The sequence below is a fragment of the Lissotriton helveticus genome, chromosome 11 (assembly GCF_964261635.1).
Source record: "Lissotriton helveticus chromosome 11, aLisHel1.1, whole genome shotgun sequence".
Lineage (NCBI taxonomy): Eukaryota > Metazoa > Chordata > Amphibia > Caudata > Salamandridae > Lissotriton > Lissotriton helveticus.
The window spans coordinates 227792832-227937010 of NC_136072.1; positions in this window are offsets into that span (position 1 = coordinate 227792832).

Sequence of the window (144179 nt, forward strand, 5' to 3'; positions counted from 1 at the left end):
CATTACCACGTGGGAGGCCTGCTCGCTAGGCATATTCCTACGTTGGCAACATTGCAAGGTCAAGAAGTGGTTTACAACCCTGGCCCTCCTTTTAGCTAAGTGAGAGATCACAATGCATTGGCATGCACCCAAATAGCAGCAGTCTGTAAGCGGGGTGCAGCTGAGGAGGAAGCAATCCAACACTTGGATGTACAGGGATTGCACCGATGGCGCATCTCCCCTGAATGGGCTATGCTCCTTCAGAGCATCTGACAAACGACTGAGAATGCCCTGACTTCCACACGCTTCCCCGGTGTTTCTAAGTGGCCCTCCCTCGCCGAAGTCCCCTACACAGCATGCATGAGCACTTAACACCGATAGCCTCCTATGGGACTAACGGCAGCCACTCCCCGGCCAGGATCACAACCCCAACCATATAGCCACAACCAACAAGAACCAACCCCCCCACCTCTATCTCTACCCCTGTTACCCATCCTTGATTGGTCCCCAAGTTTGCAGTTAGCTATCTCTCCCCATTTTTCCTTACCAGGTACACGCATAGGAGGACAACCCCCCTTCTATGGGAAGGACTAACTCCTTTAAGGCATCACTCGAATTATATGCATTGTCAGTTCCTATATCTTCCTCCAGTAACCATGATTCTGTATCCGTGATATGTCTTTAACATTATGCCTGTAACTACAATGAAAAGCAATGTGTATTGATCCTAGCTGTGAATAAAGAAAACAACAGCAACCCTTTGGGATGACTCCTGGTGGCCCCCAGACCTGGGACCCGCAACGGCACCCTCATCCTCACCCTCACCCTTAAACCACGCCAGAAACCTCACAATCATCCTTGATAACAAGTTCACCACCAGAAATCACAGAACAACACAGTCTCCTCTGCCTGCCTCCTCACTCTACTTATGCTGCATAAGAAAATCAAGTGGCTACCCAGCATAGAAGGCTCACTGTGAGACAGGCGCTCATCACCATCTGACTGGTCTATAGCAACGCTCTCCACGTCGGAATCACCGAACACCTCCTACGCAGACTCCAAACCATTCTGAACACCACAGCCAGACTCATTTTTCTCCTCCCCGATGAACCCACTTCACACCCTGCCTCAGGCAACTCCACTGGCTCCCCGTACATAGGAGATGCCAATTTAAGATGCTCACCCTTGCACAAAAGCATCTATACAAACAAGGATCCACCTACATCGGCCGCCGCCTGAACGTCCACCAACCATCGAGAGGACTATGCTCCTCCTCCCTATCACTGGCCCACACTCCCAGCATCCGCAGAAGCAGAAGTGGAAGATCCTCTTCTGGTACATTTTGACAAAGACCTAGAACAGCTTTCCCACGCAGCACCGGACGATCACCTCACTTCAGGAATTCCAAAGGGCCCTCAAGACCTGGTTGTTCGAACACGCCACGGGACAGGTTAACACCTGGATACCCTATTGGTTGATTAGCAGTACTTTATAAAACATGACTGATTGATTGATAGTTCTGAGCTCCTCACTACACCAAGGTACTGGGAATGCAGCAGATAAGAAAATATAGATTTAATTTGTTTTATAGAATCCAGGACATCCAAAAATACAGATGTTTAAAATCGTATTCTGGTCAAAACCAAAAAGAATTAAGAAAGGCATAAAATAAGAATAATATTTATTTTGTGGGCTGACAATTTGCAGATTGAAGTATTTGAGATATTCTGGAGGCTAGGATGGAAACAGAGACAAATAAAGGATCTGAAGAAGAGACAGGCGACACACTTAACCCTTTCGCTGCACGGCTATCCCGCCGCAGTGCTAAGGCACGGGGGGGCGGCGGCGCTCCGACACTGGTGATGGAACCGCTCCGTCACGGCCCTTGGGTGAGCTGTGCTTGTGACGGAACAGTTCCGTTACGGCCCCGCCCGCTCAATAGAACGCGCCGCGCAGGCACGAAATCAGCGCCGCGCAGACGCGGCGAGCGGGCCGTGACGGAACCGTTCCGTCACCAGCACAGCCCACCCGAGGGGCGTGACAGAGCTGTTCCGTTACCAACGTGGGAGGGGTTAAATCAGCAATGTCAGATGAGGTAAAAATAAGATCCAGAATGCGGATTGCACTGTGGAGCCAATGATAACAATGATAACCCATAACTCCAACTAATTCTGAGAGGCAAGAGGGCCAGAAGCATCTACCTAAGCACTGAAGTCCCTCAAAGGTTGGGTGTTAGAATATCATATATCCGTAAATGGTTGTAAAAAGGAATATTGCTGACAAAATTGTTGCCATTCAAAGTATTGCCCAAAAAATTATGATTAAAAAAATATTGACTTTACATACTTTGTATGTAAAGTACAAAATATTGACTACACAAAAGGGTAGTGCCCTGAAGAAAATGTTTGTCCCTGATCCATCACAATGAGCATTCAACTGTGTGCCCACGAACAATCACCTTTTAGTGGAGTGCAGCATAGATTGACTTAACAGGCCTTCCTCTGCTGTCTAATGTGGCCTGTGGTCATGAAGCTAATGCTCCTGCCAAAGGAATTCCTATGCCCTGACCTGATTTTGGAAGCTGACTACAAACTAACTACTAAGTTCCCTATGGCACTTTTGCTGCAAATGTGGTTTGAGATTGGAAAACTAATGCTCCTGCCAAAATTTAAATTCTATGCCTCCCGCCACCAGCCCGATTTTGGAAGCCGACTGCAGCCTAAGCCCCCAATAGCCCTATCCTGCCCTGCACATAAGGTTAATTAAGGTTGCTAAGTTGGAATATTGTGGGGCTTGCCTCTAAATTGCAAATGAATAACTGGTTTGAGTTTATTACATCTTATGACATTATCTGTTTTCAGGAGACTTGGGCTCCTAGGGATTTAGTTAGTGATGTTTGTATTTGTTTCCCCACCCCAGCTTTATCTTCTGAAATGAGAATAGCCTGTGATGGGCTAGCTTGCACCGTGTTGCCCATTCCTACCAACAACAGATAGATCCAGGCATTTCAAGCAAACTGGGTCAAAACATCTAGGGGGTCATTATGATGGTGGGAGGACTTTGTCCGCCCACCATCCATCCATGAAATGGGACCACCCGCCATTGCTGTGAGGGGTCCCGTTGTTGACATCAGGATGCACCCGCCACACTGGTGGGAGCACCCTGCATTCCTGGCATTGCGGTGGGCGGTGTTCTCAGCTCCGCCCGCCGTAATGCCAGGAAGGCATGTAGTGCACTTCCATGCACAATGTGGCAGGCATCGCGCAGTGCCTGCCATGTTGTGCATGGAACTGCAGGGGGTACCATAGGTACCCTCATGTGCATCCCCGCCCCCCAGGGTGCCTGGGGTCCCACTACTGGACTCCAATTGCTGGAACCCCCTGCCTTTCCCCACAGACATGCTAATATGGTTGGCAGTGTCTCCCAGACACCGCCACCATGTTAGCAGCTTTTCCGCCCGGTTGAGTCTGCGACTGGGCGTAAAACCGGCGGACGGTCTTTCCGTCTGCTGGTGTGACCCCCGCCATGGAAATGTGGCAGGGAGGATTTGTAAGCGGGCGATGGTTTATGGCGGGCGGATCGCCACCGCCATACGGGCGGTGGCGATCCGCCCGCCATACTAATGACCCCCTTAGTTTTGTGCTCATCAATTTTTTTATGATAATTCATCATCCAATGTTAATCCTAATTTTGTTTCACTTTTTGAATTTCTTGGCAATTTGGAATATAGGATTACATGTCCAAATAATAACCTTAACGTTGTCCTTGCTGGGGATTTGAATGCAAAAATCATCTTTGAGGAGAAGGGCCTTGTATGTCCAGAACTAAACACTTTCAAACTTTTTTCCACATCAGCCCTTGCCAGCTATAGAGAGTGTAGAGGCTTAATGTTACTTCCTTATTTGTTTAAAAATGAATTATGTAATGTGTTGGAATAGGCTTTCCCACACTGTCTTTAAATGCCTACCTTTATTGGGGGTGCTGGTAGATTGATTATAGATTATATTCTTGCCATTTAAAATGTTCTTGATTATATTGGGAATGGTCCAGTCATCCCTTGCACATATAGGGGTCGAGTCCGATTCGGGGAAAAAACCGTCCGTATGATTTGTATCCGGGGCCCTCTCCGTACAAATCGTACCCGTCCGTCAGAGTTGCGTAGTACGATCCGTATTCTGTGAATCCGTCCGAATCGTCGCGATCCGTATGTATTGCAAGGCTGAAACCGTGAACCGTACGACTCGTACACATGCCGTATGACTCGTATACATGCCGTACGACCCGACGAGTACGATCCAGACCGGGGCAAGAGGACGTGATTCATACAGTCCGCATCAGGTAAGGGCGAGTCGTACGGAAAAGCACACAAACACATACACACCATACGGTCCGTACCCCCCATGATCGCATGTACATGTGGTACGGTGCGTACACCCATCATACATGGGGTACGGTGCATACACCCATCGTACATGGGGTACGGTGTGTACACCCCATGATCGCAGGGGTACGCACCATACCCCTGCGATCATGGGGGTTACGCATCGTGATCGTAATCCTCTTTCTATTGCACAGGCTTGCCAGAAGCCTATTTCTCAGGCTACCGGTGTGGAGGGCTTTAATGTCCTTCCAAGGACCGACTGGCCCAGGAGAATCTGGAAAACTGGCAACATGAATGTTGTTCTTTGCAGGCTCTGTGCAGACCATCAGAGCACACTCTACGCCTGTCTCAGCCTGATTCAGGATTCCTATAGTTTGGATCATTTTGTGACATTTGGAAACATTATTAAATCATACTTGCTCAAGCCTATTGTACATACTATGCTGCCCGTTGCCTCCTAGTTTGATAAGGCTTGCGGGGAGGCATGCTCGGTGAGACTGGTACTGACAATACCACAGACTCTATTGCAGGCATTCTCCTGGTGGCTTCCCCCACATGCCCTATGGGATGTAGCATCCTGGGAGGAAATACGCACTACTATTGCAGACTACTTTGCAAACAATGTGGGATTGGTCAAGTTGCCATCCATATTCTGAGAGGCTTTCAAGGTGGTAATGCCCAGGAAATGTACCGCGAAGCAGGCCGGAGTGCTAAAGGTGATCAAGAGTACCTTGAATAGATTGGAGAGAGATATTAGTAGACTGGAGCTGGTGCAGGCTGCTGGTTCCAGACAGAAAATATTGGCAGAAATAAGAGAAAAGATTTCTGAATACCCTGAGAAAGCAGAATAGGGGTGACTTACTTAGGGAAAGAGGCAGCGGCAAGACGATATGGGGAGGGAGACCGACCCAGCAACACCCTGGCGGGGTTACTGCACAAGCTACGGTAAACACCCAAAATATTGAATAAAAAATATCGAGAGGACACAATATCCAATCAAAAATTTAGAGAGGACAGAATATAGAATAGATATAATATAGTTGAAAAAAATACAGACATATAGGTAAGTAATCTCGAATGTCATTATATAGAATGTCATTGTATAGAATGTCATTTTATCCAATGTTTTTTAAATTGTATTATATGTTATTATATCTGTTAAAAGTATATAATATACTTTTAATGTATGTTACAATTGTTTTAAGATAATGAATTTTATGTTAATTTTTGCGCATATTAATTCCGTAGCGGGTTGTGGGTTTATAGGGGAATATGGTGTGAAGTAATTTAATTGAAATTAAAAAAAATTATAATTTATCAACTAATAACTTTATGGTAAATAATTAATATTGGTTATTGTTAATTAATGTATTAGATATTTAAAACATTATTAATACAAGTTTTTAATTAATTGATAAATATGCAAATGGTGTAAATGTATATTAATTAGAAATTAATTCAATATTATTATTAATAATTATTGTATCAATATGTTAAGTATGTTCATTTTTTTAGGAATGTGTTGAGTGTTTAGTGTTTATAGGGGAGTATAATGTGTATTAAATTCATTGAAAATTAATTTTTATTAATATTTATATAATATTTAATCAACGTTATTTTATACTGGTAATTGTGTTAATTAATTTAGATTGTTAATTGTGATTAGCTCATTAATTAAATGTGAATTAAATATGTTAATTTATTAATATTTAGACTATTGGAGGTGACGTTTTTAGTGGAAAATAGTGGGAGGTCAATTAAATTTACATAATGATTTTTTTTAAATGAATTTTAATTAAATTGTAGGACTGGGTCTACTAAATTATTCCTCTATGCTATCCAACACTTTCCCTACTGTTACACTCACTGGAGTGGGAATAGTGATTTTTACCCCTGCGCTGTCCAATGCTTTCCCTACTGTTGCACTCTCTGGAGTGGGAAACGGTAATTTTTACCCCTACGCTTTCCAACACTTTTCCTACTGTTGCACTCACTGGAGTGGGAATGGTAATTTTTACCCCTACGCTATGCAACACTTTCCCTACTGTTGCCCTCACTGTAGTGGGAATAGTAATTGTTACCCTCCCAGTATCCAACACTTTCCCTACTGTTCCACTCACTGGAGTCGGAATCGTAATTTGTACCTACAAGCTATCCAACATTTTCCCTACTGTTTCACTCACTGGAGTGGGAATAGTAATTTTTACCCCTACGCTATCCAACACTTTACCCTACTGTTGCACTCACTGGAGTGGGAATAGTAATTTTTGCCCCAATGCTATCCAACACTTTCCCTACTGTTGCAATCTCTGGAGTGGGAATAGTAATTTTTACCCCTGCACTATGCAACACTTTCCCTACTGTTACACTCACTGGAGTGGGAATAGTAATTTTTACCCTCCTGCTATCCAACACTTTCCCTACTGTTCCACTCGCTGGCGTCAGAATAGTAATTTTTACCTACTCGCTATCCAACACTTCACCTACTGTTCCACTCATTATTGGAGGTGACGTTTATAGAGGAAAATAGTGGGAGGTAAATTAAATTTAAATAGTTAATAATTTTTTAATTAGTTATAATTAAATTGTAGGACTGGGTCTACTAAATTATTCCTCTATGCTATTCAACACTTTCCCTACTGTTGCACTCACTGGAGTGGGAATAGTAATTTTTACCCCTATGCTATCCAACACTTTCCCTACTGTTGCACTCAAAGGAGTGGGAATAGTAATTTTTACCCCTACACTATCCAACACTTTCCCTACTGTTGCACTCTCTGGAGTGGGAATAGTAATTTTTACCCCTGCGCTATCCAACACTTTCCGTACTGTTGCACTCACTGGAGTCGGAATAGTCATTTCTACCCGTAAGCTATCCAACACTTTCCCTACTGTTGCACTCACTTACTGTTCCACTCGCTGGAGAAAGAATAGTAATTTTTACCTACACGCTATCCAAAACTTTCCCTACTGTTCCGCTCACTGGAGTGGGAATAGTAATGTTTACCCACCCACTATCCAACACTTTCCCTACTGTTCCACTCACTGGAGTGGGAATAGTAATTTTTACATTCCCACTATCCAACACTTTCCCTACAATTAAACTAGATGGAGTGGGAATACTAATTGTATAGCCTATGCTTTGCAACGTTTTCACTATTTTTATTTTTAAGTAGCGTAAAATAATATTTAAAAAAGAGTTAATTTTAATATTTTAATTTATTACATCTGAAATATTTTTATTTATATATATGTAATTATATTTTAAATTATGTGTTTAACATTTTATAATTTAAAATAAATAAGTATCCTTAATATTATTAAGTTAATACATATAAAAAAATGTATGTTTAATTTTTTGGGGGGGTTAAATATATTTCCTTTTAATTTAATTATTTTTTAATGAACTTTAAGTATGTTTTACCTAATTATATTTATTATTTAATTAATTTAATATTAATTTTAGGACATTTTAAAAATTCAATATTTTAGTAAACTATATTTTTAACAACTGTATTTTGGAATCAATATTTTGGCCCTTACCTGTTTGTAGATAGGTAGACTATATTTTGTCTGTCGATATTCTGGCGTCGATATTGTGTGCAGTCGATATTATGTCCCTCGATATTCTGTCACTGATCCGCAATCCACATGCTTCTGTTTAAGTAGTAGAACTGAAAGATAGTGAAGAAATGCTGATCACCTCCCCAGCTGCACTTCCCGAGGTTATGTCCTCCTACTATGCCAAACTATACACTGCTAGCACAACTACAGATCGGCAGGCCCTACTAGAATACTTTGACACTATAGAGTTGCTCTGGCTGGGATCGGGGCATAGGGAATTTCTGGACGCTCCGATCACCCTGGAGGAAATAGCTCTGGTCATCGCTGACCTTCTGGCTGGAAGGGCTCCTGACTCAGATGGGCTTACGCCTGCCTTCTATAAGGAATACGCAGATCTGTTAATCCTGCATCCCATTGAGATGTACCATCAGTCGCTGTCGGTGGGACAGCTCCCTTTGTCCCTGCGTGGAGCTATGATAGTCACAATTCTTAAGCCGGACAAGCCAAGTATGCTGTGTGACTCCTACCGCCCCTTGCCCTTAATAAACATCAACGTTAAAATCTACGCAAAGATCCTGGCTATTTGCCTGCTGCCACTCATGCCCTTAACCATCCGGCAGGATCAGTTGGGCTTTGTGCCCGGACGTGAGATGTTGCATAACTTACGGACCATCTTCTCCGTCATGCACCACATCCCACCCTTCGGTGCGGCAGTGGCGGCCCTACTTGGTGCCACATAGGGGTTTGATATTCTGGAATGGCTGTTTTTTTTCACATTGATGTCGAGATTAGGGTTTAGTACAGGCTTCATCCAGAAAGTTAAATTTGTATACGCCCAGCCTATGGCCCCTATGCGATTAAGTGGGCAAGTATCCAAATGATTTGAGATAACCTGTGGTACCAGACAGGGCTGCCCCCTGTCCCCCTGTCATATGGCCTATAGAGACATTGTCGACATTGCTAAATTAACATGAATAACAAGGGGCATTTTTTATCAACCTTGTTCGCTGTCTTCAGACAAAATGCCGGGAACAGGCAGGTAACACACAAAGCAGTCAGTTCTCATGTGAAAGGCACAAACAGAGTCTTGCAAAAATAAAGTCATGTAGTAACGTGTGCGAAAGTGGCATCATGGCAGCACAGCTCATGCTAACTTAGCGATGTCAACAATGTCCCTATGGGCCATATAACATCCCCTTCTTTTTGCAATCCCCATGGAACCATTGGCCGCGAGACTGCGACAGTATTAAGCGGAGTCGGTATTGGATTCACCACCCAAAGATTGGTGGTATCAATGTATGCAGATGACAACACTTTCTATGTCTGTTAACCAAGCACCAACCAAGCACCTCTGGCGCATGAGGTAAAATACGATTCGGGGGACACTCAGGTATCCAGATCAACTGGGGAAAGTCAGTACACTTCCCACTCACCGAGGCCGCCATTCCTTGCCAAACGGAATATCCATTTAGATGGGCCACAGAGCCATTCAAATATTTGGGCATATGGCAAAGCCGTAATGTGGATGAGATCATGAGGGCAAATTATGGCTGTGATATGAACTGGTTTAAATGGAGCATTCCAATCTGGACTTGCCAGTCATATTGCAATTGCAAATTTGGTGGTACTTCCTAAGTTTTTATACCTCTTTGCCAACATTCCGATGCCCCTTACAAGACGCTTTTTCAAGAGGCTATTATCTAATTTAATCATGCTTCCCTGGGCAGGGCGTCAGTCAAGAGTGAGGTACGAATTGTTGACGCAGCCACTGGCGCACAGTGGGTTGGGTGCACTGGGCTTGCAGATATATGCCCTATGTGCGCAGGTGAGTTTCCTGCATCACTGGCTGTATCCTACTCCATTTCGGCCACATGTGGCAGTGGAGCAAGATCGGGCATCGCCTTGGCCACTGGCAACAGCTTTGTTCCAGAAATACAAAGCACCCCAAGGTGAAATATACCTGGTAGATTGTATGAAGTGGGCTTTGAAGGGTCTCCGTCGCTGGGCTGGACTCACTGTATTACACGCCCCATTATCTCAGCTGGCAAAAAACTCATTATTCCTCCCAATGCAAGACAAAGGTTTGCCTAGTAAGGCCGCTGAGCTGGGAGAAAAAACTATCGCTTATTTGTTCCCTGGGGGAAAGTTTCTTGTATCACTGACCAGCCCCTCTGTGTAGGAGGCCAGCGGTTGGACACGCTGCTAAACTACCAATTAAGAGTGACTTGCTAGATAGTCTATGCTACCTTCCCTGACCTCCGGCCCTCCACGGCACTAGAGCACCTGTATGACGCTACGTCCCCATGAAGACTTGTCTCTAGGCTATGCACTCTCACAATGAAGGCCTCCCAATTGGACATCTCTCCGGCGAGGGAGGAGAGGGAGCGGGAGTTGGGATATTAGGTCCCATGGGATCAGTTTATATAATGTTGTGGGCAAATGGGTGCCTATCTCCCAATTAGGGGCTACGATTGATTCACTTCAAATATCTCTATACATTATACCGTACACCACTGCAGTTGCATAAAATGGAACAGCGGATGACCCCAAATTGCAGCCGCTAATCCGCGGCCGGAGCCACATTTCTCCATTTGGCCTGGGGATGCCCGGGGCGGCAGAATACTAGGGGATGGTGTGCAATAAAATCAGCTGCATCACTGAGGCCCAAATACCACGGCACCCTGTGACATGCCTTCTGGGCTATGTCAGGGAGATACCCCTTGCACACTGTCGGCTGGTGGCGAAACGCAGGGTCGCAATACATTGGGGCCGAAAGCCATTGCCCACATATGCTGCATGTATGTCGGATCCTACCCACTGCCAGGACCAACTCAACACATATTGGGAGCTCATGGTGGTGAAATCCAGGCCACTAGATATTTGGGAACCCTGTGCCACATACTTCAGAAACAGAACTGCTGAAATGACAGATGAGCCAGAGCAGGGGAGTAATATTAGAAATGGCTAGCCGGGCTGGGAGGGGAAGGGATAGACAGGGGAATTGATAACCATCTGAATTGAGTTGCAATGTTAAGTGATTGTTGGGAGGGGGGTGTTGCTTGGGCTTTCTCTCCTTCTCTCCTCAATAATTTACCGTTATGCTGTGATGGTGACATATTTGAGCTGTTAACTTGCCATTTAAGCTCTTGATTGGTATGCAATCAAGTTTCGTTGATTTTTTTTAAAAATGATAACAAACTTTTAAAAACTGACGCTAATCTAAATCTAATAGGATGCCTGGGTGGACCACATCAAGCAAGTGCATCACACCTCCAATATCATTAGCCTGGAGCCAGAATCGGGTTTGCCCAATTTCCCACTCAATATTGAATTCATGACTGAAGCCATTTATGAAAGTCCCATACACAAAGTTGTGTGGCCAGATGGGGTTCCTATGCATCTATATAAGCTAAAGGTGGACCTGCAGGCACATTTTATTACTAGCTGCACCAATATATCTACCACGACTGGCTTCCCCGAGTCTTAGCATTCTTCTATTATTGTACCCATTTTCAAAAAAGGGAACAGAGCATTTCCCTGTTGGTATAGACCCATTTCCCAACTGGACTCCGTGAAAAGTGTTGGCATGGTCATCCTCAACAGAATTATGACATGGATCACTGATAGCCATAATATGTCTGTCATTCAATATGTTTTTAGTCTTGGACTAGGCACCCAGGAAGAATGTCTTGATCTATATTTATTAATGAATAAATGCACCTTGGCCAAAGGGGGCCCCTTCCACATTGCTTTCATGGACCTGGCTTGTACCTTTCACAGCGTGGCTTGATCCAGACTGTGGACAGTGTTGGAGCCACTGGTGCTCAGCCTTCTTCTGTGCCCTGCACTTTGATCCTAATGCATCTACTAGATTTGAGCCAAATGTCAATTGCATTAAGAGCATTTGTGTGAACATTTGTGTCCAGCAGGGCTGCATCTTGGCATAATCCTATTTCCTCCTTTACATCAATGACTTGGCTTCAGCTCTAGTTGCCACGATGAAGGACATGCCAGCCATAAATGGCGGATCATCCCTGTCCTATATGCAGACGATGCTGTGTTGATGTCAAGGACATCTAATGGCCTCCAGCTTCTGCTTGATACATTTGTTAGTGTTATGAATGGCCTAGGCCTGGTTACAAACCTAGCCAAAAGTTTTGTTATGACCTGTGGCCCCAAAAATCAGAGGTTGTGCTGCCTCACTCTCCGGGGAACTCTAATTTGTAGAATTCAAGAATTCTCATACCTGGGGGTTACCTTTGACTCTTCGGGTTCTTGGGGCCCTTGCCTGAAACAGAGAAGTTTAAAATTCTGTGAATGGATCTTTTCAGCCTGGCATCTAAATTAGGCAACAAGCCCTTTGCCCCCCTTATTGAGATTTACAAAAAGAACTGTGTACCCATCCCAACCAATGCTTGTGGTCTGTGGGAGTATAAATCAGCCAAACATTTGCGGGACGAGGAAAACAGAGTCTGTAGGTGTATTCAACATTGAAGCTCGCACTTCACAGTTAAATACTTTTAATTTGCAAAATGAAGATTTTCGCTCTATCAGTGGCCTGGGAAAACCTAAAACTGCCGCCATGAAGCAAACAGCCAAGAAATTTTAAATATTATCTTTATTCTCAAGAGAACTATCTTGTGCTAAATTTAACCTGGAAAACATAATCTAATGCATTTAAAGAGAAACACTCAGTCAATAAATTGTCTACCCATTTCTTTGATGCCATGTGAATGCACATCACTGCTACTTACACAACTCAGTTCTGCCATTCCCAACTGCAGCTCCATTTTGACTCCATGTTCTGCATGACAATTATGAAGGCATCATCCAAGTGTGATGTAACTGCCAAGAATAACTGTGGTTAAAAGACAACAAAATAGCTGAATCTGGCCATTTGTATAAAATAATTACTCATATTTGCAGCTGCCACCACCAAGCTTATGTTTTCTTTTACAGATATTCGAAAATAATATTTAGGTAGCTCATACTCTTGAAGGAGGAGCACCATGTGAAATCACTATGACAAATGTGAGGAGTACCTGAGGAATGAGTTATCCTCAACCAGAGCTTTAAAAAAACTAGAACATATTCACAAATGTTTAGGGCAAACCAGCTAATCCAGGATGGCTTGGTTTCCCAATCATAGACAATAAGGAGCTTATTTACGAGCCCCTTGCGCCCGAAGTGCATCACTTTTCCCCATATTGAAAGTCACGCACTGGTGGCACAATAGGCTTGTTAATATGCCCCTAAGTATTTACCATCAAGATCTGGTCCACACAAAAAGGACTTTAGACCATAATCTCACTAAATTGTTATTATGCTTGTATTACTTGGCCTCACTCAATTGTCATCAATACCTAATCCATTCCTTTTAGATGATGATGAGACTAGTACAAAATGATGACCAGCAGTAGTATGAAGTTTATTTTCAGAACCAAATACATATTCATATATTCATGAAGATTAAAAGTGAGTTAAAATGTTACTGTGCATGTTACATATTAATCAAACGATTTGTTGGTCTAACATGCATAATTGGAAACTCATAGAAAGTTAACAATACAAGGTGTATGCATTGACCAGAGGAAGGAGGATTTGCCCCAGTCTTTTAATTTAAATCCGCCACATTCCCATAGTTGATCACATCAGTGAAGCTGCTTAAGAAAAATCAATACAAAGTCAATCGTCACTTAAATTTTTGGGGTTATCATTGCAAGTGGATACCAATAATGAAAGGTGATCTGTATAGCAGAGTAAAGTAATAAACCCTTAAAATTGTAATCAATAATGAACACATTTAGTTGTACCATGACTATAGATTTTTTCTTGAAAAAAAGGACTCCAATGCACTTTTAAAGACAATCATATTTGAAGTGGTGACTCCTCCGTTAGAGTGGAGGAGCATCGCCTCACCACCTAAATTGCCCCCAAAAGCCCCAGATATTAGAAATAAAACAGTCATAAAGTAAATGTATTACTATTTTATTTTTCATCCCCGTCCCGAACCGAGGGACAGGGTGCAGTGGGCAGGGCTTTTCGAGTCAGCAGCAGGGAGAATGGGGAGCTGCCCGGGTACTTTTAAAAGTGCGCATGTCCCTGTGGCCAGTCGTCTTGTCATAGCCAGCCAGACATGCACACTTTGAAAGCTTTAACCCAGCTACCTTAAGACATCAGGTTTGAGAGCAAGTGCAGGGCTCCAGTATCCTTGAGAACAGTGAGAGAGGATACTCCCTCCAATCCTGGTGCTCCTCTCATGCTGGTGAGAGCAGCGCCAGGATTGGTTAAGGCATTTGGCTGGGGAACGTGTTGGATGGTAGAAGGTCTTGCAGCGAGGAGGAGTCTGTGTTCAAGGTGTTTTTTATTTTGTATCCATCACCCATTTGCTCACCCCTCCAAACCCCAGATATACCTGCCACGACTTCATATTTGGGTAGTTTGCCTCTGTCCTCTGCTCTGTAGCATAGTAAGTAAATAAGAAAATTGTGTGTGCATTATTCCTTGCTTACCCCAAGAAGACAAATCAATAACATCCTATAATAAAAGAAAAAACCTTTAAGATGTTTGCAGTGCTTAAATTGTAAAGGAATGACTGCTGGTGCCCTAAGTACTGCTTAGAGACCAGCGGCCAGCACTGTATACCAAGAATGCGTAGTCTTAAATCCATCTCATGCTTATACATTGTAAATTGCGTCACAATTTACACTGGTCATACATCTGGCCATGGATGTTTATAACAATCCCAACATAATCTGCTGCGTGCCACTCAATACCATCCATGGTGCATGCCAGGAAGAGGCCCTCTGCACTCATGCTTCTGGAATTTGCATTCTCAGGTATGGTAAGGTCTTCCAAACTACTCTCTCTCTGGTGTTTTCTGTCACCACATCAAGTTCATGGTGCTGTTTATGCAGTTGCCACCACTAACCTGTTGATGCTTCCCATCACACACTGCTGCCGCATTACAAGGATTACTGGCAATCCCTGCAGCTGCCTCACATCTTCACGATTAGTGATGCCGCCTCTGGAGTGGGCTGTCCCAGGCCTCTTGAAGCTGCTGAAACTAAAGCTTTTTGCTAGTACACCACTCACAGTTCAGGCATTAGCATATTCACCTAGAGTCCTTGCTTTGGCCACCTCGCTTGCTCCATCTACCAACACAGAGCTCAGGCTTCATACTGGAGATTACTGGGGAATACACTCCTCTTTATGCAGCCATCATCCCAATGCACTCCTGCCCATCTGACCTACCTTCTGAGTCCTCTGAGGCCCCTGAGTCGGGAGTGAGGAGGGGTTTCACCACAGGGTACAAGTGTCTGAATCCTAAGTTTCATTCACATACAAACATCATGCAGGGAAAACATTGCATGGCCAATGAATGCAAGCCATTCAGACATCAAAAGAAAATCTTGGGAGGAAAATCTGAACCAGGTCCAGGAAGTACAGCAGGGATCATTGAGACATAGTAGTGGGTTTGACTGGTACAAAATAGGCCTTCTTTTTGTCAGGCTATTCAGTTTTTCTGTCTCCCTTGTAGGGTAAATTATACTGAGTTACAGGGCCGGACTGGGAATCACAACCAGCCATGGCAAAGTTCTCGGCCGGCCCCACCCTCCCCACTCGGGGGGGGTTGGAGGTGCCGCCGAGCTCTTTGCCGGGGCCGGTTTTCGGCCGATTTTGGTACTCTGCAAAAATGGCCCAGTAACAAAAACGGCCCCCAGGGGCCCAAAACCAGCCCCCACCCGTGCGGCGCACCGGGGGATTGCCCGGTGCCTGCTATGGCCAGTCCGGCCCTGCTGAGTTATGATGGCACAAGAAAGGAGACATGGCCTAAAGCTATTTGGAAACCAATAGGTAAATAAAAGGACATCAAACTTCTGATATAGAAACATTTCTTCCAACATTTACCTTTATATTTTAGGCAATGACCTTCATAAGATTTACCTACCTCGTCTTCCCTGACCTTGATTCATCGTGCTCTACAACACATCTATCACAGTGTCTCACTGCGATTCTAGGTCATCAGACATTAAGACGAAACAAGAAGCATATCTGCCAAAATCGATAGTCAGGATGATGATGCAGTGTATTGAAAAGTAATGGAAAGGATCATTTACTTAGCGACACCAAAGCATACAATACACGGATCTCACTCTATACATTTTAAGTGTAAGATTTATCCCACCCCCTCCAAACCCTGCCTTTAGATCAGGATGTACTGAGACACGAATGGACTTTTTGTAACAACAATAATGAATACTACATTTGTATATATAGAGGACTCTGATGTATGCCAGGCCGAGCATTAGGCTACCGAGATCAACACACATTCTGACAGCCAATAAATGATCATTGCCATGTATTTCTTTATGGGGCAGTGTGCATTCCACTACTATTTCATATCTATTAATGGAGTTTGAATGATGTGAGAGTGTTTAGAAGTCTCTCACCCCGTGGGAAGAGAAAACTCCTTATGTGTGCAGAGAAAATATCTGGACGGTCTTCTCGGGTTTCTATAGACAGAGCCCATACCCTTTTGTCATTTTTCTGTTTGCCTTTTCGGAAAACTACATCTATTGATTACTTTCCTCAGTTAGGGGCTTTAGCACAACATTTACTGTTGTGTAGCCATTGATTTTATGAGCTTTACTCACTAAGGGCCTGATTCACAAAGGTAAACTTACAAGTTTGTGTAAGTTTACTTTTTTTGGTGTTCACAAAATTGCATTTTAATAGTAAGCTTACGACAGCAAAGAGTCCACAGTGGGGGCTGAGAACTTCTCACATAGACAGATGGGAAATGCCTATCAAAGGTTCTCAAAGCTATTACACGCAGCATTCCATCTTGAACCAAGGCAATTCTTTACATTACAATTAAAAAGCTAGCTATAGGTGAAGGTGAGAATACCTTTGTTAGCTATTACAGTCAGGTGGTCACTCTGCCACTGCTTAATTAAGATTCTCAATTCCTTTGTATGTCCACAACCTGAGTAATGTTAAAGCTTATATATGATGAGTTTAAAACAGAAGTAACTGCTAGTGGTTATGAATCTGTGGGATTTTAAATCAATGTTACCCTTGCTGCTAATAGCAAGTCAAGAGCTACTCTGTCTTTTTACAATGTTTATCATTTTAACTCAATCATATTTGTACACTATTTTCTCATTGCACATGCCACTACTTAACTGAACCATACAGAAATATGTCCAATGTGCCTCACATTTTCTGAACTGAGCATGAAAACAATATTTTACGGGTCTGATTATGAGGTCGCTTTTAATTCTGATGCTGCCACTAAAAGCAGCTACAAACCCTATCAAGATAAAGAGGTCCACAAGCTGTACATCTGCGGGGGCATATTTACAAGAAAGTGACTCAGTGCGTTTCGCAAGCCAATTGGCTGCACTGCACTGAGTCACTTTCAAAGCACAGAGATGCAACATATTTATAACAATATGTTGCATCTCTGTGCTTCCCCCTGCGCTGGCGCATACTGCTGCCATGCACCGGCGCAGGCACCCTTGCACCATGGTGCAAGGATGCCTGCATTGTGAGGAGTTAGTTTTTGTTCAGGAAGGGTTCCCTTCCTGCACAAAAACAATCTGAAATGCCGTTTTTCAACTTCTATGTATGCTGCATTAGCACACATAGAAGTTGAAAAATTTCATTGTTTCAATGATTGTTTATGTGCAGGAAGCTAACACTTCCTGAACAAAAACAATCATTAGAGGTAATATCCTCTTTCTATGTGTTCTGTAGTATGCAGCAGGCATAGAATGAGGAAAAGAAAACGAGGAGAAATGAATACATTTCTCCTCGTTGCGCCTCCATACACCTCCCCTGGGGAGGCGGAGCATTCATACTCATTTCCAGATTTATGATTCCTCGTAAATCTGGAAATGTATCTGGTTCCATGGGTGTTGCGTGGGAACACCCACAGCGTCACCCATGGAACACCCCTTTCACGCAAAGTAGCCATATTTACAAGGACAGGAAAAGTCAGGCAGGGTGGCTTTTCCTGTTCTTGTAAATATGGAGCAGTAAAATGTACCCCGGTACTACATAAAAAGTGACGAACCGGTGGCGCAAGGGGCTTGTAAATCTGCCCTGTGGTGTTTAATCTGTAAATTGTAGCTGCTGGAAGCAGCAAAAATTGCTGGGTGAATCATTGCAGCAAAATGACAAATACCAGTGTGATTCAAACCTGAAATTAATGAATACCCCCAGAAATTCCTCATTAAATCAGAATGGCCTCACAGTTTCTCTTTTATACGCCTACTTCCCCCTTAGCCCTCCCACAGTTTACCTGCATTGCCAGTATTGATAAGTGTGGGGGTGACTTAACATTAATAAAATTGGGGAGCTCTTAATCCAGGCTTAGTATGTGGAGAAATGTAGTTCGCTTCATCCCGTACTTAAAAAAATGATAACGTTAAATCTGATAATTTGCACACATATTTAGAGTATATTAACAGTATTTCTACATAATTAGCTGCAGGCTCATTGTTATGTGAGAGGGGCACTTTCAATAGTTTTTCTTAATAGATATGGATGAGTGCATCGAAAGTGGACCAATTGATTTGTATCGGTCAAGAAAGTAAAGTGTAGCTGCTATAAGTCTGGTCACGTCGCAAGTATTTGAATTTTCAGACAGGTCAGTTAGATCCAAATACTCAAAACTCTACCCCTCTTCATTGGGGGTTTAAACGATTCGATCATTCAATTGTTTTAGGTCATGAGGTTATCATCAGGCCTGAAAGGCTACACTGGTGTAGTGCGATGTGGATGGCATTTGAATTAATGTATATATGTCTGTAAAAGTCCCCAAATTACATTTAATGTCCTACAATAATAGATATGGGTCAAGTTTCATTCCATTGTTTTTGCTGTCTGTCATGGGTTTGTATTTCTTTACATCATGCTTGTCAGGGCAGGCTAGGGTGTTTTGGGTACATATGTTAGGTCTGCACAACTTTCTTTGGTCAATATTTAGCATTATGCCTTTTTATTGGTGTATATGCTTCATGTATGATTGAATGTGATTACATTAAAATGACTGTGCAACTTTCATGGCGTTTCTGGAGGGTGGAATTTCAACGAATGTATGACGTTACAATGCATACATTCACAATGCACTACCATTACAATGAAACTTTTACAACGCAGGATCCATTACAAGGCATGCCATTACAACGTATGCCATTACAACGCAGATGCTATTACAACGCATGCCAATACAACGTAAGTATGGGTAAGTATTTTTTTTAATTTTTATTAATGGGAATGTAATAGTAGTGTAAATGTTGGATAGTGTAGGGGTTAAAATTGCTCTTCTAACTCCAGGGGGGTGTAATAGTAGGGTAAGTGTTGGATAGTGTAGTGGTTAAAATTACTATTCTAACTCCAGGGGGTGTAATAGTAGGGTAAGTGTTGGATGGTGTAGGTGTTAAAATTTAATTAAATACTTACCCATACTTACGTTGTAATGGCATGCGTTGTAATAGCATCTGCGTTGTAATGGCATGCGTTCTAATGGCATGCGTTGTAATGGATCCTGCGTTGTAAAAGTTTCGTTGTAATGGTAGTGCATTGTGAAAGTTGCGTTGTAATGGCTGTTTCCCATTTCGACAGAGGTTGGCACTTCAGTTTGGATCTCACTTGTCCTATAAGCAACTTAAGTTATGTGTTTTTAATATAAATCCAGGGACGTGTTGGGGCAGTTATGGTGAGGCATGGCCTTACATATTTTGTGCGCCTTTGCTAAAACCAGATAATTTCATGAGCCACTCAGCCAGATTTCCACATCTCATTGTTACGTCTCATTGTTACAAGAGATTGCCGCAGCCGAGGAAGGCTGTGGCATTTGTTTTAGTGTGGGGGGGAATAGGGGGGGGGCAAAAGAAGGAAGAAGTTTGCCTGCTTGTTTTAGAGGTCAGTCTTTGGGTGGCCATACCCTTAATATCTGGGTATTGAGGATATGTTGATTATTCTGATTACAGAGGGAAACAACAACAGTGTGCAAAATTGGAGACTGTCCATCGAGGTTGGAGATTCCAATCAACGTGTGCAAGGGGCAAGGTAAGCAAAATTATCATTGGGGGCCCTAACTATTGCAAAGGCTTTAAATGAGAGAGGCGAGCAGGTGGGAAAGAGGTGCGCCTTGAGGATAGCCATTTCTTCGGGAAGCAACCCCCATTAAAAAAAACCAAAGTCAAACCTCCAGACAGGAAGATACGGCCTTGGGGGGTAGGCATTCCCAGAGTCCAGTTGCTAAGGCTCCTCTAGTAGCAGGCTTACAAGTGGAGCAGATATGAGCAGGGAGACACCTAAAGCAAGGTAAAAGTGAGAAAGTCACTCCGTCCCTTAGGTCAAATTTCAGGCTTAAATCTGGGGGCATTTCAAATACACCTCTCCTTTGCCAACTGAAGAGAGGTCCTTCCCAGAGGATAGACATAAGGGAAGGTAGAAACAGAGGAGAAAGGATGGAGGGGTTTGAAGTGTCCAATTTGAGAGGGGGTGGTTGATGTGGCTTGACGAAGATTGCTATAACAAACTGTTTTACCCCCATTATGCAAGGTGAGGGTAACAGAACAGGGTGGTGAACCATTGAGTCCTAGTGATCGTGCCAGAGCAGTGAGGAGTGATGAGGAAGGGGCCTGCCAGGATTTGAGAAATCAGGAAAAGTGTGCTCAAGAGTCATCAATGGGAGAGAGAGTGGGAGGACAGCAGACCGTACAGGAGATGATTGCTGTATTAAAGGCAGAGTTTAAGGAGCGGTTAACAGTCTGAGAAGTCAACCGAAAAGACATTCAGGTTCCTTGCTCAAAGTTGGAAGAGAAGATCGATTAGTTAGCAAGGTGTACAGAAGTATTAGAGAAGACTGAACAGAATCTTAGCTTGGAAAGTGAGGTGAATGCGAGGCGATTCAAGATTTGAAATGAAGGTGGAAAGTCTTGGAAGAGAAATTGGAAAGATTAGAGAACAATCCTCGGAGAAATACAATCAGAATCTTGAATGTTCCTGAAGAGCTAGAAGGGAATGATCTGAAACCCTTTGTGGTTAAGTTACTTAGGAGTGCACTATGCAAGTTACTAAAGCAGTCGATCTTGAGTCTCAAATACAGAGGATACACAGAGACCCCTTTAAGCTGAACTCTGGGAGGGCGAAACCCCATAAAATCCTGCTTAATTATTTTATCCTACACACTTAAAGTGAGAACTTTAGCATCTGCAATAGGGGAGAAACTCCTTAGGGTACAGGATACTTCATTCTCCATTAGGTCAGATCTCTCACATTCTACTTTAGACAGGCAGTGGGAACTGGACAAGCAAATGGAGGAACTTAAGAACATTGGTGTGAGTGTTCAGCTCAGTTTCCAGGTGCTGTTGAGTTATGAAAAATAACAAAATGTGCAATGTTAGTAATCCCGAGGATGTAGATAAGTTTATGCAAAACTTGAATTCAGTCAAGGAAGTAACTGTCTAGGTGTGATATTATGACGGCTGGTGGAAGTGGAGCTCAATTAGGTATTCCTTATGCCTTAGCCTTTCGAAGGGAGGGTTCTCATGGGTGGGTTGTGTGGTGCTGCACCGGGGGGGGAGCATGGGGTGAAAAATAAAAAGATTTGAGTCCTCTTTTTAAAAGTCATGATGAGTGTCCAATGTTAAAATTTTACTTTCAGTTTAACTGGTTAGGATGGGCGTAGGTGAAGGGAAAGGGGACTCCAGGGACCAGCACTACAGATACTGTGCTGGCATGTGAATGGCCTTAAGATTAGAAGGAAGCAAACTCAGATCTTAAGTTATTTGAAAGCTTGTGGGGGCTATGATTTGCTTTCACAAGAGACCCACTTATTGAGATCAGAGTAAAGGGAACTGTTGAAGCAGAGTTGGGTTAATCTGGGGGTGGTACAGACCAGCCGCATTGTACAAAGGAAGGTTGCAGTTGTTATAGGGGTGAATGTGGAGATTGAGGTGTTGGGAAAAACAGCGGATGAAGGAGGACAATGGGCTATCATTGAGATTAGGTTGCAGAAGGAGCGATTTACAGTAGCTAGCTACTATGGACTTAATATAGATGAGACATTTCCCCTGCAGCAGCTGCTTGCCGCTCTTCTCGATTTTCCCTTCCCATTATGCTTTGGGGGAGATTTTAATATTGTTTTGGACAATGTATTGGATAGGTCATCAATGCCGTCTAAGATACACTCTCCCAGAATGTGTCCCCTGCTCTGCTCATTGATTTAAGATCTGAATCTCTGTGATGCATGAAGAAAAAGGGTGGGGAAGTGTAGAGAAGGCTATGAGATGCACACTTGACATGAAAGTTTTGTTTCATACAGACTTTCTTTTGGAACTTTTGTCGAGAGTTTTGTGATTTCAAAAAGGGAACAGCAAGATTAGAGGTGGTTTGGGTTGCATACAAATCCTACCTGTCTAGGAATAGAGATGAGAGAAGAAAGTTGCAGGAACTGGAGGAAGAAAAAAGTTGATATCTACTGGTTTGGATGTAAGTAAAAGAGTAGAACAAGAGCTATTCCGGTGTCAGCCATAGTTTAAGGCAAGGATTGAGAGCGGGGAGAGAGAGTGGTGGGAGGTCAAAGAGCAAAGACATTTGAATATGGAGAGTGCTGTGGGAAGCTGCTTGCAGGGTTTGCCAAAAAAGATATAGGCAAGAACTTTAATATAGTGATACAAGAGGAAGAATCAAAAGTTTTTGTAGAGGATGATATAGGGATTGAAGGGGCTTTTGTGAGTTTTTTTCCCAAATGCTATACTCTGAACCCAACAAGTCAAATGTAGATAATGCTAAAGTATGGCTCAAGACAAGAAAGTTTTACTTTCCATTCCACTAGAAACCCAGAAGTTCTTGAAAAAAGGGATTAGCGGGTCTGAGATATTAGCTGCTATTAAGTGTATGTAAAGAAGGAAGGCAGGTGGCCCGGATGGGTTCTTGAATGAGGTTTATATCTCTCTTGCAGACAAGATAGCCACATTCTGGGCAATGCTGTTTAATTCAGTCTTGTTGGAGGGCTCTCCCATTCCCTTGTCATGAAACGAGGCAACTGTTTCTCTGATTCTTAAAACCAGGAAAGGACGGGAGAGTCAGTCATATTGACCCACATCTCTGTTAAACTGTGACTATAACGTTTTTGCAAATATCTTGGCTAAATGTTTGAGAAAAGTAATTGGGAGGGTTATTCATCAAGATCAAAAGGGTTTCTTGACAGGGAGCCATTTGAAGGAATCAACACATAGATTAGTTGGTACGATTGATATTGCCATTGAACGATCTTTACCCTTGGCCCTTCTTACCTTTGACGCCGCCAAAGCTGTTGACCAAGTTAACTGGGAGTACCTAATGCTGGTACTTTGCCACCTAGGAGTCAGAGGTGTCATGGGGGAGGCAATACGGAAAATCTTTTCCTCTTCTATGGTGTGGGTTCTGGTTAATGGTTCCCTATGTGCTTCAATTAATATCAGGAGAGGAAGCAGGCAGGGGTGTCCTCTATCCCCATTGTTTACAATATATATAGAACCATTGGTGCAAAATTTAAGGTTAAACACAAGAATAGTTCCTTTTACGTACAGGGGAGTGACTAGGATGATAGCGTTGTGTGCAGATGATTTGACGTTGGACAGGTCAGACATCACCCAGTCATTATCACACATAGAACAGGAGTTGCCCTTTATAGGGATTTTTCTGGATACCAAGTTAACAAAGCTAAGACCTCTACCTAGATAATGTGTGAAACTTGGGAGGGTGATAAGGTCAAGGAAGTTATCAGGCATTTGGGAGTAAGTAAAGAGCATTACCTTGATAGTCTTGTTGTGATTAACATGGAGAGATCGAGGAAAGAAGTGGGCAATTTGTTGGTCAAGTGGTAGTTTTTACCCCTTATGATTTATGGGCGGGTTAATCTTGTGAAGATGACAATCTTGCCCAAGCTTCCCTTTCTTATATGACAATATCCCACTCACTTTTGGGAGAACTATATACTAAGTAAGATACAGGAGAGCATATCATCCTTTGTCTGGGCTTCAAAAGGTGTCAGGTTTTCCTGGTAAAAGCTGAGGGAAACTAGAGGAAATTAGTCTTGCAGTTCATTATATACTGCTGTATTGCTAGGCTTTTCAGCTAAAACACGGTAGAATGTTGTTTTTTCTGCATATGAGTCTTGCACGGGGATTCTCTATAAGGCAATATTTTGGGAGGGCAGGAATGGAGGGTTCCTCCATACGTTTGGGCCCCCAAATACTTCAAGAAAGTAAAAATTAAGTGTCTGAGGTCAGCAGCCAGACTATGGTCCGATATGAGAGTATCCCGTACTCTAATACATTATTGCCAATCTGGAACTCTCTGGGGACCCCAGAATGTTTAAAGGACTTCTCAGTGGTGATTTTGCAGAAGGCAGGGATTATGAGTTGGGGGCAGATAAATGTGGGAGATATGTTGTTGCCTTGGGATGAGCGGTCAAGGCTTGTACGAATGGGTATGACAAGATTTAAGTATTATCAGCTGGCTAATTGGTTTAGAACAAAAGTCTGGACAAACTGTAAACTCCATGACAATGTGGATATGAAGGTGCTGGACACTAAGTCTTTGAAGAAGTAAGTAGCTGAGGGGTATTTACACCTGACCAAGGCAGCTGTGAAGAGCATGAAACCGGTGTATAGCCTTCGGGAAGACTTCTTGTCGCAAGAGGAACTACGGGATCTTCAGCAAGTATCTTTTAACTTACTCTGTTCTACAGTGAAATATGCCCCTCTCAAGAAAAAAATCTTGTTCACTCTCCACCAGATTTATTGGTCACCCAAGAAACTGGTAAAGATTAGCGATACTAGAGACCCGAGATGTAGAAGATGTGGAAGTCTGGATGTTGATGATCGCCATATATTTTAACTATCTGTCCGACTTTGACTCATCATTTTTGGTCCCTGGTGGGTAAAACGTATGCAAGTATTGTTGGTCAGGCGATGAGGTAAACCCAAAGTTGATAATATTGGAACACAGGATGACACTTGTAGAGCAGGGCCTGGCTGCTGTGGATTCTAGTAAATTATGTTTTCTTTCATCCTTTTGGCAAGGGGAGAGATTTGTAAGAGGTGGTCTCACCCTGAGCCTCCTAGCTGGACAGACTGGTGGCGCTCAGTGGTCTATGTGTTTGAGATCAAAAAGAAAGTAGCAGAAGGGGGTCACTCCTGCAGGCGCTGTATATGTGGCCCTGTAGGTGGACTGGTGGATACCAGTAGGGTCCTGTGGTTATACTTCTTTGGCTAAAGTTAAGTCAGGGCCCTGGGTACCATTTCTAAACTGCTGGCATTGGATTGAATACTGGTGAGCATTGGAGGTGGTTGCCTGTCCGCATGTTCTTATGAGGTTGTATGAGGACTAAAAAAAAAACTATTACAATAGATCACATTTTCAGCCAAGCTAACTCCCATTATAGTCAGTCAGAAACTCTGCCCTTAATACAGAAGCCAATGAGTAAGCACAGTAGGACCCCAATAAAAATACATATAATTAACAGGGCAACATTGGAGGCCTGGGACATAGTGAACTGAGCAGACGACAATATACTTTCCCCTCAGCTCTCACACCCATCCTAGGGAACCCAGTATTTATACCGGCATGTGGGAAAGGGCAATAATAGCGTGTCTCAAAGCAGGATACAAATAAGTGGGTGGGAGATCTCTATCATGATAATGGGCTTTAGTTATTTGAACGAGATAAAAAGGAATTTGGGATTCCGGAGATGGAAAGGTTACATTACCATTAAATTCTAAATAAGGGTTTCACAAGGGGAAATCAAGGAGAATGCAGTGAGGCCATTAATCGGATTTGAAAGATGGTTACTAGCCAAGTAGGGTAAGAACCTGGTCCTCTCTGAGGTTTATCACTTCCTTAGGACAGAGATGGCCTCTGGCAAGACAGAAAAGTTGAGAAGTAGACTTAGGGTACCAGTTTGACCAGCACAGAATTGAAAGATGTTTTTGCCAGATCTCGGACTAGTGCACCCAGTGCAGTGATAAAAGAAACTCTTGTAAAAGTTGAAGTACACTGGCATTTTACTCCGGATGGGATTCATCTGTGGAGCAGGGGTCATAGCGATGCCTGTTGGAGAGGGTGTGGGAATGCAGGCTCCCTCTTCTGTCTATTGTGGAATTGTCTAAAACTTGGAAGATATTGGACAGATGTATTGGGTAAAACAGATCTTATGTGCCGCACAACATTGATTTGACTGCCAGCCTACATTATTCTAAGGCTTTCAGACAGATTAGCATATTTATCACACTCTCCCAGAGGATGCCTTATTACTCTACTGCTATATGCAGCTAACAGGGCATACTGATTAGATGCGTGAATGTGGAAACAACCAGGTATGTGGCATGGCTTTATAACATCTGAGAGCAATGGCGATGGTAGCTGTGTGATTGATAGGGAACAAGGAACAATTTGTAAAAATGTGGAGATTACAAGTTTCAGGTATTTGAGGGAGAAGATGCCTGAGAAATGCAAGTGTGTGTGATAGGCTAAGAGCAGGAGAGCAGCTATGGCCTGCATGATATAGAGATAAATAATGAGATAAGTGGGTAGTTCAAGATGTTGTAAGTTACAGTACTTGAAAATAGAACAAATGATCACCTGGGCTACTGTAAATGGAAAGGGGCATAAAAGGAAATATCTTCTTGAAAGTCTTCTTGAAATCGGAACAGACCACACATATTTTACTTTATTGATCAGAGGGGCCACATTATGATCTTGATTGAATATGAATGCAATGGTTTGTTAGACTGAAGTTACTCAGAGGGCAAGATTTTATAGGACACTGTCAGCTAGACAAAATGTTAGGAGGTCTTCCAAAAGTTAGACCCTCTTTCACAACCCCATTCAGCTTTACAGAGCAAGTTGTATTCTACCAAGCAGCTGCAGCCATGTAGGAATGTTCAACTGGGCAGTCAGAGTATTACCATCTAGGACCGTAGTACGCATTGTCATTATTTGCACCTGGCACACCTTTTAAAAGGTGCGCCGGGAACAAACAATGACAATTAGCCCTATTACCATGTATGCACTGCCCCCAGGGAAGCACATTCATATGAAAACTTGGAAAGGTTGCTCCGTGCTTTCCCAGTGCAGGCGGCAGCTGCCTGCACTTTAACAGGGAAATAGATATCCCCTTGCAGATGGGTGCCATCAGCGACTGCACCCACCTACATGGGGTCCATAGAACCCCTTTTCTCCCCTCCAGAGAGCTGCTCTCAGGGGGAAAACTTACGGTGCACCACTGAGAATTTGGTGCACTGTGAGTGCACCCTCTGGCCCCTATCTGTCCTATCTGTAATATGGCGTGGGCGCAGATGCACAGGAATTCACTCATTTGCATATGGCACACCCCTATGCAAATGAGGGAATACCCTCTGAAGATAGCGCTGATGCTCTAGGTGTGCCAGCGCTATCAATATTACTGAAGGGGACGCACAAGCGTCTTTTCCCCCTTCTGTAATACCAAACTGTCCCAGGGCACTCATTGTAATATGGCCCTGATCTCAAGGTTAACTGCATTAAAAGCGATAGTTCAAAATTTGTTATGATTGGTAGGACCAACATTAGGCTTTTTATGTAGGGTGATATTAGTAATTCCAGTAAAAGAGGCTGGAAATCAGTACAGGAGGGAGAACAGACATAGAAAGAAGCAATTGCAGATGCATGAACCATCATGGGGATTTATCATAGGAAATGAGCTTGGAATTAATCTGATGTTTTCAGAAGCTAAATGAGTAGAACAATTAAATGTTTCAGAGAATAAAATATGGACAACACAGAATCCTCTGCCAGAATTTCTATTAATAGAATATGAAACACTGTATCAGCTAAATTGTTTGTAAGATTTCATTTCAGGTGAAAACATTACTTTGGCATTGATTGATAAATCAACACATGCTGCACCCTCTAGTGATTTAAAAGTGTATTTTGCAGTAGATACGACACACCTGGACACCACCTCCTTCATGAAAATCATCCACTCGGTAGGTCCCACAGGCCCATGGCCGCTGCACATCTTTGACCTCATCAGCCAAAGAATAGGCCAGGAACTCAACACCCTGCTTAACACGTCAATCACCACCTCAACTTTTTAGGACACTTGGAAACTCACTGAAGTCATACCACTACTTAAAAAATCCTCTGCCGACCTCAGCGAGGGCAAGAACAACTCACTGCACACCTGGAGCAGAACCAGCTACTGGACTCTTCCAAATCCAGCTTCCGCAGCAATCAAAGCACAGAAACCGCCTTGATCGCAGCCACTGATGACATCCAAACCCTCCTTGACCAGCCTTCGAGACAGTATCCCAACACGCGCTGATTGAAAGACTCCATCACACAGGCATCCAAGGGGATGCACTCAGATGGATCACCTCCTTCCTCACCAGAAGAACTCAGAGGATTCGCCTCCCACCCTTCTTCTTTGAGCCCTAGTGCATCATCTGTGCAGTCCCTCAGGGATCATCCTTCAGCCCTACGCTCTTCAATGTATACATGACTCCACTGGCTAGCTATGTCAGATCCCATGGTCTCAACATAATATCCTATGCAGATAACACCCAACTCATCCTCTCTCTCACTGATGACCTCACCACCACGAGGACCAACTTCCACAGATGCATGACACCAACTGGATGGAAAACAACTGCCTGAAGCTAAACACGGACAAGATTGAAGTACTGATCTTCGGCAACAACAGCAACCCTGGGGGGCGAACCAGCCAAGATGGCAGACGTGCTTGCCTGAAGCTTTGTGTGCAAGCCAGACAATTGATCAGCATCTGCACCGGTGGGGCCATCCAGAGATGGTGCCAACCAGAGGGGCAAGTCCCGGATCGAGTCCCACACTGGCTGAGATCTGGGAACAGCAAGGCGGAAGAGAGAATGAATCTGGCAGTGTACAGCCGCAACCAACATGGCAGCGCCAAGCGCCTGGTGAGCCTACTGGCGGAGTAGCTGTGGTGCACGTTATTCTGACCTGTGGGGCATGGGCCCTAAGATGGAGCGGGGTCCCGCTGGTGGCCATTGAGAGGCACTGGGCTCGGCGGTGGGACACGGTCTGGTGAAAACAAACCAGTGTATGGAGCTGGATTGACACGTCCTGTCGCACTTGTAACTGACGAGGGGTGGCAGCATGGCCTGGTGCAGAGAACCCTGGCCGGCTGGACACCCAGCTCGGGGTACAGTCGTGAAAATGTGGTCTACAGCATGGACAGAGGGTGAGGGTGGCTACACTTGGCCCTCCCATAACATCTCATTCACCCACGAGGTGTGAAAATGGTGCAGCCTGGACTGTGCCCTGGCATGGTGGCGACACAGACCTCCCCTCCTGAGGCAGGATCTCTGACCCTGCACAACAGGCTTAGGAGGAAGCAACTCCCAAGCGGTGGAGCAGAAGGGCCTGGTGATGAAAGCGCCAAGTACCGCGGCTCAGACTGTACCCATGCAGCAAATTTTGTGGTGAACCCTAAAACCGCGCCGCACAGCTCGGCACCATAGTAGAGGTGCAGAGAGCGGGTCAGACTGCTGGGTGATGTGGGCAGGGGTGCGGGGTCTCTGCTGGGGGGTTCCAGACATGAATTCCCCCTGCCGTCTGTACCAGCGCCACTGCCAGGCAGTAGTAGCCTCCACCCCCAGCTCCAATTCAGTGTCACCATCATGACTCAGAGAGAGGAGGCTCCCACAGAATAATACGGGACCTGAAGTTCCCCTACGCCAGTTTGTTTCATGATGCCAGACTTCCTGTGGGACCACAGAGGCATGTTGTAGCCTTCCATAGGTCGGGCTGGGGAAGGTATAAACACCCTGAGATCGGCGCCACCACCAGGATGCACCCACTGTGAGACCTCACCTCTGGGGCCCAGCCGCCACGTACCAGCTCCTTTTCCCCCGACCCTGCCTACAGGTAGGAGCCTAATCACCCTCATCCCCCCTGGGCTCTGAGTCACCACTGTCATCGAGGTGTGGATCGGGGACCCCCCCACAGACCAAACTGGACCTTGTGCCCCCCGATGCTTGTCTACTTCCTTGGGGTCCAAACCCCACGAGATGAGACGGGTATTAAGAAACTCCATACATGGAATGGACATTAAAGGTAATTGAGCCCTGAGGCTGGTGCCGGGGCTCACCTGATAAGAGAGCCCCCCTCCAGGATACCAGCTGCTACTTGTCGACTCCATCACCCTCGACCCTGCCTGCATGTAGAGGACCAGCGAACGTACAAGAGACAACCTCTCATGACTTCTGCTCTGTGATACACAAGGGGTGGCTTCACACCCCATTTGTGGATGGGCTCCCTACGGACCCGGTATCCAAGAGCACAGAGCACAGAGACAGGATATAGCCTGCCGTAGTGGGGGGGACCCTAAAAGTTAACACTAAGGAGCACAGGAGAGCCGGCCACCCCGCCCCCCCCAAGCCATGGGAAGGCTCAGCTCGAATTTCAGGCTGCAGGCGTCTGCCCAAACATAAGCTCTCTCCCTGGCTGACAATAACCAGCAAGTAGACATGGAGGCCGGGTCACCTTCTCCATGTCAGAAAAATTGGACAAGGTGCTAGCTGCCATCGAGCACTCCAGGGTCGTCACTAAGGATGAATTTGGGGCCCTAGCCTCAACCTTCTATGAGATGATCACCACACGTTGAGAACCCTCACTGCCCTGCAACCCATGGAAAAGGAACAACAAGAGACCCTGAGTGAACGTCAAAGCCGGGTCACACAGATGAAGGAAAGAGTGGATGACCTAGAGGGATGGTCACAGAGAAGCAATGTCTGGGTCTTAGGTTTACCGGAGGGAGTTCAGTCATCGAACCCCATCAGCTACATGGTGACCTGGTTCAGATCCTTCACCCCAGCCTCAGAATTAACAACCTTCTTTTCCGTGGAGAGTGCGCACCGGGTTGCAGCATGTCACCTGCCTCCAGGCTCCCCCCTCGGCCACTGCTGGTGAAACGTCTCCACTTCCGTAATAGAGACGCAGTGCTGAATTCTGCCAGGCAAAATGGACCCATTCAAGTGGCGAAAAAACATGTCATGCTATTTCACGACTAAACTCGAGCAGTACAGCACCAATTGTCATCCTTTCTAGAGGTAAAAGGCGCCTTCACCAGAGGGGGATTCAGTACGTACTGCTGCTCCCAGCACGCCTCAAAATAATACATGATGAGGTTACCTCCTTCTTCACAGACCCAGCTTAGGTGTCAGACTGGATTGATCCCCACCCTCTACGCCCGGAGATTGGCTGAATTTTAAGACCCCCGGGGTAGAGGTCGTTGTGGGAAGAAAACCCAGTCGCGCTCAAAATCCCTGCCCCATGGCTTCATATCAGGCTCCCCCTATTTAAAACAAATTATTGCAGGAGGCCCCAAGAGGTGGCAATGGACCTGGGGCATGCCTCTCAAACCTCACGTGAGGAGAGGGTCGCCTACATCTTCCTCTCCAAGGAATACCCCTGCAACACAAGCAACTCTCAAGCAGAGTCAGTGACTCCGCTCTTATTGACTCCTCTAATAGCAGACACGCTCCTTTAAATGACTATTGCTGTAACTCCTGTTTCCCCTTTGCATTTTGGACTGTATCATAACCCGTACACCAACAATACGCTGGCAGTGCAGCTTCCTCAAGATCCTGGTCTCACCTGATTTCCTTGTTTCTTATGGGCAGCCCATGCCAATTGCTTTGGATATACACATGGCTTGCCCCAGCGATACATTAGTGCATGTTTAGTTTGGACATCCTGCTAGCTGTGGTAGGTGCAATGAGCAAGGGACTCACATCTGAGTATACCCTTCCACGCTTATGGTGGACAAAATGATTCAGAAAAGGGGGGTGGTGATGAACAGAGTGCCTGAATTAAGCAGACCACTCTTACCCAGTCCAAAGATCAGGGCTTGATCCATCACCGTTTTTTAGCTCACTGCACCATCCCAGCTCAGAACTTGGCTATATGCAAATTAGTCTGTTCCTGTCCCAGTGCATGATGGGAACAGGGCAAACCAAACTACCAAGCCAATTCTTGTACTGGGAAGGAAACAAGCTTCCGGGGACCGGTTTCTGCCATTTCAGGCGTCGTCGGCCCGGCTTGCTTGAATCCTGATGGTGCAATGAGCAAGGGACTCACATCTGAGTATACCCTTCCACGCTTATGGTGGACAAAATGATTCAGAAAAGGGGGGTGGTGATGAACAGAGTGCCTGAATTAAGCAGACCACTCTTACCCAGTCCAAAGATCAGGGCTTGATCCATCACCGTTTTTTAGCTCACTGCACCATCCCAGCTCAGAACTTGGCTATATGCAAATTAGTCTGTTCCTGTCCCAGTGCATGATGGGAACAGGGCAAACCAAACTACCAAGCCAATTCTTGTACTGGGAAGGAAACAAGCTTCCGGGGACCGGTTTCTGCCATTTCAGGCGTCGTCGGCCCGGCTTACTTGAATCCTGGTGGTGCAATGAGCAAGGGACTCACATCTGAGTATACCCTTCCACGCTTATGGTGGACAAAATGATTCAGAAAAGGGGGGTGGTGATGAACAGAGTGCCTGAATTAAGCAGACCACTCTTACCCAGTCCAATGATCAGGGCTTGATCCATCACCGTTTTTTAGCTCACTGCACCATCCCAGCTCAGAACTTGGCTATATGCAAATTAGTCTGTTCCTGTCCCAGTGCATGATGGGAACAGGGCAAACCAAACTACCAAGCCAATTCTTGTACTGGGAAGGAAACAAGCTTCCGGGGACCGGTTTCTGCCATTTCAGGCGTCGTCGGCCCGGCTTGCTTGAATCCTGATGGTGCAATGAGCAAGGGACTCACATCTGAGTATACCCTTCCACGCTTATGGTGGACAAAATGATTCAGAAAAGGGGGGTGGTGATGAACAGAGTGCCTGAATTAAGCAGACCACTCTTACCCAGTCCAAAGATCAGGGCTTGATCCATCACCGTTTTTTAGCTCACTACACCATCCCAGCTCAGAACTTGGCTATATGCAAATTAGTCTGTTCCTGTCCCAGTGCATGATGGGAACAGGGCAAACCAAACTACCAAGCCAATTCTTGTACTGGGAAGGAAACAAGCTTCCGGGGACTGGTTTCTGCCATTTCAGGCGTCGTCGGTCCGGCTTGCTTGAATCCTGATGGTGCAATGAGCAAGGGACTCACATCTGAGTATACCCTTCCACGCTTATGGTGGACAAAATGATTCAGAAAAGGGGGGTGGTGATGAACAGAGTGCCTGAATTAAGCAGACCACTCTTACCCAGTCCAAAGATCAGGGCTTGATCCATCACCGTTTTTTAGCTCACTGCACCATCCCAGCTCAGAACTTGGCTATATGCAAATTAGTCTGTTCCTGTCCCAGTGCATGATGGGAACAGGGCAAACCAAACTACCAAGCCAATTCTTGTACTGGGAAGGAAACAAGCTTCCGGGGACCGGTTTCTGCCATTTCAGGCGTCGTCGGCCCGGCTTGCTTGAATCCTGATGGTGCAATGAGCAAGGGACTCACATCTGAGTATACCCTTCCACGCTTATGGTGGACAAAATGATTCAGAAAAGGGGGGTGGTGATGAACAGAGTGCCTGAATTAAGCAGACCACTCTTACCCAGTCCAAAGATCAGGGCTTGATCCATCACCGTTTTTTAGCTCACTGCACCATCCCAGCTCAGAACTTGGCTATATGCAAATTAGTCTGTTCCTGTCCCAGTGCATGATGGGAACAGGGCAAACCAAACTACCAAGCCAATTCTTGTACTGGGAAGGAAACAAGCTTCCGGGGACCGGTTTCTGCCATTTCAGGCGTCGTCGGCCCGGCTTACTTGAATCCTGGTGGTGCAATGAGCAAGGGACTCACATCTGAGTATACCCTTCCACGCTTATGGTGGACAAAATGATTCAGAAAAGGGGGGTGGTGATGAACAGAGTGCCTGAATTAAGCAGACCACTCTTACCCAGTCCAATGATCAGGGCTTGATCCATCACCGTTTTTTAGCTCACTGCACCATCCCAGCTCAGAACTTGGCTATATGCAAATTAGTCTGTTCCTGTCCCAGTGCATGATGGGAACAGGGCAAACCAAACTACCAAGCCAATTCTTGTACTGGGAAGGAAACAAGCTTCCGGGGACCGGTTTCTGCCATTTCAGGCGTCGTCGGCCCGGCTTGCTTGAATCCTGATGGTGCAATGAGCAAGGGACTCACATCTGAGTATACCCTTCCACGCTTATGGTGGACAAAATGATTCAGAAAAGGGGGGTGGTGATGAACAGAGTGCCTGAATTAAGCAGACCACTCTTACCCAGTCCAAAGATCAGGGCTTGATCCATCACCGTTTTTTAGCTCACTACACCATCCCAGCTCAGAACTTGGCTATATGCAAATTAGTCTGTTCCTGTCCCAGTGCATGATGGGAACAGGGCAAACCAAACTACCAAGCCAATTCTTGTACTGGGAAGGAAACAAGCTTCCGGGGACTGGTTTCTGCCATTTCAGGCGTCGTCGGTCCGGCTTGCTTGAATCCTGATGGTGCAATGAGCAAGGGACTCACATCTGAGTATACCCTTCCACGCTTATGGTGGACAAAATGATTCAGAAAAGGGGGGTGGTGATGAACAGAGTGCCTGAATTAAGCAGACCACTCTTACCCAGTCCAAAGATCAGGGCTTGATCCATCACCGTTTTTTAGCTCACTGCACCATCCCAGCTCAGAACTTGGCTATATGCAAATTAGTCTGTTCCTGTCCCAGTGCATGATGGGAACAGGGCAAACCAAACTACCAAGCCAATTCTTGTACTGGGAAGGAAACAAGCTTCCGGGGACCGGTTTCTGCCATTTCAGGCGTCGTCGGCCCGGCTTGCTTGAATCCTGATGGTGCAATGAGCAAGGGACTCACATCTGAGTATACCCTTCCACGCTTATGGTGGACAAAATGATTCAGAAAAGGGGGGTGGTGATGAACAGAGTGCCTGAATTAAGCAGACCACTCTTACCCAGTCCAAAGATCAGGGCTTGATCCATCACCGTTTTTTAGCTCACTGCACCATCCCAGCTCAGAACTTGGCTATATGCAAATTAGTCTGTTCCTGTCCCAGTGCATGATGGGAACAGGGCAAACCAAACTACCAAGCCAATTCTTGTACTGGGAAGGAAACAAGCTTCCGGGGACCGGTTTCTGCCATTTCAGGCGTCGTCGGCCCGGCTTGCTTGAATCCTGATGGTGCAATGAGCAAGGGACTCACATCTGAGTATACCCTTCCACGCTTATGGTGGACAAAATGATTCAGAAAAGGGGGGTGGTGATGAACAGAGTGCCTGAATTAAGCAGACCACTCTTACCCAGTCCAAAGATCAGGGCTTGATCCATCACCGTTTTTTAGCTCACTGCACCATCCCAGCTCAGAACTTGGCTATATGCAAATTAGTCTGTTCCTGTCCCAGTGCATGATGGGAACAGGGCAAACCAAACTACCAAGCCAATTCTTGTACTGGGAAGGAAACAAGCTTCCGGGGACCGGTTTCTGCCATTTCAGGCGTCGTCGGCCCGGCTTGCTTGAATCCTGATGGTGCAATGAGCAAGGGACTCACATCTGAGTATACCCTTCCACGCTTATGGTGGACAAAATGAATCAGAAAAGGGGGGTGGTGATGAACAGAGTGCCTGAATTAAGCAGACCACTCTTACCCAGTCCAAAGATCAGGGCTTGATCCATCACCGTTTTTTAGCTCACTGCACCATCCCAGCTCAGAACTTGGCTATATGCAAATTAGTCTGTTCCTGTCCCAGTGCATGATGGGAACAGGGCAAACCAAACTACCAAGCCAATTCTTGTACTGGGAAGGAAACAAGCTTCCGGGGACCGGTTTCTGCCATTTCAGGCGTCGTCGGCCCGGCTTGCTTGAATCCTGATGGTGCAATGAGCAAGGGACTCACATCTGAGTATACCCTTCCACGCTTATGGTGGACAAAATGATTCAGAAAAGGGGGGTGGTGATGAACAGAGTGCCTGAATTAAGCAGACCACTCTTACCCAGTCCAAAGATCAGGGCTTGATCCATCACCGTTTTTTAGCTCACTGCACCATCCCAGCTCAGAACTTGGCTATATGCAAATTAGTCTGTTCCTGTCCCAGTGCATGATGGGAACAGGGCAAACCAAACTACCAAGCCAATTCTTGTACTGGGAAGGAAACAAGCTTCCGGGGACCGGTTTCTGCAATTTCAGGCATCGTCGGCCCGGCTTGCTTGAATCCTGATGGTGCAATGAGCAAGGGACTCACATCTGAGTATACCCTTCCACGCTTATGGTGGACAAAATGATTCAGAAAAGGGGGGTGGTGATGAACAGAGTGCCTGAATTAAGCAGACCACTCTTACCCAGTCCAAAGATCAGGGCTTGATCCATCACCGTTTTTTAGCTCACTGCACCATCCCAGCTCAGAACTTGGCTATATGCAAATTAGTCTGTTCCTGTCCCAGTGCATGATGGGAACAGGGCAAACCAAACTACCAAGCCAATTCTTGTACTGGGAAGGAAACAAGCTTCCGGGGACCGGTTTCTGCCATTTCAGGCGTCGTCGGCCCGGCTTGCTTGAATCCTGATGGTGCAATGAGCAAGGGACTCACATCTGAGTATACCCTTCCACGCTTATGGTGGACAAAATGATTCAGAAAAGGGGGGTGGTGATGAACAGAGTGCCTGAATTAAGCAGACCACTCTTACCCAGTCCAAAGATCAGGGCTTGATCCATCACCATTTTTTAGCTCACTGCACCATCCCAGCTCAGAACTTGGCTATATGCAAATTAGTCTGTTCCTGTCCCAGTGCATGATGGGAACAGGGCAAACCAAACTACCAAGCCAATTCTTGTACTGGGAAGGAAACAAGCTTCCGGGGACCGGTTTCTGCCATTTCAGGGGTCGTCGGCCCGGCTTGCTTGAATCCTGATGGTGCAATGAGCAAGGGACTCACATCTGAGTATACCCTTCCACGCTTATGGTGGACAAAATGATTCAGAAAAGGGGGGTGGTGATGAACAGAGTGCCTGAATTAAGCAGACCACTCTTACCCAGTCCAAAGATCAGGGCTTGATCCATCACCGTTTTTTAGCTCACTGCACCATCCCAGCTCACAACTTGGCTATATGCAAATTAGTCTGTTCCTGTCCCAGTGCATGATGGGAACAGGGCAAACCAAACTACCAAGCCAATTCTTGTACTGGGAAGGAAACAAGCTTCCGGGGACCGGTTTCTGCAATTTCAGGCATCGTCGGCCCGGCTTGCTTGAATCCTGATGGTGCAATGAGCAAGGGACTCACATCTGAGTATACCCTTCCACGCTTATGGTGGACAAAATGATTCAGAAAAGGGGGGTGGTGATGAACAGAGTGCCTGAATTAAGCAGACCACTCTTACCCAGTCCAAAGATCAGGGCTTGATCCATCACCGTTTTTTAGCTCACTGCACCATCCCAGCTCAGAACTTGGCTATATGCAAATTAGTCTGTTCCTGTCCCAGTGCATGATGGGAACAGGGCAAACCAAACTACCAAGCCAATTCTTGTACTGGGAAGGAAACAAGCTTCCGGGGACCGGTTTCTGCCATTTCAGGGGTCGTCGGCCCGGCTTGCTTGAATCCTGATGGTGCAATGAGCAAGGGACTCACATCTGAGTATACCCTTCCACGCTTATGGTGGACAAAATGATTCAGAAAAGGGGGGTGGTGATGAACAGAGTGCCTGAATTAAGCAGACCACTCTTACCCAGTCCAAAGATCAGGGCTTGATCCATCACCATTTTTTAGCTCACTGCACCATCCCAGCTCAGAACTTGGCTATATGCAAATTAGTCTGTTCCTGTCCCAGTGCATGATGGGAACAGGGCAAACCAAACTACCAAGCCAATTCTTGTACTGGGAAGGAAACAAGCTTCCGGGGACCGGTTTCTGCCATTTCAGGGGTCGTCGGCCCGGCTTGCTTGAATCCTGATGGTGCAATGAGCAAGGGACTCACATCTGAGTATACCCTTCCACGCTTATGGTGGACAAAATGATTCAGAAAAGGGGGGTGGTGATGAACAGAGTGCCTGAATTAAGCAGACCACTCTTTCCCAGTCCAAAGATCAGGGCTTGATCCATCACCGTTTTTTAGCTCACTGCACCATCCCAGCTCAGAACTTGCCAAATATGCAAATTAGTCTGTTCCTGTCCAGTGCATGATGGGAACAGGGCAAACCAAACTACCAAGCCAATTCTTGTACTGGGAAGGAAACAAGCTTCCGGGGACCGGTTTCTGCAATTTCAGGCATCGTCGGCCCGGCTTGCTTGAATCCTGATGGTGCAATGAGCAAGGGACTCACATCTGAGTATACCCTTCCACGCTTATGGTGGACAAAATGATTCAGAAAAGGGGGGTGGTGATGAACAGAGTGCCTGAATTAAGCAGACCACTCTTACCCAGTCCAAAGATCAGGGCTTGATCCATCACCGTTTTTTAGCTCACTGCACCATCCCAGCTCAGAACTTGGCTATATGCAAATTAGTCTGTTCCTGTCCCAGTGCATGATGGGAACAGGGCAAACCAAACTACCAAGCCAATTCTTGTACTGAGAAGGAAACAAGCTTCCGGGGACCGGTTTCTGCCATTTCAGGCGTCGTCGGCCCGGCTTCCTTGAATCCTGATGGTGCAATGAGCAAGGGACTCACATCTGAGTATACCCTTCCACGCTTATGGTGGACAAAATGATTCAGAAAAGGGGGGTGGTGATGAACAGAGTGCCTGAATTAAGCAGACCACTCTTACCCAGTCCAAAGATCAGGGCTTGATCCATCACCATTTTTTAGCTCACTGCACCATCCCAGCTCAGAACTTGGCTATATGCAAATTAGTCTGTTCCTGTCCCAGTGCATGATGGGAACAGGGCAAACCAAACTACCAAGCCAATTCTTGTACTGGGAAGGAAACAAGCTTCCGGGGACCGGTTTCTGCCATTTCAGGGGTCTTCGGCCCGGCTTGCTTGAATCCTGATGGTGCAATGAGCAAGGGACTCACATCTGAGTATACCCTTCCACGCTTATGGTGGACAAAATGATTCAGAAAAGGGGGGTGGTGATGAACAGAGTGCCTGAATTAAGCAGACCACTCTTACCCAGTCCAAAGATCAGGGCTTGATCCATCACCGTTTTTTAGCTCACTGCACCATCCCAGCTCAGAACTTGGCTATATGCAAATTAGTCTGTTCCTGTCCCAGTGCATGATGGGAACAGGGCAAACCAAACTACCAAGCTAATTCTTGTACTGGGAAGGAAACAAGCTTCCGGGGACCGGTTTCTGCCATTTCAGGCGTCGTCGGCCCGGCTTGCTTGAATCCTGATGGTGCAATGAGCAAGGGACTCACATCTGAGTATACCCTTCCACGCTTATGGTGGACAAAATGATTCAGAAAAGGGGGGTGGTGATGAACAGAGTGCCTGAATTAAGCAGACCACTCTTACCCAGTCCAAAGATCAGGGCTTGATCCATCACCGTTTTTTAGCTCACTGCACCATCCCAGCTCAGAACTTGGCTATATGCAAATTAGTCTGTTCCTGTCCCAGTGCATGATGGGAACAGGGCAAACCAAACTACCAAGCCAATTCTTGTACTGGGAAGGAAACAAGCTTCCGGGGACCGGTTTCTGCCATTTCAGGGGTCGTCGGCCCGGCTTGCTTGAATCCTGATGGTGCAATGAGCAAGGGACTCACATCTGAGTATACCCTTCCACGCTTATGGTGGACAAAATGATTCAGAAAAGGGGGGTGGTGATGAACAGAGTGCCTGAATTAAGCAGACCACTCTTACCCAGTCCAAAGATCAGGGCTTGATCCATCACCGTTTTTTAGCTCACTGCACCATCCCAGCTCAGAACTTGGCTATATGCAAATTAGTCTGTTCCTGTCCCAGTGCATGATGGGAACAGGGCAAACCAAACTACCAAGCCAATTCTTGTACTGGGAAGGAAACAAGCTTCCGGGGACCGGTTTCTGCCATTTCAGGCGTCGTCGGCCCGGCTTGCTTGAATCCTGATGGTGCAATGAGCAAGGGACTCACATCTGAGAATACCCTTCCACGCTTATGGTGGACAAAATGATTCAGAAAAGGGGGGTGGTGATGAACAGAGTGCCTGAATTAAGCAGACCACTCTTACCCAGTCCAAAGATCAGGGCTTGATCCATCACCGTTTTTTAGCTCACTGCACCATCCCAGCTCAGAACTTGGCTATATGCAAATTAGTCTGTTCCTGTCCCAGTGCATGATGGGAACAGGGCAAACCAAACTACCAAGCCAATTCTTGTACTGGGAAGGAAACAAGCTTCCGGGGACCGGTTTCTGCCATTTCAGGCGTCGTCGGCCCGGCTTGCTTGAATCCTGATGGTGCAATGAGCAAGGGACTCACATCTGAGTATACCCTTCCACGCTTATGGTGGACAAAATGATTCAGAAAAGGGGGGCTCGTGATGAACAGAGTGCCTGAATTAAGCAGACCACTCCTACCCAGTCCAAAGATCAGGGCTTGATCAATCACCGTTTTTTAGCTCACTGCACCATCCCAGCTCAGAACTTGGCTATATGCAAATTAGTCTGTTCCTGTCCCAGTGCATGATGGGAACAGGGCAAACCAAACTACCAAGCCAATTCTTGTACTGGGAAGGAAACAAGCTACCGGGGACCGGTTTCTGCCATTTCAGGCGTCGTCGGCCCGGCTTGCTTGAATCCTGATGGTGCAATGAGCTAGGGACTCACATCTGAGTATACCCTTCCACGCCTATGGTGGACAAAATGATTCAGAAAAGGGGGGTGGTGATGAACAGAGTGCCTGAATTAAGCAGACCACTCTTACCCAGTCCAAAGATCAGGGCTTGATCCATCACCGTTTTTTAGCTCACTGCACCATCCCAGCTCAGAACTTGGCTATATGCAAATTAGTCTGTTCCTGTCCCAGTGCATGATGGGAACAGGGCAAACCAAACTACCAAGCCAATTCTTGTACTGGGAAGGAAACAAGCTTCCGGGGACCGGTTTCTGCCATTTCAGGCGTCGTCGGCCCGGCTTGCTTGAATCCTGATGGTGCAATGAGCAAGAGACTCACATCTGAGTATACCCTTCCACGCTTATGGTGGACAAAATGATTCAGAAAAGGGGGGTGGTGATGAACAGAGGGCCTGAATTAAGCAGACCACTCTTACCCAGTCCAAAGATCAGGGCTTGATACATCACCGTTTTTTAGCTCACTGCACCATCCCAGCTCAGAACTTGGCTATATGCAAATTAGTCTGTTCCTGTTCCAGTGCATGATGGGAACAGGGCAAACCAAACTACCAAGCCAATTCTTGTACTGGGAAGGAAACAAGCTTCCGGGGACCGGTTTCTGCCATTTCAGGCGTCGTCGGCCCGGCTTGCTTGAATCCTGATGGTGCAATGAGCAAGGGACTCACATCTGAGTATACCCTTCCACGCTTATGGTGGACAAAATGATTCAGAAAAGGGGGGTGGTGATGAACAGAGTGCCTGAATTAAGCAGACCACTCTTACCCAGTCCAAAGATCAGGGCTTGATCCATCACCGTTTTTTAGCTCACTGCACCATCCCAGCTCAGAACTTGGCTATATGCAAATTAGTCTGCCCTGATCTTTGGACTGGGTAAGAGTGGTCTGCTTAATTCAGACACTCTGTTCATCACCACCCCCTTTTCTCGACCATTCCCTGGGCAGAACCCACCCTCCCCTCCCCTGCTCCGCAACTAGCATGCAGGCAGAATGTTACCAAACCTGGGTGAACCACTGCTTGCTCATAGAAGTCTGGAGATGCCAGCATCCAGGGGTCAAACAATATACATTTCACTCCAGCCGACATAACCTCCATGTGCGCCCACTATCTGGGCCAGGTTATATCTGACCACAATGCACACAACATAACCATTTGATGGCGGTCTCCCCCACCCTGATTCCTACCTGGCGGCTGCCATGCAACTGCTTAGAGGATCCAGTATTTTGCCATGAACAAGAAAATAACATTCAGTGCTACTTTTGCTTGAAAGGGATGCCTTTATAGTTGTTACTAGGGGGTCATGCATTCGAAAGATAATGAGATTCCGCACAACACTAGACCAAAATCTACAATCAGCGGAGCACAAACTGGCGGCTGTTACCATGGCTGCGGATGCCATAATGGCATCACGACTCAGATCCCGTAGGCAAAGAAACTCACACGCAGAATATTGGTGGACTTTCGGTAGTACAACTTTAGGGCGCACGCTGCCAGAGCGCATTGAGGGTGGGATAGACCGGGAGCAATGCTGGCCTGGCTTATCCGTCAAGACACTGAAATAGGTTAAACAGTGCCACCCCAGCCACCATTTTGTGGTAACAAATCAGCCCCCCTGCCCCCCAGCAACAGGGATATTCTACATCAGAGGGTGCTTCTGTGTGCTGTTTAAACAGTGTTTCATAGGGACTGTCCACTATGGATTTTGGCCAGGAGAGGGAGTAAAATTATATTCAAACAGTATTGTTAGATTTCAAGTTTGTGAGGCCTTTACCTGCAGAAGTCCAGAGTGTAGATTGAGCCTGTCTGTCTCCTAGGAGATTCGGAATAGGAGAAGCAGCTCCCCAGCCCCACCCCCGGTCCTGCAGGCCTAGGACTGGGGATTGACTATTCAGCTACCAGGCAACTCTGAGCCCTCCTCTGACACATACCCAGGCCCCTTAAGGTTTTGCTGGGTGCACCCCAAATCATTCTCCTCCATCTTGTGAGTTGCAGCCTACCTGTGCCCCAGATTACAGTGAGCAGAGTCCAGGAAGTGGTAAGGAGGCAGATTAGTGCTGTCTCTCCCCCCCCTCAAAAAAAATCATTAAAAAAATGAAGTTCCCTTTCTGTGATTACTGTCTTTGCCTTTGGTTGTTACAGTTTAAAATTGTAGTCTTAACCTGCCTGTGATTGCATATTTTATCACCTGCTTTGTGTTTTAAACTTGTGGTTTTCCTGCACATGATTGCTTCCATTTAACATGTTGAATTGTGGGATTTGCAGGCCAAACTCTGTAGTTTTTCCCTCTCATTCCTGGTGACTTTTCAGTTTTCCCTCCAAATGTCTCCTTTGCTCTGTGCTAAGACCTGTATGTTAACAGTGCACCCCAGCCACCATTTTGTTTTAACAAGCAAGTGCAACCAGCCCCCCTGCCTCCCCCCATAGCAACAGGGATATTCTACATCAGAGGATGCTTCTGTGTGCTGTTTAAACAGTGTTCAATCGGGACTGTGCACTTTGTTTTTTGGCCAGGAGAGGGAGTAAAGTTTTATTCAAACACTATTGTTAGATTTCAAGTTTGTGAGGCCTTTACCTGAAGAAGTCGAGAGTGTAGATTGAGCCTGTCTATCTCCTAGGAGATTCTGAACAGGAGAAGCAACTCCCAGCCCCCACCCCCAGGCCAGCAGGCCTAGGAGTGGGGATTGGCTATTCAGCTAACAGGCAAGTCTGAGCCCTCCACTCACACCTGCCCAGGCCCCTTAAGGCTTTGCTGGGTGAACCACAAATCATTCTCCTCCATCTTGTGAGATGCAGCCTACCTGTGCCCCAGATTACAGTGAGCAGAGTCCAGGAAGCGGTAAGGAGGCAGACTAGTTCTGTTTCTTCCCCCCACCCCCAAAATTAAAAAATATATATATATATTTTCCCTTTCTGTGATTACTGTCTTTGCCTGTGGTTGTTACAGTTTAAAATTGTAGTTTTAACCTGCCTATGATTGCATATGTTATCACCTGTTTTGTGTGGTTTTCCTGCTCATTATTGCTTCAATTTATTGTGTTGAATTGTGGGATTTGCAGTCCAAACTCTGTAGTACTTCCCTCTCATTCCGGGTGACTATTCAGTTTTCCCTCCGAATTTCTCCGTTGCTCTGTGCTAAGACCTGTATGTTAAACAGTGCAACCCCAGCCGCCATTTTGTGTTAACAAGCCAGTGAAACCAACCCCCTCTGCCTCCCCCCCAGCAACAGGGATATTCTACATCAGAGGGTGCTTCTGGGTGCTCTTTAAAAGATGTTTAATAGGGACTGTGCACTTCATTTTTTGGCCAGGAGAGGGAGTAAAGTTTTATTTAAACTGTATTGTTAGATTTCAAGTTTGTGAGGCCTTTACCTGCAGAAGTCCAGAGTGTGGATTGAGCCTATCTGTCTCCTAGGAGATTCTGAAAAGGAGAAGCAGCTCTCCAGCCCCACCCCCAGGCCAGCAGGCCTAGGACTTGGGATTGGCTATTCAGCTACAAGACAACTCTGAGCCCTCCCCTCACACCTGCCCAGGCCCCTTAAGGCTTTGCTGGGTGCACCCCAAATCATTCTCCTCCGTCTTGTGAGCTGCAGCCTACCTGTGCCCCAGATTACAGTGAGCAGAGTCCAGGAAGTGGTAAGGAGGCAGACTAGTGCTGCCTCTCCCCCCCCCCAAAAATACAAAGTTTAAAAAAAGGCAATTTTCCCTTTCTGTGATTACTGTCTTTGCCTGTGGTTGTTACAGCTTAAAATTGGAGTTTTAACCTGCCTGTGATTGCATATTTTATCACCTGTTTTGTGTTTTAAACTTGTGGTTTTCCTGCCCATGATTGCTTCCATTTAACGTATTGAATTGTGGGATTTGCAGTCAAAACTCTGTAGTTTTTCCCTCTCATTCCTCGTGACTATTATGTTTTTTCTCCAAATTTCTCCTTTGCTCTGTGCTAAGACCTGTATGTTAAACAGTGCACCCCCAGCCACCATTTTGTGTTAACAAGCCAGTGAAACAGCCCCCCCGCACCCCCCCCAGCAACAGGGATAGACTTCATGAGAGAGTGCTTCGCTATGCTGTTTAAACAGTGTTTAATAGGGACTGTGCACTTCGTTTTTTGGCCAAGAGAGGGAGTCAATCAATCAATCAGTCATTTGTTAAGCGCACTACATACCCGCGATGGTCTCAAGACGCTGGGGGGGGGGGAGATGGGAGCCACTACTGTTCGAATAACCCGGTCTTTAGTGTCTTCCTGAAGGTTAGCAGGTCTTGGGTCTTCTGTCGTAGGCTCAGTGGGAGGGAGTAAAGTTTTATTCAAACAGTATTGTTAGATTTCAAGTTTGTGAGGCCTTTACCTGCAGAAGTCCAGAGTGTGGATTGAGCCTGTCTGTCTCCTAGGAGATTCTGAACAGGAGAAGCAGCTTCCAACTCCCTGGCCTGCAAACCTTCTCTGAGGTTGCTGGGACCTTATATAGTCTGCTAGTGGTTGGTACATGTATACACTGATTGGTGGTTGTATCGCATGTTTCTATTGGATTGGGTTAGTGTCCTCATTGGTTGGGTATTTGAGTGTTCTGATTGGTTTCAGGGTCTGTGATTCAATCAATGTAGGGTTGGGACGAGGGCTAGGGTTATGATTTCTATTTGAAGTAGGGACTATGGCTTCCTGTGTTATTGGTTGTTGGGACTAGGGTGGAACTAGGGCTGGGGTTAGGCCTTTAATTGGAAGTAGTGATTAGGGCTTGTGGTGTGATTGGTTGCTGGACTATGTGTGGGACTAAGAGTAGGGTTAGGCTTTCTAGTGGAAGTAGGAACTAGGGCTTGGATTTGGACTACTGGTAGGGCTTGGGCCTCTATTGGACGTATCGGGTGCTTGAACTAGGGCTAAAATTTGGCTGTAAGGTCCTGGTCTACTATTGGTTCTAGATTTTTAATGCTAGTGTTGTGATTGGATAATGTTTGGGCTAGGGTTCCCATTGGCTGACGGGGTCACCTGATTACTAGGGGTATAAAAGGCCAGGGTTACGGCATCTCAGTCCGGGCGCCGACGATAAGGGCGGAGAGGACAAGGGAAGTTGCCTGTTTGAGTCTGTTAAGGGTGGAGAGGACAAGGGCAGTTGCCTATTTGAGCCTGTTCGAGACTGACCAGGGCCAGAAATGCTGCTCATTTTTCCATTTAGCAATACCCAGCCCGCACCATCCCCATCCACAAACATAGCAACACACTCACACCAAATGTACACCACGCACAACACTATGCACAGATTAATGTACCAGCATGCAGTACAAACCCAACCACACCACATCTATACACCCTACTATCCCAACTACCACACATATCCACCATCGCCTACAAACAGTACACAACTTTATCCTATACCACTAACCAATACACTCATCACTAACAGAACGCCAATGGACACCATACATAACTACACCCCATCCAGACACACGCTGCCTGCTGTATTTACACCTAACAGACCGCCACCTTTTATCACTAACAAACATATAATCATCCTTCCATCATTTGTCCAACAAACACTCTCCTCTCCCTTATACCATAATAACACTAACACACAACACACACACTGCAGACCACCACACTTTTTAACTCTTGCAACAAACCTGTCTAAGACAAACACTCTTAACTCTACTTCATTCCCGCCTACACACATCATACACTCTAGTCATAAACACATCACCACACCCTCTACCGTACAACCTCCTCTCACAAACAATGCTATACAACCAAATCCATTGCATGAAACATGTACACCAGCACCCCTTTTCACTACTCCTCAAAAACAAAACATATCACACCTACCAGCCCAAGATCTTCAAAGCACAACACCTCATAATAATTACCATCACAAAATACAAACATACATCCACCTTTCAAACCACACACAGGAACCAACTCCAATGTCAAGCTTTCTCTCTTCCACTACACCTAACACAGATACAGCAACACAGCAACTCTCTTGTAACCGCCTCTCATCCATTGGACAATTTAGAACCTTACTACATGACACACATGCTGCACCACCAGCTCTGACTCAAACACCTTCCGCATTGAACACACACAAACAATATAAGCAACATGCCATACCTCACAACTTCACTTCCCCATGTCTACTTCACAGCAATGTTACACCACAAAAACAACACAGCACTCCAACTCACTCTCAAACACCATCTCCACCACACACACACGCAGACTCATCAAAATGCCTTCTTAGCATGCTGGATGAGGAACATGATACAGAACAGCTACACAATTGCTATCTTAATACAGCTATTGCCAGCTCTAAAAACACACAATACTGATCACTCTTCTACAAAACAAAGTCTCACTATCACCAAAGGTCACTCTCTAAACTGTCGACTAATAAACGTTTAATCCCTCTCTAAAAACAAGCATCACATCTACGACCTTCTCACAGATGCAAAACCAGACATACTATTCATAACTGAATCATGGTTGGGTGAGGATTTGGCTCCAGTCCTGCATGAAGCCATTCCTCTAGGCTATCAAATAATCACCCAAAATCGTATAGCCAAAAAAGGAGGTGGTCTAGCTGTTGTATTCAGGCAAACAATACGTATCACTAAAATTGATGACATCTCCATAAAGAATTGTGAGGCTCTTCTAACAAGATGCAATCCTACACCGTCTTCCTCCTGTAACTTCCTGCTCCTTTACAGACCTCCACCTAGCAAGGGGACATTCCCAGACGCACTTCTAGCACAGTTTCAAACCATGCACTCCAACCTATGCGTTCTAAGTGACCTCAACAATTGGTTTGACAAACCCAATATGACCCATCCAAAAACAATATTCACTGGCCTAGGTGCACTGAACCTGCATCAGATTGTTCACAAACCAACACACACCGCTGGACATATCCTAGATGTCATTTTTGCTTATACTGAACTAGTTACCTTTCAAACTATAACTCCAGTCACATGGTCAGACCACCACTTGCTTGCTTTCCAACAAAAAACAACACTAAGCGACTCACCTAAAACTACCTTACATCCATCCACCTATCGGCCGTGGAACAAACTTAATTTGGAACACTTAGAACCATAACTAACATCAAGTACAAATCTGGAAACAATACATTCTGTTCAAAATCTATATGAGTGGCTATAGGAAGCTTTGGACAACCTGATACCACTCAAAACCACACAACAGATCAAAAGAAAAAGAGCGCCTTGGGGAAATATAGAAATAAAAGACATAAAACAACAAATTAGAAAGCTGCAACATACCTGGCTAAAAACAAACGCCAAACAAGACAAACTTCACCTACAAAACATGAACAGATTATACAAGTCGGCTATCAAAAAAGCTAAGAAAAGGTACTATTTAGACAGAATTCAAAATGCTAAATGTGCAAATAAAGAATTCTATAAACTACTCAATGAATTTTGCAAACTAAATTGCCTAGAAGGAACTCATCCTGTTACTCAGGATTTCACAGACAAACTGGCAAATCTTTACACGGACAAAACAGACACGTTGGACTGGTACTTAAAACAGAAACAAAGCACCAGCACTCACCCTTGTACAAAACAACAATCCAAGAATACTCTAACCAAGCCTCTCCGTTCCTTCCAACACATCTCACATGATGAATTTATGGACCTGGTCAAATCAAGCAGGCCTGCCGGCAGCCCTTCTGACCCCTGTCCACCACAAACTTTCAAGACAATTCTGTTAACAACCTCTGCTTCCACTCCAGTAAGAAGAATCATCAACGATTCCTTCACTACTGGAATATTTTCCAGAAGAACTAAAAAAATCACACATTCACCCTTTACTGAAGAAAATAAACTTGGACCTGCTGAACCCTGACAACTACAGACCCCTTTCAAATGGACCTTTCCTGGGCAAACTGATAGAAAGAGCAGCGTTCGCCCAGATGTCACAATTCATTGAAGAGAATGACATACTTTCAGATTTCCAAACAGGATCCCGTATGGGAAGAGGCACAGAATCTGCCCTCCTTGCCATCTGGGATGACCTGAAGAATACAGTTGACTGCAACGGGGTTGCTGCGCTACTCCTCTTATACCTCTCAGCTGCCTTTGACACGGTTGACCATGACACTCTGAAACAAAGTCTCTATGAAGCAGGCATCGAGGGAACTGCTCTAGAATGGATCGCGTCCTACCTTTGAAACATAACTAATGTCATAAATACCCCACCATTTTCTCGTCCTAACCATGCTCCACTAAAGCAGGGGTCCCTCAAGTTTCTATCATCTCGCCCATGCTTTTCAACATCTACATGAAGTCATTACCAGTACTGATCAAAGAATTTCACCTTATGTGCTATAACTATGGAGATGACATGCAAATACTCCTTCAACTGGAATGCCCCAAAGACATTGGAAAATCACCAATTTTCAGCTGTCTCAGAGCCGTGGATCGGTGGATGACTTGGGGCCATCTCAAATTGAATGCTTCAAAAACGGAAATACTCATGTGTGGTGATTGGAAACATTACAACCCGCTTGCTGCATGGCCTAATGACCTGGAATCACCGCCTAAAGTATCAAAAGAAGTAAGAAACCTCGGAATGGCCATGGACTCCAAGCTGTCAATGAATGCCCAAGTGGACTAACTAGCAAGATCACGCTTTGTCAGTATAAAAACGCTGTGACGAGTTTTCACTCATTTGGGATTCGTGCACAAGGTCCAAGTTACCATCTCCCTCGTTCTGTCCAAACTTGATTACGCCAATAGCCTCTACCCCGGATCACCTTTAACGACGATGAAAAGACTACAATGGATTCAGAACTTTGCTGCCAGACTACTCTTGCATATCAAACCGCAAGACCACATCTCCCCTGCCTTGAAAGCCCTGCATTGGTTACCAGTTGACAGAAGATCCACGTTCAAGCTGCTTTGTATCACCCACAAAGCAATACATGGAATAGGACCGCTCTTCATCAGGAATAAAATCACCAACCACATTCAACAGAGGAACCTCCGCTCTAAAGGAGCATGTCACCTGAAAATCCCAAGATACAAGAAAAAACATTGGTGGCACATCCTTCTCTGTTCAAGCAGCCAAACTATGGAACTCTTTACCCCCAACATAAGATCCACCAACAACCACCTTAACATCAGAAAACTACTCAAGAATTGGCTCTTCCCCACATAAGCATCATACGCAAACAGAAATTTACAGAATATCCCTCTGTATATACGCATTTGTTTTCACTATAGATATGTACCTATCTTTCTGTATTGCTTTGTATAAACATGTAGAATACTTATGTTGTTGAGAGAATAAAATACAATAATAATAATAAATAAATAAACAAATACAAATCATCTTTGGTCTACAGGTACTTACTTCCATTGTGCATCTATGTACCTTCCATGTACTTGGATCTGTGTGTCTGTTACTTTTCTCCTGAAAAAGCATATCCAATGCTCTACCCTATTTCTCATGCTGTGCCTCTATCAATATCTTTAATCTACATATACTTACCTCCTTTATGTATCTATATACTTTCAATGTACTTATGGATCTATATATTTATCACTTTCTTCTAATTTAGCATTTCCAATGCACTACCCTATTTCTCAGCCTATACTTCTCTCAATATATCTTCTAGCCCAACCTTCTGACTCATCTCAAACTTCTTTCTACTACTCTTTCCAATGCACTACCCTATCTCTCATCCTATACATTTATCAATATATCCTCTATATCCACTCTCTCATTCATCCCAAACTTCATACCACTACTATGATCCCCAAAATAACCCTTTCTAGACTCTCTCCTACTCTACCCCTCCTTGCATCATCTTACACCTCTTTTACTATACCGATCCCCTAAAACAAACCTTTCTAAACTGTTCCCTCTGACTCCTCCCCTCCAAAACTCCTTTTACTCACCAATAAGCCTCCTCCTACTCCTAAGACCTAAAAAAGAAAAAAAAATCCTTCACTTTTATATCCCTCCACTATCCCTTTTAATCAAAATTAACAGACTAACATGCTCACTTCTCAAATTCCATATTCAACTATACTAATTCACCACTAATCCTTTATGGGTTCCAGAGTAGCGTGCTACTCGCCAATAAAGCATCTCAACACTCCATCAGGGTTACAAGTGCTATATGAACGCAAACCTTTCTTTCCTTATCACTCCACTATCCTTCTCACTCCAAATAACTGACTAATATCCACCACTGAAATTACTTTCGTATTTCACCATATCAATTCACCACTAATCCTTTATGGGCTTCCGGAGTAGCGTGCTTCAACACCCCATCAGGGGTAACAAGCGCTATATAAATACAAACCTTTTTTCTCCTCTATCCTTCTGCTATCAATCCAAATCCAAATAACTGACTAACCGATTCACCACTTAAAATGTACTTGCATGTTTCACTATACTAATTCAACACTAATCCTCTAAGGGTTGAGGAGTAGCTTGCTACTCGCCGAAAAAGCACTTTGACGCCTCGTCAGGGGTACTAAGCGCTATGTAAATGCAATTACAATACAATACAATACAATACATACAGATATAGTCACTCCGTCTGGCATTTCGGCCCATTCCCAAGCTGAAATCCTACAGACCTTTTCCGACTACTATACCAGGGTATACAGGGCTCTAGCGCAGGATGGCTCGGAATCAATAGACCTATTTCTCGCCAACCTTATCCTGTCTAGGATTGCTCTGCCATAGAGGACCTTCCTAGATGTGGAGATTAAATCAACTGATGGGAAACAGGCGATCTTGACCTTGGCCCACAACAAAGCCCCAGGTCTAGATGGCCTACCACTAGATTACTATAGCACCTTTTCCACCCCACTAGCACCTCAACTGGTGGACATGTATAGGGCGGAAATAAAAAGCAGGGAAATCCCAGGTTCACTCCATGAATCCCTTCCGGTGTTGTTTTTAAAGCCAGATCGAGATATCATGTTGCTGGCCTCCTATAGGCCATTTGCCCTTCTATCTGCTGATTACTAGATCCTTGGTAAGATCCCGGCAGACCGATATGAAGTCCTTCCAGCAATTGTACATATGGATCAGTTCCTGTTTGTACCTGGCAGGAGCACCTCCCAAAATATTCACTGATTGCTCCACGTACACGATAAGGTAAGAACTCACTTTCCTCATGCCGCTTTCCTGGTCTTAGACCTAGAGAAAGGATTCAATACTTTGTCCTGGTCCTATCTATTTGTGGCGCTTCAGTGCCTGGGAGTGGGCCCCACACTCCTGGCTTACACGAGGTTACTATATTCAAACCCTACATCCCGGGTTTGTTTAGGCCGTTATATCTCGGCTCCCTTTCCGGTGTCACAGGGCACACACCATGGATGTTTGCTCTCCCTCTCACTTTTTGTTTAGCAATGGAGCCCTTGGTAGTTCGTCTCCGGAGGGAGAGATGAGACTAGAGTGTTCCTCTGGTGGGTGTTACCCACAGTGTGTCTATGTGCGGGGATGAACTGCTACTCTACGTGCGGGACATTATGATAAACTTCAAGCCCATCTGGGCCACGCTCACAGATTTCGTTGCTAAGGTCAATTGGATGAAATCCTCTATTTATCCTCTTGCCCCCAATCATACCCCTATGAGAGGTGCATATTGGAGGCATCAGTCTCGCCAGGAGTGCGTCGACTCCTCATTATCTAGGGGTCCAACTTTACCATTCTCCTCATAATCTCTACGAGACCAACCACTGGAGGATACTGGCAGGCATAGGAGCACTAGTTGGTTTCTGGAAGAAACTCCCTTTGGACCCTATACGGAAAATCGCCCTGGTGACGATGGTCCTTTTACCTTGCCTTCTCTATACCTTCAAGAATCTCCTGGTCATTGCCCTCCCTGTTTATCAGGAACTGGATGCCCTACTCTGCTCCCTTATCTGGGGTAATGTTCGACAAGTCACCCTAGCCAAGCTGCAGGTGCCGGTCAACTGGAGGGGGCCATTATTTGAAGGGTATTTCCTTACAGCACAGCTTCAGCGGCTGTCACAATGGACATCGGGCGTTATTTGGGTGATGCTAGCTCTGACACTGGGCCCTTATTGATACTGGCAATCTGACGTCTGCTCCTGCTGGGAACCCGATCTGTCTCGACCCATTCGGTCCAGGTAGCTGTGGCAAGGTCATGTATGTTTCGAATCCATCGTCTGTCCTGAGGAGCCCTGCTATACACCCCCTTGCTACCACTGGTGGCCGTGACCGTGGGCGGAAGTCACTATACTGTTCAGACGCTACAGGCCTGGTCAGACCATTTGATTCTCGAGGTAGAGTCCCTTTTCGATTCGACCCATTGGTTGAGGAGAGCAGACTCCCCTGAGGGCAATTCCTTCTCCACCGGCAAATTATCTTGGACTGCCAAAAGCTTTTGGATCTATCTGGGGCGAACCCGTGGTGCACCTGGTACTCCACACAGTACTGTATATTGGCCCTGGTCGTCACCTAATTACTTGGATATACAAGGCAATCTCCAAACTCACAGGTGTACCACTCACCAGACTGAGGCAAAAATGAGAGAAGGAGTTTGAGTGGCCACTATATGACAAGGAGTGGGATTATGCTCTAGAGTTCCTAAAGAAAGTGTCCTGAAACTCTTGGTTCGAAAACATACAATTCTTTACCCTACATCATGCATACCAGACACCGGCGCAACTTCAGCGCTATTATCCAGAGTCAGTTTTCCTGCTCCTGTTTTAGGGACTCTAGTGCAACATTTCTGCATTTGTTCTGGGACTGCCATACCTTGCAGCACTACTGGGTCACTAACCACAACACATTACAGGTGGTCACAGGGCTCTCTGACATTACAACCTGGGAGGCCTGCTCGCTAGGCATATTCCTACGTTGGCAACACTGCAAAGTCCAGAAGTGGTTTGCAACCCTGGCCCTCCTTTTAGCTAAGTGAGAGATCACAATGCATTGGCATGCGCCCTCAGGACCTCCATTGGAGGCCTAGATAGCAGCAGTCTGTATCTGGGTGCAGCTGAGGAGGAAGCAATCCAACACTTGGATGTACAGGGAATGCACCGATGGCGCATCTCCCCTGAATGGGCTATGCTCCTTCAGAGCATCTGACAAACGACTGAGAAAGCCCTGACTTCCACACCCTTCCCCGGGGTTTCAAAGAGGCCCTCCCTCACCGAAGTCCCCTACACAGCATGCATGAGCACTTAATACCGATAGCCTCCTATGGGACTATCTGCAGCCACTCCCCGGCCAGGACCAAAACCCCAACCATATAGCCACAACCAACAAGAACCAACCCACCCACCTCTACTTCTACCCCTGTTACCCATCCTTGATTGGTCCCCAAGTTTGCAATTAGCTATCTCTCCCTATTTTTCCTTACCAGGTACACGCATAGGAGGACAACCCCCCTTCTATGGGAAGGACTAGCTCCTTTAAGGCATCACTCGAATTATTTGCATTGTCAGTTCCTATATCTTCCTCCAGTAACCATGATTCTGTATCCGTGATATGTCTTTAACATTATGCCTGTAACTACGATGAAAAGCAATGTGTATTGATCCTAGCTGTGGGTAAGGAAAACAACAGCAACCCTTTGGGATGACTCCTGGTGGCCCTCAGACCTGGGATCCGCACCCGCACCCTCACCCTCACCCTCACCCTTAAACCAAGCCAGAAACCTCACAATCATCCTTGATAACAAGTTCACCACCAGAAATCACAGAACAACACAGTCTCCTCTGCCTGCCTCCTCACTCTACATATGCTGCATAAGAAAATCAAGTGGCCTACCCAGCTTAGAAGGCTCACTGTGAGACAGGCGCTCATCACCATCTGACTGGACTATAGCAACGCTCTCCACGTCAGAATCACCGAACACCTCCTATGCAGACTCCAAACCATTCTGAACACCACAGCCAGACTCATTTTTCTCCTCCCCGATGAACCCACTTCACACCCTGCCTCAGGCAACTCCACTGGCTCCCCGTACATAAGAGATGCCAATTTAAGATGCTCCCCCTTGCACAAAAGCCTCTACAGAAACAAGGGCCCACCTACATCGGCCTCCGCCTGAACGTCCACTAACCGTCGAGAGGACAATGCTCCTCCTCTCTATCACTGGCCCACACTCCCAGCATCCACAGAAGCAGAAGTGGAAGATACTCCTCTGGTACATTTTGGCAAAGACCTGGAACAGCTTCCCCACGCAGCATCGGACGATCACCTCACTAAGGAATTCCAAATGGCCCTCAAGGCCTGGTTGTTTGAACAAGCCGCCGGTACCGGTTATCACCTGGATACCCTATTGGTTGATTAGCAGGACTTTATAAATCATGACTGATTGATTGATAGTTCTGAGCTCCTCACTACACCAAGGTACTGTGAATGCAGCAGATAAGGAAATATAGATTTCATTTGTTTTATAGAATCCAGGGCATCCAAAAATACAGATGTTTAAATTTGTTTTACTGGCAGTAAAATCGTATTCTGGTCAAAACCAAAAAGAATTAAGAAAGGCATAAAATAAGAATAACATCTATTTTGTGGGCTGACAATTTGCAGATTGAAGTATTTTAGATATTCTGGGGGCTAGGATGGAAACAGAGACAAATAAAGGATCTGAAGAAGAGACACACTTAAATCAGCAATGTCAGATGAGGTAAAAATAAGATCCAGAATGTGGATTGCACTGTGGTGCCAATGATAACCAGACACATCAGGCCCATAAATCCAACTAATTCTGAGAGGCAAGAGGGCCAGAAGCATCTACCTAAGCACTGAAGTCCCTCAAAGGTTGGGTGTTAGAATATCATATATCCGTAAATGGTTGTAAAAAGGAATATTGCTAACAAAACTGTTGCCATTCGAAGTATTGCCCAAACAATTATGATTACAAAAATATTGACTTTACATACTTTGTATGTAAAGTACAAAATATTGACTACACAAAAGGGTAGTGACCTGAAGAAAATGTTTGACCCTGATCCATCACAATGAGCATTCAACTGTGTGCCCACGAACAATCACTTTTCCGCCTTGTCTGTGGAGTGCAGCATAGATTGACTTAACAGGCCTTCCTCTGCTGTCTAATGTGGCTTGTGGTCATGAAGCTAATGCTCCTGCCAAAGGAATTCTTATGCCCTGACCTGATTTTGGAAGCTGACTACAAACTAACTACTAAGTTCCCTATGGCACTTTTGCTGCAAATGTGGTTTGAGATTGTAAAACTAATGCTCCTGCCAAAATTTAAATTCTATGCCTCCAGCCCCCAACCCGATTTTGGAAGCCGACTGCAGCCTAAGCCCCCAATAGCCCTATCCTGCCCTGCACATAAGGTTAAGTTGCTGAGTTGGAATATTGTGGGGCTTGCCTCTAAATTGCAAATGAATAACTGGTTTGAGTTTATTACATCTTAATACATTATCTGTTTTCAGGAGACTAAGGGCTCCTAGGTATTTAGTTAGTGATGTTTGTATTTGTTTCTCGACCCCAGCTTTATCTTCTGAAATGAGAATAGCCTGTGATGGGCTTGCTTGCACCATGTTGCCCATTCCTACCAACAACAGATAGATCCAGGCATTTCAAGCAAACTGGGTCAAAACATCTAGGGGGTCATTAGGATGGTGGGGGCGGACTTTGTCCACCCGCCATCCATCTATGAAATGGGATCACCCGCCATTGCTGTGGGGGTCCCGTTTTTGACATTAGGATGCACCCGCCACACTGGCGGGCGCATCCTGCATTCCTGGCATTGCGGCAGGCGGTGTTCTCAGCTCGGCCCGCAGTAATGCCAGGAAGGCATGTAGTGCACTTCCATGCACAATGTGGCAGGCATCGCACGGTGCCTGCCATGTTGTGCATGGAACTGCAGGGGGTACCATAGGTACCCCCATGTGCACCTCCACCCCCCCCAGGGTGCCTGGGGTCTCACTACTGGACTCCAATTGCTGGAACCGCCTGCCTTTCCGTGGCGATGTTGCCGCCACGGAAAGGCATTTCCCCGCAGACATACCAATATGGTTGGCAGTGTCTCCCAGACACCGCCACCATGTTAGCAGCTTTTCCGCCCGGTCGAGTCTGCGACTGGGCGTAAAACCGGTGGACGGTTTATAATGATAATTCATCATCCAATGTTAATCCTAATTTTGTTTCACTTTTTGAATTTCTTGTCAATTTGCAATATAGGATTACATGTCCAGATAATAACCTTAACGTTGTCCTTGCTAGGGATTTGAATGCAAAAATCATATTTGAGGAGAAGGGCCTTGTATGTCCAGAACTAAACACTTTCAAACTTTTTTCCACATCAGCCCTTGCCAGCTAAAGAGACTGTAGAGGCTTAATGTTACTTCCTTATATGTTTAAAAATGAATTATGTAATGTGTTTGAATAGGCTCTCCCAAGCTGTCTTTCAATGCCTACCTTTATTGGGGGTGCTGGTAGATTGATTATAGATTATATTCTTGCCATCTAAAATGTTCTTAAATGTATTGGGAATGGTGCAGTCATCCCTTGCACATATAGTGATTGTAATCCTCTTTTCATTACACAGGCTTGCCAGAAGCCTATTATCAGGCTACTGGTGTGGAGGGCCCTGATGTCCTTCCAAGGACCGACTGCCCCAGGAGAATCTGGAAAACTGGCATTATGAATGTTGTTCTTTGCTGGCTCTGTGCAGACCATCAGACACACTCTACGCCTGTCTCAGCCTGATTCAGGATTCCTATAGTTTGGATCCTTTTGCGAAATTTGGAAACATTATGAAATCACACTTGCTCAAGCCTATTGTACATACTATGCTGCCCGTTGCCTCCTAGTTTGACAAGGCTTGCGGGGAGGCATGCCCGGTGAGACTGGTACTGACAATACCACAGACTGTATTGCAGGCATTCTCCTGGTGGCTTCCCCCATATGCCCTACGGGATGTAGCATCCTGGGAGGAAATACGCACTACTATTGCAGACTACTTTGCAAACAATGTGAGATCGGTCAAGTTGCCATCCATATTCTGAGAGGCTTTCAAGGTGGTAATGCCCAGGAAATGTACCGCGAAGCAGGCCGGAGTGCTAAAGGTGATCAAGGGTACCTTGAATAGATTGGAGAGAGATATTAGTAGATTGGAGCTGTTGCAGGCTGCTGGTTCCAGACAGAAAATATTGGAACTAATAAGAGAAAAGATATCAGAATACCCTGAGAAAGCAGAATAGGGGTGACTTACTTAGGGAAAGAGGCAGCGGCAAGACGCTATGGGGAGGGAGACCGACCCAGCAACACCCTGTCGGGGTTACTGCGCAAGCTACGGTAAACACCCAAAATATAGAAGTAAAAATATCGAGAGGACACAATATCGAATCAAAAATATAGAGAGGACAGATATAGAATAGACATAATATAGTTGAAAAAAATACAGACATATAGGTAAGTAATCTCGAATGTCATTATGTAGAATGTCACTGTATAGAATGTCATTATATCCAATTTTTTTAAATTGTATTATATGTTAGAATATGTGTTAAAAGTATGTAATATACTTTTAATGTATGTTACAATTTTTTTAAGATAATTAATTTTATGTTAATTTTTGCGCATATTAATTCCGTAGCGGGTTGTGGGTTTATAGGGAAATAGGGTGTGAAGTAATTTAATTTAAATTAAAAAAAATGTATTAACTAATAACTTTATGGTAAATAATTAATATTGGTTAGTGTTATTTAATGTATTATTAGATAATTAAAACGTTATTAATACAAGTTTTTAATTAATTGATAAATATGTTAATTATGTTCATTTTTTTAGGAATGTGTTGAGTGTTTATAGGGGAGTATATAGTGTGTAATAAATTAAATGAAAATTAATTTTTATTAATATTTATATAATATTTAATCAATTTTATTTTATTCTGGTAATTGTGTTAATTAATTTAGATTGTTAATTGTGATTTGCTAATTAATTAAATGTGAATTATTCATGTTAATTTATTAATATTTAGACTATTGGAGGTGACGTTTATAGTGGAAAATAGTGGGAGGTAAATTAAATTTAAATAATAATTTTTTTTTTAATTAATTTTAATTAAATTGTAGGACTGGGTCTACTAAATTATTCCTCTATGCTATCCAACACTTTCCCTAATGGTACACTCACTGGAGTGGGAATAGTGATTTTTACCCCTACGCTATCCAACACTTTCCCTACTGTTGCACTCTCTGGAGTGGGAACGGTAATTTTTACCCCTACGCTTTCCAACACTTTTCCTACTGTTGCACTCACTGGAGTGGGAATGGTAATTTTTACCCCTACGCTATGCAACACTTTCCCTGCTGTTGCCCTCACTGGAGTGGGAATTGTAATTGTTACCCTCCCAGTATCCAACACTTTCCCTACTGTTCCACTCGCTGGAGTCGGAATCGTAATTTGTACGTACCCGCTATCCAACATTTTCCCTACTGTTGCACTCACTGGAGTGGTAATAGTAATTTTTACCCCAATGCTATCCAACACTTTCCCTACTGTTGCACTCAAAGGAGTGGGAATAGTAATTTTTACCCCTACGCTATCCAACACTTTCCCTACTGTTGCAATCGCTGGAGTGGGAATAGCAATTTTTACCCCTGCGCTATCCAACACTTTCCCTACTGTTGCACTCACTGGAGTGGGAATAGTAATTGAAACCCCTACGCTATCCAACACTTTCCCTACTGTTACATACACTGGAGTGGGAATAGTAATTTTTACCCTCCCGCTATCCAACACTTTCCCTACTGTTCCACTCGCTGGCGTCAGAATAGTAATTTTTACCTACTCGCTATCCAACACTTCCCCTACTGTTCCACTCATTATTGGAGGTGACGTTTATAGTGGAGAATAGTGGGAGGTAAATTAAATTTAAATAATTAATAATATTTGTAATTAGTTATAATTAAATTGTAGGACTGGGTCTACTAAATTATTCCTCTATGCTATCCAACACGTTCCCTACTGTTGCACTCACTGGAGTGGGAATAGTAATTTTTACCCCTATGTTATCCAACACTTTCCCTACTGTTGCACTCAAAGGAGTGGGAATAGTAATTTTTACCCCTACGCTATCCAACACTTTCCCTACTGTTGCACTCTCTGGAGAGGGAATAGTCATTTTTACCCCTGCGCTATCCAACACTTTCCCTACTGTTGCACTCACTGGAGTCGAAATAGTAATTTTTACCCCTATGCTATCCAACACTTTCCCTACTGTTCCACTCACTGGAGTGGAATAGTAATGTTTACCCACCCACTATCCAACACTTTCCCTACTGTTCCACTCACTGGAGTGGGAATAGTAATTTTTACTCTACCGCTATCCAACACTATCCCTACTGTTCCACTCACTGGAATGGGAATAGTAATTTTTACATTCCCGCTATCCAACACTTTCCCTACAATTAAACTAGATGGAGTGGGAATAGTAATTGTATATCCTATGCTTTGCAATGTTTTCACTATTTTTATATTTAATATAGCGTAAAATAATATTTAAGAAAGAGTTAATTTTAATATTTTAATTTATTACATCTGAAATATTTGTATTTATATATATGTAAATATATTTTAAATTATGTGTTTAACATTTTATAATTTAAAATAAATAAGTATCCTTAATAATATTAAGTTAATACATATAAAAAAAATGTATGTTTAATTTTTTGGGGGGGTTAAATATATTTCTTTGTAATTTTATAATTTTTTTATTGAACTTTAAGTTTGTTTTACCTAATTATATTTATCATTTAATTAATTTAATATTAATTTTAGGACATTTTAAAAATTCGATATTTTAGTAAACTATATTTTTAACAACTATATTTTGGAATTGATATTTTGGCCCTTACCTGTTTGTAGATATGTAGACTATATTTTGTCTGTCGATATTCTGGCGTCGATATTGTGTGCAGTCGATATTATGTCCCTCAATATTCTGTCACTGATCCGCAATCCACACGCTTCTGTTTAAGTAGCAGAACTGAAAGAGAGTGAAGAACTGCTGATCACCTCCCCCGCTGCACTACCCGAGGTTATGACCTCCTACTATGCCAAACTATACACTGCTAGCATGACTACAGATCAGCAGGCCCTGCTAGAATACTTTGACACTATAGAGTTGCTCTGGATGGGATCGGGACATAGGGAATTTCTGGACGCTCCGATCACCCTGGAGGAAATAGCTCTGGTCATCGCTAACCTTCTGGCTGGAAGGGCTCCTGACTCAGATGGGCTTGCGCCTGCCTTCTACAAGGAATACGCAGATTTGTTAATCCTGCATCCCATTGAGATGTACCATCAGTCGCTGTCGGTGGACCAGCTCCCTTTGTCCCTGCCTGAAGCTATGATAGTCACAATTCTTAAGCCGGACAAGCCGTCTATGCTGTGTGACTCCTACCGCCCCTTGCCTTTAATAAACATCAATGTTAAAATCTACGCAAAGATCCGGGCTAACTGCCTGCTGCCACTCATGCCCTTAACCATCCGCCAGGATCGGTCAGGCTTTGTGCCCGGACGTGAGACGTTGCATAACTTACGCACCATCTTCTCCGTCATGCACCACATCCCACCCTTCGGTGCGGCAGTGGCGGCCCTACTTGGTGCCACATAGGGGTTTGAAATGCTGGAATGGCTGTTTCTTTTCAGACTGATGGTGAGATTGGGGTTTAGTACAGGCTTCATCCGGAAAGTTACATTTTTATACGCCCAGCCTATGGCCCGCGTGCGATTAAGTGGACAAGTATCCAAATGATTTGAGATAACCCATGGTACCAGACAGGGCTGCCCCCTGTCCCCCTGTCATATGGCCTATAGAGACATTGTCGACATCGCTATGATAACATGAATAACAAGGGGCATTGTTTATCAACCTTGTTCCCTGTCTTCAGACCAGTCAGTTCTCATGTGAAAGGCATAAACAGAGACTTGCAAAAATAAAGTCATGTAGTAACGTGTGCGAAAGTGGCATCATGGCAGCACAGCTCATGCTAACTTAGTGATGTCAACAATGTCCCTACGGGCCATATAACATCCCCTTCTTTTTGCAATCCCCATGGAACCATTGGCCGCGAGACTGCGACAGTATTAAGCGGAGTGCGGTATTGGGGATTCACCAGCCAAGGATTGGTTGTATCAATGTATGAAGATGACAACACTGTCTATGTCTGTTAACCAAGCACCAACCATGCACCTCTGGCGCATGAGGTAATACGATTCGGGGGACACTCAGGTATCCAGATCAACTGAGGAAAGTCAGTACACTTCCCACTCACCGAGGCCGCCGTTCCTTGCCAAACGGAATATCCATTTAGATGGGCCACAGAGCCATTCAAATATTTGGGCATATGCCAAAGCCGGGATGTGGATGAGATCTGGAGGGCAAATTATGGCTGTGCTATGAACTGGTATAAATGGAGCATTCCAATCTGGACTTGCCAGTCGTATTGCAATTACAAATTTGGTGGTACTTCCTAAGTTTTTATACCTCTTTGCCAACATTCCGATGCCCCTTACAACACGCTTTTTCAAGAGGCTATTATCTAATTTATTCATGCTTACCTGGGCAGGGCGTCAGTCCAGAGTGAGGTACGAATTGTTGACGCAGCCACTGGCGCGCAGTGGGATGGGTGCACTGGGCTTGCAGATATATGCCCTATGTGCGCAGGTGAGTTTCCTGCACACTGGCTGTATCCTACCCCATTTCGGCCACATGTGGCAGTGGAGCAAGATCGGGCATCGGCGTGGCCACGGGCAACAGCTTTGTTCCAGAAATACAAAGCACCCCAAGGTGAAATAGACCTGGTAGATTGTATGAAGTGGGCTTGGAAGGGTCTCCGTTGCTGGGCTGGACTCAATGTATTACACGCCCCATTATCTCAGCTGGCAGAAAACCCATTATTCCTCCCAATGCAAGACAAAGGTTTGCCTAGTAGGGCCGCTGAGCTGGGAGAAAAAACTATTGCTGATTTGTTCCCTGGGGGAAAGTTTCTTGTATCACTGACCAGCCACTCTGTGTGGGAGGCCAGCGGTTGGACACGCTGCTAAACTACCAATTAAGAGCGACTTGCTAGATAGTCTATGCTACCTTCCCTGACCTCCGGCCCTCCACGGCACTAGAGCACCTGTATGACACTACGTCCCCATGAAGACTTGTCTCTAGGCTATACACTCTCACAATGAAGGCCTCCCAATTGGACATCTCTCCGGCGAGGGAGGAGTGGGAGCGGGAGTTGGGATGTTAGGTCCCATGGGATCAGTTTATATAATGTTGTGGGCAAATGGGTGCCTATCTCCCAATTACGGGCTACGATTGATTCACTTCAAATATCTCCATACATTATACCATACACCACTGCAGTTGCATAAAATGAAACTGCGGGAGACCCCAAATTGCAGCCGCTAATCTGCGGCCGGAGCCACGTTTCTCCACTTGGCCTGGGGATGCCCGGGGGAGGCAGAATACTAGGGGATGGTGTGTAATACAATCAGCTGCATCACTGAGGCCCAAATACCACGGCACCCTGTGACATGCCTTCTGGGCTATGTCAGGGAGATACCCCTTGCACACTGTCGGCTGGTGGCGCAACGCAGGGTCGCAATACATTGAGGCCAAAAGCCATTGCCCACACATGCTGCATGTATATCGGATCCTACCCATTGCCAGGACCAACTCAACACATATTGGGAGCTCATGGCGGTGAAATCCAGGCCACTAGATATTTGGGAACCCTGTGCCACATACCTCAGAAACAGAACTGCTGAAATGACAGATGAGCCAGAGCGGGGGGGTAATATTGGAAATGGCTAGGCCGGGCTGGGAGGGGAAGGGATAGACAGGGGATATTGATAACCATCTGAATTGAGTTGCAATGTTAAGTGATTGTTGGGAGGGGAGGTGTTGATTGGGCTTTCTCTCCTCAATAATTTGACGTTATGATGTGATGGGGACATATTTGAGCTGTTAACTTGCCATTTAAGCTCTTGATTGGTTTGCAATCAAGTTTTGTTGATTTTTTTTTTTAAATGATAACAAACTTTTAAAAACTGATGCTAATCTAAATCTAATAAGATGCCTGGGTGGACCACATCAAGCAAGTGCATCACACCTCCAATATCATTAGCCTGGAGCCAGAATCGGGCTTGCCCACTTTCCCACTCAATATTGAATTCACGACTGAAGCCATTTATGAAAGTCCCATACACAAAGTTGTGGGGCCAGATGGGGTTCCTATGCATCTATATAAGCTAAAGGTGGACCTGCAGGCACCTTTTATTACTAGCTGCACCAATATATCTACCAAGACAGGCTTTCCTGAGTCTTGGCATTCTTCTACTATTGTACCCATTTTCAAAAAAGGGAACAGAGCATCTCCCTGTTGGTATAGACCCATTTCCCAACTGGACTCCGTGAAAAGTGTTGGCATGGTCATGCTCAACAGAATTATGACATGGATCACTGATAGCCATAATATGTCTGTCATTCAATATTGTTTTAGTCTTGGACTAGGCACCCAGGAAGAATGTCTTGATCTATATTTATTAATGAATAAATGCACCTTGGCCAAAGGAGGCCCCTTCCACATAGCTTTCATGGACCTGGCTTGTGCCTTTGACAGCGTGGTTAGATCCAGACTGTGGACAGCGTTGGAGCCACTGGTGCTCAGCCTTCTTCTGTGCCCTGCACTTTGATCCTAATGCTTCTACTAGATTTGCGGTACAAAAGACAAATGCATTAAGAGCATTGGCGTGAGCATTTGTGTCCAGCAGGGCTGAATCTTGGCAAAATCCTATTTCTCCTTTACATCAATGACTTGGTTTCAGCTCTAGTTGCCACGATGAAGGACATGCCAGCCATAAATGGCGGATCATCCCTGTACCTTCAATATGGAGACGATGCTGTGTTGATGTCAAGGACATCTAAGGCCTCCAGCTTCTGCTTGATACATTTGTTAGTGTTATGAATGGCCTAGGCCTGGTTACAAACCTAGCCAAAAGTTTTGTTATGACCTGTGGCCCCAAAAATCAGAGGTAGTGCTGCCTCACTCTCCGGGGAACTCCAATTTGTAAAATTCAAGAATTCTCTTACCTGGGGGTTACCTTTGACTCTTCGGGTTCTTGGGGCCCTCTCCTGAAACAGAGAAGTTTAAAATTCTGTGAATGGATCTTTTCAGCTTGGCCTCTAAATTAGGCAACAAGCCCTTGCCCCCTTATTGAGATTTACAAAAAAAATTGTGTACCCATCCCAACCAATGCTTGTGGTCTGTGGGAGAGTAAATCAGCCAAACATTTGCAGGACGAGGAAAACAGAGTCTGTAGGTGTATTCTTGGTATATCTCTAAGGTCACCTATGCACACTGTTCATGAGGAACTCAGTTTACCGTTTGTAACCGATGTTATTAATCAAGCCCAGCTGAAGCAATGGTGCACCATTTGGCACAACCCCAAGGCTTTCCTCAATAGGGAGATCATCAGGGATTGTCTTTCATGTGACAAGGTTCTCCAAATCACCTGACTAAAGTGTATCAAGAGCACCTGTGCAGAGTTATTAAGAGCTGCCTTTTTTCCCTGCCAGTTGGTATTACTGTGAGGGACAAAAGCTGGTTCAAAAATCACTTCAAGAAACTCATAAGTGGGGAAAGAGAAGAAGCTGTGCTGAGGAAGCCTGCCAACAGAGAGTTCTCATTGGTTAAATCCACTTTTGGGATGGAGCCGTACCTGGGGAGGGAAACATCCTTTACAACGCAACTTTTACCACGCAGTGCCTTTACGACGCAACTTTTACAACGCAAACCATTACAACGCATTGCGCTGGGGGGCACTCTAGGATAGGGAATATGTTTAATTTACTGTCCAACATCTTCCCTAGTGTCCACGGGGACTGGAGTTGGAATAGTAAATTAAACTATTCACTATCCAGCACCCCAAAGCGCTATGCGTTGTAAAGGTTTGGGTTGTAAAAACCGCGTTGTAAAGGCATGCGATGTAAAAGAATGCGTTGTAATGTCATACATCCACCTGGGGATGGTGCCGAGTGCTAGGGACAGCGGTACAAAAGGGGGTGGTGATGGACGGAGCATCTGAATCAATCAAACACTCACACCCAGTCAAAAGATCTGGGTTTAATCCATCACCGTTCTTTAGCCCACTCTGCCACCCCAGTTCAGAAATGGCTATATGCAAATCAGTCTAACCATGTGCCTCATGGGAACAGTCCAGCCCGAACTGCCAAGCCATGTCTTCCCTGGACCGGAAAGAAGCTTCCGAGGACCGGTTTCTGGCATTCCAGCCGTCTTCAGCCCGGCTTGCTTGAATCCAGTGGCAAAGTGAGCAAGGGACTCACGTCTGAGCATACCCTGCCACACTTATGGCGGCCAAAAGCGGTACAAAAGGGGGTGGTGATCGACGGAGCATCTGAATCAATCAAACACTCACACCCAGTCAAAAGATCTGGGTGCTAGGGACAGGGCTTTTTTAACCAGATTTAGGGTTGGTCAGTTCAGGTGCCAGCTCTCTTTCCCTCTGAGCCAGTTCAATCCCCAATCCATCTGGGTCTGTCCCTTTGGTGAGCACTCTCTGCAGACTCTGATGCACTTTGTCTTCTTTTGAAGGCTTTATTGTTGGTATAGAAGAAGGTTTTTAATTCTGCTCCTCAGGGGCACTTCATTCTTCAATATGCTCCCCCACTTTTATTCTTACAGATGTTTACCACTTCAGAGGTATGCCTGGGTGTGGCTTTTTATCTCTAACAAGCGCTTTGGCACAGGCAATCACTCCTATTCTAGTTACCCTGTATCACATGCCAACTTGCGGCCCAACCTGAAGTTTTTACTGATTTTATTTTCTGACAGAGCTCTTGTCTTGTATGCAGTACATAGTTTCCTATTATGCTCTGTACTTAAGTCAGGTAGGTCCATAGTTGTGCTTCACATGCTTGTGTAGTTTGTGGATTCTATGATATGAAGGTTGGTGTTGCCATGTGTTGCCATGTATAGGGTGGTCATAGTTATTAACCTCACTCTCTGCGTTTAAGCAGATGGAACATTAGCCTGCTGAAGATAATGTCTGACTGTCAGGAAATTCCACATTTTGCACAAGCCTTCTTTTATATATACGATTTTAGATCATATGTTTTTATACTGATTTTTATGTGTTTGTGTTTGAATGGCTTTATCTGCAAACCGAATAAAGTTTAATGAGGATGACTACACAAAAATAGAAGAATAAATATTGTCACATCATAGGTAAATATATAAGAAATGTACACATTAAATATAAAATGAATGATAAAAATATATTAACCTAGAAAATACATAGAAAAACTATATATATGTTTATATTTTTATATAATTTATTAAGCAAATGTGAATAATAAAATAGCACAATTTACTTTTGCCACTCCAACAAAAGCAATAGTAAGGAAAGGATTGGGGTTTTGAGGGGTCAGATTCCCAATTCCACTGAAACTTAAGCAACAGTATGGAAAGTGTTGGACTCTGAATGGGTCAGATTTGTACTTCCTACGCAAACCTGAATAACTGTAGGAAAAGAGTTGGACATTGGATGTGTCAGATTTACTATTCCCACCCAGACGTAGGCATCAGTAATGAATATATTTGGCCTTTTTGGGTAAGGCAGATTTACTATTCCCACTCCAAGCCAAGCAACACTAGGAAAGCATTGGACTTTGGAGGGGGCGCGTTTACTTTTCCCACTCCACCATAAGCAACAGTATGCAAAGAGTTGGACTTGAAGGGGACAGGTTTACTATTCACACTCCAACCTGAGAAACATTAAGGAAAGTGTTTGACTTTGGAATGATCACATTTAGTATGTTCACTCCAACTTTAAACGGAGGGAAAGTGTTGGAATTTGAAGGGATCAGATTTAATATTCACAATCTAACCTGAGCAACAGCAGGGACAGTGCTAGACCTGGAGAGATCAGCGTTACTATTCCCACATCAACGTGGGGAAAGTTTTGGACTTTGGAGAGGCCAGATCTACTATTATCACTCTAGTACAAGCAAGAGTATGGAGAGTGTTTGACTTCAATAGGCTCAGATTGAGTAGACAATTTACAATAGCAGCTAACATGCCAAAACCCATGTACTCAATGTCCATTCCCCACTGTTCAACATTGATAAAATCAATGAAGGCCAATAGTTGTACAAACGTAGGGCACCAGCTGCTAGAGACCCCACTTTGTGTACATCAGCGAAATATTCAGAATAATTCCATAATAATGTGCGCTTAGTAAGCTAAGTTAATCACAACATTAAATTCATTTATTCGAAAATATGATTTCATCCATGCAAACATATCCGGGAGAGATGCAATTCAAGTTTGAAAAATACTTTATTCTTCTTCCTGTTCCATAAATGTACTCTTCTGGAAGCTCTCAGGCCCCCATCAATTTAAACAGAAATATTGCAAAAAGGAAATGTTGTTTTTGTGTCTAAATACACTCATTGCAATAGCACTACTTGGCACTGAGGAAACTACTTTGTTTTTTGATGAGCTCTTTGTGAAAGAGCAGCAAGCCACAACTCATAGTGAAGTCAGCCAGTGGCTGAAGTGGACTTGCCCCTTAATACATGCTAGAGTGGGTAGAAGAAAAACAGACAGAATCGCAGACTAATGGATGTCGTCTGACTGAAAACCCTTATAAATAACTATTTATAAACACACCTTTAGTAAAATCAGAAGGCTAACAAACACTCAAAAAATCGATTTGGTCAGCCTCTTGCCTTTGGGAAAGAAAATGAGGGTGAAAGAGAGAAAGAAAGAAAGAGGAGGCAAGAAATAAAAAGCAAAGAATGAAAGAAGGAAAGGAAAGGAAAGAGGAACGAAAGAAGGGAAGAAAGAAGAAAAATAAAGAAGATTAGGAAGGAAGAAAAGAAATAGGAAGGTTAAGAAAGAACGAAAATGTGAAAAACGAAGGAAAGAAAGAGGAAATAAGAAGGAAAAAAAGAAGGGGAAAATAAGGAAATGAGAGAGAGAGAAAGAAAGAAGACAGCAAGAAAGAAAGAAACGTTGACGAAAGAAGGAAAAGAAACAAAAAGAGAAACAAACAAAAAGGATAGGAAAAAGCAAGAAAATGGGAAGCCAAGAAAGAAAGAAAGAAAGAAAGAAAGAAAGGTGAAGGCAAATAAATGAAACAGGGAATAAAGAAAGAAGGAATGAAAGAAGAGCAGGCGGAAAGTAAGAAAGAAAAGATTAAAAAAGAAGGAAACAAAGAAAGAAAACAGGGTTGCAAACATAGAGCACCCTCATTATCTTCTATTCTGAGCTCATGTGAACCACTTGTATGGTGTGAAATCACAAGAGTCACAGAAATAAAGGCCACTTTAAAAGGAATTTACAACAGTATTAGCACAGACAGGAATTGACAATGGAATGTGCCTGATGCTCTCATCTGGTAGAAAGTGTCCTGCTATTTCAGCAAGCTCTACAAACAAAGGGAGCACTAAAGTAATAATAAAGTAAAACTCAAATCCTCGGCACTCAAGGGAATAAGTGTGTAGATGTGCTCCTTCTGAGGGGCTAAAAGCAGTCAGTTAGCCAGTGGCTGAAGTAGGCTAACCAATTGCCCCATGTTGTATGAGCCGCTGGGTGGAAGTAAAATGCAAGTGGCACAAAAACAGACCAATCGACGAAGAGAGGTGGCTTCAAGTCCATTTATTGAAGGATGTTATACATTAGCGCAAATATTTCCATCGCTACGCCTGCCTTGCTAATAGGCGATAGCGACTGCTTGATAATATGCCCCCTGGAGTGCGTTCTACTTGCTGTGAATTGAAGACAACGCAATTCTACAAATTCTGCAAATTCTACACCCTGCAGCCATGGTGTGTCTCCTGCCTACGGATCCAAGAAAAAACGCTGTCTCCAAATTAGGCAGCAGTGCATTGAGATACTCAGACAGGAGTATGCAATGTGGACATATTTACTCTTCATCGCTTGCTGATGGAAGATTGTCACCTGTTGAATCATACAGTAGTATTGTTGAAATCTCTGCATGTGCTGGCTTTAAGTAACACTTTGGCAACAGCTTCTTACATATCTATTCATAAATCTGCATTTGGGTATTTACCAAAGGCCAAAGAGGCTAAAATGTACCTAACGTTCTGTATCATCTTGCGTTGTTTCTTTCCTCACAATGAATTACATGTAGTAGTGTGAGTCTATAAGGATGTGACTTCACCAGAAAGGTTTAGTCTTTGTCAACATCATTAAAGTCTACAATTGTTTCTTGAACTTTAATTATTTCTGATTTCTAGCTAGAAAGCAAAAATTAGTTGAAGACTGCCTAAAATAGTAATTCATATAGCGATTTGACCTCTATGGTCATGTCAGTCACAGTCACTTGTTCCATATTGCTTTGTAGAAGTAAGGGTCAGTGCATTGCGGTTTATTCTCAAGAGAATGTAGACAGTCTGGGCAACAGCCTAACTCACCGTTTTTATTCAGTCTCTGGGCAAGGATTCAAGTGTCAAAACAGAAGCCAGAGCATCTGAACCAATCAAACAATCACACCCAGTCTGAAGATCTGGGTTTAATCCATCACCGTTCTTTAGCCCACTCTGTCACCCCAGTTCAGACATGGCCATATGCAAATCAGTCTGACCCTGTGCCTGATGGGAACAGTCCAGCCCGAACTGCCAAGCCATGCCTTCCCTGGACCGGAAACAAGCTTCCTAGGACTGGTTTCTGGCATTGCAGCCGTCTTCAGCCAGGCTTGCTTGAATCCAGTGGCAAAGTGAGCAAGGGACTCACGTCTGAGCATACCCTGCCAACTTATGGCAAACAAAGCGGTACAAAAGGGGGTGGTGATGGACGGAGCATCTGAACCAATCAAACACTCACACCCAGTCAACAGATCTGGGTTTAATCCATCACCGTTCTTTAGCCCACTCTGCCACCCCAGTTCAGACATGGCCATATGCAAATCAGTCTGACCCTGTGCCTCATGGGCACAGTCCAGCCCGAACTGCCAAGCCATGCCTTCCCTGGACCGGAAACAAGCTTCCCAGGGAAGATATGGCCTGGCAGTTTGGGCTAGACTGTTCCCATTTGGCATATGGTCAGACTGATTTGCATATGGCCATGTCTGAACTGGGGTGGCGGAGTGAGCTAAAGAACGGTGATGGATTAAACCCAGATCAGTTGACTGGGGGTGAGTTATGTTATGTTATGTTAATAACTTTTGTACCGCGCACAGCTGCCCCAGCAAAGGGGCGTCCTGGCGCCCAGAAAGGTAAACATAACATTGCACATTGCTGCTAAATCAGAGGGTTTTGTTAAAAAGTACTGTTTTAATAGCACGTCTGAACTGGAGTAGATCTTCTAGTGCTCGAATTTCCGCAGGGAGGGAATTCCAAAGCTTTGCAGCCACCACTCGGAAGGAGCGACCGCCAGTCCTACTCAGCAGAAAACGTGGGACCACAGACAGATTCTCACCCATGGATCTCAAGGGTCGGGAGGGAACATATGGGGTCAGGAGATTCACCAATATGGGTGGGGCTATACCTTTTAAAATTTTAAATGCCAGACAGAGCACCTTAAACTCGATCCTCCTGGCTACTTGAAGCCAGTGGAGCGCCTGCAGTGTTCTTGAGACCGAACATCTCCTAGGCAGGCCGACCACCGCTCTTGCAGCGGCGTTCTGTACTCGCTGCAACCGTTTAAGTTCCGCCTGGTTGGTACCTGCTAGCAGAGCACTGGCATAATCTATCCTGGATAGCACTGAGGCCTGAACCACAAGCTGTCTGGTGGGGGCATCAAAAAAATTCAGTACCGGCCTGATGCCTCTAATGACACCAAAACAGGTGGCAGCTACCCTCTCAGTGTGGTAAGTAAAACTCAGGGAAGGATCCAGCCAGACTCCGAGATTTTTCATCTCCATAACAGGAGTAGGGGTCATACCTAACTCAGAAGGCCACCAGTGGTCATTCCACCATCCAGGTTGCTTACCAAACACCATGACCTCTGTTTTCATAGTGTTCAATTGGAGACAGTTCTGATTCATCCAATTGGCCACCGCCCGAAGCCCCTCGCAGAACTTGAGGGCCTCCACAGCTGAGTCCCCACTTAACGTGACCGCCAGCTGTGTGTCATCCGCATAGGAGACCATTGTCAGGCCCCAGCGTTTGACAACATCAGCCAGCGGTCTAACGTATATATTAAACAAAGTGGGGCTCAACGATGAACCCTGTGGGACCCCCAGTGTGAATGGGTAGGAGGTGGATTTCCCGGGGGGGATAGCAACCTGGAAGGATCTATCTGAGAGGAATGAGTGGAACCAACAAAGAGCGGATCCCCTGACGCCCACTTCCTCTAACCGCCGTAACAGGATCTCGTGGGACACCGTATCGAACGCGACACTCAAGTCTAATAACAAGAATGCCACTGTTCGTCCGCTGTCCAGCACGGAGCGCAGATGTTCGGTCATAAACAACAGAGCAGTCTCCGTGCTGTGCCCTGCGCGGAATCCGTTTTGAGTGGGATCCAAGATATTAGATTTGGCGAGATGGTTAGCCAGGTACCCATTCACGTGGGCCTCGGTGATTTTGGCGGCCCACGGCAGCAGAGAGATAGGGCGATAGTTCTCAGGTTTGACCGGGTCCAGGGAAGGCTTTTTCAAAATGGGTGTTACTACCGCATGCTTCCAGCTAATGGGCACGGTTCCTGAGGACAATGGTAAATTGTTGAGGGCGAGCATGGGTGAGCGACATAGGGCCTGCATGCTTTTGAACTGGACCGGTTTGAGTGGGTCCTTAGGAGAGCCAGATTTAATTTTTTGGCACAGTAGATCAAACCCCTCCTCAGAGAGGGGGGCCAGCAGGTCTAACGTCACACCATCATCCCTCGGGCAGCCATCTAAGGCCGGATGATGCGTCCTCGTTGGAAAGGAGCGGTAGATTGCCTGAACCTTTTGGCTAAAAAAGGCAGCCAAGCTTTCACAGTGGGCGTCGGTACAGATTTCAGCTGCGGAGGCCCTCTTCGTCATGAGGTCCTTTAAGACCTTGAAGATCAATTTAGAGGGGTTAGGACTATTCCGGAACTCCTCCGCATAAAATGTGGCTCGGGCTCGACAGATCGCTCTGTGGTATGCCTTAGTTAGAGTGAGGTAACAGGTCTTAAGCGCGGAGTCATAGGTTTTTCTCCATCGCCTTTCTGCTTTCCTACAATCTCTCTTAAGAGACGCTAGAGTCTCGTCATACCAAGGACTGTGATTTTTAGTCCGACCATTCGAACGGACCAGAGGAATTAACAAGTCCAAGGCCGAGGAGATCCAATTGCAGAATGAATCATAGCCAGAGTTAACCTCAGAGAAAGAAGGTAGAGGTGACTTTTCCAGTAGAAGATAGAAATCTTCTAACTTTAGTTTATACCACTGGCGCGTCAGGGTGGATTTATTCTGTAATATAAAAAGGGGGTCTGTTATAGGAATAACAGCCTTCACCAACATGTGGTCCGTCCAGATTAACTGGGTGGGTAGTCCTATGGTTATGTCCTCTAGATTGGAAAACAGTGGGTCCAATAAATGCCCACCCTGATGCGTGGGAAAAGATACCCTCTGCGAAAGCTGCAAGGCTTCCATATCCGCTAAGCAGCTCCGAATAGAGGGTAAAGATGTGCAATCAAAGTGCAAGTTGAGATCGCCTAGCACATTGAAATTAGCACAGCCAAGGGCCTCGAAACTAATGACATCAGGGAGAGCGGCCCTAAAGGCAGCATCGCAGCCCGGAGGCCGATATATTAAGAGTCATGTGAGGCTAAAGCAGTGGGAGATGGAAATTCTAAACCGGGCACATTCACAACCTGGAATTTTTAATTCTTTCCATTCGAAAGGAAAACGGCGTTTCAATGCCATAGCAATTCCACCTCCACGCGTCCCGCGATTGAGAGTAGCTATGGTATACTCAGGGGGGAGAGCAAGATTTAATATCGCGGTATCCGCATCCTGTAACCACGTCTCGGTCATAAACAACACATCCGGAGAATCAGTAGTGAGGATATCAAATATCTCCGCATGGTGTTTGGCCAAGGATCTGACGTTCAGATTATAAATGGTAATAGTTTTCACCCCAGACACGTGAGTCTGCCGGGATGAGACGTCAATGGAACGAATGCGAGAGGGTGCCGGCAGGCACCAACAACACCAAGTACAGTGATATGGGCCACTTAACGGCGCAACCGGCGATAGAGGACACATAGGGGGACGGTCACGTAAACTAATAAATCTGCACTACAGTACCTGATAGTAGAGGTAGCCATCGCAATAGGGCGACGGCGATAGAGTTCTGCCGCACCCCGCACTTCCTTAGCGCTGACGGGCGCAGACGGGCAGACTCTGGCTTGACTCAGGCGAGAGTCAGGCGCTACCGCTGCGCGTCACCGCTGCGTGGCCCGTGTGAGCTTTAAATACCGGCTCACCTGGAGTCCTGGCAAGCGCTAGAGCGCTCAGGCAGATGACACGGTCGGCAATACCCACCCCCAAGATGGCGGCCAAGCGCCACGCGAAGGCAGCACAACGGACATCAAACAAGGACAACAGACTCCGCACAAATGCGGTGAGGGCACAATTTATAGTGCAGGAATGTGGGCACAATAGTAAAATTATTAAAACCAGGGGAAACAAATTTATAAATGCAAGGTGAAAAAAAGCGGTATTTTAAAATAGCAGTAGTAAGCGCTACACGCTTAAATAGCCAGCAGCATAACGCGCAAGCATGCACCTTTCTCAAGAACGAGCAACCGAAGTGCTCGTCTTAAATACCGGCTCACCTGGAGTCCTGGCAAGCGCTAGAGCGCTCAGGCAGATGACACGGTCGGCAATACCCACCCCCAAGATGGCGGCCAAGCGCCACGCGAAGGCAGCACAAAGGACATCAAACAAGGTCAACAGACTCCGCACAAATGCGGTGAGGGCACAATTTATAGTGCAGGAATGTGGGCACAATAGTAAAATTATTAAAACCAGGGGAAACAAATTTATAAATGCAAGGTGAAAAAAAGCGGTATTTTAAAATAGCAGTAGTAAGCGCTACACGCTTAAATAGCCAGCAGCATAACGCGCAAGCATGCACCTTTCTCAAGAACGAGCAACCGAAGTGCTTGTGATGTATTGTCAACGCTCCGTCCATCACCACCTTTGGTTTTTCTTTGTTCACCCTAAGTTGGCAGGGTATGCTCAGACGTGAGTCCCTTGCTCACTTTGCCACTGGAGTCAAGCAAGCCCGGCTGAAAACGGCTGTAATGCCAGAAACCGGTCCTGGGAAGCTTGATTACGGTCCAGGGAAGACATGGCCTGGCAGTTCGGGCTGGACTGTTCCCATGAGGCACAGGGTCAGACTGATTTGCATATGGCCATGTCTGAACTGGGGTGGCAGAGTGAGCTAAAGAACGGTGATGGATTAAACCCAGATCAGTTGACTGGGGGTGAGTGTTTGTATTGTCAACGCTCCGTCCAACACCACCTTTGGTTTTTCTTTGTTCGCCATAAGTTGGCAGGGTATGCTCAGCCGTGAGACCCTTGCTCACTTTGTCACTGGAGTCAAGCAAGCCCGGGTGAAGACGGCTGTAATGCCAGAAACCGGTCCTGGGAAGCTTGGTTCCGGTCCAGGGAAGACATGGCTTGGCAGTTCTGCTGGACTGTTCCCATGAGGCACAGGGTCAGGCTGATTTGCATATGACCATGTCTGAACTGGGGTGGCCGAGTGAGCTAAAGAACGGTGATGGATTAAACCCAGATCAGTTGACTGGGGGTGAGTGTTTGTATTGTCAACCCTCGGTCCATCACCACCTTTGGTTTTTCTTTGTTTGACCTAAGTTGGCAGGGTATACTCAGACGTGAGTCCCTTGCTCACTTTGCCACTGGAGTCAAGCAAGCCCGGCTGAAGACGGCTGTAATGTCAGAAGCCGGTCCTGGGAAGCTTGATTCCAGTCCAGGGAAGACATGGCTTGGCAGTTCGGGCTGGACTGTTCCCATGAGGCACAGGGTCAGACTGATTTGCATATGGCCATGTCTGAACTGGGGTGGCGGAGTGAGCTAAAGAACGGTGATGGATTAAACCCAGATCAGTTGACTGGGGGTGAGTGTTTGTATTGTCAACGCTCCGTCCATCACCACCTTTGGTTTTTCTTTGTTCGCTCTAAGTTGGCAGGGTATGCTCAGACGTGAGTCCCTTGCTCACTTTGCCACTAGAGTCAAGCAAGCCCGGCTGAAGACGGCTGTAATGCCAGAAACCAGTCCTGGGAAGCTTGATTCCGGTCCAGGGAAGACATGGCTTGGCAGTTCGGGCTGGACTGTGCCCATGAGGCACAGGGTCAGACTGATTTGCATATGGCCATGTCTGAACTGGGGTGGCAGAGTGAGCTAAAGAACGGTGATGGATTAAACCCAGATCAGTTGACTGGGGGTGAGTGTTTGTATTGTCAACGCTCCGTCCATCACCACCTTTGGTTTAACTTAGTTCCTGTGGTGCGGCATCTGGTTCAAGCATCAATGAGCAATAAATGGCACAAGAATGGAGTTCAATAAGATATCACTGTCTATTAGAATTCTTCACATAAAACAACATGTCAATCCACACCATTTTACACTCTACTACATTACAAAGCACAATATACAATATTCACATCACAATCTCCTGTATGGCTCCTTACCACACTTTACAGCATAACCCCCATATCAGTTTATGCCTCATTCTTTAACAAGATACTACAAAATATCCCACACTATTAAATCACACTTCATGATAAAAACATACAATTCCACACGTAATTATTATTATACCTCCCCATCTCATCAGTCAGCCCTGCAGAACTATTCACCACACCAGTCCACACGTCACAGACAAATCCATTACAATACAATCTGCCCAACATACCAGACATCACAACTCACCCATACAGCAAACACATAACTCCATAACAATGCACAATGCTATATCACAATATAGTAAATCATACAAGAGCACCAGATCACACCATGTGAGACAATACCATAATACACAACACTGCGACAGTGAAAAGACGGGGCTGGGGAAATGCTGAGACTTAGGGGCCGATTACGATGGCAGGAAATCCGCGACCGCCGGGCCGGCGGCGAGGACTGCCGCCCCGGCGGTCGCAGATTTCCCGCCATCTCCCTTAAAATTCCCACCGCCAAATTAGGATGGCGGTGGGAAGGGAAAAGGTACCTCGGCGGACGGACAGACTGTCCGCCGTGGTCCCGCAAGGAGGGCCTTTTCCGCTCGCCTTGCGAGACCAGGTACAATGGGGCAAGGGAGGCGGTGCCGTGCAGGCACCGCTGTGGGTATTAGGATGCCTGTCTTTTGCGGCAGAGTTTCTGCCGCAAAAAGACAGGCGGAAAATGCCTTTGGGGGCCTGTTGTGGGCCCCCAGAGGGGTGAGGGAGTGGGTTTCTGCACGTGTGTGGTACCTATGGTACCCCCTACATTTGCATGTACAAGGTGGCAGGCACCGCACATGCAAATGTAAAACATGGATTTTTACATTGTGGTGGGTGCTGCCACCCGCCACAATGTAAACATACAGGATGCGACCGCCAGTGTGGCGGGCGCATCCTAATTCGTTTTGCGGGACCGTCGCACCTATGGCGGGCGGTCCCTTTTGCTCCAATGAAAGTCCGCCTGCCATCGTATTCGGCCCCTTAGATATCTGGTCCCAGGGAGTCGCTACAGCAAATGGGTCACATAGATTAATAAATCACAGATATAACGAAGGGAAGGGAACCACAATTTTGGCCAGTGATTAGAGTGTGTAATAGAGACTATGAAATACATCATTACCATACTAACTGCAAATAACAATCATAACTCCTTTTTCATGTTGCCTTATATTGTTTAACCATGTCGATAAAAGGAAAACAGGGCAAAGATAGGTACAGTTCTGTAAAGTTTAGAAGAAAATGTTGATATCTGTTGTCGCAGACCTAACTCGACCATACAAGTAAAATAGATTTTGGCCTGGGACTTGTCACTGAACTCAGGTATGTCACAAACTAAATGCCGGAATATTTATACATTCCTTCAAATAAATATAAAATATTAGGAAGGCAAAATTAAAAAAACAGGCATACGTTAAAATACAGGCCATTAATAACCGTATACAATTGGAACTATGCTCAGACCAGGTAACAGATTCAGAATCGTAGATCTCCTGCAGAGAGCAGAGCATGAATTGGGAACACCTAAGGTGCAAGAAGACGAACACAGCATAAAATATGTGCCTCCTTGCGAACTTTCCCAATGGCAAGATGCAATCAATACTTGTCAAGGTAGATGTCGATTTGGACCTACCCACGAGCCTGGGTAGGTATTGATTTGGATAACATTGATGCCTCCTTGAAACTGAAAGTATTTCTATAATAGATTCTTTGTCAATCAAACTTCAACATTGGCTAAGTCTGTGAGGGAGGAATCCACATGATAAAATGTAAGGCCTCTTTTGAAAAAATGAAAGGTATCAATGTAGTGTAGGTATGTTTAGAAACCAGTTTTGATCTTTAAAAATGAAACAAACATATATCACAGATGTGACGTGCAAATATTTAGGCAACGGGCTTGTGAAACTTGGGGGTGAAGTACATGGGGGTATTTTGATAGTGAGATATTGGAGTTTTGTTCCGGTAAACATTAATAGAGCTCCCAATTGAATTTTATAGTGGCACATTTCTTCCCAAAAGTTAATTTCCAGTGTCCCTTAGTTAAACTTGATTGGTTAGAATCTGGCTCTGACAGTGTAAGAAATCAGTTGCTGTATCTTTGAAATTCATTGTGCATAATTCGATTTTGAACGTACATATTGCTATAGTAAATTAAAACCTGTTAAGCGATGTTTTTGCAAGCATTAAACAAAATCTGCAACTGCTTTATGCATCACATTGCCAGTGGTGTCCAAAGTGCTAAATGCTGTCACATTTTGTGCACCTAAAATGTCTTCGATTATATTGTTTTTTAGCTAAAGTCTTCACTAATGTTTATCAGTTTAGCGTTTGTCTGACTACACTATCTTATGAAATAATTTATTAAATGTATCACAAAAATACTTGTGCATATAGGGCTCATTTTTGAGTGAATTCGTCTTGTTTATCCGTTTTTTGTTCACAGGCACAGACCCTGAAAAATATTTTCAACATCACATTAAAACCAAATCCAACCCAGTCTACCATCGTCATTTCTAAATATGATTATACAATATGTTTTCCAATTTCCGCTTTAAAGACATTTTGCAAGGAAATGCAAGAAAGATAAAGAAATAAATATAAAAATACATGAAATATAGCAATAATACCAAAAGTATCAGTGGTGACAACTACGCCTGGCGAAAAATGTAAATTATGTAGTGTAATTTTGCGAATGTGTCTAGTGAAATTCATGAAATTACACCATCACACAACATTGCATAATTATGCTACAGTTTGTGGCAAAAGTATAACACAGAGGCGTTGGGACAAAGTGAACAACCACAACGCAAGCAGCTGTTGCCAGCAGCAATGGTGTTATTTATGCAATTTTATTCTTTGCATAAAATACCTAGGGTCACATTAAGAAGGCTGGTGGACTTTTTTCGCCCACCATCCCGACGCAAAAAGGGACCGCCCGCCATAAGGGTGGGGGTCCCGTGGGGGACATTAGGATGTGCCCGCCACAGTGGCCGGCGCATCCAGCTTTCCTGACATTGTGGCAGGTGGTGCACTCCGCACCGCCCGCCACAATACAAGGAAGGCATGTTGTGCATTTCCATGCACAACATGGCAGGTACCGCGCAGTGCCTGCCATGTTGTGCATAGAACTGCTGGGGGTACCATAGGTACCCCCGATGTGCACCCCCCAACCCCCAGAGTCCCTGCGGGGCCGCATCGGGCCCCCAATGTTAAGAACTGCTTGCCTTTCCGTGGTGGCGTTGCCGCCACGGAAAGGTACATCCCAGCCTGCATAGTAATATGGATGGCGGTGTCTACCAGACACCGCCACGATATACACTGCTTTTCCACCCGGTAGGAAATCAGGCGGATTGCCTACCAGCTGAAAACCGGCGGACGGTCTTCCCTTCCAGAAAATTAGAGGCGGGCGGATCACCAACGCCACACGGTTGGTGGCGATCCGCCCGTTATCATAATGGGCCCCCTAGTCTCATCAAAATTGACATAAGGATGCATTTCAATCTAAAATATTGTGATAAATGATAAATTAGCATTTTGTGCATTTCTACTTAATTTTCAAACATTTTCGTATAATTAAATGAGAGCTAATTTACACAAATTTCATACAACCCTAGTTATAAGGAGAGCCAACCTAAACACCAGGGGGTCGATTCCGATTCGCAAAAAAACACTCCAAATACCTGTACGGAGCGTTTTTCCCGTACGAATCGTACCCTGCAACGTCTCCCGTACGTACGACGAAGTACGATTCGTACCAGGAGCAGGAATCCGTACGAATCGTACAGAGTCCGTACAAATCAAATCCCCGTACGAATCTCACTTGGAGCCCGCTGCCCGCTGTACGCCACATCCGTACGGTTCGTGGCTGGTTTTTCCGACCCAGCAAGTACAAATCGTGTTGGGTACGCACCGTACAATGCTTTTTTTACGGGAGCCGAAAACGTCCGGAGAAGCAGAGTTCGCCTCGAAACAGGTATGGAATGCCCCCCCCCGGGTACGGTGCGTACACCCCATGATCGCAGGGGTACGTTGCGTACGCCTGCGATCATGGACCATTCAAATCGCGTCCTCATCCCCCGGTCCGGATCGTACTCGTCGGTTCGTACGGCATGTTCACGATTCGCACTGAGAGGGCTCCGGAAAAGAATAGTACAGATTATTTTTTTCCCGAATCGGAATCGACCCCCAGGTAATCCGCAATCAAATAAATGGTCAATATCATATATAAATCCTACTATGTTTATTTAGTACATTCTGCTCCTTCTGTACATACAGAACCCACAGTCAATAACCTAGGTGGTTCAGTGAAAGTGAATGTAACAAAAGTGAGCAAAAAGAGATCTCATATTTTCAACTCATGATAAATACCCACCTCAAAAATACTGATATAGCGGCTACCTAACCAATTACTGACCCAATCTATCTTTTCCCTTTGCACACTCTTTAACGTCCCATCATAAGTTCCAAATTCATTTACAATATAAGTTTCATATCTTCATGGATTCACCACATGGTCCCAGATCTTAGGAAAGATAACCACTTCATCATTGAGTCAGTATATCATCTTCTTGTAGCACACCATGATTACCATTTCCCTGAACCAATCACCTCCGGAGGGAGCTAGGATAGTTTGCCACCTTCTGGTTTTATTCACTTTCACTATAGGCGATGTTGCAAAACATGTTCTCATGTGTGACTCTAATTTGACTGAGTTTTTTCGTGTTACCCTTCTGTTCATATGTGATGCAATTCTGCTTTGCTAAACATGGCATATCTGACATTTCTATGATGTGTAATCATGATTTTATGTTTAAAAAAATGATTAATTCATTTCAATTTTTGGAAGAAATTGGAGTGTTGGTTGACTGTGGTGTGGGGCCTGGTCAAGCAGCAACCACAATTCTTCTCAGGGTGAAACAACAAGCAAACCCTAAATTAACCTTTGTTCAATCTTCGGGCAGCTTGCCACAGAGCAGTCATGCTTCACTGAGAGGCAATGTGTAATGCATTAGTGTAATACTACAAACTGTAACACTGTGAAAAAACACCACAAAAGGATACCACACCAGTTTAGAAACGTACAGTAATTATTAACAAAAAACAACAAGACCAAAACTTCAAATAAACAATCAGCAGAACTGGAGATATTACATTTTGAAGATGTTATTAAAAATAGATCAAAAAGGCAAAAGTGCCAACTGTGGTTATCTGGTCAGGCCGGACTGGGATAAGAGGACTCAGTTAGGCCAGCTGAACAGAGTACCTGCAATCCTGGTTTGCAAAGCAGTACAAGGATCCATGTTGAAGCTTCATCATGAAGCCAAAGTGAAGCGCCGTTTCCGAGACGCGGCAAAGCTGCTGTCTGAGATCCTCAACATTGTCACCAAGGATCCCATCAAGCAGGGACTGTGATTCAAAGTCGGGAGTCCAGGATGCACCATGTATTTTGGGCGATGTGTCAGTTTTGAGGCTCTATGAGGCTGCGATATGGTGTCCGTCATCGAGGCTGCCATTGACGAGGGATTCAAGGGCCTGCTTTGAAGATGCATCATGCAGAAGCGGTTCCAAACCACAAAGTATCGGCAATGCATCGGTTCTGCTCGAGGTTGCACCATACAGCAGAGGAGATGCATCAGTTCTACGGGATCCACAGACTGGCACGGCACCTTAAACCCACTTCCAAGGGTCCCTGACTGGGTTGGCAATACGTAGCAGGGTAGACTCACAAATGCAAAGTCCAGATGTTAGGTCAAGGTTGTTGGAGCCTTCTGTCCCGGAGGCTTAAATCAAGAAGCTAGCTAACTAGCCCTTGGAGTCACTCTGGGGTTCTGGGTTCAAGAGAGGAAGGTCCAGTCCTTCTCACCAAGGCAAAAGGGTAGCCGGCAGCAGTTCAGTACAGCTAGGCAGCAGCATAGCAAGGCCTTTGTCCAGAAGAGTGGCAGTACTTTAGCAGCACAGCAGCCCATCTTCCTGGCAGAGTATCCATAGATCCAGAAGTGTACTTAAGTGGTTGTGTCTGAGGTCTAATATGTATACCCAGTTGTGCCTTTGAAATGGGGGAGAAGTTTCTAGAGGTTTCTATTTAAAGTCCCAAGGCATCCTGTCTCCCATATATTGGCACAAGGATGACTATAGGGGGTATGCTGCCCTGTGTGTGGAGGTAGGACACAGCCTATTCAAGTGCAAGTAGGGTTGTGCCTAGCTCCTCCCTCCAATCTTGCCAGTGATGGTCCATACAGGCACACCTAAAATTCATGTTGTGTGTGGCCATCTAGGAGGAATACACAAGGGTAAACTGTCCGCTACAACCAGTCATGTGAGCCAGGGATACAGGCTACAGGTGCTAAAGGGCTAAGGCAGGAATATGACAACTTTCTAAAAGTGGCATTTTCAAAATTGTAATTTAAAATCAGACTTTTCACCATATGTAAGAGTTTTTCATTACATTCCAAAGACACCAAACATGATTTGCTTACCTGTTTCCATTTAGAAATGGTACCTTATGAAATGTAATAAGGTAACTGCAATGTTATCCAATGGGAGAGGTAGGCCTTGCAGTAGTAAAACATGAACTTAAGAGTTTTTCACTACCAGGTCATGTAAAACTTAAATGTACATGTCCACCGTTTTAAATGCACAGCGCCCTGTCCCCTGGAATGTCCCGGCCTCCCTTAGGATTACATTTCTGTGTTAAAAAGGAAGATTCGCGTCTGAGAAAAGTTTATTTTTGTCAGGATGAAATAGCTGTTTAAAACTGCAAAGACAAGCTGCAGTGGCAGACCAGAGGCATAATTTTAAAGTGCTACTATAATAGGTGGCACAATCAATGCTGCAGGACCAATAGTAGGATTTATTTTACAGGCCTTGAGCACATGTAGTGCCACTTTACTCAGAATGTACAAGCACATTAAATATGCCAATTTGGAATAAGCCAACATTATCATGTTTTAAGAAGGGAACACATGCACTTTAGCACTGGTTAGCAGTAATAAAGTGTGCAGAGTCCGAGGGACAGCAAAAACAAGAACAGCACAAATGGAGGAGGAAGACAAAATGTTTGGGGGAGACCACCCTCAAACAGTTAAAACTGTTTTTATTCACAATGGTATAATAGTAAAGAAAATCTAAGAAAATGTGGTATCTGAATATGGTAAACGAAGTAGCAAGGAAATATCAGAGATGTTTATGAAGCTATCGCGGAAAAAAACAAAATGAGGCACTTGATGTTATTATTTACTTTATTGTTTGTCTATCATGTATTTGGTCAGTTTTATTTTACAACATGAGATGTCTTTGATGTCTTGGTGTGACGTCTTCAGTCAGTGCATGCTATCTGAACACTTCTAAGTATGTGGGAGATTTCTATTGAGACTAGAACCCTACTCCCTTCTTAAACTTCCTATGCATGAACACGTGTTTTGTGAACACCTTCCTCATATGCATTTCAAAATAGTATCATGTATGCTCAGTGTACTGGAATGGAACTGTGTAAGCATGTGTCATATGCAACGTGTGTGTGATTTGTAATGATGAACCAACAGTGTGTAGCAACTAGGGGTGAGCATAACTCGCGTAAATCTGTGTAGCATAATCATGCGAACTTAACCACAAATTCAGTGAGATTCCACAGAATTACATGAGAAGAGTTACTGGGCATTTAGTGCTATTCGTCTAATGGACAAAATGCCCTGTTGCATCTAAAATGGTCACAAGGATGCATTGTGCACTAAGAAATAGCACTAAATGCAACAGATCATGAATCGCAGCTAAGGGCCCGACCGAGCTGGATCAGGAGTGTTTCCCCACCGAGCCGGAATCCTGCAGTCCGATCGTGCCAGTACGATGCGGCCGTATGCTGCCAAACTCGGTTCGATCAGACTCCCGTAGAAGTCAATGGGCTCCCATTGACTGAATGGGTACGGCTCACACAAAGGCGCCCCGTACAGTGGGTATGTGTTGGTGCCATCCACACCGTACATGCCTGTGTCAGAGTCGTAAGGCTGCGGGTGACAAGGGGTCCGACGCGGAACCTCAAAGGCAACGTCCCGGACGTTTTGCGAGCCAGAAACCTCGGCTCGAACTGGCTGTCCGACGCGTGCATCATACTGGCTCGGTCATAAATTGCATCCATTGCATGGCACGGTTAGCTTACGGCCGAGCCGTACGGAGCGGTTCGGACCCAGAAACGACTCGGACGGTGAATGTCACGTAGCTCGCATCATGCTTGTTAGCTCGTACAGCTGTAGGAGTAATTTAATCATATAAAACGTATTGAATAATTAATGTGTTGATTAATACTAGTTTAATAATTAGTTGTTGATTAATTTCAATTAGTTGATTATTCATTAATTATGTTAATTGTTTAAATAATTTTAGGTGTCCGTTGTGTTGTTTATATGTGTAAATGGTGTGAAGGGTGGTAAGTAATTACATTTTAATTGATTAATTATTACATATTTTTTAAGTAATTACCATTAATTAATTAGTAATTATTAATTGCAATTGTCTAATTATTTTTAGGTGTGTTTTGTGGAGTTTATATTTGTAAATGGTGTGAAAGGTGGTAGATAATTAATATGTTATTGATTAATTAATAAATAATACATTATTTTTTAATAATTAATTCGAAATTATTACATTTAATTGTGTTAATAATTTTGGGTGCGTGTTGTGGATATAATAGTGTTAAATAGTGTGTAATTAATGATGTTTTATTATCTTTTTTAATAATAATATATTTAAATTTATATATTAATTATGTTAATATTAGAAATTAATTATAATAAAAATTTTCATGGTTTTGTTTTTTATTGTTTTGTGATCCAGAACTTTCCCTACTGTTGCACTGGAGTGGGAATAGTAAGTTTTACCCCTCCTCTATCCAGCGCTTTTCCTACTGTTGCACTGACTGGAGTGGTAATAGTATTTTTTACCCCTACACTATCCAACGCTTTCCCTACTGTTGCACTCATTGGAGTGAGAATAGTAATTTTTACCCCTCCTCTATCCAGCGCTTTCCCTACTGTTGCACCCACTGGAGTGGGAATACTAATATTTACCCCTCCGCTATCCAGCGCTTTCCCTACTGTTGCACTCACTGGAGTACGAATAGTAATTGTTACCTCTACCTTATCCAACGCTTTCCCTATTGTTGCACTCATTGGAGTTGTAATAGTAATTTGTATCCCTTCGCTATCCAGCACTTTTCCTACTGTTGCACTCACTGGAGTGGGAATAGTAATTTTTATCCCTCCGCTATCCAGCGCTTTCCCTACTGTTGCACTCACTGGAGTGGGAATAGTAAATTTTACCCCTGACGCTATCCAGTGCTTTCCCTACTGTTGCACTCATTGGAGTGGGAACAGTAATTTTTACCCCTACGCTATCCAGCACTTTCCCTACTGTTGCACTCACTGGAGTGGTACTAGTAGAGTTTACCCCTCTGCTATCCAGCGCTTTCCCTACGGTTGCACTCATTGGAGCGGAATTAGTAATTTTACCCCTACGCTATCCAGCGCTTTCCCTACTGTTGCACTCACTGGAGTGGGAAAAGTAATTTTTACCCCTACGCTATCCAGCACTTTCCCTGTTTATTTTATTTAAAATTATTTATATATGTGTTTTATTCATATAATTAAAAAAGTGTATACATTAAATAAAGATAATAGTTAATAAAATGTATTTAAGTAAATATATGCATATGTAAAAAAATTGTGTTTATATTCTTAAATTAAGTTTTTTGTTATAATTAGTTAAAATATATATTACATTTAATTTCTTTTGTTAAGATTATTAATATTATTTAATTAATTTAATTTAAGTTATGTTATTTTTTAAAGTTGATATCAACTTTACATCAATATTTTTGAGTCGATATTATTGTACTTACTTGTTTAAACATAGGGAGTCAATATTTTTGTAATTGATATTTTTACATCGATGTTTTTTTCATCTATATTTTTTAAATCAATATTTAAACATGGAACCAATTAATTATGCAAAACTTCAGCAGAGAGATAGTTCTTTCAATGCGCAATACAAGGTATTTGCCCCTAGACTATTAGACTGCGGTCCTGGGTGCATTATTAGCTTAGGATTACAAATGGAGTTCAGTTTGCATTTTGCGTGCTCTTGAATGACTAGTGCATTTTAGATGCAAAACAAAATGCCTTTAAGAATCTGAATTTGCAACATAAAAACAAAAATACAACAAGATCCATAATTACAGGATCGAAAAGCATAACTTAAAACAACTGGTTCCTAATTGGCGTCAGGCAATAAAAGAGCTAATGCTTTGGATTTACGATCAAGCATATAATATTCCGCTCAACTAAATAAGTCTGCCACATTTCAAAATTTCATCATAGAAATGCTCTCTTGGTTTAAGTTATTGGTTACAATTATTGACCTTGAACGGGTTTTAACAAGTCAGCATATTGTAATCTCATAAAGTGCCTGGTGCATTATTCATTAGCATAAATAACTGTAGGTCTCTTAAATTGTAAAACAGCCCTTCTGGTGATTTTAACAGTTTAGCTTGTGTTTATGCTGTGTCATTTTCTGAACCTTCACAGGTTTTTGGCAAGTCGGTGTATTGCAGTCTCAAAAGTGCCTGCTGCTATGTGCTTGGCGATGAGGGACTTTGGGTCTCTTGATTTGGAAATCAGTCGGGCCAGTGAGATCTAGACTCTAACATTGTGTAATTACTTTCATAGGAGTGTAGAAAGCAATATTGTGAGCGGGGTCAGTTCTGGAAAGTGACAAAACCCATTTTAAAGCTGTGGTTGTTGTGTACCAGATCTCTGCACTTTTTCACCCAGCCACCTCCATGAATCATACAAAGCGGCACACCAGCTGTACATCTCTACCTCCAAGGCATGCCATCACTGCTTGTCTGCAGGATCTTATCCTCTTGTTTATAAATGTGTCTCTTTTGCTTCCCCGCATTCCTCAAGACAGATCAAAAGATAAAAGTGGAATGGAATAGTTCTCCAAAATGGCAAATCAAGCCAAGTCAGCTGATATTTTAGAGTAAGAGGAGAATTTGAACATTTGCATGTCTAAGACTAATTAGATTTAATGTACAATAGCCATATTTTTTTAACTGGTAACTGTACTCTATCCAAAGCCATTCCTTATGCTCTGTATGCCTACAACCAGCCAAGCAAGTTGTGTCCTAGTGGTGCAGTACCATTTGTTTTCATAATATGTATAATTAAAAATAAACTAAAATTGCTATGAATTCTTAGCTTCAAGATGGTATATCTTTGATGATATAAAGCTCATTCACTCTTTTAAAACGTTATCAGTCTGGCATTAACATTCTTCTGGGGGATTTCAATGAACCCCATCAAAGATGTTGCGGTTGACCCATGTAATCATCACTTGTGTGTGAAAGACTTTAAGAAGCTGGTCCTTAATTTCCACTACTGGGTTTCATTTATCTGCCTCATACTTGAAAAAAGCTTTGAATTGTTTTCATAGACTTCCCCATATGTAGAACCTTTTACCCCCTCGCAAAAAATAGAAATACACAAAGTTATAGGGTATTCTCAGCCCAAATCTTGAAAAACATGGTCATCTTACCATGAGGATTTAATATCTCAATAGTTGACATAAATTGCATTTTACAATCCTTACTCTTGTAATCAAACACTTTTGTATGTACCATAATGTTTAACATTCAAAAAAGTATTTTAAGGATCGTAATTTTTTTATCTCTATGACTAAGCACTTTAATAGACACTTTGTAATTATCTATTTTACTCTTTTAGATTTTTTTATTCACTAATATGTTGCCAGCCTACAGCAGTAAGGACTAGAATGTTCCTGTGAATTATACCACAACACAAACGTGACCTTGTGGCATACAAAATGTCACCAATTCTGAACCTTGAAATAGATGTATTTTATTAATTTTATTTTAGGAGCTTATATAGCGCGCAGCTACCCCTAACGGGGGCGTCCTGGCGCATGGACAGGCGAAGGATGGGAGTAAACTCAGCGGTTTTAGGTACTGGAGAAGAGCCAAGTAATGAGCTTGCTTTAAAACTTTTAGCCATTTATAGAATTTCCACCTAGAAGATCTAGAGACGGAATTTCTCCTTCACTCAACTGTGTCTCTAGTCTCATGAAGCTTACCTACCAATATGATCTAACCTGGTGGAGGTTTGTGGGAATCAAGGAGCACATGGAAAAATAAGAATCCCAGAAGAGAATATCACCTCCCGGCTGTGGTCTATAATCTACGATAGTCAATCTCTTCACTGACTGTGTTACTTTACAATTTCTGCATGCCAGAGGGCCTCAAAGCACTCTGAAGTATATATACAGTTGTTTAGTAGCACTTTAAAAATTTACCTATCCTAACATTCAAATAGCCATACATTTTTCAACAAATTGTTTACTGAAAGTTTTAAAATAAATTCACAAAATTGGTTTTGAATCTCAATTTGCAACATTAAATATAAGGTAAAAACATCAACTGCCTACTTACTATGTGAAAATAGAAAAACAAGTGTTTCACACAGCAACAAAAGCCATCTCTGAACACGAATATCTTTATAGATGTTGTCTGTACTTGTATGCCATGGCCACTCTATGTACAAGGCTTGATCATCAAAAGTGAACAGCGGCTAACAACACTTAATACAAGCATGTTATTTAAAAATTTCATTTCTGTAGGGCTAAAGATAATGAGCCAAGAAAAGCATTATAAATATTTAATATGACATAAAATATGCCTGTCAAACAGTCGATATTAGGTTCAGACAAAATATTAAAATGTAACTTATTTTCACAGACCATAACTTAGTGCCAAAGCATTAGCATGTACTTTCCTTTAAAGTATTGCAAGTTTCAGAATCAATATTTTGAAGAGTTTATTATAAAAATAAAATATTTGCATTGATTCATTATCTATTGTCCTGCTTGTCTTACATATAAAAGTTACTTTTATTTTATTAGTATCAAATATGTTTCCAGTTGCTAAAGACATGCTATTAAGAACAGTGCTATCACTCTGGGATTTGATCCATTTTAATAGATGAACTGTAAATAAAGAACACTAGTACAATGCATTGGATTTTGTTGTCCCAGAGAACAATTCTTCAGATGACAGCTGTGTAATGAACATTATTTGTTCACACAATGAAGAAAGTGTGTATGTTTCCCATTGGGTAAGACAAATCACAGCATATTTTATAATCAGGAACTATGGGGTCGATTATGATGGCGGACGGAAGGGTGACCGCCCCCCTGGAGTAGGCAGAAAATGCCTTTTTTCTGTCCGCCTGCCGCGGTCAGCCAGTCCGCCATATTAGGATGGGAAACACTGTCAAAAGTCCGTGCGCGACGGAAGAACACGCACCGCCGCGGAACTACACCCGACCCCGCGGCGGATGTAACCAATCCAGAGACACCGCCGTACGGAATGACGTCTCCGACCGTCCTCTAAATCACGATGGCGGAAAACACACATCAAATCCCTGCGGAAAAACAACCTGCCTGAACACGGCGGATTCCCCATAGCGAAGATACAACACATTGCAGAGATACCCAACACAAGCAGATCGCTGTCATGGACCCAGCGCTACACGCATTTCCGATACTCTTCGTGCTCCACCACCAGCAAGTCATGGACCATCATCGACGACGACGCAGGTACGCAACACACCATTTGCTGTCGGAAGGGGAGTACCTGCCAGGGCTGTGACGTTGGAAGGGGGAGTGTTATGTTTGAGAAACTTCATTGACGATCGCACCCATATATCCACAATTCAAGGACACAACCAGGAATGACAACGACAAACCACTACACATGATTGACTTGCTTTATTAAACATAATCGGGGTATAATCTTACAGTAGCCAAGAGCATGGGGACTGGGTACAACAGAGCAGGTACATCACTGGCAGCACACGAGAGGGCAGAATGCAGTATCAGAACAGCAACAGGGCATTGTGCCCAACAGAGAAGGTACATCACTGGCAAAAAATGAGAGGGCTAAATGCAGTATCAGAACAGCAACAGGGCATTGTGCCCAACAGAGCAGGTACATCAGAGGCAGCACATGAGAGGGCAGAATGCAGTATCAGAACAGTAACAGGGCATTGTGCCCAACAGAGCAGGTACATAACTGGCGGAACATGAGAGGGGCTAAGTGCATCAACAGTCCATAGCACAGAACAGGTACATCAGAGGCAGCACATGAGAGGGGCTAAGTGCATCAAAAGTCCATGGCAGAGAACAGGTACATCTGAGGCAGCACATGAGAGGGGCTAAGTGCATCAACAGTCCATGGCAGAGAACAGGTACATCTGAGGCAGCACATGAGAGGGGCTAAGTGCATCAACAGACCATTGCAGAGAACAGGTACATCTGAGGCAGCACATGAGAGGGGCTAAGTGCATCAACAGTCCATGGCAGAGAACAGGTACATCAGAGGCAGCACATGAGAGGGGCCAAGTGCATCAACAGTCCATGGCAGAGAACAGGTACATCAGAGGCAGCACATGAGAGGGGCCAAGTGCATCAACAGTCCATGGCAAAGAACAGGTACATCAGAGGCAGCACATGAGAGGGCAGAATGCAGTATCAGAACAGCAACAGGGCATTGTGCCCAACAGAGCAGGTACATCACTGGCAGCACATGAGAGGGGCTAAGTGCAACAACAGTCCATGGCACAGAGCAGGTACATTAGAGGCAGCACATGAGAAGGGATAAGTGCATCAACAGTCCATGGCACAGAATAGGTAAATAAATGCCAACACAAGTACGTGGGCAAGCGACCCGTCCCAAGGACATTAATAATGCAGGGGTGGTTACATTCGACAATCTACACACAAAGTCAAATTACATGTGAGTGATGGGAACTAAACCTCACACCACAGAATCTGGTGTACTGTCGCAACTACTCGCCTCGGACACACTTCCAGCACCAGAAACAGGAGTGTGAGACACAGCCACAGATCTACTGACTGACACATGAGCCATAGACCCAGACACACTTCCAGCATCAGAAACAGGAGTGTGAGACACAGCCACAGATCTACTGACTGACACATGAGCCATAGACCCAGACACACTGCCAGCACCAGAAACAGGAGTGTGAGACACAGCCACAGCTGTAGTGACTGTCACATGAGCCATAGACCCAGACACACTGCCAGCACCAGAAACAGGAGTGTGAGACACAGCCACAGATCTACTGACTGACACATGAGCCATAGACCCACACACACTGCCAGCACCAGACACAGGAGTGTGAGACACAGCCACAGCTGTAGTGACTGACACATGAGCCATATACCCAGATACACTGCCAGCACCAGAAACAGGAGTGTGAGACACAGCCACAGATCTACTGACTGACACATGAGCCATAGACCCAGACACACTGCCAGCACCAGAAACAGGAGTGTGAGACACAGCCACAGCTGTAGTGACTGTCACATGAGCCATAGACCCAGACACACTGCCAGCACCAGAAACAGGAGTGTGAGACACAGCCACAGATCTACTGACTGACACATGAGCCATAGACCCAGACACACTGCCAGGACATGTCCCTGTACAGTGGCCAACAAATACCATGCCTGCATCTGACACATGAGAGTGGCGGACACACACAGTGCCAGTACCTGAAACAGGAGAGGGCACAACTGATACAGTGCTACTACATGATGCGTGACAGCGAACAACAGACACAGTGCCACTATCTGACACATGAGAGTGAACTGCAGCTGACCCACTAGGACCACTGAAATGATGAGCCACAGGGCTGTATGGGCCAGGAGGCAGGGTGGCTCTGGGAGCTGGGGACAGCTGTACTGGAGCGACATTGGGGTGGTCAGGTCTCACTGGTGTGTGTCTCCGTTTCTTTGTGAAATGTAGGGGCACCCTGGACATGACTGGACTGGTAAGTGGTGTTGCCTAATCAGACATCAAAGGTGGATCAGGTGCTTGTGGTGGTCTGCTCTCTGGGGACGTGCTAGACCCTGCTTGTCATTTGCTGTGGGCCTGCCTTCTGCCCTCTGCATCATGTGTAATGGGGGAAGAAGCAACAGTGTACTCCTTCCTCTGCTTCTGCGGGGTGTGGATGGGAGTAGAGGTATGGGGGGACTCCACCGCTGACACATGTGTTTTACGTTCCTTCAACAACATCAGCTTCAGTGCAGCCAGGGGTGATGTATGCCTGTCCTTGATGGAGCTTGTGTATATGGGAGAACCCTTGGCCCTGGGATGTGCCTTGCCCGTAGGAGGTGTCCTGTCTCTGGAATGTCCCTGATCCCTGGGCGGTGCCCTGTCCCTGGGTGCAGACTTGTCCATTGTAGTGTACCTGTCCTTTGAAGCGACTCTGTCCTTGGGAGTGTCCCTGGTCTTGGGAGGTGCCCTTTCCTTTGTAGTGTCCATGTCCTTGGGAGTGTCCCTGCTCTTGGGAGGTGCCCTTTCATTTGTAGTGTCCTTGTCCTTGGGAGTGTCCCTGCTCTTGGGAGTTGGCCTTTCCTTTGTAGTGTCCTAGTCCTTGGGAGTGTCCTTGCTCTTGGGAGGTGCCCTTTCCTTTGTAGTGTCCTTGTCCTTGGCAGTGTCCCTGCTCTTGGGAGTTGGCCTTTCCTTTGTAGTGTCCTTGTCCTTGGGAGTGTCCCTGCTCTTGGGAGTTGCCCATTCCTTTGTACTGTCCTTGTCCTTGGGAGTGTCCCTGCTCTTGGGAGTTGCCCTTTCCTTTGTATTGTCTTTGTCCTTGGGAGTGTCCCTGGACTTGGGAGGTGCCCTTGCCTTGGGAGTACCTTTTGTGGGTGATGCCTGTGTAGCATGTGAAGCCATTTCCCCCAAAACCCCTTGAGGATCCTGTGTGTCAACTCCAGTGTAGCTCACGTCGTCTTCGGTGAAAGATTTCCCAGTCCTAGGGGATGTGTCTGTGCCCTCCGTGCCCTGCCTTGCTGCCTGTGGCTGCTTCTAGTGCAATAACCTGAAAATGAGGCCTGGTCTGAAAATTCACTCTCCCCTGAGACATCAAGTGGTGTGGATGGGGGAACAGAAGTAGCACCCTGTCTATGCGACTGTACAATGGCTGAAGACACAGTGTTTGTTAATGACTGAACTGTTCTGTGGAGACGAGCAACATCGCCATGCATCCCCTCCATGAATGCCACCACCTGCCCCAACTTCCTATCGTGGTCTTGGAATGCATTGATGATGTTGGTCTGCCCTACACACAGCCGTCGCAGCAGATCTACTGCCTCAGCACAAAGTGCACTTTGTGTCACAGGGGCAGGCTCTGCGGTGCCTGCACCGAAGGCAACTCTGCTCCCCCTACTCTGGCGAGCACGAGCAGTACTTGTTGCAGTGGGTGGCAGTGTGGGCCCTGTGTGCTGTGTCCCGACTGAAGGTGTTGATTGCCCACTCCCTGTCTGTGACAACAGTGCTGACTCACCAACACTGTCTGAAGATGAGGACGATGGTGTCTCCACATGTGAGTCCTCAGGGACGGGTCTGTCCCCCTCTACTGGGCTACCCTCTTCAGTGTCAGTCTGCGTGAGTGTGATTTCGGATCCGGATGCATTGCCACCACTCAACTCCGTCGTCTGTGGGTCAGTGCCCTCTGCCAAAGCTGAAAGAGAGAGAAAAGAGTTTTACCTAAGTGCCACACTCACGTACAGAAGGTTACAAAATCACAACTTTCCATGCAGTCGAATAACATGTAGCACCAATCCTGCATACGACCCACCCCTACCAGACAGCCCCATATCAAAGAACCTGTGTTGGCTGTGAAACATGTACATAATACAAACAGGGCAACTGCATGCAGACCAGCATACATGTCATGCCATGGGACCACAGACCTCAAGGGCATGTCCTGGAACCCTCAAATACAAAGCAAGTGGTATGTCCACCTGGCGGACATGGAGGCTACCGCTCACTCCGCTAATGGCACCAACATGCAATTGCAGCAAAACAAATGCACCACGGATGTCACTACTGTGTCTGGGCACCAATACATGCATGCACTCATAAGTCTCACACACATATAGTCTGTTTACCGCTAGTTTGCTGTTGGTCCCCTCTCAGCCGGGCGGACAGGTAAGGATGCGTCACAGCAATGATACAGTGCATTAAAGGGGTCATGGTGCGTCGGGCCAGACGGGTTGATCTTGGAATCATCCCCAGTGTCATCTCGGCAACATTCTTGCTTAGCCTGGATATGTCGTCCCAGCGCTTGTGGCGGTGTGTGTGTCGTCTATTGCACACCCCCACTGCCCGTACATCACGTGCTATGGTCCTCCACACGGCCTTGCGAAGGTGCAGCTTGACCTACCATGATGGGAGACAAGAGGGAAACATCAGTGGACAGTTTCACATTCACAAACATCGTAGGAACACGTATCTTCATGCAGCCATGCTCAGTACAACACATGTGAAGGTCCCACAGCACACCGCAAAGCTTGCAGAAGCCAGGAGTCAGTGGCCACCTCATGCCCACCAACATATTCCCCACTGCACTTACCACCTGTCCGGGGGCACCGTAGAGCCGTTCATAGTGGCTGAGCACACCGTCCACAAGGACATCCAGCTCCGCTGCGGTGAAGGGACGAGACCGGGTCTCTCGCACTCTCTGCATGGCAAGGTTCACGACTGTGGCAGTACAGCAGCAGTTGTTGGATAGCTCAGCAGCAGCAGGTCGAGCTGATGGTCACAGGCAGCAGTTTTTGGATAGCTCAGCAGCAGCAGGTCGAGGTGATGGTTGCAGGCAGCAGTTGTTGGATAGCTCAGCAGCAGCAGGTCGAGGTGATGGTCACAGGCAGCAGTTGTTGGATAGCTCATCAGCAGCAGGTCGAGGTGATGGTCGCAGGCAGCAGTTGTTGGATAGCTCAGCAGCAGCAGGTCGAGGTGATGGTCCCAGGCAGCAGTGGCTGAAAGCAGTGAATGTGTGCTGTAGAAATTCACACATATATCGTGCCCTGAGCTCATATCAGTGGCACACGTCTGCAGCAATTGGTTTTTCCCTGGATGCCTCATTCAAAAAGAGCCAATGACTGGCCCTGGTGTGGCGGTGCACGGCTTCCGCTATATTTGAATGCGCATACGCGCCCCGCCTTACCTCTTTCCATTGGCTACATGTGCATGGACTGTCACGGTCACAAATCTGCAACCGCATGTGCGCGCTTCCGCGACCGTGCATCATTTGAACAAAATCAAACCCTGGCGTCGCTATGGCGGTGCACGCATTCCACGTGGGCGGTGCAGGCTAACACATACTTTTGAATATGCAATTCGAAATGGCAGTTGATACCCCCCTTATAGCCACATTGCAGCACCCACCGCAGACCGCCGGTCCAGGCCGGTCACCCACCGCCGGGTGCTGGCGGTGGGTGATCGGCCAGTGCATTCAGATTACCATGGCATGGATGTGCCTGGCCGGTCACCCACCGCCAGTCCTGGCCGGTCACACACCGCCTGGTGGTGGCCGGTCACACACCGCCGGTCCTGGCCGGTCACACTCCGCCGGGTGGGGGCCGGTCACCCACCGCTGGGTGCTGGCGGTGGGGGATCGGCCAGTGCATTGAGGTTACCATGGCATGGATGTGCCTGGCTGGTCACCCACCGCCGGGTGTTGGCTGGTCACACACCGCCGGGAGGTGGCCGGTCACACACAGCCGGGTTTTGGCCGGTCACACATCGCCGGGTGGTGGCCGGTCACACACTGCCGGGTGGTGGCCGGTCACACACTCTGCCGGGTGGTGGCCGGACACACACTGCCGGGTGGTGGCCGGTCACACACCGCCGGTCCTGGCTGGTCACCCACCGCCGGGTGGTGGCCGGTCACACACTGCCGGTCCTGGCCGGTCACCCACCGCCGGTCCTGGCCAGTCACCCACTGCCGGGTGGTGGCCGGTCACCCACCGCCGGGTGCTGGCGGTGGGTGATCGCTCAGTGCATTGAGGTTAGCATGGCATGGATGTGCCTGGCCGGTCACCCACTGCCAGTCCTGGCCGGTCACACACCGCCGGGTGGTGGCCAGTCACACACCGCCGGTCCTGGCCGGTCACCCACCGACGGGTGGTGGCTGATCACCCACCGCCGGGTGCAGGCGGTGGGTGATCGGCCAGTGCATTGAGGTTAGCATGGCATGGATGTGCCTGGCCGGTCACCCACCACCAGTCCTGGCCGGTCACACACCGCCGGGTGGTGGCCGGTCACACACTGCCGGGTGGTGGCCGGTCACACACCACCGGGTGGTGGCCGGTCACACACCGCCGGTCACCTGGTGTGGCGGTGCACGGCTTCCGCTATATTTGAATGCGCATACGCGCCCCGCCTTACCTCTTTCCATTGGCTACATGTGCATGGACTGTCACGGTCACAAATCTGCAACCGCATGTGCGCGCTTCCGCGACCGTGCATCATTTGAACAAAATCAAACCCTGGCGTCGCTATGGCGGTGCACGCATTCCACGTGGGCGGTGCAGGCTAACACATACTTTTGAATATGCAATTTGAAATGGCAGTTGATACCCCCCTTATAGCCACATTGCAGCACCCACCGCAGACCGCCGGTCCAGGCCGGTCACCCACCGCCGGGTGCTGGCGGTGGGTGATCGGCCAGTGCATTCAGATTACCATGGCATGGATGTGCCTGGCCGGTCACCCACCGCCAGTCCTGGCCGGTCACACACCGCCTGGTGGTGGCCGGTCACACACCGCCGGTCCTGGCCGGTCACACTCCGCCGGGTGGGGGCCGGTCACCCACCGCTGGGTGCTGGCGGTGGGGGATCGGCCAGTGCATTGAGGTTACCATGGCATGGATGTGCCTGGCTGGTCACCCACCGCCGGGTGTTGGCTGGTCACACACCGCCGGGAGGTGGCCGGTCACACACAGCCGGGTTTTGGCCGGTCACACATCGCCGGGTGGTGGCCGGTCACACACTGCCGGGTGGTGGCCGGTCACACACTCTGCCGGGTGGTGGCCGGACACACACTGCCGGGTGGTGGCCGGTCACACACCGCCGGTCCTGGCTGGTCACCCACCGCCGGGTGGTGGCCGGTCACACACTGCCGGTCCTGGCCGGTCACCCACCGCCGGTCCTGGCCAGTCACCCACTGCCGGGTGGTGGCCGGTCACCCACCGCCGGGTGCTGGCGGTGGGTGATCGCTCAGTGCATTGAGGTTAGCATGGCATGGATGTGCCTGGCCGGTCACCCACTGCCAGTCCTGGCCGGTCACACACCGCCGGGTGGTGGCCAGTCACACACCGCCGGTCCTGGCCGGTCACCCACCGACGGGTGGTGGCTGATCACCCACCGCCGGGTGCAGGCGGTGGGTGATCGGCCAGTGCATTGAGGTTAGCATGGCATGGATGTGCCTGGCCGGTCACCCACCACCAGTCCTGGCCGGTCACACACCGCCGGGTGGTGGCCGGTCACACACTGCCGGGTGGTGGCCGGTCACACACCACCGGGTGGTGGCCGGTCACACACCGCCGGTCCTGGCCGGTCACCCACCACCGGGTGTTGGCCGGTCACACACGGCCGGGTGGTGGCCGGTCACACACCACCGGTCCTGGCCGGTCACCCACCGCCGGGTGCTGGCGGTGGGTGATCGGCCAGTGCATTGAGGTTAGCATGGCATGGATGTGCCTGGCTGGTCACACACTGCCGGGTGGTGGCTGGTCACACACCGCCGGGTGGTGACCGGTCACACACCACCGGTCCTGGCCGGTCACCCACCGCCGGGTGGTGGCCGGTTACACACCGCCGGGTGGTGGCCGGTCACCCACAGCCGGGTGTTGGCCGGTCACACACCGCCAGCACCCGGCGGTGGGTGACCGGCCAGGACCGGCAGTGGGTGACCGGCCAGGCCCATCCATGCCATGGTAACCTCAATACACTGGCCGATCACCCACCGCCAGCACCTGGCGGTGGGTGACCGTCCAGCACCCGGCGGTGGGTCACCGGCCAGGACCGGCAGTGGGTGACCGGCCAGGCCCATCCATGCCATGGTAACCTCAATGCACTGACCGATCACCTACCGCCAGCACCCGGCGGTGGGTGACCGGCTAGGACCGGCGGTCTGCAGTGGGTGCTGCAATGTGACTGTAAGGGGGGTATCAACTGCCATTTCCAATTGCATATTCTAAAGTATGTGTTAGCCTGCACCGCCCACGCGGAATGCGTGCACCGCCATAGCGACGCCACTGAGTGTTCATTTTCAAATGATGCACCGTCGCGGTAGTCCGCACATGCGTTTTGAGGGTTGTGACAGTGATGGTCCTTCAACATACAGCATATGTCATGCATAATATCATGAACAATGATAAACTTCTGTGTAGGTGGAAGGCGTCCACACATGGCGTATGTACACACACTGCATGTCTCAGCACACATGTAATGTTGATAGTTGTACATGTTTGTTAGGATATGTACAGAATGCTGCAACAATTATGATGTCAAGTCAATGGCTTGTGGCCACGTGTGTATTTCATGTCCACTTTTTTTCATGTGTGGTCATACCATTGACCTTGCCAGTGGTTAATTATGGCTAATGATGTACACCCAAGTTGCATCACATGTGCATGGCGACGTGTTGATGTCTTGGTTTTGCGTACACACGTTTAAATTTGTACACATCTACACAGTACATCAAGGGTGTCTATCCACATTCAGAAGCTGTTGTGAGTGTGTGGTTTGTGTGTGCAAGTAACAATGATGTGGGGGTATACATGGATTCTGTGTATGCGTATGTGTGTTGCCTGTTGTGTGCCCATGCATGTCAAGTGAGGATGCACAGCATTGTAGGTGGGTTCATTGGTGCATGAAGACAAGGAGGGTGTGTTCCATTTTTGTGTTGAGTGTGCACGTGCATGTGTGTCTGTGGTGACGCTTGTCCACATTTGGGTCCTCAGTCATGTGTTGTTGGCAGTTCTTTAGACATGTGTGCACGTTACAATGGACATGTTTGCACACATGATGTTGTTTGTGGTTGAACATTGTTTTTGTATTTATCTGTATTGCATGAAATATTGGTCACGTCACACATATAATCATTGTCTGCAACATGTCTTATTTGTATTGTGTTGGTCAACATGTGATAGTGTGGAACAGCTATGCGTTGTTGGTCAATTGACATCTGCTCTCATCTACTCCCACACAGGAGGGCTCCAAATGTGCATCGACCATACACTGTGCTGGTGGACATGGTTGACGAGGAGTTGATCCACAAATTCAGGCTTGATCGACGTAGATTGCTGGAGCTTGTAGCCCAATTGTCACCTCATCTGCAGCCACGCAGAACATATCCTGGAGCTATTACACCCACAGCAAAGGTGATGGCGGCACTTCACTTCTTTGCAAGTGGCACCTTCCAGTACACAGTTGGACATGCCGGGGGGATGTCACAATCCATGTTCAGAATGGTACTGCGGGATGTTCTGAATGCCATGATGCTTTACAAGGATGATTACATCCATTTTCCACGGCCGGCAGAGTTGGCAGCAGTCAAAGGGGACTTCTATGCCCTGGCACAGATACCACACGTAGTGGGTTCCATTGATGGCACACATATCGGTCTCATTCCACCCCAGGCACGTGAACCTGTATATTGCAATCGAAAGCACTACCATTCGATCAACGTGCAAGTAGTGTGCCTGGCTGACAACATCATCTCCCATGTGTGTGCCAGATTTCCAGGCTCCGCACATGACTCACACATCCTGCGGAGCAGCATTGTCCCCCAACTGATGGCTAATCTACGTCCAGAACGTGCGTGGCTTGTAGGTGAGTATGCTGTGAGGACAGTTGTGTTGTATGTGTGGCATGGTGTTCCCACCAATCCTGGTAATGATATTTGTGTCTGTCATCCACCCACATAGGTGACTCTGGGTACCCAAACCGGCCGTGGCTGCTGAGTCCCATACGTAATCCTACTACACCTGGTGAAATGCGTTATAATGATGCCCATGGGAGGACACATCGAGTGGTGGAACGTACTTTTGGACTGCTGAAGTCTAGGTTAAGCTGCCTGGATAAAACCGGAGGGGCCCTACCATACTCACCAGGCAAAGTATGCAAAATCGTGATTGCCTGCTGCATGCTCCACAACCTGGCCTTGCGCAATAACATTGAACTGATCATGGACCCTGAAGACCAACAGGTTGCTCGGCCTCCCATCCCACCCATGTCGACTGATGAGGATAGTGGTGAGGAAGAAGGTGTGGACCAGAGGCGTCAGCTCATTGATCGCTATTTTCCTTGAATGTGAGTAACTACCTCTTGTGCAGCTAGACAATGTGTGATGTATGTTTGCTGGTGGAGTGTTAATGTGGTGTATCTATGCTGCCTGTTATGGTATGTTCTGTTTGCAAATGTGTGTGGTAGATGGTGTACATGCAAAGCTCCCTGATGTGTGTCCTTTGATCCACTTAATTGGTGACGAGTGTGGTTTGTTGGATGTTGCAGTACAGTGTGTTGTGATGGGTGTGAATCACTTTCCTGACCTGTGTTTGATGTTCTCTCATTATCCCTAGGTCACTCCCACAGAGGCATGATTCTCAACAACATTGATCCCTGCACCTGGTAACAACAAATTCTAAGACAATCATGTGATTAAAACATGGAGGTCACACATCATTGAGTGTTTACGTGAGGTTTATTAACAGGTTGAGGATTGATGTTGGTGCATATTTACAAGTAAGTGTTGGGGGGAAGTGAGAGTTGAAGGTCATGGCAGATGAAAACACCGTGGGGACACCACATTGTGTGATGTCCACCTAGTCCAACAGACGTGTGCCAATGCTTGGCATTGTGGGTCAGGATAGTTGTCAGGGTGAATGGCAGGCTCAAGCAAGGGTGAATTCATTGGCGGCCCATCTTAGAGCAGGTAGATGGGGCATTTCCACTGCTCTCACCTGGATCCAGCCTCGGAAGACCCCTCCGTCTTGGAGCCGGAGCGGAGACAGCTGTGGGGGCAGGTTGGTCAGGGGCCACCTCCCTGTCCGCGGGCTCAGGTGTGGGTGGCGGTGGTTTTGGTGGCCGGTACCGCTGGGCACTTGGGTGAGGGGGTGGTGGTGTGGCGCGGGATAACCAATCCCTCCACAGAGCAGTTTGCTGGCCCATGAGGTCCACAATTTGGCCTATGCGTGTATCAATGGACCGCAACAGCTGGCTGTTCTCTTGCGAGTCTTGGTGGGCCCGATCGGACTGTGCCTGCGACTGATCATAGGAGGCATGGACTCTGGATATGGCTTCGGCGCCAGGATGGCGTGGGTGTCCTTCCCCACCTTGCCTGACAACTGCACTCCTGGTTGTGAGCTGTGCCCTCACCTGTGTCCTATCACGTCCACTCTCCCTGCCTGCCTGGGATGTCGATGGCCAATCATTGGCCAATGGGTCAGGCAGGGTGGCACAGGCAGGAGTGGTGATGGTGGTGGTGGTGGCTGCACAGCTCACAATGGCAGGTGTTGGTGTAGTGACACAGGCCAAGGTGGTGGAGGCAGGGATGTCCTGGGAGCCTGATGGCCCTGGGAGTCTGCTTGGTCCCGCATCGTCCTCTGCACCCGAGCTGGCAATGGGATCGTCCCCAGAGAGTCCCTGCTGTGAGGGGGGCGACTGGTGCTGACAGTTGCTGCTTTCGCCAGTCAAGTTGCGATCACCTGAGGGACAAGATTTTTATGATCAATGCTGTGGACATGACATGTTGGTACCAAAATTACAAATCATAATGTAATCAGGACATGGTTGTTGTTGTCATCATGTTGTTGTGGTTGACAGTACAGGCCTATATGGTGGCGTGGAGGTGGGAAGGCAATACTTGGATATGTGTGGTCCAGTCCTGCTATTGGGTGTTCCCCCTGTGAAGATGTGTATCTACCTGTCAGTTTGCAGGAGGAGATGCAGTGGTCAGCAAATGGTGTGATGACTCAGTCTTGCTCTGGGATGAGACATGGGGGCCTGTTGGGAGTTGTATTGCTGGTCTCTCACACACCCCACCCACCACCACCCTCCCTGTGGACATGGGGGCCTGTTGGGAGTTGTAGTGCTGGTCTCTCACACACCCCACCCACCTCTCATATACACCCCACCACCCTCCCTGTGGACATGGGGGCCTGTTGGGAGTTGTAGTGCTGGTCTCTTACACAACCCACCCACCACCACCCTCCCTGTGGACATGGGGCCTGTTGGGAGTTGTGGTGCTGGCTGCTTTGACAACATGCAACGGTGGAACCGTAGGAGACAACATTTGTGTTTGGTCATGGTGGGTGCATTTGAGCCCAGGACTTCACATTTGGGTGACTATGTAGCCCACATGCATGGATTGGAGCCTGGGAGATGTGTCTTGGCAGTTGTGCAAGGCAGACCTTGGCAGTGTGATAGTGGTAATTGGTTTGTACTTACCAGCCTCTAGTCCCTCTTCGATTCCTTCCAGGCTCTCAGGGTGCAGTGTGCCCAGCACCTTCTCCTCCCATTCTGAATATGGTGTGGGCTCCGGGGGAGTGCCGCCGCCAGTGTGGTGTGCCCGCAGGTGGTTCTTTGCCCTGATGCCTTTCACCCTTGTCTTGAGGTCGTTCCACCGCCTCTGGATCTCGTGTTTGGTGCGTGGCACGGTCCCTGACGCATTCACTCTGGTCACTATCCTGTCCCACATGTTGTTTTTGGTTGCCACGGTAGTCTGCTGGACTAGGGTACCGAAGAGATGTGGTTCAACACGGATGATTTCATCCACCATGACCTTCAACTCACTGTCTGTGAACTTGGGATTTTTCTTTGGTGCCATGGTGTGTGATGTGCATGGTGTTGGTGGGGTGGGGTGGGATGTGCAGGTGTGTGGTGTGTGGGGATGGTGTGGTGGATGTTTGCGTGGTGGGTGTGTTTGTGTGTAGGTTGTATGTGTGTTTTTGTGTGTCTGCTGTTTGTGGTATTCAGCCTCTTGCTTGCAGCTATGCTGTGATGCAAAGGATTGTGGTTGTGGGAGGGATCCATTTTATACTCTGTGTGGTGGTTGTGTCCCAATGGTTGTTGGCAGTCAGGTGTTCTGTGGGTGTGTTGACTTGGGTGCATTTTACAGTGCTTGGGGGGTGTCATTGGGGCGTGTAGTTGCTGGGGGTGGGTGTTTCAGGTGGGTGGGTGTCCTGTTTAGTGTATTTTGTATTTACTTCCGTCAGCCATTTTGTAATCGATTTGACGGAAGGGATGGTGTTCGTGTGGTCCTTCCGCAATCATGCTCCATTTGTCGATGCATTGTTTCCACAGCGGTCGAGGATGGTGGTGAGTTCCGTTGGACTGGCGGCGTTATCCTAATCGCGAGGCCGGAGCCTCCGCATGTATGGCGGCGGCTGTGCCTGTTCCCGCGGTCATGTTCGTCCGCGGCGGAGGGTGTTTTTTAGTACTGTCCGCTTGTGGCGGTCTTTGGTGTGCTCCGTCCGCCTCGGACAGTGTTTGATGTGATCCGTCCGCCGCGGTCGGAGTTTCTTGACAATATTATCCTAATCGCAACCGCGGATTATCCGCGGTGCGGTTGGGAGGGGTTTTGCCGCGACCATGGCGGACGGAACACATTTCCGTCCGCAATCCTAATAGGCCCCTATATTTGGAAAGGCAGATTGCAGAATATCTCATCGTTGTAAAGTTAAGAATATAAAATTATTGGATAATAGCCTATTGCTGAAAGCTAGACTAGTTGTTAAAGGACCTCAGGACAGAGCCTTTTACGAAGGAGTGGGAATTTATTGACTGGTATAGACAAAGGCTCATGGACTACAAAGCTATTAGAACATTCCATCCACTGATGGTAGAGTGTTTTGAGTCAAACAGGGAGAAACAGCAAGACAAGCAATGGAATACTAGACTGCAAGGCCAGACAAGCAATCGAATACTACAACGTAATGACAGTACCAGCCGTTATTGTCCCTTTCCCACTCCATTATCTTCATTGAAGCTCTTAACATTCCTATGACCTAATTAAGCAATATTGCCAACACCTATGGGCATTATTAGATGTATATTACAGTAAATTCGGTAATTGGCCTAGGCCATATATCAATTCTGCAGAAGCTGGTTTTCAACTGAAATGATGTTTAAAAAACTTTTCTCCTGTGGCTCACTCTCCGTTTTTTTACTCTAATCCAGTTTAAGACAAGGGTGTCCTGACTCCTCCCCTCATTTTTGCTGGGAGTGAATCTCAATCATCCAAAGAAACATGCAAAACCAAGAGGAGGAGTTATGATAGCTGTGTGTAAAACAGATGCTTAGAAAAAGATGAGGGAGCACCATTGCAGAATGGACATTTTGTGTTTTTGTTTTGTTTTTACCAACATTTTTATGTGAGGCACAATTCCTACTCCTACAGAACTCCCTAATTTAACTGAACTGAGGTGAGGGTTGCCAGCCCATCGAAGGTATGTTGGGAGCTGGAAGCTCTGAGCGCTCCCTTTCTTGGCTTTTTATTATAGCTATTGCCTGTAAAGGGAGAATTTCGATTTGATGTATGTAAATTAATGGAAACATAAAACTGAGAAACCACATTGGAGGAAACCAATTTAAGTGAAGGCAGTTTTAAGGAAATACAAAAAATAGAAAATTAACTGAACATTTTTAAACGAAAGACAACTGTAGGGAAAAATCCAAAATGACGTTGAACTTTGGCAGAATTTAGGACTACTGTGAAGTTTGGGTAAAATTTAGGGTGAAGATGCGTTTTTAGGAGCCAGGAAAAATTAGAGTTTGGGCAATGAATGGGGTTTTTTGGGTTCAGAGATGGGTGGAGTGTAGCGGTCGTGATGGGTTTTTAGGGCTCACAGATGATGGTGTTCAGGTAAGTCAGGTGTATTTCGGTTTTAGGGATGGGTGGAGTGTAAGGGTGTTGAAGGGTTTTAGGGTTCATGGATGGGTGGAGTTTTGGACTGGTGAGGGTTTTAAAGTTCAATTATGGGTAGCAACAGTAGAGGTGAAGAGTTTTTAGGGGTCAGGATGGAGTGGAGTTTAGGGTGGTGAGGGGATCAAATATTTAGGGATGAGTGGAGTTTAGATGTAGAAAGTTTTTTTTAGGGTTTAGGGATGAGTAGTTTAGGATAATGAAATGTTTCTATGGGCCATGGATGGCTGGTGTTTAAGGGTGGTCAGGGTTGTTTAGGGTTCAGGGATGGGTGGAGTTTGAGTGTGCTGAGGTGTTTTAAGGGCTATCCAATAAGTGGAGTTTAGCCTTGGAAAGGGGTTTTCAAGGTTCAGGAATGGGTGGATTTAGGGGTAGTTAGTGATTTTGTGGTTCAGGGAAGGTGGATTTTTGGGTAAAAAAGGCTTTTAGGCTACAGAGATGAGTGCAGTTTAGGTGTGGTGAGGGGTTTTAGGAGGTGGGGATTGATAGCGTTTAGTGGTTGTGAAGGTTCGCTATGGATGGTGTTTTTGGATAGTGATGGGTCAGCAAATTAAAAGTATCTGAAGTAATTGTTTGATAATGTAAAAGAAATACAAATTATATCATGTCCCCTAAAGTAAAGCACTGAAAGAAATATCTCAGTAAAAAAGATTATTGAAGTAAGATCTGCAATCATTACATGTACACTTGAAAAAATATGCATTCAAAAGCCAATTTCCACAAAAAGACATTCTGTGAAATTGTTCTTATGAAAATGTAAATGTCATTCATTCTGAAAATTTCCATTAAACAATTTAGATGAAATAGTTTCTCAGTAGTGGTATTCCATGAAATTGTTATTCTATGAAACCACATATAAGCATTTTATAACCAGTCTATAACCTTAACCAGTATTGTAGAAATAATGGTCTGAGTCATCAATTGTCAAGATGTGCGATGTTATTTTTTTTTTTTTTACTTTCAGCTATCCAAAGTGTAGCGTAAACAGGTTGGTGTACATTTGAAGGAATTTACATTGCTCTAAGACAATATTAGTGAGCTTGAGCACATTGCACACTGGTCTTTTTATGGCAACAACATATTTGGATCTGGAATAGGATCAGAGTATGAACTGGTGAATTTCAGGAACATTTCAGTGCACTGAATGATAGCATCAACTTTAGTGTGGAGCAATATGGGTATCCTTCATCTGTTTTGCTAGTGAATTTTTCGGCTGCATGTCTGGGAAAAATATGCCCTCTGTCAAACTGACAATGATATTTCTGCCAAATGTTTACTTCTGTATGTGGCAAGCTAAGGGCTTGATTTATATGTTGACAGACAGAGTGATTTCCGTTGGTCTGTCAGAGGACATAATATTGTCAGGCAGAGACTGCTCCACCCACCAAATTTAGAAATGACTGCCAAGCTAACGGCTAGAGCGGTCAACCTTGAAGCTGGGGAACTGGGTTTGAGTCATAGCCGGGATGCTCATGATCCAGTGATTCGAGGCAAATCACTTCATCTCCCTGTGCCTAAAAATAATTTATATGTCTGTCTGTAATGTAACTGGTGCTCATGAACAGTGCTCCTATACCTTCGAGTCGAGTTTGCGCTAAATAAAACACACAAAAAATTCTAAAGGATTGGCAGGAACTGCCGTCATGGAGTGGGATTTTCTTTTTGAAAAGAAAAAAGAAAGTGCTCTCCTCGCAATAGAAGTTTTTTTTCCATGGTGAGGGGAGGATTTGGCAGTTCTCAATGCCCCCTACCGCCAGGGTTTTTTTGGTGGTGATGAGCAGGGAAAACTTTCCACAAATTAGAGGTCTGCTTCTGACGGCTCTTACTCCTCTCAGAAAGGTTTAATCACAACAGGGATGGAGTAATCTCTGCTGTAATTAAACCTAAGGTCTGGCTGCGTATAGATTTGGTGGGAAGATCACAGTCTAGGGAGTATTTATACTCCATCACTGCAATGTAATATACACACTTTCAAGATATAAATCAGGACCTAAGTTCTCAACTTTGCTATTTCTACCATCAGAGGAGAAATATTTGGTATGAGTGCTTGTGATGGATATGTTTCAATAGGCAACTTTGTTGGTTGAATTTCAGTCGGCCATATGGTCACCTAAAGATACCACCAAATGTACCAACAAACTTCACTGTCTCAGATCTGGTGGTAAATCTGTAACCTTACACTGGGCTAAGTTGCAAGCACATTGTAGGTGGCAGTGCCTCCTTGTGCAAGACATTCGTTATGTACAGGGCTCTAGAATGGGTAACCAGAGGCCAGTTCTTTTGGTTCATCCTCTATTACTCCTTTAAATTCCTTCTGTATTGCATAATACTTACATTAGTGGTGGTTTAGAGATTAGCCTACGATCGAAGCCCAATCACAGGAATACGTCTGCCAATGTCAAGTGGCTTTCAAATATACCCCGTAGTAAAGGGGTTAACCTACCTTCCAGCATCCTACAGTACATCAGAAACAGGGACATTGTAGATAACGTTTCAAATTACCAAACATTGTCAAAACACAGTAAACTGAAAGATTTGTTCCATTGAAAACACACACAAAATCAGCTAGATTAGCATAAATGTGCATATGTAATGAAACCTAGAAATGAAGAATTCCCCCTTTGGTGTTTGTTAAAACCTAGAGCATAATACCTCTTATTCACAGCCCTTAAACAAAAATGTAGCTGTGTGGCATTACTGTGATGTTGAATTCATGTAGAAAGGAGCATGCCATATCTATGAACATTGTGATACAGAATGCTTAGAGAATGACATTGCACAGACTGTAATTGTTTAGTGTTTAAGAGAGGTTGCATTGTACATGCATTCATAGGCAGCAAATATTGTGATCTGTACATGTGGCACCTACAACAGTGACTTTGTCCTATGTAACATAACATACTCATGGAAATATATATATATATGGTTAAAGTAACAAAACATTTTAGAGTAAGATTAAATGACTATAGAAGAACTGTACAGTGGAAATTCTAAACCAACATTTGCCTAATGTTTTTAACAAACGGACACAATATTCTCCAGACTTGGAATCAAAGACTTGAAGAATGATCCAATTTTACCTTATAAATGCCAGCCTTTGTCATATCCAACTTCTTACATTAGAATGCAGAAAGTAGGGAACATGCCTGACTGAATACGTGCAGATGTTCTCAGCTGTGCTGCTATTATGCTAGTGGGAGCCTCAGATGTTTTCCAATTAAAATGCTGCATTAGAATATGTTTAACCAATGAGGAAGGCTGCTGTGGAAATTAAGCTGACTACTAACCCTATACAGTTAATTTACATTATCATCACATGGTCATTTCAAATTAGATCCAAGGTTTGAATTGGCAATAAATAATGAACATTTCAGGTATGTGCCTCTTGATTGGGGAAGACACAAATTGCTGATCACAGATGCCACTAATACTCCAGTTAGTGTTGTGTTTGCTTTTATCTGTGAAGTATTCTCTGAACTAGGAATCAAGGGAGATATTTACAATACGATTAGGCCTGGGTGGAGTTTGCAGATATGCTCTTCCAACACTCCACGGAGTCACCCAAAAACTCCACCTTGCTACGCAGAGCTTCTCTGGCAGGCAGAGTTTGCAAATGTGTCCATTTGCGTAGCGATCCGAACGCGGAGTGCATCCTCACACTTCAAATCTCACACAAGCGGCACCACACGATCTGCAAGGGTGTGGCCATCTTGTTTTTCTGCTCTCTGTATGGTGTTGGGCCTTAAATGTCTTTTTTTCTGAACTCCCTCAGTGCCATGGAAGAGGCAGGGAGGCTACGTTACTGGCGGCGTGGTGTGCTGCCCCGGGCAATCTTTTGTGAGGTGGAGGTGGCAGAACTATTTTTTTGTGCAACACCACCTCCTCTACATGTTGACAGCAGGCAGCAGCCCCAGTAGTGGATCCCCCCTGCAGGAATGTCGGCAGAGCTGGGGGATGGTGCATAAGGGTGTGTGGCACACCAGTCAGGTTCGGCGCACTGCCTAGCAGCTGATGCACCGCTGGGCGGACATCCTAGACCGGGAACAGGACCTGCTCAACTTGCTAGGTGTTGATATTCCAGGGCTCGGTGAGTATCAATTATTTGTTGTGTTTGTATTCTACAATGCTAAAAAAAATATTCAAAATAGCATGCTTCCCACACTCAGAGGTAAGTTACGTATTATTGTGTGAGCAAGTTTCTAGTTTCTGTTAGGAAGGTGCTCAGCGCTACTTAATCGAACTCATTATTAGCGCTTGCTTTGGCTGATTCATTAAGAACAAGCCATTGCAGACTGTTCTCCTGTCACTATAGTGAATCAGTGAGTAGCGCTTACTCTCTGTGACTTTGTTTATGTAGCTCGTGCAGTTCCAAGTTATGTATTTCACAGCAATGAGTAGTATGAATCTTTGCATTGCAAAAAAGAGAGACTGAGTTCGTCCATCAAGGGGTTTGAGAAATGGGAATAGAATCAAAGATGATACACTGCAAAGCATTAGTTCCAAATGTAGATTTTGTTAACGAAATTTTGAATAGGGATTTCAAGATTAGTATTGGGAACCCAACGATAGTTGATAGACTCGAGTTTAAACTAGTGGTACTATAGGTGATCTGTTTGAGAGAAGTACGATGTGAATGCGTTTGCTTGTCATAAAAAGATTTTGGGAGATAATTACCTGAATCACTAATCTATTTTTTTTTTGCTTTCTAATTTCTTACATCCGCACCCAAGGACAAGAAGAGGGACTTTGTCAAGAGTCTGGGATAAGCTAGTCAGCTGACGTTGATCACCAGCTCTGCTGCTGAGGGCTCTGCTAACCCCAGTAAGTCCTATTATTTATTATTATTTCACTAATGTTGGGTTTTATGATGGTTGTGGACGTATTAGGGTAGCATCTTGGGTGTTGGAATGCTCATGCTGTCTATTGTGAGGATTTAGAGTGCAGGCCCAAGTAAGCTAGTATTACAAATAAAATCACTATGTATGTTTGTTGAGAAGGCTTTTTTTTCCCTGTTCATGCTCTAACACAATTGAGTTCACAAGAGAGTGGCCATGGTCATCATGCATCACCTCCTCCCCCAATGTATTGTGCTGCTCGCTTGTTCATTTATAGTTACAGCATACCAGCAGTTTCCCATCACAGTGCAGCATGGCTGGAAAATAAATAAGAGGTCCCACTACCTTGGATTTGCCAACCAACACCATGTGTCTTTCATTGACCATTATTTTACCCCTGGCTTGTCTAAGTTTGTGAACCAATCAAATGACCGGAGTGATATTTAGAAAATATTGCAGTGCTAACTGAACTGTACTGCTGTATTGCAGTGGTATTTGGGGTGGTATATCTGGCATCTACACTATCAATTATGTTTTATTCTAGCCACACAGAACACCAGTGATGCCGGCTCCAGTGCTGCTGCAGGAAGAGATGGGCCAGTTGGAAGGAGGGAAGCAGCAGCAGGGATGGGCATTGGTAAGTCACAGAATTTCTTGCAAAAACTATACTCATAAGCTAGTATCAGGGCGTCGTCCTCAACATATGACCGTGAAGTGAACCCCCCCCCCAACATTACAAGCTGCACCGGTGGTTGAGTTATTATGGCCTCTTCTATCTGCAACTCAGAAAAAGCTCACATAATGATCACAGGCTTTAGGAAACCAGGAAAGAACGGAAGGTTAAAAGAGAGGAAATGGTATGCGCGTAAAAGGGTGGAAATGTGAAAGGTTGTGTGGGTAGGTAAAGGGATGGATGTGCAACAAGGTGGTTTCAAGAATGGGTGGCAAGGATTGGAAATTTTAGTGAAAGACTGGATGAGAGAAATTAAAGATTAATCATAGTGGCTATGGGTGAATTAGAATAAGGATGAATTAATATTTGGATTGTTTGAATGAATAAACAAGGCAGCACTTCTAATGAGGAGCATGCTGCTCACCTACGTTGCTCATTTGGTTTACGTAGGGTTATCATTCAAAGCTATGGTTCAGAGTGGGGGATATTTTTTATTCTTTGTTCTACTCCCTTGACTTGCTGTACTTTTTAAGTGAGCCAGATGTAAGCTACCCATCAATTATAAGCCCCCCTCCCCGCCCTTGGCATTTTTGCCACCTGTGAACGAAGTACAGTATGGGTCAATTTGTGACACCATTGTTGGCTGTGCAGTGTACGTCTGCTTCAGTTAATACAGCATTTACAATGTTTTCAGTGCACTGCAAACAGAACCCACTTGGGGGTCGATTCTGATCCGGTAAAAAAAACGTCCGTACAAATCGTATCCGGAGCCCTCTCCGTACGACTCGTACACACGCCGTACGACCCGACGAGTACTATCCGGACCGGGGCATCAGGACGCGATCCGTATGGTTCACGTCAGGTAAGGACGATTCGTACGGAAAAGCGCACAATCACATACACACTGTACGGTGCGTACCCCCCATGATTGCAGGGGTATGCCCCGTACACCCAGTGTACATGGGGTACGGTGCATACCCCCATGATCACAGGGGTACGCCCCATACACCCAGCATACATGGGGTACAGTGCATACCCCTGCGATCATGGGGGTACGCACCATACCCTATGTACGCTGGGTATACGGGCGTACCTCTGCGATCATGGGGGGTACGCACCGTACCCGGGGGGACCGTTCCATACCTGTTTCGGCATGAACTCTGCTTTTACGGCTGTTTTCAGCTCCCCTAAAAAAAGAGTCATACGGTGCGTACCCGACACGTATCGTACTTGCTGGGTCGTATAAACCAGCCGCGAGCCGAACAGATGTCGCGTACAGCGGGTTCCGACGGAGACTCATACAGGGATTCGAGTCGTACGGTCTCTGTACGATTCGTATGGAGTCCGGCTCCTGGTACGAATCGTACTTACGCGTACGTACTCGGGACGTTGCAGGGTACGATTCGTATGGGAAAAATGCTCCGAACGGCTATTCGGAGCGGTTTTTCCCGAATCGGAATCGACCCCAAGGTGTGTTGTTTCCCTTCACCCACTTAGAGACCTTTTAGTACTTCACTCCTTCATTTTTTCTTAAGTTCTTTCATCTCAGCCTACCAAATTGGAACACCCATTCTTGGCATTTTCCACATTTCATTTTATAACCATATGAAGTAGAGTGATTCCAGAATATATTTCATTGTTTCCCATAACAAATTTATTTTACACTTGTTGAGATTTTTCCCTTTTGAATTCTACAGTGACTGAATAAGCCAAAGATAACAAATTGATGATCAGTGTAGTGGCGCTTCTATTCTGTATAAAAAAAGCTCTACCCTACCTGCCAAATCCCTCTGCCCTACCCTGCAGGAGAGTAAATCAAGTTTCCTTTCCTTGCGTATTGACTAGCTAATTAATTTGTTGGAAATAATATGTGGTGGTGGGTGTGGCCACTGAGTAAAGTGAGAGTAGGTGCATGAATTGATGTTAAGTTTGGCGTGTGGGATACATAGTAACGAATGTGCCAAATACAGTCTATATAGCCAGTTCCATTCCCTGTAGTTCAGTTCATTAGATTAATTTTCCCCAATGTCTACTTGCAGCAGACAGGATAATAATATCAGCATTTCATACATGAGGTATGTGACGTGGTATCTTTTTTATTATTCATCTACCTCTTTGGAGTGAGGGTAGAAAGAGAAATGCATTTGTAGAAGAGCAAGGCTATTGTAATTAAAAATAGATAATGGTCAACAACAGCTGCCACCACTGCAGACAGTAGCAAATTACCCGACGTGCTGGCTAGCAATGAGTGTGGCGTAATATTTTAGCACAAGACACAACTTGCATAATGCCGTATTCATTAATGAGAGGTCATTTATTTTTCAACTCAAAGTGTCTGTTTATAGTTACCTAAAAAGGCTTTAGAAGAAAAAAAAATCAAATCACAGTTTTTTAATCCAGTGTTATTCTGATTTTTCATAATTCTCTGCCACACAGTCAGTGCTTTTTTATGCAAGGCATGTGGGTAAAACATAAAATTTGCCTTGTGACTCTCCTAATAATGAAAACAAAATCTAATGACCCTAGGGGACCAGCAATGTAATGCTACTGTGCCACCCAGTAATTTAAAACAATTGTTTGCACAGATCATTATTTACAATGTATCTTTTTTGTTTTTCTCAATATAGCTGCTCCTGCTGGCTCAGTCGGACCACCCTACAGGCAGGAGACAGTGGCCCATTTGCGGCAGCAACAACTGGAGCATATCCAGAAAGAGTAATGGCAGCTGGTAGTCCTGGAAAAGGAGGAAACAAACACCTCTCAGCCCGGCCTCAGTACAGCCGGTCGCCATCAGCCTCCATCTCCCGGCCATTCAATCGCTGGTACCGCCGCCAGCTTCCATCAACTGATGCCAACCCTGAACCCTGAATTAACACCTGAGTACTACATGATGACACAACGAGAATGCCTGACAGTGCTAAAATACAACAAATAGCAATACTAGTAGTTTTTGGCTAATGGGGTGCTAGTAGTATTATTTTCTAAATCCTTAAGTTACAAAACATTGACTCAAAGACTTGAGTGGACAAGTTTAGGTTAGGTGTTTACGGTTACACAACACCAGACCTGAAGGATGATGCTGATGACTGTTGTTCTTCATTATATATCCAAAATATGGATCACTTTTCTTGTACGGGTGGGTACATTCTTATTTTTTATTTGGAATTCTATATAGCGCCAACTGGACCCGAAGGTATCGGAGTGCTTTACATGATCACTAGTTGTGTTACAGATGGACAGATTCATATTTTTGTTAAGCACAGGGAGATTAAGTGAGTGATGTGCCCAGAATCACAGGATGTTGAACATCCCTGCCTAGACTCAAACCCGCTTTTCCAGCTCTGAGGTCGACCACTCTTGTGGTTAGGACACATCCTCAAAATGGGGACAGTGTGGGCTAATGCTTAGACGATCCTACAGTAAGATGGTGGTTCTTTCACCGCATCTGCCCATTCAAGTGTGTGATCCATTGATGGTTTAAATTAAGCCACACCTCAATAAATCACACGGCCCAGGGGAAGAGGGTTAGGGTTTTTTTTGGTTTTTTTATATATATTTTTATTAATTATAACACAAGAGTAGAAATGTACACTTCGGGTATCGTTGGTAGAACATATTACAGTGGCGAACGGGCAGATGAAATGAAGAAATACAATACAATTGTAGGCATCTGGAAAGTATCAATACCAGCCGGAGCTGGGTCAAAACAATACAAGACAAATAATCATAAGCAAACATTATCAGAATCTGCCCACCAAGGATACAGGATATAAAAATGGACACTCGACACCCAAATATGCATAACAACAGGCTCAGGAGAATATGCCACATCTCTTGTGAAGAAGGGAAAAGGGAAAAAGATAGGTCATAGAACAAAATAAAGGAAAAATAAAAAAAAAACTCAACCCCCCACCCTGCACCCCTGCGGATGGCTACGACCTAACCCCACTAGCAGCGTGCCTGTCGCCCCCTAAACTACACCCCAAGGAAGGGAAAAGACGGAGGAGGAATATCTTACGATACGATGCGGGCTCCCGGACTCCCCTCCCCCCCGCCGCGAGCAGATGTTCCCTACCATGGTACTAAGCGAGGTAAAGCAGGCTTATAAGCAAACTGATAGGGAAATCACCAAAAGAGAAAAGACCATCCCGCCCAGCCCCAGACACCACAGAGGCAGCAAATCCCATTGTCGAACCCAGTCAGTACACCAAACCCAGAAAAGCAGAATCCCATCTGGCCCTCACTCCCACCGATACCACCCAGCAGTGTCAAAGGAAGTCCCTGTACAGAATTAAAACAGTCAAGTTCAGCCCTGGCCTCTACGATCCATCACACAAACCCTTTTCGATAGGACCAGCACAATAGCAAAAGAGTCAAAACGTTGTAGAAAAGGGAGGGGATCAACATAGCATGAAAGTGTCAGAAGAGTCAAGTCTCGAAGTCTATCAGAAACACGAAAGTCAATCCAAAGAATATCGATGGAGGTCTCCAGAAACGAAGAAAGAAATAAGTCCTGTGCGGGCGATGACTTTGCCGAGCTTGCTGGCCGGTCAGGGGCTCCAGTCGCGGGCTGCTGTAGTTGTGCAGATACAATAGGCATCAGATTATAATGATGCTCGGGGTTCTCCTCTCGGATAAAATCAAGCTTCGCGGGGGTCACCATATGTTGCGGGTCTGACTCTGGGCTAGGGTCCGGTCTCGAACAAATAGTCTCGATGCGTACAGTCAAGTTGTGGAGAGCAGCCTCCACTTGCCAGTGAAGAGCCCCGATGGCGGCCATTACAGTCCCCAGTGTCGGTCCACACGTCGTCCGATCCATCTCCGCTTAATCGATGACAAAGCAGGTCATCAACCCCGGAGGCCGGCTACTCCGGGGAAACCAACTGGAGTGGGGTGGGCGAAGGCGACTGGCGACTTTCAGGCTTTATTTACAACAAGGGGTGGTGATGGACAGAGTCTCTGAATTAAGCAGAGTACTCTCACCCAGTCAAGAGATCAGGGCTAGATCCAACACCGTTTTTTAGCTCATTGCACCATCCCAGTTTCAGAACCAGGCTTTGCGCTCTTTACACCGCTGCCGAGAGCGGGGACCCCCCCCCCGCGGACCCAGGGGGCCGCAGCAGGGTCCCAGGAACCGGACCCCCACTCACCGCGGCATCCACATCTCGTCGCCGTCTGGCCAGTATATGCAGGGACTCGAGATCACCACCAGGATCGAGAATTCGTGTCACTCCAATGAGATCGGACCCTGCCAGGTACCCGCGGCCGATGTTGTTCAACTGAAACCCGGCTGGGTCAGTACTCGAGGCCCCGGCTTACAGTCTGGAGGAGGCCCGAAAATGACAGCCGGTGTAACTTCGTCAAAAAAGGTGATAAAGACTCCGGGATTGCGCCCCTGGACTCAGAGACGATTCAGACACACGGAGTCTGGGGGGAGGTCAGGATTAAGTTCAGGATAGATCCGCCAGCGACGGGGGTCGACGGAGCCGGGAGCTTATGCGGCCATCTTGGTTGCTAGCGTAGCTCCTAATCGAGGGTTAGGGTTTTGATGAATTGATGGGAAGGGGCATTTGGGAAAAAGTTTGACAGACAAACACGACACAAGGGCAACATTCATCTGGGCAATGAGCAGCAGCACAGCATTTGCCATCAATATGTTGTGGAAGGAAACAAAGGAATGAGTATGACAGAGTACAGATACATGCATTGCAAACAGTCCTTCTGCCCCTGAGACCCAAGTTACCAGATGTCTAAATGTTCTGTCTTCTAGGTTGGAGAGTGAACCCACCTACCCACGTCTCCAAATATGACTGTGAAATGTGTAAGAACTCATGCAGGCCCATGTCAATATCACACTGGCTGCCTACACACATTGGCCACCAGCCACATGGTCACAACAACAAGCAAGATGTCATGGGGAACAAAGAAGAAATGCAGGCCTAAGGCAAAAGCACACTGGCTGCCGAAACAAAATGGCCCCAACCTCCTGGCCAAACAGCACGCAAGGAGGCATGGCCACAAACACCCTCCTGGTCAAAGAGCAAGCTAGGAGGTAAGGACACAAACAAAGATCATATGCAGGCCCCATGGCAAATAGCACACTGGATGCCTACACAAAATTGGCCACCAGACACATGGTCACAACAACAAGCAAGATGGCATGAGGAACAAAGAAGACATGAAGGCCTTTGGCAAAAGCACACTGGCTGCCTACACATAATGGCTGCCAGCCACATGGTCACAACAACAAGCAAAAAGGCATGGGGAACAATGAAGACATGCAGGCCTATGGAAAAAGCACACTCACTGCTTATTCAAAAAGGCCACCAACCACATGGTCAAACAGCAAGCAAGGAGGCATGGCCACAAACAAAGAATACACACAGGCCTATGGCAAAAGCAGCCCCATAGTCACAACAAGCAAGAAGACTTGGGGAACAAAGTAGACATGCATGCGTATGGGCACTGACTATGCAAAATGGCCCCTGGCCACATGGCATGGAGAACAAAGACAAATGGTGGCCTATGGCAAACACATTTACACACTGGCCAAACAAAGGACGCATAGATTGGTAACACAGAAAAACAAGCATTTGCACTGCAATACGTCTCGCATTTACGCGAGTTTAGGCTAATGGCAAAGACAATGTGTTTTATTTATGTTTTAAAAACCAAAACATAAATAAAATGCATTGTTATGCATGACAATGGGAGTTAGGGCGTGGTTGTAAAGAAGGCACCAAAGCATTCAGTGCCTGCAGTAAGGGAAACTGGATTAGGAAAATACGACAGCAAATCGCCGAAGCACCGCATGCGCGCTGGTCAGGCTCGACCTAAAAAGGTTACCATTGACCAAAACTAAAGATTTTTCAGTAGTCCATGTGAAAAGAGCTGGTGTAATCAGTCCAGGTTAGGTGTCAACACAAAAAACAAATTACTGTGAAGTCCTGTTTATACCTTTATAAAATCAGGCTTAAAGACCCAGAATGCAAAGAAAAAACACTGAGCTGGATGAATGATGTATATATTGACCTGAGAAAATGAACTGCACCCTAAGAGCAGTGGACGCGGCAGACACTGGAAGGTCAAAATTACTATTCTAACGCCAGTCCCAGAATATTTAGGGAAAGAGCAACTTCCCAGCAAATATTCCAGGAGGCTGATTTGGTATTCCAACTGCAGTCATGGAATATTTTGTGGAATGTAATGTTATACATCCACCAAATATTTTAGGAATGGTTGAAAAGTTGTAATGTTGAATGGCAAAAAAAGTGATGTCTGAGGGCGTAGCTCAGGGCAAAAAGCCTAGGAATACCATCATGTTCATTGTCATGGTAGTCTTTCAGCTCTAAATTTGTTGACAAAAAGGAGTCTTGGGGTTAAAGGAAAGGGTAGATTTGGAGTTGGCACCCACTTTCCTGTCACGGCACACAGTGTATACCCTCCTGAAATTTTCTGATGCAAAACCTGCTGCTTTAAGGCGTCATTTCAGAGTACCGAGAAGACTAAGATTCCCAGAATGCAATATGTCAGGTATGGTTACGCCGCTTTATTTTTATCAGCCCGCTCGGAATTACTCCTCAGACCCAATGTGCAGTGTGGAAGAATTTAGATTCGACACCTGCACTGTGCACGATTCGTCATTACACCCAATATGGACCCCACCTGACTGACATTCCAATCAGGTGCGGATAAAACCGGTTACCGACGTTTGGGGCCCACAAATGAGCATGTAAAATTGAGAAAAAGCCTACGTGCTAACGAAGGATGTTTACTTTTTAACTACAGCATTACAAAAGTCACAAAGAAGCATATTTTCTTCATTTTTAATGGCAAATAAGTTATTAACAATTTTACATTGGAAAAATATAAAAATTGTCATTCACCATCCGGTCAGACAAGTCATGTCAGATGTCTACTGGTTCTGTAGCATGACAGTCCCCTTCAGCCAGGCGTGCCTTAACAAGTACCACTGTGGATTCTCGGACATGTAGTTTGTTTTATTATAATAATGACTACATTGCATAGAAAATACAGGACAGCGAGTACCAGAGCTCTTGAGTTTCTACCGACCATACTTAACTATCTTTTCACCCAGGTTTGTTTTCTTGCATTCTGACACTTGCAACCTTACTCTAAACGGGGATTTAAGGAGACTACAAGAATCACAATGCAAAAGCAAATAATGGGACGGTACCTGGGAAACTTGAGCTCTCTGTGGCAACATGATTCAAAGCAACTGCTGAGAGTGACAGAACTCCGCCCATCTACCATGGCTATAATCTGTTCTGTCTATACTTGCAGTGTCGAATAAATACATAATTTCATTATTTGTCCATCATGCATAGTATAATGAGCTACAAAGCATGTGACAGCAAGTTTCATAGTCATGCTTGTACTTGGGGCCGCAAAAATAAAAATAAAGACACAAGCATCCATATAACACTTTCTAACAACAACTTTCAAGAAAGTATGAAAGTGTTTGGCATTTCTAGAAGACCGAGCAAAGAGTTATAACGATCTGCCCGCAACTGGTGTTGGAGAGGTGCCGCCTGGAGAGGCGGGGTGTTGTAGCTTTATCTACCAGGCAGGTTTTTTTTATACAGCCCCCTGTTGTATATCAAAGCTTCATAAGAGCATGGGTTGCCCTATGGAGGCATGAATAGTTCATTGTAGCCTGCCTTTCCCCCCATTGCATTCTGGTACTTGTACTCTCCAGTATTTGATGAAAGGTTCCTGAAATGTCATCGAGGCCGGTTCCCTCGTGTGTGCACAGAGGTCCTGCTGGTATAATAGGGAATATAAAACTACAAGTACCAGAATGCATATGAAAAAGAGAAGCTACACACACATATAGCACAGCCCAGAATGTATCTGACACTGGATATGTGTATCACTTGGACAGTGGTTCAAGAGGCCCCTCACATGTCAGCTCACAGGCTGTCTGTCTCACTTGACTTTGGTGTTTGCCTCCAACCATGTGAGCACAGAGGAATGCTGCCATTTGAGAGACACATTCCTGCATAAAGAAGGCACATTAAGGGCCAGTCGCCGTGACCCTATCCCAAAAACAAAGGGGAACTGGTTCAGCCGGGTGGTGGGTCATGTGACACTCTCCCACCAATCCTAGCGCGCTATGGGCGGTGTCTGGGGGAGCTTTAAAGAGTTTCCACAGGGCCTGTTGAGCAGGTGTGTGTATCTCAGAAGGCAAGTGGCTGGCGGAGGAGTGAGGTGTTTGAAGAGGACCTTAGGTGGGTGAGAGCTGTACTGTAGTGGTTTGTGGGCGGCATCTAGCTGTGATAGTACAGTTGTGCACTGAGGGGCAGCTTATACATTTCGGCGTGGGCCTTTGCTATACGATCCGTTTGGTCTACATTCAGAAACTGGATTACTGACCCCACCTGAGGCTCATTGGGGGATTCTAATATTGATGTCTAGTTTCCAGACTGATTGCACTACCCATAAAACAAGCATTTGCAATGCAATAGGATTTGAATTTACGCAAGACTATTGCATTGCAAATGGGAGTGCGGGTGAGAAGGCACAAACAACAGGAGTGAGGGGAGTGAGAAGGCACGGACTGCGGGAGGGGGGAGAGGGGAAAAAAATAGTGCTCACAATCCAAATAAAACATACTGTGCAACACTCAAAGTAAAGGGGCCAGTAGCCATGGAAGGATACAAATGACAGCATGGCCGCCATAAGGACGGACTAGCAGGCCTAAAACCAATTGGAAGGCAGCATTTAGGAACGGCAAAGACACAAGCCCATGAAAAAGATGGGTGGAGAGTGGACGAAGCTTCCACAGAGCTTCCACTTCATACTGAATACTGCATGCCTCACTATAGGCTCGACCCAAAGAGCATTAAATCAGTAATGCCAAAAATTACAATTAACTGGACTAAGAAACTTTACAGCAACACACATCATCCAAAGGCATCAAATATATTTGTCCCACCTATACCCTGTGTGCAGAAAAAACTTGAAATACCCTTAAAAACAAATTTGGCAATCGAATTCCATGACATCTATCAGCCAAATGATGCTTCAGTTCAAGAGACACCATAGAAACCGTTTTTTATGCACCCATGACTAGTACTGGGCCTACTGCCTAGAAGGTCCATTGGCAGACTAGGCCACATAGTGAATTAAATCAATCAATATTACAAACTTATTAAAAAACGTGGAGCAGAAAATGCACTGAACTGTGCAAAATGTTCCTTTGCAAAAGAAGATAAATTACGTGCAAAAAAACAAAAAGGGCCCACTAAAACTGCAGGCCACCCATTACGAGAAATTTTAAAAATAAAATAAAAGTACAACTAAATCTAGGTGCATGCTGGGGTAAAGAGCACCCTTAGAAACCAGTTTTTCAACTTAGTTGTGTAATCTCAAATACAAAGTCCTTAAATCCAATGGTATATATGCAGCAAACAAGGATAGTGATCCTACCAGCTCAAACTCCCACTGAAAAGTGACCAGGGTGGGGACAAAGCACTGGGAGGAGCCTGCTGGACAGGAACGGGAAGTTGGAATATCTGGGGCACTTTCTTTCTGTTTGAAAAAAAGGTTTAAAGAAAGGATTCTCGCACAAAAAACAAACTCCAACCGCAAGTTTGAGAAGAAAATCCTTTCCAAAAACCATCTTCGCTGCATTTGAAGCAGAAAAGCTGCTCAACCTTTCAATTTGTGATTGAGATTGGCACTAGATTGGTGCCGTCGCGGCCGTAAGCTGTGCAAGTGACGGTAAAGTCTCGTGGGAGCTCGCTAGTGGTGCGAGAAGTCTAGCGTACCCTCACAAGTGGCTCAAGAGTATCTTGACGCTCGTGGTCGAGTGCCAAAACAAAGCTTGAGGGAGTGAATGGAAAAAAAACATCTGCTTCATGCCTGAAAGGAAGAATTCCGCATTCCTCCATGGAGCTGGAGTGCCCGAATTCCGCAAACTCAGATAGCAGAGCGGAGTTTACCGTCCAAGCTTGAAAAAAATGTTTGAGCATTGTTTTACCCCAAAATTGGTAATGCTGCGCTCATATATTTTTAAGTGCAGGGATTCACCATACTTACAAAAATACAGCGCACCCCTGTTATGTCTCTAGCCCTGGCGCTAAAAAAGCTGTTTAGTGCCAGCGCATGCACCTTTGCGCCATATTGCAAGGGTGTCTGCACAGCAGGGGCGATTGTTTATGTGCAGAAAGGGGCACCTTCCGGCACATAAACAATCTTGAAAGGTGCATTGCTGTTTCTATGTGTGCCATGTGCAGCACACATAGAAAGCTGCAATATATGAGGACAAATTTATAATTTCTCCTCCTAAGATCAGATTTTACCTGTGCTTAGTTTTTGGTAGTGCTCCATCTTTGTAAGTATGGGGCAGCATCAAAAAGCAGTGGGTGTTGCGGTGAAACGCCCATAGCAACAACCATTGGCTGCCCCTTTGCTGCAGTGGACTGCTGTGGTAAGGAGCATATTTACAAGGTGGTGTTAAGCTACATTAAGTAGCTTAATGCCACATTGTAAATTTGGGGTAGAGACCGGAGAATCAGAGAAAGTGATTCTCCGGTGGCAGTAGGGGCTTGTAAATATGCTGAAAGAGTTTCATTTTTGAGACTGCCCACCATCCTCTGCGGTAGGCACATTAACCCAATGAACTATAACTATAAGATTTAAACCATGAGGCTTGCTGGTTATCTACTAGTCTTTATGGCCCTTGTAGTATCTTTCCTCTGCAGTGATTAGACTACATGGAAATTGAGAAACTATGCCAGTGCCGCCTATATTCCTATATGTAAAACAAAAGGTCTGATTTAGATTTCGTCATACAGGTTATTCAGTCACAAAAGTGATGGATATCCAGTCTGCTGAAATATTAATCCCATTATATCTTACAGGATTTATATTTTGACAGATAGGATATCCGCACTGTTGTGACTGAGCAACCTTTCTGCAGAAATCTAAATCAGGTCCATAGTTTTCATGTGGCTGAGTTTCTACCAGCTATACCCGTGTCTCAATTGATTGACCCGAGTAACAGAGGTCCAGTAGTTTTGCACAGTTATGCCTTTGAAGTGGGTAAGAAGCTTCTGGAAACTTGCCTTTGAAGTGCACAGGTGCCCTGCCTTCCTGGCCAGGCCTCCAGACTAACCACAGATGGTATACAGCCCTTTGTGTTGAGATACGACAAAACCTATTCAAGTCTAAGTGCGGTTCGTCCCAGCTCATCCTTTCCATGCCGCCAGTGATGGGCAATCCGGTCCCACCAAAGTTCCCCATTGTATATGGCTGCCTAGGAGGAATACATGTTACCCACATCCAGTCATGTAACCCAGAGACAGGCAACAAATGGCTAAGGCAAAGGCAAAACAATTCCAGCATTCTAAAAGTGACATTTTCAGAATTGCAAGGTAACCATTTAACCGCGGCGGAATTTGCAGGTGATTTATGGCATGGGCGTGGTTCGGACGGCCCCCGGCCGTCCTCCGCACACACCCACCGTGAGGTCGGATGACCGGCGGCCGGCCGACACATGCAAGGGGTTAAAATCCAACAACACCATAAGCTAGGTCAAAGCCTGTCAAAGCCCATTGTAATATGGCTGGTGGTGTCTGATAGACACTGCCACAAAATTAACCTTTTTCCGCCCTGGTCGCAAGGCGACCGGTGCAGAAAAGCAGCGGACGGTCTTTCCATCCCCCGCGGACCCCCCAGCCATACTAATATGGCGGGGGGTCATTCTGGCACGGACGGCGGGCGGATCACCCCCGCCAGGCCGGCGGTGGCTACCGCCGGGCTGGCTGGGGCATTCCGCCCGCCATCCTTTAGAGTGAACAAAGAAAACAAAAGGAGATGATGGACGGGGTGCTGAAACTTTTCAGACACCCACCCTCAGTCAAGGATCTGGGTTGAATCCATCATCATTCTTTAGCTCACCTCGCCACCCCAGTTTGTACCCAACCATATGCAAATCAGTCTTCACACTGTGCCTGATGGAAACAGTTATGTGCGTAACTGCCAGTTCATCAGGTCCTCCCTGTCCTGGAAAAAAGCATCCTGAAAGTGGTTTTGGGGTAACACCCCGCCTCAGCCAGCCTAGCTTGAATCCAGGGGCAAAGTGAGCATGGGACAAACGTCTGGGCATACCCTGCTAACTTAAGACAACCAAAGAAAACACAAGGAGAAGATTGACAGAGGGCTGAAACTTTTCAGACACTCACCCCCAGTCACAGATCTGGGTTGAATCTATTGTTGATATTTAGCTCAATTCACCACCCCAGTTTGGACCCAGGCAAATGCAAATCAGTCTTGATCATGTGCCTCAAGGGAACAGTCCAGCCCGAACTGCCAGGCCAGGAGTTCTCTGGACCAGAAACAAGCATTCTGGGACCGGTTTCGGTGTAACACCCTCATCAGCCAGGCTAGCTTGAATCCAGTGGCAAAGAGAGCAAGGCAACCATGTCTGGCCATACCCTGCCAACTTAGGGCAAACACAAGGAGATGATGGACAGATTGCTGAAACTTTTCAGACAATCACCCCCAGTCACAGATCTGGGTTGAATCCATCATCATTCTTTAGCTCACTTCACAATCCCAGTTTTGTCCCAAGCGTATGCAAGTCAGCCTTCACACTGTGCCTTATAGGAACAGTCCTGCCCGTGACTGCCAGACCAGGTCCTCCCTGGACTAGAACCAAGCATCATGGTACAGGTTTCAGGGTAATACCCCTCATCAGCCAGGATAGCTTGAATCCAGTGGCAAAGTGAGCAAGGAACCCATTTTTGGGCAAGCCATGCCAACTTAGGGCAAAAAAAGCAAACACAAGGAGATGATGAATGGAGTGCTGAAACTTTTCAGACATTCACCCCCAGTCGCAGATCTGAGCTGAATGCATCATCATTCTTTAGCTCACTTTGTCAACCCAGTTTGGACCCAGCCATATGCAAATCGGTCTTGACCCTGTGCCTCATGGGAACAGTCCAGTCAGAACTGCCAGGCCAGGTCCTCCCTGGACCATAAACAAGCATCCTAGGGGCGGTTTCAGAGTACCACCCCCTCATCAGCCAGGCTAGCTTGAATCCAGTGGCAAAAGGAGCAAGGGACCCATGTCTGGGCATACCATGTCAACTTATGGGGAAAAGAAGTGAATAACATAGTCTTAAAAAAAACATCTATGTTAAAAGACAAAGAGGACCTCTCAACTAGATCCCACACATGGATGGTCTTAAGCGGATATAAATCTCTTAGACCCCTGCCCTTCCTACAAGCCGGGTGGACCACAGTGCTAAAAGAGCTTTTCATTAGGCACGGCTTCGGTCTCCTGCCAGTTCTTGTTCACACCGTTTCCAGACTCAGGACCACTAATAACGTTTGTTGCAGACTTTGCATTTCTGGGAAGAAGATAATAATCCGCATAATGTGTCCGTGCCCCAGCCTGTTGTACGAGAGGAGGTATGTGCTCAGAGTACTTTTTAACCGGCGAGGTATATGCTCAAGCGTGCTAGTCGTGATTGCATGCCTTAAGGCAACGGACATTACCTTGGACAGTAACTTTACCAAATGTTTAAAACTTGCAGCAAAAAAATTTGAAATATCTAAATCTATTTTAATGCTCTATTAGAATTTTCTTTTTAAGAGACCTCAGACCCTGCTGCTACTGTTATGTTAGGAATTTTTATATATGATGTCATACTTTTCCTCCATGGATGTGCTGTAAGGGTTTATATATACACAATGCTTGTTTCCATTTTAAACAAATATTTATAACAACAAATTCAAAATGGATCCAGAGTTGCAGCTTACGACATGATCTTGATGTCTATTTATGTTGATAGTCATTTGCACTTTAGATGGTAAGCTAAGAACATGTTAACATACCCATCCATGTTAATACATGCTTGCTCTTTAGATCTATACTCTATACCTTATCTGCTGCTCTAGTGTCATACAAGACGACCGGAATTGTATAATTATCAATACGTCACATTCTAATGACACAATTTTAAATTATGTTGCTAGGCACTTTAATGGACTTAAATGTCTAGATAAAGTATTTTTCTCTCACAAAGCACAGGGCAGACTTTGGCCTCTGCACTTGATTTATCCTGTCCTTGAATAATGATACTCCCCTTGCAGGTCCTTGTCTGGTGCAACTATACCATCTGTAAAGCTAAGGCAGTCATGAACGATGGAGCACCAGGCCAGTGTCAGTAGCAATGGCCCTGTGCTGAGTTTTCCCCTTTGCACCACCAGCGTGGTAAATTTCGATGATGTGTTGTGTGCAAACTGAATACATCAGGGCCCAAGAGTGATGAGTGATGCTATCAACTACTCATGAAATTGGCTTCTCCACTAGCTGCTTATTGCATGACACCAATTGTCCTGTTAGTCTTGGCTTGCAAAGAGTCTGTCCATGTTGTGCGAATGGTATGAATTCCCAGGACAATAATGAAATGTAGATCTCCTCCCCAAATCGTGTAGTATATATTGAGACTCCACTCACTTCAGAAACCATCTCAGCTACTTTTCTTTCTAAAATTGAGACTGTGCATATAGAGTCATTGATGTGATGTGTAGCGGTATAGATGGTTTTACAATAGGTGCATGCAGATTTGTAGGTTGTAGGCTCGCAATTTGTTGTTAGTTGACTGCCATGACAAAAGGCTCCTTCTTGTGGAATGCCCTGATGCTTGTTTGAGTCAAAATAGAAGTATATGTATTACCATTCTCCTTTAGTGAGGCTGAGGCCTGGGATGTCGCCTCCCTGGGTCCACGGAGAGACTACGATTTCAGACACAAGCATCACCAATTCAAACCTTCTGCTTTGCTCGAATGAGCTACTTAGGTACGATGGCGGCTATGAAGAGCATCCTAGAAGGCAAAGGATCAATATTTAAAAAATATTTTAGTGGGCAGAGTCCTCTGGGTCTACATTAAAAAATCAAATTAAAGGCTGATCCCCAACTCCAAGAGAAAGTTGTTGAAGTAAAAAAGCAAAAAAAAGCACATCTACTATTGGGTCAGTTATATTGTAAAGGTTCGAATTATTGGGAAACTACTGATTCCGGTCAGTAGTTCCTAACCTCCACTGTGCAATTTAAAATTGCAGTCCCAAAAACAGAGACTAACCATGCAGACTTACCTGGGATTACTGGGCCTTTTTCCAGATCATTGTGACAAATTTCCATCACTTTTACGCTCCCGTTTATTGCTAGTGGGCAGTAAATGGGAGGCTGATGTGAGTCGCGGGCAGTTAGGGGGTTGGGAGGATGTGAGCAGGCAGGCAGGCTGTCCTGTGGTTGCAGGCGGGGGTTCTATGCTCCTCATTGCTATGATGAAGGATGGTATTAGGTAGTGGCCATACTGTACATTTGGCCACATCTCCTTCATATGAATCCAATGTGGTTTTACCAGGTGTGGAAATGCACCTAATAAAACCTGGGGTGATGTTCCTGTACCCAAGTGTGTCACCCTGGAAGAATACCCTGGGCTGAATACTTTGACTCATAATGGAGCCATGAGCAGGCAACAGACTTTCTCAGATGATGCTATAATCTAAAATCTGGACTGACTTCAAGGTCATGACTTTGATCCTGGCAAGGTGAACTGAGCCTACTATTCTTTTGAGCAAGTTAAATTGAGTCCCAATAATTTGATAAAGGATATTTACAACTCGTTTAGACATCAGTATAACATATTAATCACAAAAAATGTTGTAAAACCTTATTTTAATTAAGGGAATTTACAGGTGTAAATTAATAATGTGTCCCAGTAGCTTCATTCTAAGCACAAGAAAATAACTATTTAATTTAATATGGACTTGTTAGCAAGAGTAAAGGACCAATCCTTACTCTGCAGGTGGTCCAACTGTAATCCTTCATGTATATATTTCATGATTCGGAAATCCGTAAGCAGTTTATAGCCCTAACGGATGTGCTGTTGGCTTCCATTTGTAGACTACATCACTGTCAAATACCAAAAGAGCACCTATCTTAAATCCAGTTAAACTGTGTGCCAAAGCTAAGCTGGTTATTCCAAAACACAATGGACTGCTGTTTCCAACAGTTAAGGGGCTGTCCTTCTCCCCCTTTGTGGCGTCTCTGATGAAGCAGTTATTCAAATACAATTTAAAAATAAATTATTTTGACAACTCTTACTCCCAGTGAAATTAATGCACTTTCGGACGCCCTACTGCGCCTGTGAGAGCATGTGGCTGATGCTGTACAGCAGCGCTGACAGGGCTTGTCCACGTGCAGCCCTTATGCCGAACTGCCAAGTACCATGCAACAAACGCATGTCAGTGTGGTGCTCCGCATCACCACACTGAAATGGAAAGCGACGCATGCATATACAAAGTGCTTGACTCAGCTGTCAATCTGCAGGGCTGCTAATTCTCAATTCTGACAGTGAAACTAAAACTGGTGGCAGTGGCCATGGCATGCACGCTGCTAGCTCCCGGTAGGCTTGGTTGACTGGCTAAGTTGAGCTGCTACAATGTAACAATACAAACACAAGGAGGTGATGGACGGAGTGCTGAAACTTTTCAGACACTCACCACCAGTCACAGATCTGTGTTGAATCAATCATCGTTCTTTTTGCTCAGTTCACCATCCCGGATCAGACCCAGCTATATAGAAATCAGTCTTGGCCCTGCGCCTCCTGAGAACAGTCCAGCCTGAACTGCCAAGCCATGTCCTCCCTGGACCAGAAACAAGCTTCCTGGGACCGGTTTCGAGGTAACACCCCTCATAAGCTAGGCTAGCTTGAATCCAGTGTCAAAGTGAGCAAGTGACCCAGGTCTGGGCATACCCTGCCAACTTAGGGCAAACAAAGCAAAAACAAATGTACGACATTGTTCTGCATTTTGCCCATCAATTGTTCTTTTTGCATTTGTCACCCGAGTGTGACGGGTATGCCCAGACGTGGGTCCCGTACTCTCCAAGCCACTGGAGTCAAGCTATCTTGGCTGATGAAGAGTGAAACTCAAAAACCGGTCTTAGGATGATTGTTTCTAGTCCAGAGAGGAGCTGGCCTGGATGTTCAGGCTGGACTGTTCCTATTTGGCACAGGGTTAATCCTGATTTTCATATGGCTGTGTTCAAACTGGAATGGCATAGGGAGCAAAACAACAATGGATTTAGACCTAGATCTATGTACTGGGATGAATGTATGACATTGTTCTGCATTCTGTCCATCAATTATTTTTTTGCATTTGTCACCCCTAGTCGGACGGGTATGCCCACATGTGAGTCCTGTGCTCTCCATGCCATTGGAATCAAGCTATCATGGCTGATAAGGGGTGAATCCCTAAAATCGGTCCTAGGATGCTTGTTTCCAGTCCAGGGAGTACCTGGCAATTCGGGCTGGACTGTTCCTATTGGGCACAGGGTCAAGCCTGATTTGCATATGGCTGGGTTCAAGCTGGAATGGCATGGGAAGGAAACAATCAATGGCGTTAGGCCCAGATCTCTGAACTGGGGTGAATGTACGATATTGTTCTGCATTCTGTCCATCAATTGTTCTTTTTACAATGTAACAATAGCCTGGATTCCACACCACCGCTGCATTATATGAGAAGTTGTGGGTGGCTGGCTGTGCCAATGGCAGCGCTGCTCACACCAGACTCAGACATAGCTCTATGAACTGCTGGAGCCCACCTTTATGTTGCAGCTGAGAGTCTGAAGATGTTTCATGCCTGTGCGGAGCATTTGCAGCAGAAGTTGTTACGGCCATGGGGCGTCCCGTTATCCGAATTGCTGCTCGGAAAGTAAGTGTGTCTGTCAGTGCCCTGGCTAGTGTGTATAATCCAACTCTCACTCTGCTGCTAATGCATTTTTTGTTTATAAATTATAATTTATAATAAAAAGCAGATTGTTGCGTGGACATCAGCTTCCTGCCCGCAGCTGAAGTGTAGTTTTCAATAGCAAGCTGCGTGACGTAGTCAAACTTACTAACTCATTTTGGGCCGGTCAGGTGACTCTCTATGGTGGCGGACAGTCCGGTCCAATATAAAAATTGCTTTCAGTGCCATGGCCAGTGGCAGAGCCTTGTGTAGCTCTCCGACAGCCTGCTGGTGGTGGGATCTATGGGCTGGGCATGTAGCATTTCTTTTAGGGTGTGTTAGCCGAGTACTGCTACTTTTTAAAATAATTATAGTGCCCTGGCTTTTGGCTGTGATCTGTGTGTCCGCCTAAGCCTTGCCCAATTGATTATGTCTTATGCCAGACTGCGCATCCACAAGTCAGCTGTGTTGACTGAGACTCTTTTCATATCTATTTAAGCAGCTCATCTGTGCTGTGGGGCAGGTAGTGGTGCACCGGCCAGGGTGTGCTGAATCAGGGTTATCATGATTTTTCTTCAGGTTTAGCGTAGTGTTTGAAATAATACACTACAGCGCCCTGGCTGCCGGCTGCCGGCTGTGGACTATGTGACTGACTGTGGGCCTGTCAGCCTGAGCTTTGCTCAGTGCCTGTCTGCGGCAGCGTCCACAAGTCAGCTAAGTGTGTTGAGACTCTTCATTTTAATGTTAGTGCCCTTCCATTTCTGTTCCTTTGCAGCAGTTTAATCTTCTTAGAGTTTCTCCTTACTCAAATGGGTGTAATTCGTGATATTTCTATGTTTCCCTCATGTTCATTGCTTGATTTTGCTCGTGGGAAAGTGTCACTCATAATAATAAAAATAATAATCCACATTTGTGGGAACCATTAGGGTCTCTAGGCGCCGTTGGGAAGATTAAGCAAGCTATTGCCCAGTGTCACATGGTGCTGGGCTAATCTGCCGCCGGCCCCAGGGATCGAACCGTGTGTAGTGTTGCTGCCAGTGGGGTGTACCACTGCAGCACACGCCCCCTCCCCACTGTTGTTCCATGTTCTACCCCCAGAGCGTAAGGGGGCTGTTGGTTTGGTCCAAGCGTAAGCGTGGACATGCAAGGCATTGAATAAAAGGCCCAGGGAGCTGGGCGTGGCTAGGTTAGTTACTGCCACCAACCATACCACACGTGTCCTGTGTACTACTTGCGCAGGCCCTTACCAGGACACCACACTGGCGACGAGGTGGTCTGCAGTCCACCCGGTAGCGTGCTCCGCTACACCCTTGCAACCCAAGCGTGCCCTGCTACTGTGCGCCGTGCAAGCCTGCACGTGGCGCCCCGCCCGACACCCCGGCGCTCTACTCACTGAGGCCGGCCGACGTCTCGGATCCGCATCCTGGGCTGCCCCGCATTGCCGCTGCTCCGCTGACCGGGCCGCCGTCATCAGGTACCCCGAGTGCCCCGCTGCCGAAAGCTGTCCCCGGCCCCTGGCTGCACCACTCTGCGCGGCCCTCCGGCCCCCGGTCGGCTCTTCAGTTCTCCCGCGCATGCGCGGTGAGCGCCCGCATCACGCTCCTGGCGCCCCGTGCGGCGGCCCTACCTTTCCTCACGCTTCCCGCGTGAGCGCGGACCTGCCAATCCTCACGCATCTCACGGAACGGAGCCCTCAAGCCCCTCCGCTTATTGGTTTCTGTTCTCGAGTGGCTGCAGTGCTCCACAGTGCCTCCTGAAGCCCCCCCTGCCATCCTGCCACCAGTGCTTCTGCCATCATGGCCACCGTGCCTCATCTTGAGCCCTTCGCAGTCACAGGAAGCCCCCCCTCTCAGGCTGCCCGATGGAAGAAGTGGGTTGAGCGGCTTGAGAACTACTTTGTCGCAGCGAATATCGCAGTGGGGCGTCAACGTGCCATGCTGCTCCACCTAGGGGGTGAAGCCATCCACGACATCTCCAAAGACATTACTGAAGGCGCCCCACCCCACACGTACGCGAATCTGCGTGACGCCATCACGAGGTACTTTGAGCCGTTTACTAGTGCGGACTACGAACGTTTCCTGCTACGCCAAGCGCGCCAACTCCCAGAAGAGTCCGTTGATGTGTTCTACGCTCGGCTCAAGAAATTGGCAAGCACGTGCACTCTCCCGGATGCAGCTGATGAAATTCGCGCCCAATTTATACAGGGGTGCTCCTCCTTGAAGCTACGAGAGAGGGTGCTAGAAACGGACGTGATGCCCATGCGCGACATCCTGGCCCTAGGGCATCCAAAGAACTCTCCAAAGCACGTGCCGCCCATATGGAACCATCTCCTGCAGCAACAATCAAGACGGAACCCGTGTGTGCCGTCAGGTCGCAACCCACAGACAGCAGGGTGAGAACCCCCAGAAAAGGGCGACCGAAACCAAGCCAATCCACCCACGACCAAGACTGCATGTGGTGCGGAGGTGTCACCCCCCGCAAAGGCGCCCGCCCGGCCCATGGCAAAATCTGCAGCGCGTGCGGAAAAGCAAATCACTTTGCGAGTGTCTGTTTGTCGTCCCAACGGAAGAAGCAGAGTGGCCCGCCCAGGAGAGTGCGACAAGTGGCGCCATTGCCGAACACGTCGAACAGCAGTGACATGGACGACGACGAAGAGGACGCCAATACGGTCCACGTAGTGCGCATGCTCAACGCCTTAGCTGCTACATCGTCAACCGAACCGATGTGCACTGTCCAGGTGCATGACCAATCAGTCAGGGCCCTCATCGACACCGGCGCCATGATAAATCTCATGGCTGCCAGCGTATACCAGTGCCTCGACAACGCCCCCACGCTTCACCCCACAAGAGTGCAAGTATTTGCTTACGGGACCCGGCGCCCGTTGCGCCTGTGCGGAGTATTCCAAACAACTGTGGCCCACGACTCGACACAGCTACAGACAAAGATCTATGTTTCCCGGGAGGGGTCAGGTTTCCTTCTTGGCTGCAAGACAGCACGAGAGCTCGGCCTCATACACTTCGCCTTAACAGTGCAAGCCCAAGGTATAGACCAGCTGGTTACAGAGCATTCCTCGCTGTTTGAGGGCATCGGATGCCTACGAGGCCCCCCCGTCCGACTCCACATTGACCAGTCGGTGGCCCCAGTAGCCCTCCGCCACAGACGGATCGCTTTTCACCTCCGGCCAAAAGTCGAAGCTGAGCTGAGGATGCTTGAACACGCCGGCATCATCGAACGGGTGACTGGACCCACGCCGTGGGTGTCCCCCATCTTTGTAGCCAAGAAGCCGAAGCAACCCGAGGCCGTGAGGATATGCGTGGACATGCGCCTCCCCAACCTAGCGATCAAGAGGGAGCGTCACCTGACACCGACCATTGACGACATCATCGGGGAACTTGCAGGGTCGAAATGGTTCTCCAAGATGGACCTGCGGTCGGGGTACCATCAGATCCCTCTACACCCGGATTCACGCCCAATAACAACCTTTTCCACCCACGCTGGCCTGTGGAGATATACGAGGTTGAACTTCGGCATCTCAAGTGCGGCCGAGGTGTTTCAGAACATCATTCACAATGTCCTCCAAGGCCTGGACGGTGTGCTCAATGTGAGCGACGACATCCTTGTGCATGCCCCAACTTTGGAAGAGCACGTTGCACGTCTCCAAGCAGTGTTCGACCGGCTAAAAGAGAGAGGACTAACCTTCCACAAGGACAAATGCGAATTCCTACGCAAAGACATCAGCTTCTTTGGATATAGGTTCTCCGACCAAGGAGTTGGCCCCGACCCGGACAAGGTCAAAGACATCCACGACGCACCAGCCCCCACCTCAGTGACAGCCGTCCGCAGCTTCCTAGGTATGGTGACATACTGCGGGCGCTTCATCAAGGATCTGTCAGATCTAACAGGACCACTCCGCGATCTCACGAAGTCAAATGCCACATGAATGTGGGGCCCGGAACAGCAAGAGTCGTTCACAAACACCAAAGCGGCCCTGTCGGCTGACACGACCCTGGCCTACTTCAACCCGCAACACGAATCACAACTACTGGTGGACGCCAGCCCCACTGGCCTAGGGGCAGTCCTATCGCAGCGTCAATCATGCGGAGAGTGGGCACCCGTAGCGTACGCCAGCCGCACGCTGACCCCGACCGAACAACGGTATTCGCAAATCGAACGTGAAGCGATTGCCATACTATGGGGATGCCGCCATTTCCACATCTACCTCTACGGACATCCTTTCTCAGTGATCACTGATCATAAGCCCCTCATACCGCTTTTCCAAGGCTCATCTTCTCGCCCGCCTCCGAGAATTGAAAAATGGGTGCTGCAATTGCAAGAGTTTCACTTCACGGTGGAATACCGACCCGGCACGCGGAACCCCGCAGATTACCTGTCAAGACACGCCCGGCCAGTCACAGACGCTGAAGCAGCTGAAGCAGCAGCCACGGAAGAATACGTCCGGTTAATCGTCAAACGGTCGAAACCACGTCCAATGTCCCTAGAGGATGTAACGAGAGCCACGAAGGACGATGACTGCCTCCAGATTGCAATCCAAGCCATAGAATCCGGCGACTGGAAAGCGCTACAAAGCCCAGCATTGTTTCGCACTCAGGACGCCCAAGCAGTTCTAAAAGCCCTGTATCAGGTAAAACATGAACTATCCGTCTCAGGAGAAGGATGTCTACTGAGAGGCCCGCGCCTAGTACTACCCAGCAGCCTCGCCCAACAGGCGGCTTTGCTAGCCCACGGGTCACATCAAGGGATCGTCAAGTCTAAAAACAGGCTCGGAAGCAAGTTATGGTTCCCTGGACTCGACAAAGCCGTCGAAGACGTAGTTCACAGCTGTCCAGTGTGCCTGGCGACGAGCCTACCAAACCCTCCAGCACCGATCATCACCGAAGAAGGACCAACATCTCCGTGGATTCAAGTGAGCGCGGACTTTGGCAGCCTCCCAGGAGGCAAGCACATGCTGGTTGTAGTGGATGACTTCTCCCGCTACCCTGAGGTAGAAATTGTGACCTCTACGTCAGCGTCGGAAGTGATACCAAAATTCGAAAAAATCATCGCCACCCACGGGATCATGAAGGAAGTCCGCACAGACAATGGACCCCCGTTCAACGGCAGCGAGTTCACAGAGTACCTGCAGAGCCATGGCGTCAAACATAAACGAATAACACCAAGATGGCCGCAAGCCAACGGAGAGGTCGAACGGCTAATGAGAACTCTGAATAAAACAATCCAAATTGCGGTCGCGGACGGTCACTGTCTGGAGCTGGCCATCTACCAGTTTCTCCGAGAGTATCGCCAGACCCCGCACTGCACTACTGGAATCGCCCCGAACAGACTCTCCTTCAACCGAGCTATTACTGGCACCATCCCACACCATCCCACGTGGGTGTTAGCCCCAAACCCCAGCAACCAATCCATGGAGCAACGCGCCAAGAACAACCAGGAGGCGTCCCGAAGACGGAGGGCCGCAGACAGCCCCATTCAAGCCGGAGACGCAGTTCTTGTGAGAGACCGCCATCCTGGCGGAAAGTTCCGCCTGCCATTTGAACTGGACCCCTGGAAAGTCACCGAGGTGAACGGAACTATGGTCACTGCCGTCAGAAATGGGGAAGTAGTCACAAGAAACATTTCATTTTTCAAGCAAGTGCCAGAGAGAGGAGAAGACCCGGAACCGGATGACAGAGACCTGTGCCCGCAGCGCAGACCGTCAGGGTCAACCAACACAAGCACCACAACACACTCAACTAGTGATCTCGACCCGAACAACAATGAGCCAGAGAGACTCCCTGAAGTCCCCAGCGCCGCTGAGGCTGGAGAAGCGGAAGAAACCCCCACAGCCATGGCAGGAGATCGCAGCCAAGCGAAGTACAGTCTACGCCCGTGCCCCAAGCCTTCCCAGAGGTACCGAGACTTTGTGGCCCAGTGTTGGCGATGAAATGCTCCAGACGGCTGACCCCGCCGAGAATACAAGTAAGACTGTTTCAAGTTGTACCCGATATGTTATGTTTGTTAGAGCAATTCAGAGAATGCACCAGAGACTATCCAGTTGGACTTTGTTGAACATAGCAGATTTAACGGTCACAGCGTTTCCGCTGACCACCAGAGACTTTTGTGTACCACTGTATTTCTCCAGTTTGTTTTACCCCTAGGTAAAGGAGGAATGTAGTGTTGCTGCCAGTGGGGTGTACCACTGCAGCACACGCCCCCTCCCCACTGTTGTTCCATGTTCTACCCCCAGAGCGTAAGGGGGCTGTTGGTTTGGTCCAAGCGTAAGCATGGACATGCAAGGCATTGAATAAAAGGCCCAGGGAGCTGGGCGTGGCTAGGTTAGTTACTGCCACCAACCATACCACACGTGTCCTGTGTACTACTTGCGCAGGCCCTTACCAGGACACCACACCGTGATCCCCAGATTGCAGAGTCAGTCACCCTGGCCGCGGCGCCTTACCTCTCCCTTAATAGATGTTAGAATGTCACTCATAACTACACTGGAATTATGAAAATGTCATACATAGCAATCCTAAACCTTGGCAGCTATCCTTATGTTTTCTCATAACGCAGTGAGGTCCCTGGCTTATCACATCCTCCACCAGGAGTGCTCACAAAAAAGAGCCTAAAGTTTCACTAGTCAGCCCTGACTTTAAAATATTGCATGCCAATCAGTTGCTATCCCTCCTTTCCTATGTCCTCAGAGGGTGGGGTGTGTTCAGTATGCACCACTGACCACACTCCCTCTATAACGAAATGTTAAAGGGTGGGTTTAAAAAGCATGCTACTGGAAGCCTGCACATACTTTATAGTTGCATTTTATTAAGGATATATGACATTATTCGATGAAGCAAGAAAAGAGTCCAGGCTGAAGAATATACATCAATAAATAACTTCAGCCAATGTTTGTCTGGGAGACAGGAGCGTATAACCTGACCTGATTTCCAGCCATAAATATGCAATGAGCAAACACGTACATTGTATCTCTGTCTGTTTACAGAAAATAAGTAAAAATCTGCTCTCTTAGCTCTCCCATCCCTTTCCTGCCTCCTAAAGTCCTGGTGAGTGTAAAAGGTAGCATCAGTTTCAGTATTGTACCATGACTAGTGATGCTTGTTTTATTTATTTTGCAGATTAAAGACTATATTTGATATGTCATATTAAACAATCTGCAGGTTAAATAATACAAACATGGGACAGTGAGTCTGCGTTTGTTTGTGTAAATTGACGAGTCAGAGATTGTAGGGGTTGACTGAGTAGCTGAGTAAACGTGGGTGGCTGAGTATACGAGTTGGGTGAATGGCAATGGATAGCATAATGTGGATGACTTAATATTTAGGTGCCAGAAGGCAGTGGTTGAGTGAATTGTTGACTGCAGATGGAGGAGTAGTGAATGAAAGTAAGTGGGTAGTGAGGCTCAATCGCACAGTGCAAATCCATGTTTGTATTTGTGCCCTACCACTATTTTCATACAAAAAGAACAATTGATTGACAGAATGCAGAACAATGTCAAACAGTCACCCCAGTACAGAGATATGGGCCTAAATCCATTGTTTTTTTGCTCACCATGCCATTCCAGTTTGGACCCAGCCATATGCAAATCAGTCCTGACCCTGCGCCCGATGGGAACAGTTCAGCCCGAACTGCCAGGCCAGGTCCGCCCTGGACTGGAAAGAAGCATCCTAGGACCGGTTTCGGGCTTTCAGCCCTCATCAGCCAGGATAGCTTGACTCCAGTGGCATGGAGAGCAGGGGACTCACGTCTGAGCATACCCGTCCCACTCGGTTGACACATGCAAAAAGAACAACTGATGGACAGAATGCAGAACAATGTCATAAATTCACTCCAGTACAGAGATCTGGGCCTAAGTCCATCGTTTTTTTGCTCACCATGCCATTCCAGTTTGGACCCTGCCAGATGCAAATCAGTCTTGACCCTGCGCCCAATGGGTACAGTCCAGCCCGAACTGATAGGCCAGGTCCTCCCTGGATTGGAAACAAGCATCCTAGGACCCGTTTTGGGCACTTTCCTGCACAAAAACAATCCTGAGAAGCTTTTCCCTCTTTTTAGGTGTGCTGCAGGATGCAGCACACACAGAAAGGAGAAAGAATGAGGAGAAATAGAGATATTTCTCTTTGTTACAAGTCCTTGTAAATCTGGGAATGCGTAAAAAACCATGGGAGTTGCGTAGGAGCACCCACCGCAATGCCCATGAAATGCTTCCCTTGCACAAGAGTTTCCCACGGCATAAGTTATCTCAATGAATCTGACAAGCATCCATCAATAACTCTAGGATGCATAGCTTCTTCATCATTCAAATTCTCTGAACTTACAGTGTTTGATGAGTGTAGCGAGTCTCTGCACAAATTCATTAATGGCTTCACCAAATTGTTTGCATTCTTAACAGAAAATATATCTTTCATAATCTACTTTTGGTACTGGATTGAATTTGAGATTCTGAGTTTCTTTAATCTGGCAGTGTGTGATTTCTTTGTCAGTCCACAGCATTTTCTTTATGACTTCTTTCACATCATCATAAGCAAGAGTTTTGAGATACTGGATAATCTTTTTGTTTTCAGTCTCTTCAAGTGCATCAATGAAATCATCAACATAGCTGCCAAGGTTTCAGATTGCTATGTGTTACATTTTCATCATTCCAGTGTAATTATGAGTGACATTTCAGAAACTATGAGTGACACTTTTGCACAAGCAAAATCAATGAATGAAGACGAGGGACACATATCAATTTCACAAATTACACCCATTTGAGCAAGGAAAAACTCTAAAAAGATCAAAGTGCTGCAAAACAACTGAAATGGAATGCACTAACATTAAAATGAATAGTCTCAACACAGTCAGCTGACTCACTAATGTCGACGCAGACAGGCACTGGGCAAGCCTCAGGCTGACAGGTACACATTCAGTCACAGAGGTGTCAGTCGTCAGCCAGGGCACTCTAGTGTATTATTTCAAAAGCTACCCCCATCCCTAATAAAAAATCTAAATTACTCAAATTCGGAAAGCACTGTTTTGGGCACCACTACCTGCCCCGCAGCACAGATAAGCTGCCTAATTAAAAATTAAGAGAGTTTCAGTCAACACAGCTGACTCGTAGATGTCGCCAACCGGCACCAGACATGATTGATTGTGTAAGCCTCAGGCGGATGTATGATAGTAAAACGCGATCATTTTGATCGCGGTACTTTACATCACGGATTTTCCAACGCAATTTGTTACAACGACTTGCGTTGGAGGGCGCGGATTGAGGATTATTATAATTTTCTATTCCAACTCCAGCCCACATAACAGTAGGGAAGGTGTTGGAATAGAAAATCTCAATATTCCTTAACCAAGAGTGCCATCCAGCGCAAGTCGTAGTAATGACTTGCTTTGTAATGGCAGCGTGCTAAAGGTCGTGCGGCGTAAACACCGCGTTGTAAACTACGTTTACCCCTCAGGCTGACACAAAAGTCACAGCCGACAGCCGGGGTGCTATAATTATTTTAAAAAGTAGTAGTACTCGACAGACTTACCCTAAAAATATTTCTATTATACACTAGTGTTTCACCGCACCCAGGTCGGCACAACTCTACCTGCCCAGCCTGCAGACCGCACCACCAGCAGACTGACAGAGAGCTATACAAGGCTCTGCTGACTCTACGTGGTGGCGTTGGCCATGGTGCTGAAAGTAATTTTTATGTTGGACCAGATGACCTGCCACCATAGAGAGTCACCTGCCCGGCACAAAAGGAGTTAGTAAGTGAGACTATTTCATGCACTCTTCATTGAAAAGTACACTTCAGCTGTGGGCAGCAGCTAATGACTGTGCAGTAAACCACTATTCATTATAAATTATAATTTATAAACCATAGTTGTATTAGCAGCAGAGTGAGATTCAGATTATACACACCAGCCAAGGCACCGGCATACACACTTATGTTACGAGTCCCAAGTCAGTGTACAGCCAGCCCCTAGCTGCAAAAAAACCTGTGGGAAATGCGCCACCCTGGAATTAGTCATCTTCAGATTCTTAGCTGATGCACAGTGGTGTGATCTGGGATCAAGCGGCTGCTGCAGTTTGTAGAGTTGGGTTTGGGTCCTTCCGGACTTGGGATTAAAATTGTTGACTTTAAAAGTTTACCTCGCGGTGCGAGCAGCGCTGCAATTTGTGTAGCCAGACTCCCACAATTCTCATGGACTGCAGCAGCGGTGTGAAATCCATTCCATTGTTACATTATAGGAGCTCAACTTATCCAGCAACCAAACCTACCGGGAGTGAGCAGCACGCATGCCACGGCTGCTGCCACCAGTATGAGTTTCACTCTCAGCATTGAGAATTAGCAGCACTGCTGTAGTGTAGTTCCTATTATCCCAATAGGCTCTGCGCATTGGAATAATACCTTCAATAGTATAGACCTAGGACGGAGGTTAACTAGGTCTTCTACTGACGATATTAGACTTAAAGTTTTGTGTTTGCCAGCTAGCTCAGAGTTCACTAGAAACTTTCTTGAATAGGCAAGGAGGATTTTAACCTCCCTGGATAGACAAGAAGGGATTTAGTTTCTGACAACCATAGAACATGACAACTTCGCTCTCCCCTAATCAAGAGTGTATCTCTAGAGTCGTGTGAAAACAAAAGACAACTTATTTTACTCAGTCAGTTCAGTGCATTCTTAGTTTCAACAGATTGTAGAGAAAAGGATGAGACGGGCGTGTTCAATAAAAGATGTTATTTATTGATCAGTCTCTTTTCTCGTACAAGAGAAATGAATCGATATTATTGTAATACTGATGGTTAAGTAAAGTGCATACAATAAAAGCAGACGTATAAAATAATACTGTAAAAGCATTGATATGGTTTCTAAGCCATAAGATATTTAAAATGGATAAAATAGATACATACATATATACATTTGACTAATCGTACTCAACTGGTGCTTCTAACCACGCCTACCCCGGTGTACCTGACCTAAGCCTAATACGTGGGCGGGAGTAGATAAGTAGCAGTTTAAGTTAAGTTTGTTTTGCCAAGTGACTGACTCAAGAATTCTCTGTAAGGGGTTATTCAGTTCTGTACCTGAGATCTAGAATGGTTGAGGGCTGGTATCTCTCGTCTTTGGTCTTGATATTCCAGCTGCCTGCAAGGGCTGCTTGGAAGCGCCAGAGCTGGATTTCTCGGCAGGAGAAAGGCAGCGTTTCCTTCTCAGCGCGTCAGGAAGGCGGGGCAGCGCCAGTGGGCTTCGCTCTGTGCTGGGCTCCTCGGCAAGTCTCGCTGCTCCGATCTCGTCACCACCGCGTGTGTTTGCTTAAGGCAATGTCGGTAATATTTATACCTGTAAGGTGCCGAGATTGACGTAAGGATGGACATAGATACGTCAATAAGGATGTCATACGAACTGGTCGTTAGCACATTCTTTACTGAAGTTCTCGGTGAAATCAAAACAATGGCTGTAGGGATTTTCCCAGGTTGTCATAGGTTTGATTTGTTTTGAGAACTCCGTATGCCTTATCAGGGGCTGGAGGAATAGTGCTTGCCTAATTAGATGGCAAGCGTTATGACCTAATCAGATAACGCGTTCCTGTGCCGTGGTGTGGCTTAATCAGATAACGGTTTTTGCACCGTGGGATGGCTGCTAGTTAATTATTAACCAGACCAGGGTCAGGATTAGGGGGATCGATACAGAACCTATAGGAATACATCACACCCACTCCACGCAGACTATGTCCATAATTACAAATCTAGGCATAGTAAATATACCAGTAGAGCACGTGTATACCGTACCACCCCAAAATACATTCATATGCATTTTGAAATCATGAAATATACGAAAAGATAATTATATGCACCATATGCAATCAAGCAGTATAGTAATGCTAAATCAATTACGCATATTCATACATCATTATTAATCAAATATGAAAATAACACATGAAATGGCTCTTAATACAGAAGAAAAGGTGCGAGTCCATTTCATCACAAAATAAAATATTCATGAACATGCCAGAGGGCAGCTAATGTCTCTAAAGTTCCTAAAATAGAATTTTAGTTCTCTAAGAATAGTTTCTACTTTAAGCAGAAGATAAGTGTCCCGAAAAATTGCAAAATATTTTTGGGGCCGCTGAAAAAATTATGTTTCGCTGTCCGTAAACTGGAGAAAAAATTGTTCATGATACTTTATTATCAAAGCTGAAGGCCAAATTCAGGGTGTTGGGAACGCCCTGTGCTAGCTTGCTCAAAAGTCATTATTTCTGCTCTGGTGAGAACATCATATCATTTAGACTGTCGAAAAAACTGTCAACAGCTTCCTGTGAAAGTTCCACTAACTCGGAAAAAGTGGTCACCATGCATTCATGAGCATGATTGCCTTCATTGATGTTTCGATCAGCATAGCTGACAGAAGGTCGTACCTGATCGATGCTGCTTTCATCTCATACTTCACTACCCCTCAATCGTAGTGGTGAAGTCTCCACGAATGCCGTCATCAGGATTGGTAGCCGCTGGGGACAGCACAATGCATGAGCCGTTACCGGACCCAACAAGGTTTCTGCGTCCATTGGCACATCCGATTGTAGTGTCAGACAGGTGTCCAACACGCATTCTTCTCCGCATAGCAAGCACCTTAATACAGGTAAAACACATTGTTGCCACATCGGTCTAAATGAAAGAAACCAAGTCAAGTTTAGGTCTCTAAGCCGGGATAGTCCAAGGATTTTGGATATCCGGTCCCGGTATCCAATGGCTAGGATTGTTTCTTCCATTGTCGCAGGTGTTTTGTCTGTGACACGGTTTGCCATAGCGAAATAACAGGATCAAAAATAGGATTCCTGCCACTAGTCCCAAAAGGAGAGGAAGTCCGCCAAAGATGGAATGGACGAAGTCTGGAAAAATACCCAGAATGGCTTTGAATGGTGTTAAAGCCCCCGAAAACACTGTCTTAAATACATTTGAGACTCCACTGGTATCAGAAATATTTAAGATTTCGTTCAGGATTTCTGCGAAATGTATGGGGGAATTAGTTGATAACAATGAATGAATCTCTGCCGTTGTCCTTGCAACTTGGAGATCATACGTTTCTTTTGATGACGTTAGCCTGGTCGGCGTCTGGAGAAGCACTGTCTTCATTCTGCTTAAAGTATCAATTCGAATAGAAGTAATATTCAATTTGGGCCATAACCTTGCCTCCCTGTCTGGTGAAGCGCTGGGGAACAATACCCGTTCACAGCACATGACCTTCGCAGTCGTAGTTATGAGATAAGGTATTCCGGGCAGCAGACTACAACATCTGCGGTCTACAATCAGATTGTAACTCCCGTTCGATAGTCTCCTAAAGAATGGTTCTATTTGTGTTGCAGGTGTGCCTAGCTGGTGACATGAAAGGTTATTTGAGGACCCTTCACAGGCTCCATGTAAACTAATACCATTACACAGAAGTGTACCGCTTAGTGACATCGCACAATTATTGCCACTAAGAAACACTTTCTGGCCTTTATTACTGACACATGCATGTGAATAGGGCAAGTTCCATGTTGACTTAATGTACCCTTTTCCCAATTTCTCGTACATGCCAGCCTGTATATATTTTTGGCAGTATTGAAACCTGAAAGTAGATATTGGAATATTAATTATCCCATGTATTATCCATTCAATGACAGGTCGTTCTGACATTGTCAATGGTAATCTCTCTAGTTTCTCAATGCTCAGGATTGTATAATCAGCACCCTTCTGCGCCATACTGATTTGTTTATCAGTAAGGTTAAAGATGTTGAACAGTGACGTTGTGTTGATTAAACGCCAAGGCACATAGCCTGAATGCAGATTTTGTAACGTCCAGCCAAGCTGTACAATAGAACGCAATTGGGACTGACCGTGTTGTAACAACAGTAAGTCTTGCGATATTATGTCGATTGCTGAAGACACAATGCTGTCCAAAGAGTATATTCTGGAGGACAGAATCATTAACCCATTGTCTACTACAGAAAGTGATTTTTCCAAATTAATACGGTCAATTTCCCGTAGTCTCTCTGCTGTCTCAATTTGAGTTATTTTCCAGGCTTCGTTATAAGCTGCATATACAGAGGCTGCTATGAAGCGTTTTTGATGCTGTGTGCGCAGTCCCATAATGAAATCACGCAAGTCAGCACCATCAGTAAGTAAAGTTAGGTGTTGCTTAATTTCTGCCAGTGTGGATGTTTGTAGCCATTGAAGGCAGAGCTTGCCCACACTGTACGTGGTAATTATCCCTGGGTGTTGTCTTTGGGAATATCTAGGGTCTGGCCTGGTCAATGTGAACCCCTGTATTTTGTTCAGGAATCTGTCTTGACAGTTATTAGTATCTGTGGGCCAGATCAACCATTCTTTCCAATCAGGATGTGTTCTGTTTTGGCTTAATATATGGTTTACGTCTATCTCAACATCTTTAGAGCTGTTATTGTACACTGTTGGTTTTGGAATAGACGGTTTGTTTAAATCTTTGATTTTGGCTAAGCCAAGACAGGTAGTTTGTTGAATAGTGTCATTCAAAAATATAATTTGTTCTGGGATCATGCAGGCTCTAAACAATGATTCCATACCTTGTACTTGCCATTC